We start from the raw sequence: 144,179 nt of genomic DNA, 5'->3' as shown, positions 1-144,179 counted from the left end.
GAGGGATTGTCAAGAGAATCGGCTCAGGTATGTTAAGTCTATCCCTTCTTTCTTTTGGCATGATCCGAGTACGTAAACATAATGCTATTCCCTAAGAGGTTCTACTCTTAGTAGTTAAGAATGTCTATATTATTCATTCCTGTAAAGTGATATTCAACCATGTCTAAGTATGTTCCTAAGTTTCTATTGAGGTATTCGATAAAGATGTTAACATTTATAATATAGTAATACATGCATCTTCATGCATATTCATTTACCACCGTGCTACGCCTGGTCGAGGAGTCATACATTTATCACCGAGCTATGGTCGGTTGGGAAGTTACATATTTACCATCGAGCTACGGCCGGTCGAGCAGTCATGCATTTACCATCGTGCTACGGCTGGTCGAGCAGTTACTACCGATTGGGTAGTTATGTATTATTATTTACCGCCGGTTGGGCATTATGCATTTACCACTAAGCTACGGCCGGTCGGGCAGTTACCACTGATCAGTTGGGCAGTCATTGCACCATACGATATGGATAATAGAAATAGTCTCAAAGAGAAGCATTATATATGTAAGTATAATATGTATGTATATACAGTGGCACTTTAGAGATTCAGGTTGATTCTTATATCTTTAATTAATGTTTACTTATTGTTTTATTTCAGTTCTGCCCTACATACTCAGTACATTATTCGTACTGACGTCTTTGTTAGGGACGCTGCATTCATTTTTGCAGGAATAGATAATCAGTTTTACGAGCCCTCATAGTAGACGAGATTGGCACCCAACGAAGGATCGGTAAGACTCCACCTCATTTGGAGTGCAGCCGAGTCTATGAGTCATCGTATCAGAGTTTCGCTACAGATTTATGGGTAGGTCAATACCCTGTCCCATTTGATGTCAAATAATCTTAGAGGCTTTGTAGATAGAGGTTCATTTTGTACAGTATGTCAGAGACCTTGAAGACCCATATGTATTCGTGTTTTAAAAATGATGGTTCATTGATACAATATTTTCCCACTTATAGTTATACATTACACGTTGTGGCCATGTTAGACCATGATAGATAGAAAAAAAATACGTTACAAAGTGTTTCGCTCGGGCCAGTGTGGCACTGGGTCCCAGCCACGCCTCCCCAGGTTTGGGGCGTGACATTATCAACCAAAACCTTAATGGAATGATGCAATTTACGATAGATTAGTGGAATATAACCAAAAACGAGTCAAAAATGATTAGCCTATTGTTTTCTCTAAAAATCCCCCAAAATCTCACCTCAATCCAAGCTCTCTATATCAAGTTATGAAGAAAATGGAAAACCCTTGATTTTGAAATGTTTAAATCTGCCCAGGTGGTTCACACTACATGATCGCGGAAATTCCCACACGATCGCATAGAACAAAATTTAAACAGTTAAAGAATACTCAATGCGAACGCGGATATCTTATCGCGAATGTGGAAGAGACATCACCTAGTGCAATTTGATCTCATGCACCACGATGCGATCACATAAAATAAAACACCACTACCCAGTCCCTCCCTTTCTTCACTACAAACGCGACACAAGCCACGCGTCCGCGATTCACTGGGCCGGCAAGCTTCGTAATCGCAGATTACTTCCTACGATCGCATAGAAAAAAACATGACTTCCCAAAATGCAAGCCTTCATGATCGTGTCCCCTCTTAATCGATCGAATAGGAGAAAACCAGTAACGGGACACCAGCAATCTTCAGCAACCTTCTAAGTCCAATTTCCAATCCATTAACCATCCGGAATCCACCCGAGGCCCTCGGGACCTCAACCAAACCTAGAAACAAGTCCAAAAACATCATACGAACTTAGTCGAGACTTCAAATCACACCAAACAACGCTAGAGATACGAATCGCCCCCAATTCAAGCTTAATGAACTTTGAAACTTCAAACTTCTATAACCAATACTAAAACCTATCAAATCACGTCTGATTGACCTAAAATTTTGCACACAAGTCACATTTGGCATTACAGACCTACTTCAACTTGCGGAATTGGAATCCGACCCTAATATCAAAAAGTCCACTCCCAGTCAAACTTCCCAAAAATCCAACTTTCGCCATTTCAAGCCTAATTCAACTATGGACCTCCAAATCACAATCCGGATACGCTTCTAAGTCCAAAATAAGCCAAAGGAGCTAACTGAACCGACAAAACTCCATTTCGGAGTCGTCTTCACACTGTTCCATCTACGGTCAACTTCCTAGAACTTAAGCTTCCATTTTAAGGACTAAATGTCCCAATTCACTTCGGAACCAAAAACAATCCTTCCGGCAAGTCACATAAGCATAAAATGATACATGGAAGCAGTAAATAGGGGATCATTGCTAATAATCTCAAAAAAATGGGTCGGGTCGGTACATCCTCCCCCTCTTAAAACAATCATTCGTCCTTGAACGAGCATCGAGACATACCTAAAGTGGTGAAAATATGAGGATAATGGCTGCGTATATCATGCTCGATCTCCCAAGTCGACTCCTCGACCTGCTGACCCCTCCATTGAACCTTCATTGAAGGAATGTTCTTTGATCTCAACTTTCGAACCTGCCTATCCAAAATTGCCACTGCTCCCCAACATAAGACAAATCCTTGTCCACTTGGACTGAGCTAAAATCTAACACGTGAGAGGGATCACCATGATACTTTTAGAGCATAGAAACGTGAAACACTGGATGAACTCCTTCTAGGCTGGGAGGCAAGGAAAGCTCATAAGAAACCTTCTTACATGAAGACTTCAAGGTATACCTGTCGTTGCATTCACATGCCTCAGAGTTACCTTCTGAAGTTTTATTTGTACTACAGCTATCTATTTCAGAAAAGTTGTACTTAGAGATGTTCTAGTGAACTCAGTAAAGCTTATAACTTGTACTACCAGTTTCAGAATATTGTATATCTACTTTGGATTGTTGTCTTTGTATAGAAATTTTCGGCTCATGTTTAATAGTTAATTAGTTAAAACCTATTATCAATTCAGTAAGTGTTAGGCTTACCTAGTCCTATAGGCTAGGTGACATCACAACTCCTAAGGAGGGATTTTGGGTTGTGACAAGTTCCTATTGTGAGAGTTTATTGATTCCGGGTTTTGAGCCTTTGCCGTTCTATTCTATTGTAGATGGTGAGGACACAAGATGCAGTTACTACTGTTGCTACCCCTAGAGCCAGTGTTACTAGGGGCCGAGTCCGAGGCCGAGGCCGAGGAGAAGCTTCTGTTACAAATAGAGCACCCGTCAGAGATATAGTTGAGGAGCCATAAGTAGCTTCGGCTGGGGGACAGGCACCGGAGGCGCGTGTTGCTACCCTTGGACTTCAAGAGATGCTAGCACAGTTGTTGAGCATATTTAGTACATTGGCATAAGTGGTATTGATTCTAGCTACACTAGCTACTTTACAGAACGGGGGAGGCTCTTAGACTCTTGCCGCCCGTACTCCAGAGCCGTGAGTCCACATTGGTCAATTTTTAGGTGTTATGCCAGCACAACCTGTTATTCTGGTTCAACCTGATGTTTGTCTAGGGGCATCTGAGGAGGAGCAACTGAGACTTGAGAGGTTTAAGAAGTATCATTCTCCTACTAACATTAGCCTAGCAACCAAGGATGCACATGATTTTTTATAGAAGTGCCACCGTATTCTCTGCACCAAGATTATTGTGGGGACAAGTGAATTTGCTTTTACTATGTTTCATTTGTCTGGAGCAATATATCAATGGTGGTAGGCTCATGAGGAGGGTACGCCAGCGGATGCAGCGCCACTTACTTGAACATGGTTTTCAGAGATGTTTTTAGGGGAGTTTATTCCCAGACCCTTCGGGATGCCTGGCGCACAGAGTTTTAGCAGTTGCGTTAGGATGCTATGAAAATATTAGAGTATGCTATCAAATTCAATGAGTTGTCCCGTCATGCACATGCTTTGGTTTCTAGTGTTAGGGAGTGAGTCTATAGGTTTATTGAGGGGCATAGTTATAGTATCAGATTCAACATGGCTCGGGAGTTGGAGATAGATGTTCTATTTTAGCAAGTTGAACAGATCACTCATAGGTTGGAGGGTATGCATGGAAAGGAAAGAGAGGACAAGGAGGCTAAGAGGTCTCGTGGACCTGGGAGTATCTACTGATCCTTATTTTGGAGGTAGGGTGCATAATGGTAGAGGTTTTGTAGGTCAACCAGTTCAGTTTGCACTTTAGGCTTTACGTGGTGCTTCAAATATCTATGGGCCCCATAGCACCTATAATGGACACTTTCCATACCCACATCAGCGGAGAGGTTGCCTTGAGTGTAGGGATACCAGCCACATGGTGAGAGATTGTCCCAATCTCTGGACAGATGTGTCACAACGTGGTATTTAGGCTATGACTTCTGATCTGGTTATTGTTGTACCTATACCGCCAACTAGAGGTAGAGGTCAGGTGGGTAGAGGTCATCCTAGAGGGGGAGGCTAGGCCAATTTTTATGCTATTCCTGGTTGGGAAAAGGTTGATACACCAAATGATGTCATTACATGTATGATTTTTAGTTGATTGTAGAGATGCATTTGTGATATTTTTATCCAGCCCCATTTAATGGTAAGATTCATCCTACATTGCTTCAGATATAGTTGTGTTTTGTAAAGCTTGTACTATGTTCATGTGTTCATGCCATTTGGGGAATTCTATGGTGATAACCCATGTTTGTTGTCCTACTTCTGTTGCTATTGAGAGTCATGAGGCTTGAGTGAACTTTCTATTAATTAATACTATATGTTTTGGTGCAATTTTCGGATGGTTTGGCCCGACTTGTGATTCGGGTGCTCTACATAGATGGAAGTCTGTTACATGTTGTGGTTTTGGTTCTATGAAATTGAGTTAGCAAAGTGGTTTAGTTGCTGAGATATTTATCTTATTCATGATTCCAAGCAGAGTATGAGAACCTGGTGTTCTTGCGGATATGTATGTTTGTACTATGCTATGTGTCGCGGTGAGGTTGGGTTTATGGTAGGATTCACTATGGTTGCTGCGTATGTCTTGTTTCGTCTTTGTGGATTGAATCTATAGCAGTGTATCGGTGGGGAGCTGTGCTTGTTGGGCTTGTTTGATAGTTTAATCATATGTGTTCTTCTTTTCATATTCAGTTGTATTTAAGTTATGCTTGTTGGGGATTGAATTGCAATGTATGTACACGGGTGGTTTTTAATGTGGCATGTGATCGGGTGAGTATTTATGATTTTATGCATGTTTCTTGCATCATTGTTAGTGTTGTAATGTTCTGGAACAAGGTTCCAGTCGATATGGGTTTGTTTGCTGGTTTCGGGCTTGGTAATAGATGGTTATTATGGCCAGAGTTGATGTTATGGGCATATGGATGATGTGTCATGTCATGTGGTTGTATCTAGTGGATGTATACATGAGTTGTTGCAGCTAGTTAAGGATTTTACAAGGTGGTTGCATGATAATAGGGCACTTAGTAGATGCCGAAATTTGATTCTAAGGCTTAGCAACACGAGTAGAAGGAATAATCTTTGGTTAAGATGATGTTGTCACGCTATGTGGATTGGGCTGGCATAGGCTCACCCCTGGTTATATGTTTGGTTAGGTTATGCAGTGATTTGATGGCTTGAGACAGACACTTGGGACGTTTGAGGATGAACATTTATTTAAGAGGGGGAGAATGACTTCATATTGTGTATTATGACTTGCATGATTTAGCGATCCGATTTGTGGTTTGGGGTCTTGAATGACTTTATATTGTGTATTATGACTTGTATGCATGGTCGAATTTGATTTTCGGATGTGACGAGATGAATTTGGATGAGTGATTCTCACATTAGAAGCTTAAGTTAAAAATATTGACCGATCTGTAGATCGATTTGTGTTGTTTTGCCAAAAATTGGCAACTTAAGGTTTAGAAGTTTGAACGTATGTTGATTTCATAGCTATTGTGTTTGGACATCTGTTTCAGGACTAGGAATAGGTCCATCTTGCTATTTCAAACTTTTCTGTAAAGTTTGGCATCATTCCGTGTTGATTTGATAGAAATTGGACGTGCGTGTGTATTTTTAGAGATTCTTGAGTTTCATATGAATTCCATGTGTTTTTGAGGTCCGATTCATGGTTTCAGATCTTATTTTCATGGTTTGATTGCGCGAGCGAGCCCATGTTGTTTTTTAGACTTGTGTTTTTGTTTGGTGTGGAGTCCTGAGGGCTCGGGTGGGTTTCGGGCGCATTCCAGAGAGTTCATAGAAGGTTATGATTTTGCTGGTGTCTCTGATATAGCATTTGTGGGAAATATGTGGCATTTGCGGGCTCTTTTTCGATCTTGCAAAGTGCACTGTGGGCTAAAGAGTTCACATTTGTGAACTCTCTATCGCAATTGCGATACTGGCCTGTGCTGGGGAAGGATCACTTTTGTGACCAAGAGTTCGCTTTTGCGATATGTCAATTGTACGCATTTGCGAATAAATCATCGCATGTGCTATGTTAGTAGGGGTGTGAGTTGAAATCTTTTCTTCGCAAAATGCGAACCCTAGGTCGTATTTGCAACACTTGCGATTGGACACATAACCTGAAGGACGGGATTTTAGTCTTATTTTCATATTTAAACCCTAGACTCGATAGAAGGCAATTTTGGAGAGGGATTTTCATCTATAATTATTAAGTGATTTTCATAAATTTACAACTATTTTACATGATTATATATTTGAGATTTAACATCAAAGTTATGAGAATCGAAGTGAAATTTTGAGAAACTTTGTCTATGTTTTGAAAAATGAGACATTTAGTTTTGAGTGTCGATTTGAACTCGAATTTTGAAACAAAACATATATATGGAATTGTGGGGTTATGGGTTGTTGGAATCTACCCTTGGACCCGGGTTTTATCCGAGCAGTCCCGGGGTTGGCTTTGGAGGAATTGTACAAAGAGCTAAGCGTAGGTGAATTGTAAAGGAAAACTGGATATAAGTTTGAAACTGAACAATAATAACACTATCTAAACTATAACAATAGTATGCATGGAAAAGACAAGTCGAACTGCGACCAAGGATGCAAATCTACCTTGCCTCTCTAACTCAGTAAAACAAGCAAGGGTACTACTGGTAACTTGTCATGACCCAAAATCCAGCTAGTCGTGATGTCACCTAACTCAACCCGCTATGTAATACAATTAACAATTATCCAATTCTAATGAAATTTATAAGTGGATTAAATAAAAGAAAATATCTGAGTCTTATACATTCCCTCAAGGACTGGTAGTACAAATCATGAGCTTCTAAGAATAGAATTTATGAAGGTGGTATGAAGTAAATACATCATCTTTTCGAAAAATACATAAACAGAGTTTTTATGAATCTAAGGCTACCATGAACAAGAGGTAGATGCAACCCGAACGCAGGTACATCTTCAAATCCAGCTCATATCAAACACAGAACATCATCAGCCAACATCTGCACGTAAGGTGCAGAAGTATAGTATGAGTACAACTGACCCCATATACTCAATAAGTAACAAACCTAACCTTAGGTTGAAAGTAGTGACGAGCTAGAACAAAGGTCAGGTCCAACATCCAATAACCAACACCGGTTCATAACAACGCAACACAAGTAATAAAAGAAGTAACTTAGAGATAAAATCCTCAGCTTTTTCTTAGTTTCCCAAAAAATAGTTCTTCTTCTTAAGTATATCAGTGAAACCCAAATTATTTTCCGAAATCATCGAAAATATGAGTAAGTTTGAAAACTATAAATTTTTCCTAAAAATCCTTTCCACAATAAATATGATGTTTCATTTTCTTTCTAGATAGAAAGTGTTAAATACCTCTCTATACCTATATATCAATATGTGTGAGAAGTCATGAATGATGTGATACCGTACAACATCAAGAAAATGCATCTCTGTGCCTGTATATCGCGTGTGCATGTCAATGCCATGTATCTCAAAGATGAACACATGTACTAACACACACTCAGAGTACTCAATCTCACTGTCTCACACCTTTCACTCATGCTCAATCACCTAGTACTGTATAGGGCCAATCCGGACCAGGAAAGATCCATCCCGGTATATATACATCAACTAACCAACAGTCACTCAGTACTGAGTAGGGCCAAATCCAGCCTGTGGGGAAGAAACATCCCGAGGTATACAAATGTTTCGGGAAAGATCCATCTCCAGGGAAGATCCATCCCTCAATATAATCAACCGCGCTCACAAGGTGTGTGTTCAGGATCCAGAGGGTCTCTTTCATCCCAAGCGCCATCATAAATCAGTATAACCGATGCGGCATGCAGCCCGATCCCATATATGTAATCAATATAACATGCTGCGGCGTGCAGCCCAATCTCGTAATATCACTCACACTCAAGTCCTCAGCCTCACTCAGTCATCAATCTCTCCAGTCTCTCGGGCTCACAATACCATGAAACTAGCCCAAAATGATGATGTGATATTCCAATAAATGGTAACAGAGACTAAGATATGATATGCATATGAAAGCGTGACTGAGTATATAAAGCAATGAAAGAAGATAACTTCAACAGAAATGATCACAGTGGACCCCAACATGATAAACATGTAGTCTAGACATGGTTTCTAACATGGATCACAACTCAATAGCCCAAATACGTAGAAATTTCATGGTTACAGGTAAGATCAGGTAACTATACAGTACCACAGAAATAACAGAGTCACAATTCACACGGTGCATGCCTACACACCTGTCACCTAGCATGTGCATCACGTCAATAGCAATCACATAATACGTAATTCAGGGTTTCATACCCTCATCACCAAGTTTAGAAGTTTTACTTACCTCGAACAAGCCAATTCCAATATCGAGCAAGGCAAGAGTGTGATGACCCGGCCAGTTGTCTCATGAGTTACCGCTCCGTTTTCCCTATTTCTACTTTGTTATGCTTTAATTATTCATGTTATGTGGTATCAGGTTGGTCGGACCGAGTTCGAAAAGGATTTCATAAGGTTTGATACACTTAGTCTCTTTAGAGTGAGTTAAGTTAAAAAAGTCAACTGGATGCTGACTTATGTGTTAGAGGGCTCGGATGTGAGTTCCGATGGTTCGGTTAGCTTCAGGAGGTGATTGGTGCCTTAGGAGCACGACCGGAATGAATTTTGGAGGTTCGTAGTAGATTTAGGCTTGAATTGGCGAAGTTGATATTTTGACGATTTCCGGTTGATAGGTGATATTTTGATATAGTTGTTGGAATGGAATTCCGAGAGTTGTAGTAGCTTCGTTATTTCATTTGGGATGGGTGTGCAAAATTTCAGGTCATTCGGACGTGGTTTGGTTGGGTTTTTGATCAAAAGCGTATTTCAAAAGATTTTAGAAACTTAGGATTGAATTCGATCTGTTTTGGGTGATTTGATGTTGTTTGAGGTGTTTTGATGATTGGAACAAGTTTGAATAAGGTTTTAGGATATGTTTGTGCTTTTGGTTGAGATCCCAGGGGCCTCGGGTGAGCTTCGGGTGGTCAATCGGGCCATTTTGGAGTTTGGAAAATGTAGAAAAACAGTTCAAGCAGTTGGACACATTTTTGGTCTTCGCGTTCGCGGGAGGACCCTCGCGTTCGCGAAGAGTCTGCTGAAGGAGGTGAATGTTTAGCCTTCGCGTTCGTGAGGCAGGTGACGCGTTCGCGAAGGGCTGCGAGGTTGTGCATCGCGTTCGCGAAAAGGTGTTCACGATCGCGTAGAAGAACTAGGTCAGCTGGGTTGGAAGTCAAGTTGATCTTCGCATTTGCGGGAGATGGAGCGCGTTCATGAAGGGTCGCCTGGGTGAAGCATCGCATTCGCGAGGGCTTTGTCGCGATCACGTGGAAGGAAATTTGGTCAAAACAAGTTTGTGCTTCGTGAACGCGAGTCTTTGACCGCGTTCGTGAAGAAGGATTTCCAGGCTTGGGCAGAATGTTTAAAAGGTCGTCTTGTCCGCAAATGTGGGTCTATTTTCCTCCGTAGTTGATCGTTTTAAGAGCTTTTTGAAGGTGATTAAAGAGGGATTAAGGGGGAAACATTTTGATGTAAGAATTTTGGACTTAAAACTCGATTCTATTGCGAAATCTACCTAGAAAATCATGGAAACATAAGCTAAACATGGAAGAACTAAGGCTTGGAATTTTGGACTTATGATGGGATATTTGGAGGACCATTTGGGGTTGGATTCGAAAACTTTTGATATGTATGAACTCGTGGGCCCGGGGGTCGGGTTTTGGTAATTTCGGGATTTGTGCCCTTTATTGATTGTTTTCGCTTGGGCTTTGTTCCCTTAGCATATTTTGACATCCTCGTCCTGATTTTAGATAGATTCGACGTGCGTGGAGGCCGATTCGAGGGGCAAAGGCGTTGCGAGCTAGAGGTTTAGCCAGTTCGAGGTGGGTAATGATATTAAATGATTCTGAGGGTTTGAAATCCCAGATTGCACATCGTAGTGCTATATTGAGGTGAGACACACGCTTGATGACGAGCGTGAGGTCGTGCACTATTGGGGATTGTGACTCGGTCCGTCCCGATTTATGATTTTACCGTGTATTTGATTCAAAACTATTTGCTATCATCTTTATTTGGGCTAAATGCCATATTTGGACTAGAGCCAACTATTTGAACCCTTCGGGGCAATTTATTGATTTTCCTCACTGTTTTGACTTATTAGTTGAGCTCAGTCATGTTATTTCCCAATGTTTTCATACTAAGCCATGTTTACTCAGTTTTAAGACATAAATAATATTTTAAATGATGTTTGGGCGGAGAAACACCGTTTTACTATTGCCCGAGAGGCTTGTGATGATTTTTGACTGAGTACGACCGAGGGCCTATATTGTGAGGAAACACTAATACTGATTTGAGGCAGAGGGCCTGAGATATATATATACGCCACGAGGTGACTTCATTGATATGAGGCCGGGGGCCTAGATTTGATGCCACGAGATGGCTTGTTATTTGCGCTTGGGCCGTAAGGGGACCCTCCAGGAGTCTGCACACCCCTAGTGAGCGCGGGTACCCAATATGATGTGAGATTGAGCCCGAGGGGCTGTTATTGTTCTGAGATGTTGCCCTGGGGCGGATATAGTGATACTGTGCCCGAGGGGCGAACCTTTATGTGTTTATTTTTCACAATTGACTGTCAATTACTTGCTTACTTATTGAAAGAGAATTTTACTCGACTTTTCACTGTTGTAATGCTTTTAAATTGTTTTACTGCTTCATTATAGAATGCCTTGTGCCTTACGTGTTTTCTTACTTTCAGTCATTATTTACCTTTGTTACTCACTGAGTTGTAGTAGTCACTTTACTCCCTGCACCCCTATGTGCAGATTCAGGCATTGCTGGTTCCACTCCGGAGTGCTGATTTCTTCCAGTTCCAGGCGGGCCTTTCAGAGATTATGAGGTAGTTGTTGACGTCCACAGCACCGTATCTCTACTCCTTTAGGACTTTTGTTCCTTTTCAAACATTTTTAGTAGTTTATGACTTTAGCAGACTTGTATTATGGCTCATAGATGCTCATGACTTGTGACACCCAGGTTAGGGCTATGTTGGGTTGTAATTTCGCACTTTATTGACATTATCCGCTACCTAGTATTGCTATATCATGTTTTAGACTGCTTTTATGTTATTTAACTGTTTAATAAGTTAATTGGGTTTAATTGGTTGGCCTTAGAGCCTAGGTTAATTGGGTTTAAGAGCCTAGGTTACATAGGTCTCACGAGTCATGAGCAGGTTTAGTAGAGTCTCGTAGATCGGTACGGAGACGTATGTATTTATCCTTGAGAGGCTGCAGAACCTTTAGGAAAAACTTCATATTCTTGAAATTCTTATTGTGTGAACTTGTTGATCCGAGTACTGAACTTCTATTATTCTATTCTCTCACAGATGGTGAGGACACGCGCTACCGGACAGGGTGGACGACCACCAGTGCCATCAGCTGAGGCCACCAGAGGCCGAGGACGCGGTCGTGGTCGTGGCAGAGGCAGAGTAGCAAGGGTAGCACCTATAGATCCACTAGCTACCTAGCTCAGGATCAGTCTCCAGCTATGGATGCTCCAGCGGCACCAGTTCAGGCATCAACTATGCCATTTGTGATTCTGGGTCTTCAGGAGGCCTTGGCACAGATCTTATCAATTTGCACTGGCCTGGCTTAAGCGGTTTCAGCCAATACAGTCATAGCTACTTCGCAGGCTGGGGGAGGCAACCAGACACCCGTCACTCGCACATTTAAGCAGGTCATGCAGGGACTTCAGATGCCGGGGGCACATCCAGTCCAGCCCGTTTCAGCTACTAAGGACTATGTAGTTCCTGTCATGCCGAAGGATGAGCAACGTAGGTTGGAGAGGTTTGGTAGATTGCAGCCTCCGACCTTTAGTGGCGCAAAGGGTGATGATGCCCATGGCTTTTTGGATAAGTGTCAGAGGATACTTCGTACTACAGGTATTCTAGAGACCAGCGGGGTCGCTTTTACCACCTATCAGTTTTCAGGAGCTGCTTTCACTTGGTGGGAGGATTTTGAGAGGCGTAGGCCTGTTGGTGCAGCACCCCTTACCTAGAAGCAATTCTCCATTCTTATTTTGGAGAAGTATGTGCCGCAGTCCTGTAGAGAGGAGCTGCGTAGACAATTTGAGTGGTTGCGACAGGGGGATATGACTGTGTCACAATATGAGTTGAGGTTTTCTGAGTTGGCTCATCATGCCATCTGGTTGGTTCCGACAGATCGAGAGAGGATCAAGAGGTTTGTTGATGGTCTTACTTATCAGCTCCGTATTCTCAAGACTAGGGAGAGGGTGACTGGTGCTACTTTCGAGGAGGTTTTGGATATTGCCCGTGAGATTGTGTCTGTTTGCCATCAGGAGCGAGAGGAGAGGGAGGCCAAGAGGTCTCAAGGATCTGGCAACTATAGTGGTGCTCCTTTGAGGGGCCAATTTCAGCACAGCAGAGGCCGTTCATTCAAGCCTGCTCATTCAGCTCGCCCAGGTTATCGTGGGGCATCTTTGGATCATGGTTATCATGGATCTTAGCAGGGCCAGTCATCACTCAGCGCCCTTCCAGCTCAGAGTTCATCTCGTGCTCCATCAACTCAGGGCTCTTCTATGTCGAGTGCATCTGCTAGTCACTCCGGTGCGAGGGGTTCCCTTCAGTCCCCTCCTCCAGCACCTGGGAGTTGTTATGAGTGTGGAGAGATGGGCCACATGTTGAGGCAATATCCTCGTTGTGTTGCTACTTTGTCCTAGCAGAGGGGTCAGTCATCAGCTTCAGTGCTAGTTTCTTCACCACCACCCGCTCAGCCAGCTAAGGGTGGGGGTCAGCTAGCTAGAGGCTTCCCAGAGGTGGAGGTTGATTAGGGGGCGGTGAGGCCCATTTCTATGCCCTCCCAGGCAATCCCAATGTTATTGCTTCAGATGCTGTTATTACAGGTGTTGTTTTAGTCTGCCACAGAGATGCTTCTGTATTATTTGATCCCAGTTCCACCTTTTCTTATGTGTTATCAGACTTTGCTCATTATTTGGGTACGCACCGTGAGTTTCTTGCTTTACCTATTCATGTATCTACCCCGGTGGGCGATGCTGTTGTTGTAGACCGTGTGTACCAGTCGGGTGTGGTGACAATTGGGGGTCTGGAGACGAGTGGATCTATTGCTATTGAGCATAGTGGATTTTGATGTCATTTTGGGCATGGATTGGTTATCTCCGTGTCGTGCTATTCTAGACTGTCATGCTAAGACAGTCACATTGGCTATGCCGAGGGTGCCACGAATCGAGTGGCGAGGTGTGACTTATTATGTTCCTAGTAGAGTGATATCTTTCTTGAAGGCCCAACGTATGGTTGGGAAGGGTTTCCCTTCATATATAGCGTTTGTGAGGGATGTCGGAGCTGAGGCTCCAATATTGATTCTGTTCCAGTTGTGAGGGATTTTTCCGATATGTTTCCTGTAGACCTGCTTGGCATGCCACCGGATAGGGATATTGATTTTGGTATTGACTTGGTGCTGGGCAATCAGCCCATTTCTATTCCGCCGTATCGTATGGCACCAGTGGAGTTGAAGGAATTAAAAGAACAACTTCAGGAACTCCTCGATAAAGGGTTCATTCGGCCTAGTGTGTCACCTTGGGGTGCACCGATTCTGTTTGTGAAGAAGAAGGATGGCACAATGAGAATGTGCATTGATTATAGGCAATTGAACAAGTTAACAATTAAGAACAAGTATCCCTTGCCTCGTATTGATGATTTATTTGACCAGCTTCAGGGAGCGAGGGTGTTCTCCAAGATTGATCTCCGTTCGGGTTATCACCAGTTGAAGATCGGGGATTCAGATATTCTTAAGATGACTTTCAGGAATGATATGGTCTTTGTGAGTTCTTGGTGATGTCTTTTGGGCTGACCAATGCCCCAGCTGCCTTCATGCAATTGATGAACATCATGTTCCGGCCTTATCTCGATTCGTTTGTCATAGTCTTCATTGATGATATTCTGGTATATTCGTGTAGTCAGGAAGAGCACGCGGAGCATTTGAGAGTTGTGTTACATAGATTGAAGGAGGAGAAACTTTATGGAAAGTTCTCCAAGTATGAGTTTTGGCTCAGTTCAGTGGCTTTCTAGGGGCACCTGGTGTCCATCGAGGGTATTCAGGTTGATCCAAAGAAGATAGAGGCGGTTCAGAGTTGCCCCAGACTGTCCTCAGCCACAAAAAATCACAGCTTTCTTGGTTTGGTAGGCTATTATCACCAGTTTGTTTAGGTATTCTCATCCATCGCATCGCCCTTGACCAAGTTGACTCAAAAGGGTGCTTCATTTGTATGGTCGGACAAGTCTGAGAAGAGCTTTCAGAAGCTCAAGATAGTTTTGACCACGGCTCCAGTGTTGGTTTTGCAATCAGTTTAAGGTTCATATATAGTGTATTGTGATGCTTCGAGAGTTGGGATTGGTTGTGTGTTGATGTAGGAGGGTATAGTTATTGCTTATGGTTCTCGTCAGTTGAAGCCCTATGAGAAGAACTACCCCGTTCATGATTTGGTGTAGGCTTTCATAGTTCACACGTTGAAAATTTGGGGGCATTACTTGTATGGCATATCTTGTGAAGTGTTCACTGATCATCGAAGTCTTTAGCATTTGTTCAAGCAAAAAGATCTTAATTTGAGGTAGCGGAGATGGTTGGAGTTGCTTAAGGATTATGATATCACTATATTGTACCATCCGCGAAAAGCTAATGTGGTGGCCGATGCTTTGAGCTGAAAGGCAGTGAGTATGGGGAGTTTGGCATATATTCCAGTTGGGAAGAGACCTCTCGCAGTTGATGTTCAGGCCTTGGCCAATCGGTTTGTGAGTTTAGATATTTCGGAGCCCAGTCAGGTATTGGCTTGTGTAGTTTCTCGGTCTTCCTTATATGATCGCATCAGAGAGTGCCAGTATGATGATCCACATTTGCTTGTCCTGAAGGACAAAGTCTAGCATGATGATGCCAGAGATGTGACCATTGGTGATGATGGAGTGTTGAAGATGCAGGGCTGGAATTGTGTGCTCGATATGGATGGGCTTTGGGAGTTGATTTTTGAGGAGACCCATAGCTCGTGGTATTCTATTCATCCAGGTGCCGCAAAAATGTATCAGGATTTGAGGCAGCACTATTGGTGGAGAAGAATTAAGAAAGATATTGTGGGATTTGTAGCTCGGTGTCTCAATTGTCAACTAGTGAAATATGAGCATCAGAGACCGGGTGACTTGCTTTAGCAGAAAGATATTCCAGAGTGGAAGTGGGAGAGGATCACTATGGACTTTGTTGTTGGACTTCCACGGTCTTTGAGAAAGTTAGATGCTATTTGGGTGATTGTGGATCGGCTGACCAAGTCCGCGCACTTCATTCCTGTGTGTACTACCTATTCCTCAGAGCGGTTGGTAGAGATCTATATCCGGGAGATTGTTTGTTTGCATGGTGTCCCAGTTTCTATTATTTCATATTGGGATACTCAGTTTACATCGCAGTTATGGAGGTCTGTGCAGTGGGAGTTGGGTACTCAGGCCGAGTTGAGCACAGCTTTTCATCCTTAGACGGACGGGCACTCCGAGCACACTATTCGGATATAGGAGGACATGTTGCGTGCTTGTGTCATTAATTTCGGAGGGTCATGGGATTAGTTTCTACCGCTTGTAGAGTTTTCTTATAACAATAGCTACTAGTCGAGTATTCAGATGGCTCCATATGAGGCTTTTTATGGGAGGCGGTGTAAATCTTCAGTTGGTTGGTTCGAGCCCAATGAACCTAGGCTATTGGGGATAGATTTGGTGCAGGATGCTTTGGAGAAGGTGAAAGTGATTTAGGAGAGGCTTCGTACAACGCAATCAAGGCAAAAGAGTTATACTGACAGGAAGGTTCGAGTTGTGTCTTACATGGTAGGCGAGAAGGTTCTACTAAAGGTTTCACCCATGAAGGGTGTTATGAGATTTGGGAAGAAAGGGAAATTGAGTCCGCGGTTCATTGGACCTTTTGAGGTGCTTTGGAGGATTGGGGAAGTGGCTTATGAGCTTGCTTTGCCACCCAACTTGTCGAATGTGCATATGGTATTTCATGTTTCTATGCTCCGGAAGTATATTGGGGATCCATCTCATGTTATGGATTTTAGCACGGTTCAGTTGCATGATGATTTGACCTTTGATGTGGAGCCAATAGCTATTTTGGGTCGTCAGGTTCGAAAGTTGAGGTCAAAGGATATAACTTCAGTGAAAGTGCAGTGGAGAGGTCGGCCCGTGGAAGAGGCTACCTGGGAGACCGAGCGGGAGATGCGGAGCAGATATCCTCACCTATTTGAGGCTTCGGGTATGTATCTTGACTCGTTCGAGGATGAACATTTGTTTAAGTTGGGGAGGATGTGACAACCCGACCTGTCGTCTCATGATTTGCTGCTCTGTTTTCCCTATTTCTTCTTTGCTATGCTTTAATTATCCGTGTTATATGGTATCGGGTTGGTCGGATCGAGTTCGGAAAGGATATGGCATGGTTTGAGACACTTAGTCTCTTTAGAGTGAGTTAAGTTGAAAAGTCAACCGGATGTTGACTTACATGTTAGAGGGCTTGGATGTAAGTTTTGATGGTTCAGTTAGCTTCGGGAGGTGATTTGTGGCTTAGGAGCGGGATCTGAATGAATTTTGGAAGTCTGTAGTAGATTAAGGCTTGAATTGGCGAAGTTGATATTTTGGCGATTTCCGGTTGATAGGCGAGATTTTGATATAGAGGTCGGAATGGAATTTCGAGAGTTGCAGTAGCATCTTTATGTCATTTGGGATGGGTGTGCAAAATTACAGGTCATTCGGACGTGGTTTGGTTGGGCTTTTGATCAAAAGCGTATTTCGGAAGATTTTAGAAACTTAGGCATGAATCTGATGTGTTTTGGGTAATTTAATGTTGTTTGAGGTGTTTTGATGATTGGCACAAGTTTTAATAAGGTTTTAGAATATGTTTGTGCTTTTGGTTGAGGTCCCGGGGGCCTCGGGTGAGTTTCGAGTGGTCAATAGGGCCATTTTGGAGTTTGGAAAATTGCAGAAAAACAGTTCCAACAGTTGCAGACATTTTTGGTCTTTGCGTTCGCGGGAGGACCCTCGCATTCGCGAAGAGTTCCTGAGGGAGGTGATGATTTAGCCATCGCGTTCGCGAGGCAGGTGATGCGTTTGCGAAGGTCTGCGAGGCTGTGCATCGCGTTCACGAGAAGGTGTTCGCGATCGCGTAGAAGAACTGGGTCAGCTTAGTTGGAAGTCAAGTTGATCTTCGCGTTCACGGGAGATGGAGCGCGTGTGCGAAGGGTCGCCTGGTTAAAGCATCGCATTTGCGAGGGCTTGGTCGCGATCGCGTAGAAGGAACTTTGGTCAAAATAAGTTTGTGCTTCACAAATGCGAGGCTTTGACCGCATTCGCGAAGAAGGATTTCCAGGCATAGACAGAATGTTTAAAAGGTCGTCTTGTCCGCGAATGTGGGTCTATTTTCCTCCATAGTTGATCATTTTTAGAGTTTTTTTAAGGAGATTAAAGAGGGATTCAAGGGGAAACGTTTGGAAGTAAGAATTCTGGACTTAAAACTCGATTCTATTGCGAAATCTACCTAGAAAAACATGGAAACATAATCTAAAAATGGAAGAACTAGGGCTTGGAATTTTGGACTTATGATTGGGTATTTTGAGGAATATTTTGGGTCGGAATTGAGAACTTTTGATATGTATGAACTCGTGGGAAGATAAGGAATCTATTGGTGTAAACATTTCTGAATTTTGAGACGTGGGCCTGGGGGTCGGGTTTTGGTAATTTCGGGATTTGTGCCCTTTATTGATTATTTTTGCTTGGGCTTTATTCCTTTAGCATATTTTGACATCCTCGTGCTGATTTTTGATAGATTCGACGCGCGTGGAGGCCGATTCGAGGGGCAAAGGCAACGCGAGCTAGATGTTTAGCTGGTTCGAGGTGAGTAATGATTGTAAATGATGTTCTGAGGGTTTGAAACCCCAGATTACACATCGTAGTGCTATATTGAGGTGAGACACACGCTTGATGATGAGCGTGAGCTCGTGCACTATTAGGGATTGTGACTCGGTCCGTCCTGATTGATGATTTTACCGCGTATTTGATTGAAAACTATTTGCTATCATTAGTATTTGGGCTGAATGCCATATTTGGGCCTAGAGCAAACTATTTAGACCCTCTGGGGCTATTTATTGATTTTCCTCACTGTTTTGACTTATTACTTGAGCTCAGTCATGTTATTTCCCACTCTTTTCATACTCAGACATGTTTACTCAGTTTTACGACTTAAATGATATTTTAAATGATGTTTGGGCGGAGAAACACCGTTTTACTATTGCCCGAGAAGCTTGTGATGATTTTTGACTGAGTAAGGCCGAGGGCCTATATTTTGAGGAAACACTGATACTGATTTGAGGACGAGGGCCTGAGATATATATAAACCACGAGGTGGCTTGATTGATATGAGGCCGAGGGCCTAGATTTGATGCCACAAGATTGTTTGTTATTGCGCTTGGGCCGTAAGGGGCCACTCCAGGAGTCTGCACACCCCCAGTGAGCGCGGGTATCCAATGTGATGTGAGATTGAGCCCGAGGGGCTGTTATTGTTCTAAGATGTTGCCCTAGGGGCGGATGTGGTGATACTGGGCCCGAGGGGTGAACCTTTATGTGTTTATTTTTCATAATTGATTGTCAATTACTTGCTTACTTGTTGAAAGAGAAGTTTACTCGACTTTTTACTGTTGTAATGCTTTTAAATGGTTTTACTGCTTCATTATAGAATGTCTTGTGCCTTACATGTTTTCTTACTTTCAGTCATTATTTACCTTTGTTACTCACTAAGTTGGAGTACTCACTTTACTTCCTGCACCACTGTGTGAAGATTCAGGCATTGCTGGTTCCGCTCTGGACTACTGATTTTCTCTAGTTCCAGGCGGGCCTTTCGGAGATTACGAGGTAGCTGTTGACGTCGGCAACATCGTGTCTCTACTCCTCTATCACTTTTGTTCCATTTCAAACATTTGTAGTAGTTTATGACTTTAATAGACTTGTATTATGGCTCATAGATGCTCGTGACTTGTGACACCCCGGTTAGGGCTGTGTTGGGATGTACTTCCGCACTTTATTGACATTATCCACTACCTAGTATTGCTATATCATGTTTTAGTCTGCTTTTATTTTATTTAACTGTTTAAAAAGTGAATGGGATTTAAATGGCTAGCCTTGTCTTCATGAGAGGCGCCATCACAAACAGGTTCGGGTTTAGGGTCGTGACAAAGAGATGCTCCAAAAAATGCCATCTCGTGCGTACCTACCTCCGATCGGCTCAAAACTAGCCAAAAGCTACACAAATACAATAAATACTGCCAAAGGAAACAAACCCATCGATAAATTTTGAATCCTTACTCAAAAGCCCAAAATTATCTTGTAACGACCAGGCTTGTTGTTTTAAGAATTAACGCCTCGATCCCCTATTAACTGCTTTCCCCATGTTTGTTTCAGCTATTTTGATTCGCCAGGATGTTTGTTTTTGAGTTACAGAGTGTTTTGGGACACTTAGTCCCTAAATAAGAGCTTAAGCTTTAGAATTTGGACCATAGTCGAAGTAGTGTGAAGACAACCTCGGAATGGAATTCCGTCGGTTCCGTTGGATGATTTTGGGCTTAAGGGCGTGTTTGGATTGTGTTTTGGAGGCCCGTAGCCTATTTAGTCTTGAAATGCCGAAAGTTGAATTTTTGAAGTTTCTGATTCGATTGTGAGATTTTGATATCGGGGTCGTAATGGAATTCCGAAAGTTGGAGTAGTTCTGTAGTGTTGAATGTGATGTGCTTGCAAATTTTCAGGTCATTCGGACGAGTTTTGTTAGGCTTTTTGATAGAAAGCGTAATTTGAGAGTTTCTGGAGTGCTTAAACTTGAATCCGATGTTAAATTGGTGTTTTGATGTTGTTTTGAGCATTCCGAAGATTGGAACAAGTTCGAATGATGTTTTAGGATTGATTGGCATGTTTGGTTGAGGTCCTGGGAGCCTCGAGTTTATTTCGGATGCTCAACGGGTCATTTTTTGGACTTAGGTGTGTAGCAGATTTTGCTGGTTTTTCTGTTGCAGACTTTGTCCTTCGCATTCATGAAGGGGAGGTCGCACGAAGTCTGGCTAGGGTAAGTATCGCGAACACGAGGAGCGGAGCGTGTTTGCGAAGAGGAATGGCGGAGCAGTTGGGGACCCCATGGAATTTCTCTACGCGTTCGCGAATATTGGGTCGCATATTCGAAGGTTCGGGAGCTGAAGCTATGCATTCACAAGTGGACCCTCGCATTTGCGAAAGAGGAAGTTGACCAGTAGGATTTTTGTGCATCGCATTCACGATAGTAGTCTCGCGTTCGCGAAGAAGAACGCGTCTGGGCAGAACTTAAATTTCAAAATCGAGGGTTTAAGCCATAGTTCATATTTTGGAATTGGAAGCTCGGGATATTGTAATGTTTGAAGAGATTTTCACTTGGGCGATTTGGGTAAGTAATTCCTACTCGGTTAAACTAATTTTCATGAATTTACAGTTAAATTCATCCTTTAATTTTGGAATTTGGATGAAAATGGGGGGAAAGTTCTAAGACCTAAATTTCAAGTTTTAATTGGGGATTTGACATTGGATTTGGATAATTTTTGTATAGTTAGACTCGTGAGAGTATGAGAATTCTGAAATTGTAAATTTTATCCGATTCCGGGACGTGGGCCCGGAGGGCATTTTGGTCATTTTACCTAATTTCGCGTATAAACTTAGAATTTATTTGTGGAATCAGTTACTTGAAGTTATATTTACATTATGCAATTGAATTTAATAGATTTGGGCCATTTGGAGTCGAGTACTCGTGGCAAGAACGTGGTTTCGGGTTGATTTTTTAGCCGGTTCGAGGTAAGTGGCTTGCCTAACCTTGTGTGGGGGAAACTCCATTTAGGATTTGGTATTGTTGATATTTTAAATTCCTTGTACGTGAGGCGACGAGTACGTACTTGTGCTAGTTGTTGAAAATCCTGTTTTCATTAAGTAACTTTAATTTTGTTTTCCTTTCCTGTTTATTCTACTTGCAATTTAAGCCTGCGGTCAGCTTAGGAATCATGTCTAGTTGACTTAATTATTTTATTTTCTCACACTGCCTTATTTGGACTATGTGAAGCATGTTAGGTTATAAATACTTGTTTTACCTTGGTGTGAAATTGTTCAATTTAATTGAGTATTCTTCGTGTTGTTGTTGTGTGTTTACTTTGGGACTATGGGACGGTATCCTTAAAGATCCCCGGCGCATATATATTATTTTGGACTGTAGTGCAGGATACCAAGAGATCCCCAGCATATATTGAGGATACTAAGAGATCCTTGGGATACCAAGATATCCCCAGCACATATTGAGGATACTAAGAGATCCTCGGGATACTGAGAGATCCCCGACATACATATTAAGGATACTAAGAGATCCTCGGGCTACCGAGAGATACCTGGTTGTTATATCCGGGTTGAGTTGTATTCCTTTCCATGATTATCTTGTCTATGTTATAATTGTTGTTGTTCTTTCTATCCTGTGTTACTCTTTACTGTCGTACTTAATTATACCGTCTTATTCTATACTGTTATACCTTATATTATATTTAACCTCAGTAGGGCCCTGACCTTCCTCGTCACTACCTGACCGAGGTTTGGCTTAACACTTACTGAGTACCGTTATGGTGTACTCATGCCCTTCTGCGCATGTTTTTCATGTTCAGATCCAGGTACTTCCACTCAGTCTTATAATCCTTGAGGCGAGGCATTCTTGCAGAGACTACGAGGTATATCTTCCGCGTCCGTAGACCGAGGAGTCCCTTTCTATATTTCTGTACTAGCATAGCCCTTCTGTATTTTCCTTTGATAGACATTTTGGGAGTTAGAGCTTTTATGTATCTCTTAGCTTGTGATTCATGGGGTTCCAGATTTTGGGAGTGTTAGGTTGAGATTTTGTACTCTTATATGCCAGGCGGCATCTTAGACAGTGTTTCATTTGTTATCTCGGTTTGTTTTAATTATTTTATTTCCGCAAATTATTTCTTTTTTGCATTTTGTTAGGCTTACCTTGTCGTAGAGACTAGGTGCCGTCAAGATAGTTCACAGAGGGCGAACTGGGGTCGTGACACATTTGAAAAGTCCAACCCGGACCCGTACCTTGGAACCAAACAAAACTTACAAAATCCGACAACCCATTCAATTAAGAGTCCAACCATACTAGTTTTACTCAAATTCGACTTCAAATCGATGTTCAAAACTCAAAAATTCACATTATGAAACATTAGGCTAAAACCCCAAATTTCTCTTTAAAATTAATCAATCAATTGCCAAAAATTAAGACAGGTTCATGGAATAAGATCAAAACCAAGTGTATAATACTTAGCCCAATCCTTGAGATGAAAATTGCTCCAAAGATCGCCTCAATCCGATTCCCATATCTCAAAATATAATAAAAGAACCAAAGCCTCGATTTTGTAGCTTCTGCCCAGCATCTTCACATCTGTGAACCAAATATCAGCTACTGCGGACTCACATGTGCGTTCACAATCTCGCTCCTGCGGAAGAGCCCTGGTAGACTTCCCTCGCACCTGCAACAGCAAATCCGCTTGTGCGATCATGCAGGTGTGGAAAATAGCCTCGCACCTATGACACTGCCCTAATCCTGCTATGTCGATTCTGCGGCCTTTGCCTCGCTTATGTGACGTCGCACCTGCGCCCAAAATTTCGCAGGTGCGATTACACCAGGACTGCTCAAAAACCAGCCTTATCCAAAATTTTCAGAATGCTCCATACATCATTCGAAACTCACCCGAGCCCCTCGGACTCCGTCCAAATATACCAACGTGTCCCATAACATAACACTGACCTACTAGAGGACTCAAATCACATCAAACAATATTGAAACGATGAATCACACGTCAATTCGAACTTGATGAACTTGAGCTTTTCAACTTCCATAACTCGTGCCGAAACATAGCAAACCAACCCCGAATGAACCAAAATTTTGCACACAAGTCCCAAATGAAATAACAAAGTTATACCAATTCCCCGAAGTGCAATCCGAATTCGATATCAAAAAGTCCATTCCCAATCAAACTTTCCAAAAATCCAACTTTTGCCATTTCAAGCCAAATTCAACTACGGACCTCCAAAGCATAATCTAGACACGTTCCTAAGTCCACAATCTCCCAACGAAACTAACGAAACCATCAAAACTCCAATCCGAGGTCAAATACCAAAAAATCAAACTTGGTCAACTCTTCCAACATAATGCTTAAACCATGAAATTCATTCTTCCAAATCGATTCCGAATAACCTGAACAGCAAAACCGACGATTCACATAAGTTATAATATATCATACAGAGCTACTCATACCTGTGAACTACCGATCGAAGTGCAAATTCTCAAAACAACTTGTCGGGTCGTTACATCCTCCCCCACTTAAACATACGTTCGTCCTCGAACGTGCCCGAAATTGTTCCCAAAGACATCAAACCGCTATGTAACCTTACCATGCACATCCTGAGGGTGATCCCTTGTCACCCTATCCCATATAGGTCTGATAACACAACATAACTAATATTTCTTAATTCAACCTAGCCCATAAGCCTTAGAATCCAATTTCCAACATCCAAATTTTTTGATATGATCAGAATTTCGCAATCTACACACTATATAAGTCTGTACAAGCTATAACAATAACCCAAGATGTAATCACATGATATACCACATAACTCACATACTCATAGCAACAATTTCTAAGCACAATAGCTGCTCTAAAAAACCCAATCCCAGTAATAAACCTCATATCAAACAAACCTGTTCTACAAACTTTATACACTACTGATAATGAAAGAACTCATAACCATTCATCAGATCAACAAGTGATGGAGCTCCCTTTCCTTCGACAAGAACTATAGAAAATTTGGAAGCCGACTTTCAATATTATGCTTCCAAATATACCATAATCAAATCCGATATCACCCACCCACCCCAATACAACCTTAAACCACAAACCATGCAATCCGTGCACCAATACACAACAATTCAAATTTATGCAAACATGAAAAAAAAACTCAAATGAGAGAACTGCCCCGCAAGCTCAACAAGTACCACCACAACGCAATGCTTAAAATTCGTCACACATAGTAGAACTATAGCATGTGTGTGTATGTCCTGTTAACTCAATAGACTTGATTCTTCATCCTTCTTAATGTGTAAATATGTTCTGTATGCTATACCCTTTCCTTTATTCAATGATTGCTCAATATGGTGTTAATTCTTCTATGTCAAACTTGCTATGGCAAAGCTGTCTACCTAGTTTATATGTTTAAGCCCTCTTGTTTGACCAATCTCGTTCTTTTAGCTTCTAAGAATGATGATCCCTACTAATAGACTTTAGGATTGTCAATTGGTTACCATGTATGGTTTCTCTCTTCTAAGCATGGTATGAGTTTGTGTATGTCCCTAAGTGTGTAGTTGATACACTCTCGCACTTGAGATATGTTGGGTTTTGGGTCTACTGTTCGTGTGAAAGCTGAAGCTTGTTGAAGGCCCAATTGTTGCTGGGTTATTTCTCTTTGGGCCTACTCTGTTTATTGGGCCTGTAGTCTTCTAATATGTAATATTCGCACTTGTATTCGTTATTATTGTGTATGTAATAATTTATGAACAAAAATAGATGGATAAATTAGTAAAAAAAGAGGTAGTGTATTCTAATTTTCACATAAATGGGTATAAAGCATGCCTATAAGATTTTTGTGGTATGTTCGTTATTTACTTTACATGTTTTAAATTTGATGTGTAGAAAGCCTGCCTATAGGAGTCCCAAGCACACACATCACTTAATTTGGCAACACATGCTATTTCAAGCATTTGTTGTATCTGTTTCAATTACTGTGCAGTCATTGATAACATGTATATAGGGCGTAGAAATACAATATTTTACTTACCTAGGTGTCATGCCTATAGTACTTTGAATGACTAATCTATCAATTGTACCAAATTATTTTTAGTATTCCTCATCAAGATACCATAGCTATAAGGTTTAATAATCAATCAGCTGCTCCATATTGTTTGTACTGCTTCGCTTAGATAGCACTCCTAAAGGGATAAAACTATATATAAAATCAATTTCAATTGCTAACTACTAGATGTCATGCTTCTTGGATACTGTCACCTGCCTAAGGAACTTGTCTATAAAATCACAATGGTAATTCATGATTCTGAGATCGCTTAACTATCTCTTTGTGAAAACAATCTAAAGATCATGCCTATAGGTTTGTAACTTGCAAATCTGTTGCATGTACATTGCTAAAAAATCAGAATCACTTAGAAACCATTTCTATAGGATGTATAATAATTTAATCTGTCTGAAGTTAGCCTAAAAATGCAACATTACCTGTTTGATACTGGTATCATATAGAGATCATGCCTATAAGACCAAAGGACTCTAAGTCTTAAGTTCGAAATATTCTACTGCTTAATCTAAAAATCAGTCTTCGTGCTTCTTTATTTATGTGTGGAGGCTAACACGAGCCACTCTTTGCTGTTACGTGCAATCCTATTTGTTTTGAATGCGCGATTAGTTTTATCATTTTTGAGCAACCTAAGTAAGTCTAGAACCACCCGAATAGAGGTCTAAAGCCTCCTAGGCCATAGGCATGGGATGAGTAGAGCACACATAGGACACGACTTAGAATTGAATTAGAACGCTTTAGGTAAGCAACTTCAACATAGTAATCAGGTCGCAAGAGATGATAGTCTGTGCCCGTTGAATAATATGAATATCTCCTATCTAAAAGGAGTTGCGAAGTATTTTTTATGTTGCACGTGGTGATATTTTAGGGTAAAAAACCTAGGACCCCCCTTTATTTTATATACTTGCTATTTACACTTAGGAGTTTGACATAGACCATTGTGGTTGTATCCTTATGATCATTAAAGAGTTGTACCAATTCTCATTTTGCTATAATAAAATTCTTCGATTTATATATTCTCTTTGTTTATTTGACCACCTAGCCTAATTACATAATCCACATAGTCTTAAGTTCGGTCGGGACCCACAGTTGTGGACCTTGAAGAGGCCTAACGCCTTCTCTTTGAGGTAATTCGAGCCCTACCTGATCTTTGGTGGCATTGACTATTCAAACAGAGTTATTTGAAAATAAGTGCACTAACACACCTTAAAAATTGTTAGGTGGCACCTCTCCTCTTTTAACAACCTTTATTTAAAAGATTTGTCACACGTCGAAACCCGCTTTCATGAGAAAATGGGGCACGACAGCATAACGACTCAGCTGGGAATTTACACTTAGGCTCTTCCCATAATGACCTTGGCTTATGTGGATTTCTTTTTTTGTTACATGCACATCCCTTCCCTTCCTAACCTTTATTTGTTCAAATATGCCATGATATGCGCATCCCTTCCCCTACTCACCTTTATTGGTTTACATATGTTATGATATGCACATCCCATCCCCTACTCACCTTTTATTTGCTACGACATGTACATCCCTTCCCTATTTACCTTTATTCACTATGACCGCTCTTCATCTTGTCAAAATTGCTATATCATGCCTACTTCCTTACCTACTTTATTACATTCCTACATATATTCTATGAACTAAAATTGCTATGACTGCTCTTCATCTTGTCAAAATTGCTATATCATGCCTACTTCCTTACCTGCTTTATTACATTGCTGCATATATTCTATGAAATAAACTGACTTCTTCCATTTTCTATTTCTTTTCTACGTTTTCCATGTTTACTTACCTATTGTATTTAATGCTTGCATATATTTTATCATACAAATACTTGACAGTGTGTTATCTCTACATAAAGCATGCTCCACATCATACTTCACTCGTGCCAATTATCAATATAGCGGTGATTGATAAGTGTCCACGCTCTTTGAAAATTACCCTTTTAAATCGAAAAGGCTTATTTGCGGTAGACTAGTCGATCGATGGTGCAATCGACGGTCCCCGAGCTTTTTCTCTCAAGTTGTCCACTTGGGAGTACCAATCTAGAAACCCAACTCTAACTTGAAATGAACATGCATCATGCATGGGTTAGAGAGTTATTAATGCAACAACCCGCTAAGATAAACCTTGTCCAAAGTCTCACAAGATTTCCACAATCCCAATGGATACTATCATATTATGTGCATTACTTGGAGAAAAGGTCCCAGTGTATTGATCATTATTGCATAAGTAATCAAATCTGGAAGGAGAAAGGGCTGACCTTTGTTTGGTTGCAGAAAAAGCACGAAGTCCCTTGGTTCGGCATGGCCCAAAACATCTCACCTTTGCTACTTGACTGGTGGAAAGACCTTGCACCTTACTACAAGAATCATGTGAGAAGAGAACATGGCGACCTGCCATCCTCGCTTAACATTCGACCAAACAGGGCATTATTTGAGGCCGCTACCATGTTATAGGATGATAAAAAAGGTGTCTTCTGATTTGGCGACATAGAAATGAATCCTCTCCTAGAAGAAATAGGAGGCTTCACTAAGTTTCCATGGGATAGTCAGGGATTACTAGTACCAGAGAATCGCACCCCTCGCGGTTTTCTAAAGATGTTGGGTTTTAAGAAAAATGACGAACTGCTCTATTTAAAGAAATCATTCATCCCTTTTGAATTTCTTTACGACTGTTATGGCCATAGCAAGTCGTAACGTCTTTGTTACGCCCCATAATATTACATTGATATTACGTTCCGCAGTAGTAAACTACGATGATGCTGCACCCTGTAATAGTATACATGAATTTATAAAAAGATAAATGACCTTGATGACGTCCAAATCCACTACTAAAAAGTAAATGGACATGGTCGCATGCAATATAATTTACCCAACTATGAGTTGAGGTTGAATATCACAGAGAACAATATGTAGGCGATTAGGAATGTAAGAGAGTTATCACTTATCGCGCAATGCCAAACACTAAGAATTGATTTGAGAAAATGTTTTATACCTAAATACGGAAATGTAAACTAACCTAGAAATCAAGTAAAATGATCAATGGCTACAAGTATGGATGCATCGGGAATTACACTCACGTAACGATCCAATTTATTTCATGATTTTACAAATATGAGCGAGTTTATGTTAATTATCCATGTATACTAATTCTTAATTAGCTTCTTCCGAAGACTAACAAGGCTTCCTAATTGAATTATTCCTAACCCAATTAAGATACTAAGAACAACCAGATATGGCTACAAGCAGTTCAATCCTATCCCTAGGTAGAATCTATAAAATGAGGGTTAAAGCCTCAAGTTCTTGTTAATTAATCTTTCCCAACCCCAAATTATCTTTCCCAAAATTAGTTCGGAGTCAATGGGCGAGTCCTAGGGTTAGCTAACCCCTTTGGAAACATTAAAGAACAAGAATAATTAAAGTACCAATAACTAACTTCATAAAAGCATAAAAATCATTCAATACATAAGCAAAACAAGTTATTTAATCCACACTTTAAACATAATTATTTTCATAAACAAGATTCAAGTGTTGGATAAAATACTACACACTTAGATATACAATACAAAGCAAGGAAATGAAGAAATAAACATAAATGGGTAAGAAATCCTTAACCACAAGCTCAAAATCTTCAACACCCAGCAAGGGCACGGGCCTTCGCAATTAAAAAAGAAAGGTTCGACCTCGATCGAGCGATGACGGGCTGTTATTTCGATATGTTCAAAATAACACCCTCAAAGAACAAGGTCCTTCACCATCAAAAAAGAAAGGTTCAACCTCGATCGAACGATTACGGGCTGTTATTTCGATAAGTTCGAAATAACACCCTTCAAGGCCAAGGGAATTCCTCATCTAAAAGAAAAAGTTCGACATCGATCGAACGACGACTGGTTGATATTTTGATAAGTTCGAAATAACACCCTTCAAGGCCAAGGGCCTTCTCCATCAAAAAGTAAAGGTTCGACCTCGATCGAACGACGACGGGTTATTATTTCGATAAGTTCGAAATAACACCCTTCAAGGCCAAGGGCCTTCTCCATCAAAAAAGAAAGGATCGACCTCGATCGAACGACGACGGGCTGTTATTTCGATAAATTCGAAATAACACCCATCAAGGCCAAGGGCCTTCCCCATCTAAAAGAAAAAGTTCGACCTCGATCGAACGACGACTGGCTGATATTTTGATAAGTTCGAAATAACACCCTTCAAGGCCAAGAGCCTTCTCCGTCAAAAAGTAAAGGTTCGACCTCGATCGAACGACGACGGGCTATTATTTCGATAAGTTCGAAATAACACCCTTCAAGGCCAAGGGCCTTCTCCATCAAAAAAGAAAGGTTCGACCTCGATAGAGCGACGACAGGCTGTTATTTCGATAAATTCGAAAAAACACCCTTCAAGGGCATGGGCCTTCGCAATTAAAAAGAAAGGTTCGACCTCGATCGAGCGATGACGGGCTGTTATTTCGATAAGTTCAAAATAACACCCTTCAAGGACAAGGTCCTTCGCCATCAAAAAAGAAAGGTTCGACCTCGATCGAACGATTACGAGCTGTTATTTCGATAATTTCGAAATAACACCCTTCAAGGCCAAGGGCATTCCCCATCTAAAAGAAAAAGTTCGACCTCGATCGAACGACGACTGGCTGATATTTTGATAAGTTCGAAATAACACCCTTAAAGGCCAAGGGCCTTCTCCGTCAAAAATTTAACCTCGATCGAACGACGACGGGCTATTATTTCGATAAGTTCGAAATAACACCCTTCAAGGCCAAGGGCCTTCTCCATCAAAAAAGAAAGGATCGACCTCGATCGAACGACGACGGGCTGTTATTTCGATAAATTATAAATAATACGCATCAAGGCCAAGGGCCTTCCCCATCTAAAAGAAAAAGTTCGACCTCGATCGAACGACGACTGGCTGATATTTTGATAAGTTCGAAATAACACCCTTCAAGGCCAAGGGCCTTCTCCGTCAAAAAGTAAAGTTTCGACCTCGATCGAACGACGACGGGCTATTATTTCGATAAGTTTGAAATAACACCCTTCAAGGCCAAGGGCCTTCTCCATCAAAAAAGAAAGGTTCGACCTCGATAGAGCGACGACGGGCTGTTATTTCGATAAATTCGAAAAAACACCCTTCAAGGGCACGGGCCTTCGCAATTAAAAAAGAAAGGTTCGACCTCGATCGAGCGATGACGGGCTGTTATTTCAATAAGTTCGAAATAACACCCTTCAAGGCCAAGGGCCTTCTCCATCAAAAATGAAAGGTTCGACCTCCATCGAACGACGACGGGCTGTTATTTCGATAAATTCGAAATAACACCCATCAAGGCCAAGGGTCTTCCCCATCTAAAAGGAAAAGTTTGACCTCGATCGAATGACGACGGGCTGATATTTTGATAAGTTCGAAATTACACCCTTCAAGGCCAAGGGCCTTATCCATCAAAAAAGAAAGGTTCGACCTCGATCGAACGACGAAGGGCTGTTATTTCGATAATTTTGAAATAACACCCTTCAATGCCAAAGGCCTTCGCCATTAAAAAATAAAGGTTCGACCTCGATCGAACGACGACGGGCTGTTATTTCGATAAGTTCGAAAAAACACCCTTCAAGGGCATGGGCCTTCGCAATTAAAAAAGAAAGGTTCGACCTCGATCGAGCGATGACGGACTGTTATTTCGATAAGTTCAAAATAACACCCGTCAAGGCCAAGGGCCTTCTCCATCAAAAAAGAAAGGATCGACCTCGATCGAACGACGACAGGCTGTTATTTCGATAAATTCGAAATAACACCCATCAAGGCCAAGGGCCTTCCCCATCTAAAAGAAAAAGTTCGACCTCGATCGAACGATGACTGGCTGATATTTTGATAAGTTAGAAATAACACCCTTCAAGGCCAAGGGCCTTCTCCGTCAAAAAGTAAAGGTTCGACCTCGATCGAACGACGACGGGCTATTATTTCGATAAGTTCGAAATAACACCCTTCAAGGCCAAGGGCCTTCTCCATCAAAAAAGAAAGGTTCGACCTCGATAGAGCGACGACGGGCTGTTATTTCGATAAATTCGAAAAAACACCCTTCAAGGGCACGGGCCTTCGCAATTAAAAAAGAAAGGTTCGACCTCGATCGAGCGATGACGGGCTGTTATTTCGATAAGTTCAAAATAACACCCTTCAAGGACAAGGTCCTTCGCCATCAAAAAAGAAAGGTTCGACCTCGATCGAACGATTACGAGCTGTTATTTCGATAATTTCGAAATAACACCCTTCAAGGCCAAGGGCATTCCCCATCTAAAAGAAAAAGTTCGACCTCGATCGAACGACGACTGGCTGATATTTTGATAAGTTCGAAATAACACCCTTCAAGGCCAAGAGGCCTTCTCCGTCAAAAAGTAAAGGTTCGACCTCGATCGAACGACGACGGGCTATTATTTCGATAAGTTCGAAATAACACCCTTCAAGGCCAAGGGCCTTCTCCATCAAAAAAGAAAGGTTCGACCTCGATAGAGCGACGACGGGCTGTTATTTCGATAAATTCGAAAAAACACCCTTCAAGGGCACGGGCCTTCGCAATTAAAAAAGAAAGGTTCGACCTCGATCGAGCGATGACGGGCTGTTATTTCAATAAGTTCGAAATAACACCCTTCAAGGCCAAGGGCCTTCTCCATCAAAAATGAAAGGTTCGACCTCCATCGAACGACGACGGGCTGTTATTTCGATAAATTCGAAATAACACCCATCAAGGCCAAGGGTCTTCCCCATCTAAAAGGAAAAGTTTGACCTCGATCGAATGACGACGGGCTGATATTTTGATAAGTTCGAAATTACACCCTTCAAGGCCAAGGGCCTTATCCATCAAAAAAGAAAGGTTCGACCTCGATCGAACGACGAAGGGCTGTTATTTCGATAATTTTGAAATAACACCCTTCAATGCCAAGGGCCTTCGCCATTAAAAATCAAAGGTTCGACCTCGATCGAACGACGACGGGCTGTTATTTCGATAAGTTCGAAAAAACACCCTTCAAGGGCATGGGCCTTCGCAATTAAAAAAGAAAGGTTCGACCTCGATCGAGCGATGACGGACTGTTTTTTGGATAAGTTCAAAATAACACCCTTCAAGGACAAGGTCCTTCGCCATCAAAAAAGAAAGGTTCGACCTCGATCGAACGACGACGGGCTGTTATTTCGATAAATTCGAAATAACACCCATCAAGTCCAAGGGCCTTCCCCATCTAAAAGGAAAAGTTCGACCTCGATCGAACGACGACGGGCTGTTATTTCGATAAGTTCGATATAACACCCTTCAAGGACAAGGACCTTCGCCATAAAAAAAGGAAAGGTTCGACCTCGATCAAACGACGACGGGCTATCATTTCGATAATTTCGAAATTACACCCTTCAAGGCCAAGGACCTTCCCCATAAAAAAAGGAAAGGTTCGACCTTTATCGAACGACGACGGGTTGATATTTCAGTAAGTTCAAAATAACACCATTCAAGGACAAGGGCCTTCTCCGTCAAAAAAGAAAGGTTCGACCTTGATCGAACGACGACGGGCTGTTATTTCGATAAGTTTGATATAACACCCTTCAAGGCCAAGGGTTTTCGCCATCAAAAAAGAAAGGTTCGACCTTGATCGAACGACGACGGGCTGTTATTTCAATAAGTTTGATATAACACCCTTCAAGGCCAAGGGATTTCGCCATCAAAAAAGAAAGGTTCGACCTTGATCGAACGACGACGGGCTGTTATTTTGATATTTTCGAAATAACACCCTTCAAGGCCAAGGGCCTTCTCCGTCAAAAAGTAAAGGTTCGACCTCGATCGAACGACGACGGGCTATTATTTCGATAAGTTCGAAATAACACCCTTCAAGGCCAAGGGCCTTCTCCATCAAAAAAGAAAGGTTCGACCTCGATAGAGCGACGACAGGCTGTTATTTCGATAAATTCGAAAAAACACCCTTCAAGGGCATGGGCCTTCGCAATTAAAAAAGAAAGGTTCGACCTCGATCGAGCGAGGACGGGCTGTTATTTCAATAAGTTCGAAATAACACCCTTCAAGGCCAAGGGCCTTCTCCATCAAAAATGAAAGGTTCGACCTCCATCGAACGACGACGGGCTGTTATTTCGATAAATTCGAAATAACACCCATCAAGGCCAAGGGTCTTCCCCATCTAAAAGGAAAGGTTTGACCTCGATCGAATGACGACGGGCTGATATTTTGATAAGTTCGAAATAACACCCTTCAAGGCCAAGGGACTTCGCCATCAAAAAGAAAGGTTCGACCTCGATCGAACGACGACGGGCTGTTATTTCAATAAATTCGAAATAACACCCTTCAATGCCAAGGGCCTTCGCCATCAAAAAAGAAAGGTTCGACCTTGATCGAACAACGACGGGCTGTTATTTCGATAATTTCAAAATAACACCCTTCAAGGCCAAGGGCCTTCGCCATTAAAAAAGAAAGGTTCGACCTCGATAGAACGACGACAGGCTGTTGTTTCGATAAGTTCGAAAAAACACCCTTTAAGGGCAAGGGTCTTCGCCATCAAAAAAGAAAGGTTCGACCTTGATCGAACGACGACGGGTTGTTATTTCGATAATTTTGAAATAACACCCTTCAAGGCCAAGGGCCTTCGCCATTAAAAAATAAAGGTTCGACCTCGATAGAACGACGATAGGCTGTTATTTCGATAAGTTCGAAAAAACATCCTTCGAGGGCACGGGCCTTCGCCATTAAAAAAGAAAGGTTCGACCTCGATCGAGCGATGACGGGCTGTTATTTCGATAAGTTCAAAATAACACCCTTCAAGGACAAGGTCATTCGCCATCAAAAAAGAAAGGCTCGACCTCGATCGAACGACGACGGGCTGTTATTTCAATAATTTTGAAATAACACCCTTCAAGGCCAAGGGCTTTCGCCATTAAAAAATAAAGGTTCGACCTCGATAGAATGACGACGGGCTATAGTTTCGATAAGTTCGAAAAAACACCCTTCAAGGGCAAGGGCCTTCGCCATCAAAAAAGAAAGGTTCGACCTTGATCGAATGACGACGGGCTGTTATTTCGATAAGTTCGAAATTACACCCTTCAAGGCCAAGGGCCTTCGCCATTAAAAAATAAAGGTTCGACCTCGATAGAACGACGACGGGCTGTTATTTCGATAAGTTCGAAAAAACACCCTTCAAGGTCACGGGCCTTCGCCACTAAAAAAGAAAGGTTCGACCTCGATCGAACGACGACGGGCTATTATTTCGATAAGTTCGAAATAACACCCTTCAAGGCCAAGGGCATTCCCCATCAAAAAAGAAAGGTTCGACCTCGATAGAGCGACGACGGGCTGTTATTTCGATAAATTCGAAAAAACACCCTTCAAGGGCACGGGCCTTCGCAATTAAAAAAGAAAGGTTCGACCTCGATCGAGCGAGGACGGGCTGTTATTTCAATAAGTTCGAAATAACACCCTTCAAGGCCAAGGGCCTTCTCCATCAAAAATGAAAGGTTCGACCTCCATCGAACGACGACAGGCTGTTATTTCGATAAATTCGAAATAACACCCATCAAGGCCAAGGGTCTTCCCCATCTAAAAGGAAAGGTTTGACCTCGATCGAATGACGACGGGCTGATATTTTGATAAGTTCGAAATAACACCCTTCAAGGCCAAGGGACTTCGCCATCAAAAAGAAAGGTTCGACCTCGATCGAACGACGACGGGCTGTTATTTCAATAAATTCGAAATAACACCCTTCAATGCCAAGGGCCTTCGCCATCAAAAAAGAAAGGTTCGACCTTGATCGAACAACGACGGGCTGTTATTTCGATAATTTCAAAATAACACCCTTCAAGGCCAAGGGCCTTCGCCATTAAAAAAGAAAGGTTCGACCTCGATAGAACGACGACGGGCTGTTGTTTCGATAAGTTCGAAAAAACACCCTTTAAGGGCAAGGGTCTTCGCCATCAAAAAAGAAAGGTTCGACCTTGATCGAACGACGACGGGTTGTTATTTCGATAATTTTGAAATAACACCCTTCAAGGCCAAGGGCCTTCGCCATTAAAAAATAAAGGTTCGACCTCGATAGAACGACGATAGGCTGTTATTTCGATAAGTTCGAAAAAACATCCTTCGAGGGCACGGGCCTTCGCCATTAAAAAAGAAAGGTTCGACCTCGATCGAGCGATGACGGGCTGTTATTTCGATAAGTTCAAAATAACACCCTTCAAGGACAAGGTCATTCGCCATCAAAAAAGAAAGGCTCGACCTCGATCGAACGACGACGGGCTGTTATTTCAATAATTTTGAAATAACACCCTTCAAGGCCAAGGGCTTTCGCCATTAAAAAATAAAGGTTCGACCTCGATAGAACGACGACGGGCTATAGTTTCGATAAGTTCGAAAAAACACCCTTCAAGGGCAAGGGCCTTCGCCATCAAAAAAGAAAGGTTCGACCTTGATCGAATGACGACGGGCTGTTATTTCGATAAGTTCGAAATTACACCCTTCAAGGCCAAGGGCCTTCGCCATTAAAAAATAAAGGTTCTACCTCGATAGAACGACGACGGGCTGTTATTTCGATAAGTTCGAAAAAACACCCTTCAAGGTCACGGGCCTTCGCCATTAAAAAAGAAAGGTTCGACCTCGATCGAACGACGACGGGCTATTATTTCGATAAGTTCGAAATAACACCCTTCAAGGCCAAGGGCATTCCCCATCAAAAAGGAAAAGTTCGACCTCGATCGAACGACGACTGGCTGATATTTTGATAAGTTCGAAATAACACCCTTCATGGTCAAGGGCCTTCGCCATCAAAAAAGAAAGGTTAGACCTTGATCGAACGAAGACGGGCTATTATTTCGATAAGTTCAAAATAACACCCTTCAAGGCCAAGGACGTTCGCCATCAAAAAAGAAAGGTTCGACCTCGATCGAACAACGACGGGCTGTTATTTCGATAAATTCAAAATAACACCCTTCAAGGCCAAGGGCCTTCTCCTTCAAAAAAGAAAGGTTCGACCTCGATCGAACGACGGTGGGTTGTTATTTCAGTAAGTTCAAAATAACACCCTTCAAGGACAAGGGTTTTCGCCATCAAAAAAGAAAGGTTCGACCTTGATCGATCGACGACGGGTTATTATTTCGATAAGTTTGATATAACACCCTTCAAGGACAAGGGCTTTCGCCATCAAAAAAGAAAGGTTCGACCTTGATCGAACGACGACGGGCTGTGATTTTGATAATTTCGAAATAACACCCTTCAAGGCCAAGGGCCTTCGCCATTAAAAAAGAAAGGTTCGACCTCGATCGAAAGATGACCGGCTATTATTTCGATAAGTTCGAAATAACACCCTTCAAGGCCAAGGACCTTCGCCATTAAAAAAGAAAGGTTCGACCTCGATCGAACGACGATGGGCTCTTATTTCGATAAGTTCGAAATAACACCCTTCAAGGCCAAGGGCCTTCCCCATCTAAAAGGAAAGGTTTGACCTCGATCGAACGACAACGGGCTGTTATTTCGATAAGTTCGATATAACACCCTTCAAGGACAAGGACCTTCACCATAAAAAAAGGAAAGGTTCGACTTCGATCGAACGACGACGGGCTGTCATTTCGATAAGTTGGAAATTACACCCTTCAAGGCCAAAGACCTTCTCCATAAAAAAAGGAAAGGTTCGACCTTGATCGAACGACGACGGGTTGTTATTTTAGTAAGTTCAAAATAACACCCTTTAAAGACAAGAGTTTTCTCCATCAAAAAAGAAAGGTTCGACCTTGATCGAATGACGACGGGCTGTTAATTCGATAAGTTTGATATAACACCCTTCAAGGCCAAGGGCCTTCGCCATCAAAAAAGAAAGGTTCGACCTTGATCGAACGACGATGGGCTGTTATTTCGATAATTTTGAAATAACACCCTTCTAGGCCAAGGGCCTTCTCCATTAAAAAAGAAAGGTTCGACCTCAATAGAACGACGACGGGCTGTTGTTTCGATATGTTCGAAAAAACACCCTTTAAGGGCAAGGGCCTTCGCCATCAAAAAAGAAAGGTTCGACCTTGATCGAATGACGACGGGCTGTTATTTCGATAAGTTCGAAATTACAACCTTCAAGGCCAAGGGCCTTCACCATTAAAAAATAAAGGTTCGACCTCGATAGAACGACGACGGGCTGTTATTTCGATAAGTTCGAAAAAACACCCTTAAAGGGCACGGGACTTCGCCATTAAAAAAGAAAGGTTCGACCTCGATCGAACGACGACGGGCTGTTATTTCGATAAGTTCGAAATAATACCCTTCGAGGCCAAGGGCATTCCCCATCAAAAAGGAAAAGTTTGACCTCGATCGAACGACGACTGGCTGATATTTTGATAAGTTCGAAATAACACCCTTCAAGGTCAAGGGCCTTCGCCATCAAAAAAGAAAGGTTCGACCTTGATCGAACGAAGACGGGCTATTATTTCGATAAGTTCGAAATAACACCCTTCAAGGCCAAGGACCTTCGCCATCAAAAAATAAAGGTTCGACCTCGATCGAAAGACGACGGGCTGTTATTTCGATAAATTCAAAATAACACCCTTCAAGGCCAAGGGTCTTCTCCATAAAAAAGGAAAGGTTCGACCTCGATCGAACGACGACGGACTGTCATTTCGATAAGTTCTAAATAACACCCTTCAAGGCCAAGGACCTTTGCCATAAAAAAAGGAAAGGTTCGACCTTGATCGAACGATGACGGGTTGTTATTTCAGTAAGTTCAAAATAACACCCTTCAAGGACAAGGTTTTTCGCCATCAAAAAAGAAAGGTTCGACCTTGATCGAACGACGACGGGCTATTATTTCGATATGTTTGATATAATACCCTTCAAGGCCAAGGGCTTTCTCCATTTAAAAAGAAAGGTTCGACCTTGATCGAACGACGACGGGCTGTTATTTTGATAATTTTGAAATAACACCCTTCAAGGCCAAGGGCCTTCGCCATTAAAAAAGAAAGGTTCGACCTCGATCGAACGATGATGGGCTATTATTTTGATAAGTCCGAAATTGCACCCTTCAAGGCCAAGGGCCTTCGCCATCAAAAAAGAAAGGTTCGACCTCGATCGAACGACGATGGGCTGTTATTTCGGTAAGTTCGAAATAACAATCTTCAAGGCCAAGGGCCTTCGCCATCAAAAAGAAAGGTTCGACCTCGATCGAACGGCGACGGGCTATTATTTCAATAAATTCGAAATAACACCCTTCAAGGCCAAGGGCCTTCGCCATCAAAAAAGAAAGGTTCGACCTTGATCGAACGACGACGGGCTATTATTTCGATAATTTCGAAATAACACCCTTCAAGGCCAAGGGCCTTTGCCATTAAAAAAGAAAGGTTCGACCTCGATAGAACGACGACGGGCTGTTGTTTCGATAAGTTCGAAAAAGCACCCTTTAAGGGCAAGGGCCTTCGCCATCAAAAAAGAAAGGTTCGACCTTGATCGAACGACGACGGGTTGTTATTTCGATAATTTTGAAATAACACCCTTCAAGGCCAAGGGCCTTCGCCATTAAAAAATAAAGGTTCGACCTCGATAGAACGACGACGGGCTGTTATTTCGATAAGTTCGAAAAAACATCCTTCAAGGGCACGGGCCTTCGCCATTAAAAAAGAAAGGTTCGACCTCGATCGAGCGATGACGGGCTGTTATTTCGATAATTTCGAAATAACACCCTTCAAGGCCAAGGGCCTTCGCCATTAAAAAAGAAAGGTTCGACATCGATAGAATGACGACGGGTTGTTGTTTCGATAAGTTCGAAAAAACACCCTTTAAGGGCAAGGGCCTTCTCCATCAAAAAAGAAAGGTTCGACCTTGATCGAACGACGACAGGTTGTTATTTCGATAATTTTGAAATAACACCCTTCAAGGCCAAGGGCCTTCGCCATTAAAAAATAAAGGTTCGACCTCGATAGAATGACGACGGGCTGTTATTTCGATAAGTTCGAAAAAACACCCTTAAAGGGCACGGGCCTTCGCCATTAAAAAAGAAAGGTTCGACCTCGATCGAACGACGACGGGCTGTTATTTCGATAAGTTCGAAATAACACCCTTCAAGGCTAAGGGCATTCCCCATCAAAAAGGAAAAGTTCGACCTCGATCGAACGACGACTGGCTGATATTGTGATAAGTTCGAAATAACACCCTTCAAGGTCAAGGGCCTTCGCCATCAAAAAAGAAAGGTTCGACCTTGATCGAACGAAGACGGGCTATTATTTCGATAAGTTCGAAATAACACCCTTCAAGGCCAAGGACCTTCGCCATCAAAAAAGAAAGGTTCGACCTCGATCGAACAACGACGGGCTGTTATTTCGATAAATTCAAAATAACACCCTTCAAGGCCAAGGGTCTTCTCCATAAAAAAAGGAAAGGTTCGACCTCGATCGAACGACGACGGGCTGTCATTTCGATAAGTTCGAAATAACACCCTTCAAGGCCAAGGACCTTCGCCATAAAAAAAGGAAAGGTTCGACCTTGATCGAACGATGACGTGTTGTTATTTCAGTAAGTTCAAAATAACACCCTTCAAGGACAAGGTTTTTCGCCATAAAAATAAAAAAGGTTCGACCTTGATCGAACGACGACGGGCTATTATTTCGATAAGTTTGATATAACACCCTTCAAGGCCAAGGGCTTTCGCCATCAAAAAAGAAAGGTTCGACCTTGATCGAACGACGACGGGCTGTTATTTTGATAATTTTGAAATAACACCCTTCAAGGCCAAGGGCCTTCGCCATTAAAAAAGAAAGGTTCGACCTCGATCGAACGATGATGGGCTATTATTTTGATAAGTCCGAAATAACACCCTTCAAGGACGAGGGCCTTCGCCATCAAAAAAGAAAGGTTCGACCTCGATCGAATGACGATGGGCTGTTATTTCGGTAAGTTCGAAATAACAATCTTCAAGGCCAAGGGACTTCGCCATCAAAAAAGAAAGGTTCGACCTCGATCGAACGACGACGGGCTGTTATTTCAATAAATTTGAATTAACACCCTTCAAGGCCAAGGGCCTTCGCCATCAAAAAAAAAGGTTCGACCTTGATCGAACGACGACAGGCTGTTATTTCGATAATTTCGAAATAACACCCTTCAAGGCCAAGGGCCTTCGCCATTAAAAAAGAAAGGTTCGACCTCGATAGAACGACGACGGGTTGTTGTTTCGATAAGTTCGAAAAAAACGCCCTTTAAGGGCAAGGGCCTTCGCCATCAAAAAAGAAAGGTTCGACCTTGATCGAACGACGACGGGTTGTTATTTCGATAATTTTGAAATAACACCCTTCAAGGCCAAGGGCCTTCGCCATTAAAAAATAAAGGTTCGACCTCGATAGAACGACGACGGGCTGTTATTTCGATAAGTTCGAAAAAACATCCTTCAAGGGCACGGGCCTTCGCCATTAAAAAAGAAAGGTTCGACCTCGATCGAGCGATGACGGGCTGTTATTTCGATAAGTTCAAAATAACACCCTTCAAGGACAAGGTCATTCGCCATCAAAAAAGAAAGGTTCGACCTCGATCGAACGACGACAGGCTGTTATTTCAATAATTTTGAAATAACACCCTTCAAGGCCAAGGGCCTTCGCCATTAAAAAATAAAGGTTCGACCTCGATAGAACGACGACGGGCTGTAGTTTCGATAAGTTCGAAAAAACACTCTTCAAGGGCAAGGGCCTTCACCATCAAAAAAAGAAAGGTTTGACCTTGATCGAACGACGACGGGCTGTTATTTCGATAAATTCGAAATTACACCCTTCAAGGACAAGGGCCTTCGCCATTAAAAAATAAAGGTTCGACCTCAATAGAACGACGACGGGCTGTTATTTCGATAAATTCGAAATAACACCCATCAAGGCCAAGGGCTTTCCCCATCCAAAAGGAAAAGTTCTATCTCGATCGAATGACGACGAGCTGTTATTTCGATAAGTTCGATATAACACCCTTCAAGGACAAGGACCTTCGCCATAAAAAAAGGAAAGGTTCGACCTCGATCGAACGACGACGGGCTGTCATTTCGATAAGTTCGAAATTACACCCTTCAAGGCCAAGGACCTTCGCCATAAAAAAGGAAAGGTTCGACCTTGATCGAACGACGACGGGTTGTTATTTCAGTAAGTTCAAAATAACACCCTTCAAGGACAAGGGTTTTCGCCATCAAAAAAGAAAGGTTCGACCTTGATCGAACAACGACGGGTTGTTATTTCGATAAGTTTGATATAACACCCTTCAAGGCCAAGGGTTTTCGCCATCAAAAAAGAAAGGTTCGACCTTGATCGAACGACGACGGGCTATTATTTCGATAAGTTTGATATAACACCCTTCAAGGCCAAAGGCTTTCGCCATCAAAAAAGAAAGTTTCGACCTTGATCGAACGACGACGGGCTGTTATTTTGATAATTTCGAAATAACACCCTTCAAGGCCAAGGGCCTTCGCCATCAAAAAAGAAAGGTTCGACCTTGATCGAACGAAGACGGGCTATTATTTCGATAAGTTCGAAATAACACCCTTCAAGGCCAAGGACCTTCGCCATCAAAAAAGAAAGGTTCGACCTCGATCGAACAACGACGGGCTGTTATTTCGATAAATTCAAAATAACACCCTTCAAGGCCAAGGACCTTCGCCATAAAAAAAGGAAAGGTTCGACCTTGATCGAACGACGACGGGTTGTTATTTCAGTAAGTTCAAAATAACACCCTTCAAGGACAAGGGTTTTCGCCATCAAAAAAGAAAGGTTCGACCTTGATCGAACAACGACGGGTTGTTATTTCGATAAGTTTGATATAACACCCTTCAAGGCCAAGGGTTTTCGCCATCAAAAAAGAAAGGTTCGACCTTGATCGAACGACGACGGGCTGTTATTTCGATAAGTTTGATATAACACCCTTCAAGGCCAAAGGCTTTCTCCATCAAAAAAGAAAGGTTCGACCTTGATCGAACGACGACGGGCTGTTATTTTGATAATTTTGAAATAACACCCTTCAAGGCCAAGGGCCTTCGCCATTAAAAAAGAAAGGTTCGACCTCGATCGAACGATGATGGGCTATTATTTTGATAAGTCCGAAATAACACCCTTCAAGGACGAGGGCCTTCGCCATCAAAAAAGAAAGGTTCGACCTCGATCGAATGACGATGGGCTGTAATTTCGGTAAGTTCGAAATAACACCCTTCAAGGCCAAGGGCCTTCGCCATCAAAAAAGAAAGGTTCGACCTTGATCGAACGACGACGGGCTGTTATTTCGATAATTTCGAAATAACACCCTTCAAGGCCAAGGGCCTTCGCCATTAAAAAATAAAGGTTCGACCTCGATAGAACGACGACGGGCTATTGTTTTGATAAGTTCGAAAAAACACCCTTTAAGGGCAAGGGCCTTCGCCATCAAAAAAGAAAGGTTCGACCTTGATCGAACGACGACGGGTTGTTATTTCGATAATTTTGAAATAACACCCTTCAAGGCCAAGGGCCTTCGCCATTAAAAAATAAAGGTTCGACCTCGATAGAACGACGACGGGCTGTTATTTCGATAAGTTCGAAAAAACATCCTTCAAGGGCACGGGCCTTCGCCATTAAAAAAGAAAGGTTCGACCTCGATCGAGCGATGACGGGCTGTTATTTCGATAAGTTCAAAATAACACCCTTCAAGGACAAGGTCATTCGCCATCAAAAAGAAAGGTTCGACCTCGATCGAACGACGACGGGCTGTTATTTCAATAATTTTGAAATAACACCCTTCAAGGCCAAGGGCCTTCGCCATTAAAAAATAAAGGTTCGACCTCGATAGAACGACGACGGGCTGTAGTTTCGATAAGTTCGAAAAAACACCCTTCAAGGGCAAGGGCCTTCGCCATCAAAAAAGAAAGGTTCGACCTTGATCGAACGACGACGGGCTGTTATTTCGATAAGTTCGAAATTACACCCTTCAAGGCCAAGGGCCTTCGCCATTAAAAAATAAAGGTTCGACCTCAATAGAACGACGACGGGCTGTTATTTCGATAAATTTGAAATAACACCCATCAAGGCCAAGGGCTTTCCCCATCTAAAAGGAAAAGTTCGACCTCGATCGAACTACGACGAGCTGTTATTTCGATAAGTTCGATATAACACCCTTCAAGGACAAGGACCTTCGCCATAAAAAAAGGAAAGGTTCGACCTCGATCGAACGACGACGGGTTGTTATTTCAGTAAGTTCAAAATAACACCCTTCAAGGACAAGGGTTTTCGCCATCAAAAAAGAAAGGTTCGACCTTGATCGAACAACGACGGGTTGTTATTTCGATAAGTTTGATATAACACCCTTCAAGGCCAAGGGTTTTCGCCATCAAAAAAGAAAGGTTCGACCTTGATCGAACGATGACGGGCTGTTATTTCGATATGTTCGATATAACACCCTTCAAAGACAAGGACCTTCGCCATAAAAAAAGGAAAGGTTCGACCTCGAACGAACGACGACGGGCTGTCATTTCGATAAGTTCGAAATTACAACCTTCAAGGCCAAGGACCTTTGCCATAAAAAAAGGAAAGTTTCGACCTTGATCAAACGACGACGGGTTGTTATTTCAGTAAGTTCAAAATAACACCCTTCAAGGACAAGGGTTTTTCCCATCAAAAAAGAAAGGTTCGACCTTGATCGAACGACGACGGGCTGTTATTTCGATAAGTTTGATATAACACCCTTCAAGGCCAAGGGCTTTCGCCATCAAAAAAGAAAGGTTCGACCTTGATCGAACGACGACGGGCTGTTATTTTGATAATTTCGAAATAACACCCTTCAAGGCCAAGGGCCTTCGCCATTAAAAAAGAAAGGTTCGACCTCGATCGAACGACGACGGGCTATTATTTCGATAAGTTCGAAATAACACCCTTCAAGGCCGAGGGCCTTCGCCATCAAAAAAGAAAGGTTCGACCTCGATCGAACGACGATGGGCTGTTCTTTCGGTAAGTTCGAAATAACACCCTTCAAGGCCAAGGGCCTTCGCCATTAAAAAATAAAGGTTCGACCTCAATAGAACGACGACGGGCTGTTATTTCGATAAATTTGAAATAACACCCATCAAGGCCAAGGGCTTTCCCCATCTAAAAGGAAAAGTTCGACCTCGATCGAACGACGACGAGCTGTTATTTCGATAAGTTCGATATAACACCCTTCAAGGACAAGGACCTTCGCCATAAAAAAAGGAAAGGTTCGACCTCGATCGAACGACGACGGGCTGTCATTTCGATAAGTTCGAAATTACACCCTTCAAGGCCAAGGACCTTCGCCATAAAAAAAGGAAAGGTTCGACCTTGATCGAACGACGACGGGTTGTTATTTCAGTAAGTTCAAAATAACACCCTTCAAGGACAAGGTTTTTGCCATCAAAAAAGAAAGGTTCGACCTTGATCGAACAACGACGGGTTGTTATTTCGATAAGTTTGATATAACACCCTTCAAGGCCAAGGGTTTTCGCCATCAAAAAAGAAAGGTTCGACCTTGATCGAACGACGACGGGCTGTTATTTCGATAAGTTTGATATAACACCCTTCAAGGCCAAAGGCTTTCTCCATCAAAAAAGAAAGGTTCGACCTTGATCGAACGACGACGGGCTGTTATTTTGATAATTTCGAAATAACACCCTTCAAGGCCAAGGGCCTTCGCCATTAAAAAATAAAGGTTCGACATCGATCGAACGACGACGGGCTATTATTTCGATAAGTTCGAAATAACACCCTTCAAGACCAAGGACCTTCGCCATCAAAAAAGAAAGGTTCGACCTCGATCGAACGACGACGGGCTGTTATTTCGATAAATTCAAAATAACACTCATCAAGGCCAAGGGCCTTCCCCATCTAAAAGGAAAAGTTCCACCTCGATCGAACGACGACGGGCTGTTATTTCGATATGTTCGATATAACACCCTTCAAAGACAAGGACCTTCGCCATAAAAAAAGGAAAGGTTCGACCTCGATCGAACGACGACGGGCTGTCATTTCGATAAGTTCGAAATTACAACCTTCAAGGCCAAGGACCTTTGCCATAAAAAAAGGAAAGTTTCGACCTTGATTAAACGACGACGGGTTGTTATTTCAGTAAGTTCAAAATAACACCCTTCAAGGACAAGGGTTTTTCCCATCAAAAAAGAAAGGTTCGACCTTGATCGAACGACGACGGGCTGTTATTTCGATAAGTTTGATATAACACCCTTCAAGGCCAAGGGCTTTCGCCATCAAAAAAGAAAGGTTCGACCTTGATCGAACGACGACGGGCTGTTATTTTGATAATTTCGAAATAACACCCTTCAAGGCCTAGGGCCTTCGCCATTAAAAAAGAAAGGTTCGACCTTGATCGAACGACGACGGGCTATTATTTCGATATGTTCGAAATAACACCCTTCAAGGCCAAGGACCTTCGCCATCAAAAAAGAAAGGTTCGACCTCGATAGAACGACGACGGGCTGTTATTTCGATAAGTTCGAAAAAACATCCTTCAAGGGCACGGGCCTTCGCCATTAAAAAAGAAAGGTTCGACCTCGATCGAGAGATGACGGGCTGTTATTTCGATAAGTTCAAAATAACACCCTTCAAGGACAAGGTCATTCTCCATCAAAAAAGAAAGGTTCGACCTCGATCGAACGACGACGGGCTGTTATTTCAATAGTTTTGAAATAACACCCTTCAAGGCCAAGGGCCTTCGCCATTAAAAAATAAATGTTCGACCTCGATAGAACGACGACGGGCTGTAGTTTCGATAAGTTCGAAAAAACACCTTTCAAGGGCAAGGGCCTTCGCCATCAAAAAAGAAAGGTTCGACCTTGATCGAACGACGACGGGCTGTTATTTAGATAATTTTGAAATAACACCCTTCAAGGCCAAGGGCCTTCGCCATTAAAAAATAAAGGTTCGACCTCGATAGAACGACGATGGGCTGTTATTTTGATAACTTCGAAAAAACACCCTTCAAGGGAACGGGCCTTCGCCATTAAAAAAGAAAGGTTCGACCTCGATCGAACGATGACGGGTTGTTATTTCGATAAGTTCAAAATAACACCCTTCAAGGCCAAGGGCATTCCCCATCAAAAAGGAAAAGTTCGACCTCGATCGAACGACGACTGGCTGATATTTTGATAAGTTCGAAATAACACCCTTCAAGGTCAAGGGCCTTCGCCATCAAAAAAGAAAGGATCGACCTTGATCGAACGAAGACGGGCTATTATTTCGATAAGTTTGAAATAACACCCTTCAAGGCCAAGGACCTTCGCCATAAAAAAAGAAAGGTTCGACCTCGATCGAACAACGACGGGCTGTTATTTCGATAAATTCAAAATAACACCCTTCAAGTCCAAGGGCCTTCTCCATCAAAAAAGAAAGGTTCGACCTCGATAGAGCGACGACGGGCTGTTATTTCGATAAATTCGAAAAAACACCCTTCAAGGGCACGGGCCTTCGCAATTAAAAAAGAAAGGTTCGACCTCGATCGAGCGATGACGGGCTGTTATTTCAATAAGTTCGAAATAACACCCTTCAAGGCCAAGGGCCTTCTCCATCAAAAATGAAAGGTTCGACCTCCATCGAACGACGACGGGCTGTTATTTCGATAAATTCGAAATAACACCCATCAAGGCCAAGGGTCTTCCCCATCTAAAAGGAAAAGTTTGACCTCGATCGAATGACGACGGGCTGATATTTTGATAAGTTCGAAATTACACCCTTCAAGGCCAAGGGCCTTATCCATCAAAAAAGAAAGGTTCGACCTCGATCGAACGACGAAGGGCTGTTATTTCGATAATTTTGAAATAACACCCTTCAATGCCAAGGGCCTTCGCCATTAAAAATCAAAGGTTCGACCTCGATCGAACGACGACGGGCTGTTATTTCGATAAGTTCGAAAAAACACCCTTCAAGGGCATGGGCCTTCGCAATTAAAAAAGAAAGGTTCGACCTCGATCGAGCGATGACGGACTGTTTTTTGGATAAGTTCAAAATAACACCCTTCAAGGACAAGGTCCTTCGCCATCAAAAAAGAAAGGTTCGACCTCGATCGAACGACGACGGGCTGTTATTTCGATAAATTCGAAATAACACCCATCAAGGCCAAGGGCCTTCCCCATCTAAAAGGAAAAGTTCGACCTCGATCGAACGACGACGGGCTGTTATTTCGATAAGTTCGATATAACACCCTTCAAGGACAAGGACCTTCGCCATAAAAAAAGGAAAGGTTCGACCTCGATCAAACGACGACGGGCTATCATTTCGATAATTTCGAAATTACACCCTTCAAGGCCAAGGACCTTCCCCATAAAAAAAGGAAAGGTTCGACCTTTATCGAACGACGACGGGTTGATATTTCAGTAAGTTCAAAATAACACCCTTCAAGGACAAGGGCCTTCTCCGTCAAAAAAGAAAGGTTCGACCTTGATCGAACGACGACGGGCTGTTATTTCGATAAGTTTGATATAACACCCTTCAAGGCCAAGGGTTTTCGCCATCAAAAAAGAAAGGTTCGACCTTGATCGAACGACGACGGGCTGTTATTTCAATAAGTTTGATACAACACCATTCAAGGCCAAGGGCTTTCGCCATCAAAAAGGAAAGGTTCGACCTTGATCTAACGACGACGGGCTGCTATTTTGATAATTTCGAAATAACACCCTTCAAGGCCAAGGGCCTTCCCCATTAAAAAAGAAAGGTTCGACCTCGATCGAACGACGACGGGCTATTATTTCGATAAGTTCGAAATAACACCCTTCAAGGCCAAGGACCTTCGCCATCAAAAAAGAAAGGTTCGACCTCGATCGAACAACGATGGGCTGTTATTTCGATAAATTCGAAATAACACCCATCAAGGCCAAGGACCTTCCCCATAAAAAAAGAAAGGTTTGACCTTGATCGAACGACGACGGGTTGTTATTTCAGTAAGTTCAAAATAACACCCTTCAAGGACAAGGGCTTTCGCCATTAAAAAACAAAGGTTCGACCTTGATCGAACGACGACGAGCTGTTATTTTGATAATTTCGAAATAACACCCTTCAAGGGCACGGGCCTTCGCAATTAAAAAAGAAAGGTTCGACCTCGATCGAGCGATGACGGGCTGTTATTTCGATAAGTTCAAAATAACACCCTTCAAGGACAAGGTCCTTCGCCATCAAAAAAGAAAGGTTCGACCTCGATCGAACGACTACGGGCTGTTATTTCAATAAGTTCGAAATAACACCCTTCAAGGCCAATGGCATTCCCCATCTAAAAGAAAACGTTCGACCTCGATCGAACGACGACTGGCTGATATTTGGATAAGTTTGAAATAACACCCTTCAAGGCCAAGGGCCTTCTCCGTCAAAAAAGAAAGGTTCGACCTCGATCGAACGACGACGGGCTATTATTTCGATAAGTTCGAAATAACACCCTTCAAGGCCAAGGGCCTTCTCCATCAAAAAAGAAAGGTTTGACCTCTATCGAACGACGACGGGCTGTTATTTCGATAAATTCGAAATAACACCCATCAAGGCCAAGGGCCTTCCCCATCTAAAATGAAAAGTTCGACCTCGATCGAATGACGACGGGCTGATATTTTGATAAGTTCTAAATAACACCCTTCAAGGCCAAGGGCCTTTTCCATCAAAAAAGAAAGGTTCGACCACGATTGAACGACGACGGGCTGTTATTTCGATAATTTTTAAATAACACCCTTCAAGGCCAAGGGCCTTCGCCATTAAAAAATAAAGGTTCGACCTCGATAGAACGATGACGGGCTGTTGTTTCAATAAGTTCGAAAAAACACCCTTCAAGAACAAGGGCCTTCGCCATCAAAAAGGAAAGGTTCGACCTTGATCGAACGACGACGGGCTGTTATTTCGATAAGTTTGATATAACACTCTTTAAGGACAAGGGCTTTCGCCATCAAAAAAGAAAGGTTCGACCTTGATCGACGACAACGGGCTGTTATTTTGATAATTTCGAAATAACACCCTTCAAGGCCAAGGGCCTTCGCCATTAAAAAAGAAAGGTTCGACCTCGATCGAACGATGACGGACTATTATTTCGATAAGTTCGAAATAACACCCTTCAAGGCCAAGGCCTTTCGCCATCAAAAAAGAAAGGTTCGACCTCGATCGAACGATGACGGGCTGTTATTTCGATAAATTCGAAATAACACCCATCAAGGCCAAGGGCCTTCCCCATCTAAAAGGAAAAGTTCGACCTCGATCGAACGACGACGGGCTGTAATTTCGATAAGTTCGATATAACACCCTTCAAGGACAAGGACCTTCGCTATAAAAAAGGAAAGGTTCGACATTGATCGAACGACGACGGGTTGTTATTTCAGTAAGTTCAAAATAACACCATTCAAGGACAAGGGTTTTCGCCATTAAAAAAGAAATGTTCGACCTTGATCGAACGACGACGGACTGTTATTTCGATAAGTTTGATATAACACCCTTCAAGGCCAAGGGTTTTCGCCATCAAAAAAGAAAGGTTCGACCTTGATCGAACGACGAAGGGCTGTTATTTCGATAAGTTTGATACAACACCATTCAAGGCCAAGGGCTTTCGCAATCAAAAAGGAAAGGTTCGACCTTGATCTAACGACGACGGGCTGTTATTTTGATAATTTCGAAATAACACCCTTCAAGGCCAAGGGCCTTCCCCATTAAAAAAGAAAGGTTCGACCTCGATCGAACGACGACGGGCTATTATTTCGATAAGTTCGAAATAACACCCTTCAAGGCCAAGGACCTTCGCCATCAAAAAAGAAAGGTTCGACCTCGATCGAACAACGATGGGCTGTTATTTCGATAAATTCGAAATAACACCCATCAAGGCCAAGGACCTTCCCCATAAAAAAAGAAAGGTTTGACCTTGATCGAACGACGACGGGTTGTTATTTCAGTAAGTTCAAAATAACACCCTTCAAGGACAAGGGCTTTCGCCATTAAAAAAGAAAGGTTCGACCTTGATCGAACGACGACGAGCTGTTATTTTGATAATTTCGAAATAACACCCTTCAAGGGCACGGGCCTTCGCAATTAAAAAAGAAAGGTTCGACCTCGATCGAGCGATGACGGGCTGTTATTTCGATAAGTTCAAAATAACACCCTTCAAGGACAAGGTCCTTCGCCATCAAAAAAGAAAGGTTCGACCTCGATCGAACGACTACGGGCTGTTATTTCAATAAGTTCGAAATAACACCCTTCAAGGCCAATGGCATTCCCCATCTAAAAGAAAACGTTCGACCTCGATCGAACGACGACTGGCTGATATTTGGATAAGTTTGAAATAACACCCTTCAAGGCCAAGGGCCTTCTCCGTCAAAAAAGAAAGGTTCGACCTCGATCGAACGACGACGGGCTATTATTTCGATAAGTTCGAAATAACACCCTTCAAGGCCAAGGGCCTTCTCCATCAAAAAAGAAAGGTTTGACCTCTATCGAACGACGACGGGCTGTTATTTCGATAAATTCGAAATAACACCCATCAAGGCCAAGGGCCTTCCCCATCTAAAATGAAAAGTTCGACCTCGATCGAATGACGACGGGCTGATATTTTGATAAGTTCTAAATAACACCCTTCAAGGCCAAGGGCCTTTTCCATCAAAAAAGAAAGGTTCGACCACGATTGAACGACGACGGGCTGTTATTTCGATAATTTTTAAATAACACCCTTCAAGGCCAAGGGCCTTCGCCATTAAAAAATAAAGGTTCGACCTCGATAGAACGATGACGGGCTGTTGTTTCAATAAGTTCGAAAAAACACCCTTCAAGAACAAGGGCCTTCGCCATCAAAAAGGAAAGGTTCGACCTTGATCGAACGACGACGGGCTGTTATTTCGATAAGTTTGATATAACACTCTTTAAGGACAAGGGCTTTCGCCATCAAAAAAGAAAGGTTCGACCTTGATCGACGACAACGGGCTGTTATTTTGATAATTTCGAAATAACACCCTTCAAGGCCAAGGGCCTTCGCCATTAAAAAAGAAAGGTTCGACCTCGATCGAACGATGACGGACTATTATTTCGATAAGTTCGAAATAACACCCTTCAAGGCCAAGGCCTTTCGCCATCAAAAAAGAAAGGTTCGACCTCGATCGAACGATGATGGGCTGTTATTTCGATAAATTCGAAATAACACCCATCAAGGCCAAGGGCCTTCCCCATCTAAAAGGAAAAGTTCGACCTCGATCGAACGACGACGGGCTGTAATTTCGATAAGTTCGATATAACACCCTTCAAGGACAAGGACCTTCGCTATAAAAAAGGAAAGGTTCGACATTGATCGAACGACGACGGGTTGTTATTTCAGTAAGTTCAAAATAACACCATTCAAGGACAAGGGTTTTCGCCATTAAAAAAGAAATGTTCGACCTTGATCGAACGACGACGGACTGTTATTTCGATAAGTTTGATATAACACCCTTCAAGGCCAAGGGTTTTCGCCATCAAAAAAGAAAGGTTCGACCTTGATCGAACGACGAAGGGCTGTTATTTCGATAAGTTTGATACAACACCATTCAAGGCCAAGGGCTTTCGCCATCAAAAAGGAAAGGTTCGACCTTGATCTAACGACGACGGGCTGTTATTTTGATAATTTCGAAATAACACCCTTCAAGGCCAAGGGCCTTCCCCATTAAAAAAGAAAGGTTCGACCTCGATCGAACGACGACGGGCTATTATTTCGATAAGTTCGAAATAACACCCTTCAAGGCCAAGGACCTTCGCCATCAAAAAAGAAAGGTTCGACCTCGATCGAACAACGATGGGCTGTTATTTCGATAAATTCGAAATAACACCCATCAAGGCCAAGGACCTTCCCCATAAAAAAAGAAAGGTTTGACCTTGATCGAACGACGACGGGTTGTTATTTCAGTAAGTTCAAAATAACACCCTTCAAGGACAAGGGCTTTCGCCATTAAAAAAGAAAGGTTCGACCTTGATCGAACGACGACGAGCTGTTATTTTGATAATTTCGAAATAACACCCTTCAAGGGCACGGGCCTTCGCAATTAAAAAAGAAAGGTTCGACCTCGATCGAGCGATGACGGGCTGTTATTTCGATAAGTTCAAAATAACACCCTTCAAGGACAAGGTCCTTCGCCATCAAAAAAGAAAGGTTCGACCTCGATCGAACGACTACGGGCTGTTATTTCAATAAGTTCGAAATAACACCCTTCAAGGCCAATGGCATTCCCCATCTAAAAGAAAACGTTCGACCTCGATCGAACGACGACTGGCTGATATTTGGATAAGTTTGAAATAACACCCTTCAAGGCCAAGGGCCTTCTCCGTCAAAAAAGAAAGGTTCGACCTCGATCGAACGACGACGGGCTATTATTTCGATAAGTTCGAAATAACACCCTTCAAGGCCAAGGGCCTTCTCCATCAAAAAAGAAAGGTTTGACCTCTATCGAACGACGACGGGCTGTTATTTCGATAAATTCGAAATAACACCCATCAAGGCCAAGGGCCTTCCCCATCTAAAATGAAAAGTTCGACCTCGATCGAATGACGACGGGCTGATATTTTGATAAGTTCTAAATAACACCCTTCAAGGCCAAGGTCCTTTTCCATCAAAAAAGAGAGGTTCGACCACGATTGAACGACGACGGGCTGTTATTTCGATAATTTTTAAATAACACCCTTCAAGGCCAAGGGCCTTCGCCATTAAAAAATAAAGGTTCGACCTCGATAGAACGATGACGGGCTGTTGTTTCAATAAGTTCGAAAAAACACCCTTCAAGAACAAGGGCCTTCGCCATCAAAAAGGAAAGGTTCGACCTTGATCGAACGACGACGGGCTGTTATTTCGATAAGTTTGATATAACACTCTTTAAGGACAAGGGCTTTCGCCATCAAAAAAGAAAGGTTCGACCTTGATCGACGACAACGGGCTGTTATTTTGATAATTTCGAAATAACACCCTTCAAGGCCAAGGGCCTTCGCCATTAAAAAAGAAAGGTTCGACCTCGATCGAACGACGACGGACTATTATTTTGATAAGTTCGAAATAACACCCTTCAAGGCCAAGGCCTTTCGCCATCAAAAAAGAAAGGTTCGACCTCGATCGAACGATGACGGGCTGTTATTTCGATAAATTCGAAATAACACCCATCAAGGCCAAGGGCCTTCCCCATCTAAAAGGAAAAGTTCGACCTCGATCGAACGACGACGGGCTGTAATTTCGATAAGTTCGATATAACACCCTTCAAGGACAAGGACCTTCGCTATAAAAAAGGAAAGGTTCGACATTGATCGAACGACGACGGGTTGTTATTTCAGTAAGTTCAAAATAACACCATTCAAGGACAAGGGTTTTCGCCATTAAAAAAGAAAGGTTCGACCTTGATCGAACGACGACGGACTGTTATTTCGATAAGTTTGATATAACACCCTTCAAGGCCAAGGGTTTTCGCCATCAAAAAAGAAAGGTTCGACCTTGATCGAACGACGACGGGCTGTTATTTCGATAAGTTTGATACAACACCATTCAAGGCCAAGGGCTTTCGCCATCAAAAAGGAAAGGTTCGACCTTGATCTAACGACGACGGGCTGTTATTTTGATAATTTCGAAATAACACCCTTCAAGGCCAAGGGCCTTCGCCATTAAAAAAGAAAGGTTCGACCTCGATCGAACGACGACGGGCTATTATTTCGATAAGTTCGAAATAACACCCTTCAAGGCCAAGGACCTTCGCCATCAAAAAAGAAAGGTTCGACCTCGATCGAACAACGATGGGCTGTTATTTCGATAAATTCGAAATAACACCCATCAAGGCCAAGGGCCTTCCCCATCTAAAAGGAAAAGTTCGACCTCGATCGAACGACGACGGGCTGTCATTTCGATAAGTTCGAAATTACACCCTTCAAGGCCAAGGACCTTCGCCATAGAAAAAGAAAGGTTTGACCTTGATCGAACGACGACGGGTTGTTATTTCAGTAAGTTCAAAATAACACCCTTCAAGGACAAGAGTTTTTCCCATCAAAAAAGAAAGGTTCGGCCTTGATCGAACGACGACGGGCTGTTATTTCGATAAGTTTGATATAACACCCTTCAAGGCCAAGGGCTTTCGCCATTAAAAAAGAAAGGTTCGACCTTGATCGAACGACGACGAGCTGTTATTTTGATAATATCGAAATAACACCCTTCAAGGGCACGGGCCTTCGCAATTAAAAAAGAAAGGTTCGACCTCGATCGAGCGATGACGGGATGTTATTTCGATAAGTTCAAAATAACACTCTTCAAGGACAAGGTCCTTCGCCATCAAAAAAGAAAGGTTCGACCTCGATCGAACGACTACGGGCTGTTATTTCAATAAGTTCGAAATAACACCCTTCAAGGCCAATGGCATTCCCCATCTAAAAGGAAAAGTTCGACCTCGATCGAACGACGACTGGCTGATATTTGGATAAGTTTGAAATAACACCCTTCAAGGCCAAGGGCCTTCTCCGTCAAAAAAGAAAGGTTCGACCTCGATTGAACGACGACGGGCTATTATTTCGATAAGTTCGAAATAACACCCTTCAAGGCCAAGGGACTTCTCCATCAAAAAAGAAAGGTTCGACCTCTATCGAACGACGACGGGCTGTTATTTCGATAAATTCGAAATAACACCCATCAAGGCCAAGGGCCTTCCCCATCTAAAATGAAAAGTTCGACCTCGATCGAATGACGACGGGCTGATATTTTGATAAGTTCTAAATAACACCCTTCAAGGCCAAGGGCCTTCTCCATCAAAAAAGAAAGGTTCGACCACGATTGAACGACGACGGGCTGTTATTTCGATAATTTTGAAATAACACCCTTCAAGGCCAAGGGCATTCGCCATTAAAAAATAAAGGTTCGACCTCGATAGAACGACGACGGGCTGTTGTTTCTATAAGTGCGAAAAAACACCCTTCAAGAACAAGGGCCTTCGCCATCAAAAAGGAAAGGTTCGACCTTGATCGAACGACGACGGGCTGTTATTTCGATAAGTTTGATATAACACCCTTCAAGGACAAGGGCTTTCGCCATCAAAAAATAAAGGTTTGACCTTGATCGACGACAACGGGCTGTTATTTTGATAATTTCGAAATAACACCCTTCAAGGACAAGGGCCTTCGCCATTAAAAAAGAAAGTTTCGACCTAGATCGAACGACGACGGACTATTATTTCGATAAGTTCGAAATAACACCCTTCAAGGCCAAGGCCTTTCGCCATCAAAAAAGAAAGGTTCGACCTCGATCGAACGACGACGGGCTGTTATTTCGATAAGTTTGATATAACACCCTTCAAGGCCAAGGGCTTTCCCCATCTAAAAGGAAAAGTTCGACCTCGGTCGAACGACGACGGGCTGTTATTTTGATAAGTTCGAAATAACACCCTTCAAGGCCAAGGGCCTTCGCCATAAAAAAAGAAAGGTTCGACCTCGATCGAACGACGACGGGCTATTATTTCGATAAGTTCGAAATAACACCCTTCAAGGCCAAGGGCCTTCGCCATTAAAAAATAAAGGTTCGACCTCGATAGAACGACGACGGGCTGTTATTTCAATAAATTCAAAAAAACACCCTTCAAGGGCACGGGCCTTCGCAATTAAAAAAGAAAGGTTCGACCTCGATCGAGCGATGACGGGCTGTTATTTCAATAAGTTCAAAATAACACCCTTCAAGGACAAGGTCCTTCTCTTTCAAAAAAGAAAGGTTCGACCTCGATCGAATGACTACGGGCTGTTATTTCGATAAATTCGAAATAACACCCATCAAGGCCAAGGGCCTTCCCCATCTAAAAGGAAAAGTTGGACCTCGATCGAATGACGACGGGCTGATATTTTGATAAGTTCGAAATAACACCCTTCAAGGCCAAGGGCCTTCTCCATCAAAAAAGAAAACTACATATTTCCAAATCAACAATAATTCAACAATCCTCGAGAACCGTATTATTCAAATACTTCCACAATTCTCACAATTATCCATAGCACAAGCAAAGAGTCTAGTATCTCATGAATATGAGCCGTAGTAATGTAATAATGATTTCGCATAGAGATGACCGAATTAGACACATCAATGTATTTCCAAAATTCTACCAAATTCGATCAAGATATATTGGTCTAATTCTTGATTACCAATATCTAATATTACGTTCTTAATATCGCTAAACCAAGTGAAGCATGAGGCAAGGAAGTTACATAATCCTACAAGACATAATTATAGCCCAATCTATCCCCGAGCATGATTAAACCCAACACATATATACACGCTCGTCACCTCATATATGTATCACCCCCACATGTAGCAAACAATGACAAATAGGAGGAAATTTTTTTCAACAAAGCTAGGCAAAACACTTAGCTCGATCAAGCCAAGTGTTGCTCCAAAAATGCCATCACGCACGTAGTGACCTCTGAATTGCTCAAAACTAGCCAGAAGTAACTCAAATAAATCAAATAAAGCCCAAGGAAACAATTTCAAGTGATGAAGACTGAATCCTAAATCAAATCCCGAATCTGGCCAAAAATCACACTCGGGCCCATGCCTCGGAACCCGACAAAACTCATAAAATCTGACAACCCATTCAATTACGAGTCCAACCATGCTATTTTCACTCAATTCCAACTCCAAGTTGATATTCAAAACGCAAAAATTCATATTATGAAACTTTAGGCCAAAACCCCCATTTCCTTTTTAAAATTTATCAACCAAAAGCTAAAATCGAAGAGAGATACATGGAATGTAATCAAAACTGAGTAGAGAACACTTATCCCAATTCATATGGTGAAAATCACCTAAAAGATTTTCCAATTCCAAGCTCCCCAACTCAAAATATGTTAAATGAACAAAACCATCTTTTTAACACTATTTTGCCTCGTTTCTCGTGCCAAATAATCTCAAAACTCATTTTGATGATTCCAATGGATTCCTTGTGAAATTCTAGTCAAGTTAGGCTCTTGAGTCGCTCCATTTGACCTTATATTAAAGGAGATATGTTGGTTTCAATATTTGGAAATAGTGCAGATTTTTAAAAACAAAATCAGTCGCAATTTAGAAATTAATCTGAAAAATCTGGTAACCCAATTCTTAGTAAAATGACCATAAACTCCTCATATGATGTCCAAATTCGACGATTCTTTTTTCTATGGCTCTATAATTACGATACTGATCTAATACTTTAATAAAAGCAGAAGTTTGAGCTCATTTGCTTAATGTAGTACCATTAATGCTTGAAGAAACAATGTCGAAACATTAAAAAACGAGCGCAACACAACCAAAACATATCCAAAACTCACCTGAGCCCCTTGGGACCACGTACAAACAAACCAACAAGTCCTCTAATATAACACGGACATACTCGAGGCTTCAAAACATACATAACAACATCGAAATGATGAATCACACATCAATCCAAAAATCAATGAACTTGAAACTTTAAACTTCCACAACCGATGCTGAAACCCATCAAATTACGTCTGATTGACCTCAAATTTTGCACACAAGTCACATTTGACATTATGAGCTTGCTCCAACTTTTGGAATTGAAATCCAATCCCGATATTTAAGAGTCCACTCTCGGTCAAACTTCTAAAAATCCAACTTTTGCCATTTCAAGACTAATTCAACTACGAACCTCCAAATTACAATCCGGACGCGCTGCTAAGTACAAAATACTCAATATAGCTAATGGAACTGACGAAACTCCATTCTGAGGTCAAATGCTTCAAAGTCAAACTCGGTCAATTCTTCCAACTTAGAACTTAAATTTTCAAGTTCATTCTTCCAAATAGATTTCGGATAACTTGAAAACCAATACCGATGATTTATGCAAGTCATAATACATCATGCAAAGATACTCGAGCCCTCAAGATACCAAGCAAAGTGCAGATTCCTAAAACGACTAGTTGGGTCGTTACTTAAGGAGATCATGTATACAATACCAATTCATTACTGTTAGTTACTTCATTTTAAAGTCTCAAAATACAAATGTTTTCACGGTCTTAAGAGGAACAAGTAATTCAAACACAACATAACGTTTTTGACTTTCCCAGCACCATTATATAGCCCACACTATGTCTATGGAGCCTCTAACTAAAACAAAAGAGTAAATTGATAGCGCCGACAACAAGGCCCCGTCTATAACTCAAAACATCATAAACAACAAACAAAGATACATGGCCCAAAAATGAAGTGGGGCTCACCACGTTAGCTAGGAAGCAGATGTACTGCTCTTACTAATCTATTCTGCCTATTGTGGAACCACCCACATCCATTAAAAGATGCAGCTCTCACGTATAAATAGACGTGAGTAAATGTAGAAAAGTACTCGTATGTAAGGCAAACAGAACAATATATGAAAATACTACAACTCAAATGGAGGCAAATGAAGTACATCAAAAAACTATGAAACATCTCATAGATTCACATTTCAAGTCTTATTATACCTACATCATTCTTAACTTCTTTTGGGATCAATTTAGCCCTATAAACTATGTGTGGAATATGAAATATAATATGATTTCAACAACATGTATAAGCAAGGGCAATGAAAATGTCACCTACCGTTTGTGCTAAATATGTGTCTCACCAGACAATCCACAACCCTCTTTTGCTATGTACTTATGCATTTCAAATACCATCAATAGGGTTTATTCATATCATGCACACATATGTTTCAATACACTTGTGTATTTCACAGACCGTCCAAAGTGTTCACACATTGTACAACTATGCGTTTCATAGTCCGTCCGTAAGACCACATATACTATATACCTATGTGTTTCATAGACCGTCCACAGTGTTCACATATTACATACGATACACCCATGCATTTCATAGATCGTCCATAGTGTTCACTTACACAATACACCTACGTGTTTCATAGCCCATCCATAGGATTTACATACATAATACACTTATGGTCTTAATTCCCCGTATTATTGGAATACTTCATATTCATGCTTATCATGGAGAAACATAACTCATTACATTAGCACATGCATGGTGAATCAATAAGTCAATTTCAATGGCACATGAGCCCAATTTCATTTCTTAAGGTTCATTATCATTTAGCGTTAGAGATCCCCCTTTTAATCTCATTATTCACTCACTTATCATCTTGATGTCATTTGCTAAGTTCATGATTCTTAGGAACTTAACATTGAAGTAATTTACGTTTATTATTCTAGAAGCATGCATATTACTATTGAAACCTATTGAAACATACAATGCCTTATAATTATCATTTTGGCAATGCGGCCACATTTCATGTTCATACTATCACATACTTGTACTTGCCATGGATGTTCATAGGACATTAATAACACTTATCTTATAATGGAGTCAAAACTCATTTCATAATCTTCCACACAATCTTTCATTTCATTTGACACTATTGGTTACAAAAGTAATATCATTCTTGGCATGTTGCCCGTATTTTATATTCATGCTCACCTCTTTCATTCTCAAATTATGATTTTAAGTACACATGTGAGCAATTTAAAGTTTTAGGCACATAGAGATGTCTAACATAATTTGATCACATTCCTGAAGTATAATGCAATATTATAAGAGCACTCGGAGCACATTTCGAACATATGTCTTTCGGCACAAGGCTTAGTCGAAATAGTCAATTTATAAGCAATAACCGGGGACTTATAAGCACAGCGCAGGATTCAATTTTAAGAGAGAAGTTTAGCAAACCTCACTTGAGCTTTCCTTTAATTACTGCAATGTTCCGAAAATCCTAACAATCCCAATTTATTTTGAAACATAATACAATTGAACCATAATTAGATAGATACTCATGGTTTAAGCTCGTTCGAGCATTTTGTCAAATACTAGATGTGCAAATTAGCTACATGGTTCTTTTACAAGATTCCCTTCACCCCACAACCAATTCAACACCAAGACATCACCCATACTAGTTCAATGGTCTTTTCACAACCATTGATAGCACATGCATACATAAATAACATTCCCACACCCTAGATTCATACTTCCCATTAACCATCTTCACCCCAAATTCAAAATTAAAGACTAGGGTATGGATCCTTACCTTGTAGATAAAGACCTTGTGAAATCTTCAAGCCTTGAGCAAGAATTGATGAAACAAAATAGCTCGGTCTTCTATTTCTCTCTCTAAGACACTTTCACCTCTCTACAAAAATATCAGATGAAATCCAAAAAATTACCCCAAAGCCTTTTTTGTAAAAATGGGATCGGGTAAAATTTTCCAAAACTTAAACTTGCCAAAACTGGGTCTGCAGCGGCAGACCTGACCTTATAATCAATCTATGTCCCGCAAAATGGCCGCAAAAAGTAATGTACAACAACTAGACCAGCTTGCGGCTGATCTGCGATCGTAGAATTGGCAACAAAATTCTTTGCAAATTCGTCATTCCAATTCTATGATAGAAGTGCGGTCCATATTATGGATATGCGCTCAGATTATGGACAACACAATTGACCTTCAAATTTTCAAAAACATTCTGCTTCACTTTGCGGCCGATATGCGGCATGCATAATGATTCTTGGTCCCAAAATTGATCGCAAAATTGCTTTCTTTAGCAAAAAATTTCCACCAACTCCCTGACGTACTATGCAACTCAGAAAGTCCGTACCGCAACAAAGAATTTCTACAGTCCTCAAATATATTAGCCTACCTCGGCACCATGAAACCTCGGGTTCTAGGTGAAATATTTTTTGGGGCCTTACATATAATTAAGTGCTGAGTGTAGTATGATTTGAGTACAACCGAACCTATGTATTTATTAATTATCATGACTAACCTTGTCGAGGTAATGGAGAGAGTATCAATGATAATCACTTATCAAACCTATACAGTTTATGAATTTATACGTACGCAGAAATAGAATCAGAATCTAAGCCTGAAGAACAGGTAAGACCATCGGTGCACCTAGAGAAGATATGCATAAGCATCGTAAACAAGCTAGCAGTTCAACATATGGATAAGATATGCATGAATAAACAAGTCAACTTACACATATTTACATACAGAGAATATACGTACCATGTATCGTGTCATCAATTAAAGCAACAATAGAGAAGATACGCAAAAAAAACATATATATATATACACGAACTATGGGTATAAATAGTCACACACATGGACTGGGCTCAATAGCATGCTAAAGTGTATACATGTGCAAAGTATATGAATACATCTCAAATGGGGTGGGTAGGGAATATAATAAAGGGTATCCTGTTCAAACAGGAGATTAAAACCTACCCATGATCTTTAGCATGATTCAAGAAGTTTACGTAGTCATACAAACATATAAATCACGATAGAAAAAAGCACAGATCCAAATCAAGGAATGATATAACCTCAAGACTACCTCGAGCACGGATAAATCTGTCGCGCACACATACACTTGTCATCTCGCATGCACGCCACCTCCAGCACGTAGCCAAAATCATTAATTCAAGCAACTAGTCCTTCAAGCCAAAGTTAGACAAGATACATACCTCAAACAAGCAAAATAAATAACCCAAGAAGGCCTTCCCTTGCAAATCAGCCTCCGAACGACTCAAATCTAGTCAAATAACACACCAAGCTACCCAATAATACAAAAGAAAATAATTATGGAGCATAAAGTCTCGATCTTTAATCAATTACACAAAGTCAACCCACGCTTAATACCCGAAGCCCAAAAAAACTTACAAATTCTAACAATCCATTCAAATATAGATCCAAATATACAAGTCTTACTCAAATCCGACCCAAAATCGTAATTCAAATCTTAATTATTCACTTTTCTAGTAGTAAAAATCTCCCAAAACATTATATCTTCCCGAGCTCCAAAACTCAAAATAATCAACAATGAACTAAACCCTCGAAAATACAAAATTATGCCAATGATTTTGCTTGAACGGACAAAAAGTCTCACTCCCTGCAGTCGCACATGTGAGAAATGTTTGCTTATGTGATATGACACCCCCAGCCAAGCCTCGTACATGCGGTCGCACTTCTGGTTCCGTGCAATCATAGGTGCACATCAAACCTTCATTTATGCGTATCCGTTTATGCGCACCACCCTTTGCAAAAGAGGTCTCCCAGCTTCCAGCTCTCAACTCACTTCTGTGCCTCGTCATCCACGGGTGCAACTTGCACTTGCGCACAAAGTTTCGCATGTGCTACACACCAGTACCAGTTGATCCTACAAACTCCAAAATAGTACCAAATCCATCCAAAACACACCGGAGCCTCTGTAAACCCCGTCTAATCACACCAAATAGTTCAAATAACTAATCAAACTTATCCAAAGACCTAAAACATCACAAATAATATCAAATTTACGAATCAAAGACCAAAATCTATCTCTTAACTTTCCAACTTTCCAACTTCTTCAAACATGTGCAAGTTTTGATTAAATGGATTCCAACCAAACTTTTCACACAAGTTCTAGTATAATAAATGAACCTATTTCATGTTCCGAAAAAATAATCCGAGTCTGATATCCGATAATCGCAAAACACTACTTAAAATTATGCTCTCTAATCAAATATAGTATAATATAATATCGTATCCACAAGGATATTAGTTAAATAGTATTTTTGTAGTTTCTAGTATGATGCTATCAAAGATTGTCATGCCCCAAACATGTGGAGGTGTGGCTGGCACCCGATGTCATACTAGTTCGAGCGAACCACTCTGTAACTTATTTTTTTCTTCTGTAACTATCATGGGACAATATGGCCACAACTCATAATGTATAACTATAAGTGGGCAAACGTTGTATAAATGAACCATCATTCTAAAAATAACAGTACATATGGGTCGTCAAGGCCTCTTCCATAGTGTACAAAATTAACCTCTGTTTGCAAAGCCTCTATGATTATTGGACATCAAAATTGGACAAGGCCCCTGCCTAACCATAAGCCTGTAGCAAAACTCTGATACGATGACTTATAGACTTGGCTGCACTTCGAATGAAATGGAGTCTTATCTATCCTTTACTGAATGCTATCCTCGTCTACTATGAGGGCTCGTTAAACTGATTACCTATACCTGCAAGCATGAATGCAGTATCCACAACAAAAAGGACGTCAATACAAATAATGTACCGAGTATGTAAGATGGACTGAAACATAACAATAAGTCAACATTACTTAAAGACATATAAGAATCAACCCGAACCTCTATATATACATACTTATAATACATATATATATATATATATATATATATAATGTGTTACATCTCGCGGTTTTCGTACGTTAAAATTTTGTTTTCAGTTAACCGACATAGTCTCGGGGATGAGATCATCTTGACGTTAACGTACATATGCTATTTATAGCAACCGATAAATAAGCGTTATGAAGGATAAAGGGGTACACGGATTAAAGAAAACGAGTTTTGTTGAAAGTGGTCAATTTTTAGAATTAAATACGGGTTGAGCGATAATACACGATAATTATGAACTAGTACCATGCAAGGTAACATATGACTACGGTAGTATAATATATAAAGTATTTTAAAAATAAATAGAATTTTAAGTAATTTGTGGTATTGTTTAAATTATGCGGGTAATTGCTTAATTATCGAGTAACGGGACATTACCCGATTAACTAACAAGTGGATAAAAATTAACAAAATTACACCCCCAAGAAACATGGCAGCCTCCCCGCTTTTAAGGTGACTCACCATTCCCCTTTACATGTGGCCACCTAAGATAAACTAAACCTTAGTATGAATATTATTTAGTGTTGAAAAATGTACTAAAGAAGTGTTGAAGCAGAAGCAAACTCATTTCAAACAAAGCTTCAATTCATTCTTTGGTTTGAAATTAAAGAAACATGGAAACATAATCATTTGGTCTTTTCCTAATTCAAAAGATCAAATCTTAAGATCTTTCATTTTGGTCAAAAAGAGACAACGTTCCAGGAGCTAAAGCAAGGAACGTTTTCACAAATTAGAAGCTAACTACACCAAGACATGAAAAGCAGAATAATTTCGTTTCAAAAAAAAATTTCAAAGGATTCCAGCAAATCTCGTTCAATATATTTCACTGAAGCAAAAGCTTCATTTAATTCGAATAATTCGAGGAACATGTATGTTAAGGCCCTCCCTTCTTTCTTTTGGCATGGTCCAAAATTTATTGAAGAAACGAACAAATACACAGTTTTTATAAATTACTCTATTCATAGAATTATTAGGGGTGTCTATATTCTTGATTCCCCATGAAAATTATTATTATTTTCTCTTCATGGCTCTCAGAATAATACGCAGATAGAAAAGTTTATCTGGAAGGAATATTGAGATTATTACGTATTTTTCATGTATTTCACTCATGTGCATTGACCCATGACCAGATGCGTTATATACGCGTATATATGTAAATATATGTATATGGGATATGGGAAAAGTTTACGGCGTTATATACACACCACCACCTGATCAGTTGGTATATGTTGATGATGTTGCCCACAGTGGTCGAGACGATATGATGGGATTCCCTCAGTGGCTTGATGATATTTTGTACACCCATACCTACGCAAGGCACGACATTCATACGCACATGCATGGCATTATAAATGTTTCAAAATTTATAAAGTTATTCTGATTTAATGATATGCTTCCTTATTCCATGTTTCATTTATGTCTCTTACGTACTTATTTTCATGCCTTACATACTCAGTACATTTTTAGTACCGATGCCCTATTTTATGGGGCCTGCGTTTCATGCCCGCTGCTGCATGTAGGCAAGCTTACGGTCCCCCTTCTTAGGATCCCTGATCAACGAGAGTTGGCGTGCTTTACTTGATCCGGAACTGCTTTGATTTTGGTACAATACATTTTGTATATATGTATATATATGTATATGGGTATGATGTGGCTCAGTCCCATCTTTGTACATCTATATTTTTATTAGAGGTTTATAGACAGTATGTCTAGTTGGGTTGTATGTGGCCTTGTCAGCTTTTAGTTTTGGATGTATAGTTGTCTATAGCAACCTTCTTGGCTCGCCTATTGTATTCTTCATGTATACGTTTATATGCTTTGATGGCAGGTTTCCTTCACGTATGTTAGTTTCGTAATGCAACAACTGTTATTTAAGTTTATATCTTAGATGCATGCTTAGGGGTGTTTGACATGTAGGACTGAGGCACCCTTCGCAGCCCATCAGTTTGGTTTGTGACATAATGCTTTTCTTTGTGACTATTATCCGTATCGGATGATGCATGACTACCCAACTAATCAGTGGTAACTACCCGACCGGTCGTAGCTTGGTGGTAAATGCACGTCTACCCGACCGGCCGTAGCATGGTGGTAAATAAATAAGCATGACTTCCCAACCAACCATAGTATGGTGGTAATGAATATGCATGACTCCCAAACCGACCGTAGCACGATGGTAAATAAATATCCATGACTGCCCAACCGACTGTAGCGCATTGGTAAATATATGAAGATGCATGTACCACTATATTATAAACATTAACATTTTTATCATATACCTCAATAGAGACTTAGGAACATACTTAGACATGCTTGAATATCATTTTACATGAATGAATAACATAGACATCCTTAACTGCTAAGAGTAGAACCACTTTTGGAATAGCATTACGTTTACGTATCATTACTTGGATCATGCCAAAAGAAGGAAGGATTAGCCCTAACATACCTGTATGATCTTTTCCTTATCACTCCACCAACCTCAACACAACTTCTTGCATCAACAACAAGTGAAATGATATTGTCATTAACATATAATGTCGTACTATCGTATTTGGCTAGTCATATGACTTAAGGAAAATCGAGCAGTAACTCCCCTATTTTTAATACATCCCAAATACCACCAAGGGTCATCAACAACCCAACAACAACAACTATAACTTGGAGAGTTTTGAGAGTGTTTTAGTGTAAGTAATCTCTGGATATTGATGAAATGTAATGGATAAAGACAACTTATTAGCCCACCGCCTCAATTATCCAAGCAGGTAGGTAAGCTGCATGCTTGGCAGCTTGAGCGCTGCATCTTTAGACACTTGTATCTCTCTACTCCGATATCGTATTGACAAACATTTTCAGCATTATAAACTGGACACACGGAGCTTTAATTCCATATAAAGATCTCCTTGTAAACTGTATACGGTAAAATCGGAGGGTCCAATTTTCGGTCATTACAATGCTTCATAAGCATGTTTCCATAGGCTCGAGATTTTTGTCGATATTAACATCCGAGGGGGTATCGACGTCCAACCTTGGGGCAGTGTAGATTGTTAGTTGTGGTAAAAAGTGGGAAGTTCCCAAGGCATGTGACTAAAGTCGACCTAGTCTATTTTGCTAGTTCAAGCCAGTACCGTGGTATTAAATAGTTGTACCAACCATATATCTTTATAATAAATGCATTTGTACTATGTTGGGATTCCCTCTGATATATAATGGGTACCCTTGTCGTTTTTTAAAGGATCTGATACACAATATTGAATATGCAAGAACATTCTCTCTGCTTTCTAACTTAACAAATTCTCTTGATTCCACTGCTTACATTTATTGCTTATATTTATTGTGTTCTACTTATTGTTCTTCATTTATTGTTCAATATTGGCCATAAAGGGCTGCCATCGAATTTATCATAACTATTAATCCTTCATCGACTACCCCCGGCCGGGCACTCAACTCGACCTCGAGGCCTCGTGTACACAAGCTCGAGGCTCCGATTTCCAGCCATTCAGTTCGATTATTATACTATCTGCAAGCTGTTATCTCATTGTTTCTAATCTTTCACTTAACATCTATTGCCTAACAACTAGCATAAAAATAGATCACATATTTTTAGAACCCCAAAATCAAATTTAATTGTTATTACCATTTACAAGGTAAACAGTTTTGGGCCCACCGTGGGGCTAAAAATAATAGTAATTATTTTCTTGTTGGTTTACTCCATAACGCAAGTTATCTTTCATTCTTTTTCTTGTCCAAGATCTTTGATTTCAGGTCAAAATGTCTAACTCAGTAAACGCGCATGAAAACAACAATCTTTAGGACCATGGAGAAAATGGTGTGGCTGCTCGAGGTGTTTGTGTACCACCACGAAACCCTGAGGATGCACTAGAACCAATTCCCCTGGATGTGGTCTCGCACAACGCTCAACACGTCAAAATAAGGTCCCACACCAATAGGAGCATACACCAAGCAGATCAACAAGAAGCTCAAAATACCTCGGCTCAGGAAGAATAAGGGGTTAGCCTTCACGTTATTTTTGAAATATTACAGGCACAACAGTTGGCAATTACTCAGTTACAAAGCCACCAGAAAACTCCCAGTACTATAGCACCGGAAACGGCTCCCCAAGCCAAGCAGGCACCAGAAAGATCAAGCAACAACGGGTCGGCAGCCGACCCCACCATCATAAAAATGCTCGACGACCTCACAAAAAGGATTGAGTCAGGCGAGAAGAAGATAGAAGCCAAGGACAAGAAGGTGGAAACCTACAATTCTAGGGTCGATCAAATTTCGGGAGCACCCCAGATCTTGAAGGGTGTGGATTTGAAGAAGTTTGTGCAGAAGTCGTTCCCACAGGAAGAAGATCCAAAACCTATTCCAAAGAAGTTCAAATTGACCGACCTTCCGAAGTACGATAGAACCTCGAACCCCAACGAGCACGTCACTGCTTACACTTGTGCAGTGAAGGGCAACAACCTAAAGGATGACGAGATCGAGTCTGTCCTACTAAAAAGGTTTGGAGAGACGCTTTCGAAAGGGGAGATGATGTGGTATCACAACCTGGCCTCAAACGCGATAGAATCATTTGCCATGCTGGCAGATTCCTTCATCAAGGCACATGCTTGTGCCATCAAGGTAGCTAAGAGGAAATCTGACGTCTTCAAAATCAGGCAAAGGGAGAACGAGATGCTGTGAGAATTCGTATCTCGCTTTCAAATGGAACGAATGGAACTGCCGCCAGTCTCCGACGACTAGGCAGTGCAGGCCTTCACTTAAGGCTTGAACGAGCGAAGCTCGGTAGCTTCGAAGCAGCGAAAGCAGAACTTATCAAATATCCCGCCGTGACTTAATTGGACATCCACAACCGATACCAATCAAAGATCAGGGTCAAGGATGACCAACTAGGAGTCCCTTCGGGCTCGGTATATCCTAGCAGGCTTGCGTCAAAGGACCCAAAACCAAACAAAGAAAGATACCAACCATACACTAAGGATAGAAGGAATACCCCGAGGCTCAACATACCCCGCAATAACCGAAGGATGGATTGAGGCTATAATCCTCGGGGATATGTTAGCAGAACATGATTCGATAGGCACACAAAGCCGACGGAGCCACCCCGCTTATCGGAATACAACTTCAACATCGACATTTCGAACATCATATTCACCATCAGTAAAATTAGAGATGTCAGGTGGCCAAGGCTTGTGCAATTAGATCCTTCGCAAATGAATCACAACTTAGTGTGTGAATTTCATAACACACAAAGTCATAGGACCGAGGATTGTCGACAATTCTGAGAAGAGGTAGCCCGACTGCTCAGCAACGGACACCTCCGAGAATTCCTTACTTACCGAGCCAAAAATTAGTTCTGGGAAAGAGAGGCGACCAAGAAGAATGAAACAGATGATCCACAACACGTCATCCACATTATCTTAGGAGGCATCGATGCTCCACAAGAACCCATGGTCAGAAAAACAAAAATATTTATCTACAGGGAAATGCGAACTTGAGGTTACATACCCGAGGACGCTCTCACATTCAGCGGTGAGGACATCGAGACCTTGTCTCAGCCTCACAACGACGCACTAGTAATCTCTTTTCTTACAAACACATTTGAAATTAAATATGTACTTGTGGATCTAGGTAGCTCGGCCAATATTATCAGGTCGAGGGTGGTAGAGCAGCTCGGACTGCTTGACCAAATCATGCCCGCCTCTCGAGTCCTTAATGACTCAATATCGAGGTTTTTATCGAACCGTTGAATAGTCAGGCAAACACAATTTCAAAAAGTCCTTAACGAGGGAAAAATAAAGCCTATTAAAGGTCGTACCGAGCCAATGTGTAAGAACCACCGCAGCCAACCCATATAAAAGGTCATACCGACCCAATGCGTAAGAGCCACTGCAGCCAGCCCATATAAAAGGTTAGACCGACCCAATGCATAAGAGCCACTGCCACTAGCCCATATAAAAGGTCATACTGACCCAATGCATTAGAGCCACTACCGCCAGCCCATATAAAAGGTCGTATCGACCAAACACATAAGTGCCTAAGGGCCAACTTTAAATTAAAAAACATATGGGTCAATGAGATCGAGTTGAAACCCGACTCAGAGATTGAACCGGAAACAGTTAATTGAATATGCCTAAGATCAAAAGCACAAGAGCTTAAATGTCGGCTTATACTAAAAGGTCATACCGACCAAACGCATAAGAGCCTACGGGCCAGCCTAACGAGCCCCACGGTCGTACTATAAATCTAAGGGTTCTTTTTAACTCAAGACCAGTTCGTCTGGCTAATGATCGACAAATATCGAAACAAAGGGAAGTGTATGAAATATGAAATCGCAAGGATTCCTCTTATACATATATGGGAAAAAATACAAAACTCCATTTATAGTGTGCTTTAAAAACACTATGCACAAAATTAGAAAAGAAAAGCTTAATCTAAGCCCCCCTCGGGGACTCTGGCCCATCGGCCTCTTTCTCGTTATCTTCAACATCTGACAGATGGAACTTAGCATCATATTCGTCCTCCTTCGCCTGCTTTATCTCTTCCGAGAGATCGAAGCCCCCGACATAGATCTCCTCGAGGGTTTCCCTACGAGATTTACACCTTACATATTCTTTAATCCTACTCTCGTGGTCGAGATCCCCCCTCAGCTCAGCACAAGTGTCGGCAACATCCTTCAAATGAACGACCACCTTCTTATCAACCTTAGTTCGGATCGTTTTGGCTTTAGCCATGGCATCCACAACTTTAGCCTTCATCTTCAGAAGCTCAAAATCGAGCCTTGAAATCGTATCCGTTCGGACCAAGCTGTTCTCATGAGCATCGCAAAGTTGCACTTCAAGGGCGGAAGCCTTGGCCAAAGCATATTTCTTAGCCGCTACCTAGGTGTCCACCCAAGCCTTTAGCCCATCACGCTTGCACATGGCTTGACTAACTTCGCTCCAATGGCGTTCCAGGTCCTCTGTTTTTTTCTGCAACTAAAGTAAGAAAAATATTAGGCTCAGAAGATAGAAGAACAAACAGGCCCTCCCTTGAAACAAAATTACCTGCTCTTCGAGGTAGCTTTCGTAGTTCAGTCTTCGACTTGCCTCATACCGCAAGTGTCCCAACTCATCTTCCCTTTCATCGCAAAGAAGCCTGAGGGATTTCTCTCCATCCACGACTTTTTGCAGCCTGGTCTCACGACGAAGCAGCTCGAACTTGAGCTCATTAAAAGCTTATGAAGGAGAAACTCGATAAGAGAATAAAAATTGCCAAAACTATAAAACCAATACGATCGGCCAAAACTCACCATAGAGTAGAGCCGATGATCTTCCTCAAAAGTCGAGCGCACGTCTACTAGTCTTGCTCCATCTACCCCAGTGGAACCGCTCCCGGTTGGGATATGGCGACTCGATATATTTGTCCCCAGCCTCGAACATCCCTCTATGTACCTCCGACGGGAGAAGAAGTTGGAGGTATAGAACCCTCGTTCCTCGAGGTACCTTGGGCTAAAAACTAAGACGGCATAGGAGGAGGGACAATTTCTCTAAAACTAGGGATCTTGGGCGTTGCGGGCTAAACTGATACATCCTTTCTAAGTTTTCGGGTTGGACAAATCTTGCTATAATTGTCGGCACCCTGCGAATACCCTTTCTGCTTATTATTATTGTCCCTCAGCCCCAAAGTTGACGATCCTTCTCCCTCTCCGAGAAGGCACGATCTTGCCTCAAAGAACTCCCCAATGCCTACGATGACGTTAGTACGCATAAAAAGAAAGTACCTTTATAAAATGGAGAAAATCACATAGCATGTACCATGGTGTTTTGCCTCCCATCTACCCTTAGACAAGGCTCGCCACTTGCGTTCGTCGTAAGATGAGTGGCCCGCCAATTTCCAAGCCCAATCCGTCAGGTCGGGAACCTCGTATAACATCCATGGAATCGCTGCAGAAAAGGGAAAGAAAGGCGCATTTACGGAGCCCGCCTCAGCCACAATCAAACCAACAAAGGCACAAGTGTACCACTTACATGTAAAATTCCATTCCTCGGGAAATGGCAAAAACTCGGCGGGGATAATGTTAATAGTCCATACCCGGACGAATCGGCTCATCCATCCCCGATCACCATCTTCATCATCATTGACAACAAAGAGCCTAGTGAATCGGCATTTAAGGGTTAGAAGGCCTCGGTGGTAAAGGATCTGGTACAACATGATGAGATGACTAAGGGTGAACTCAAGCCCGACTTCCACCGCAAAGAGTCTCATCATCAACAATACCTGCAAAAGGATGGGTGAACCTATGCCAAGGTAGCCCGATACATTCGACATAAATCAAGTACAACCCTATCAAGGGGACCCAGCGTAAAGGGGTACGTGTACACATTCGAAAACCCCTCAGCATGATCCATCATGCTCTGTTACGGGGAAGGTACCTACAGTACTACCTTTTCCCCCATCCATAATCTTTCCTCATTAGCTTTAGGTGTCCCTCTCCTATTAAAGAAATAAAATTCGAAGCATACTCCAGATGACCTTGAACATCGGGAGGTTTTTCTAACGAAAATCCCCCCTTGATGCAAAATGTCCCGAGGTTGGCTCGCCTGGCATCAGCGGGTTCCACCAACCAAGCGGGAACTAGAGGCAGAACTTCCTTATCCTTGCCTAATGGACCCTTGCACAACAACTATAACTGTGGTAAAATCAGAGAATTAGAGAGGGAATTTTAGCGAGGGCTTCAAAGTTAATATGGTGAAGGACCTAACGCAGGAAAGAAGAACTCTGCGAAGGAGGATAGCTACTCAGAATAGTGGGACCCTCAAAGGAGGAAAGATAAACCCATATATATATAGAGAGAGAGAGAGAGAGTGGTGACAATCTGCCTGCCTCAAAAGGCTAGTTAAAAGTACTGACTGAGCCATTATCACTTTGGGAAAATGTACCAGTGTGATCGCCTCGGTCGCTTCATAACCATGTCATACAATTAATGTTGCTGCATGACATTTCGGGGATCAAAGAACCCCGCATAAACAAGCCTCAAGATGGTACATGATCTCGAGGACTTCTGTCAAAAGGAAGATAGGCTCTAAGGAGCAATTAATAACATTACAAGCCTCAAGATGGTACCTGATCTCGAGGACCTATATCAAGAAGAAGATGAGCTCCAAGGATCCATTAATATCATTAAAAGCCTCGAGATGGTACCGGATCCCGAGGACATCTTCCAAGAAGGAGATAGGCTTTAAGGAGCCATTAATATCACTATAAGCCTCGAGATGGTACCCGATCTCGAGGACATCTATCAAAAAGAATATCGGCTCTAAGGAGCCATTAATATCATTACAAGCCTCGAGATGGTACCCGATCTCGAGGACCTCTGTCAAGAAAAAGATAGGCTCTAAGAAGCCATTAATATCATTACAAGCCTCGAGATGGTACCCAATCTCGAGGACCTATATCAGGAAGAAGATGGGCTCCAAGGAGCCATTAATATCATTAAAAGCCTCGAGATGGTACCGGATCTCGAGGACATCTGTCAAGAAGGAGATAGGCTTTAAGGAGCCATTAATATCATTTCAAGCCTCGAGATGGTACCCCATCTCGAGGACATCTGTCAAAAAGAAGATTGGCTCTAAGGAGCCATTAATATCATTCCAAGCCTCGAGATGGTACCCGATCTCGAGGACCTCTGTCAAGAAAAAGATAGGCTCTAAGGAGCCATTAATATCATTGCAAGCCTCGGGATGGTACCCAATCTCGAGGACCTCTGTCAAGAAGAAGATAGGCTATAAAGAGCCATTAATTTCATTACAAGCCTCGAGATGGTACCCAATCTCGAGGAACTCTATCAAAAAGAAGATAAGCTCTAAAATTTACTCATATGGGTCGGACCTCAAGGTGGTGCCCTACCTCGAGAGTTTCTGCTATTGCAAATACGAGCCATTTACTCGATCCTCTCACCCTCGAGGTACCTAAGCCCAAGCCAATTTGTACTTGAAAACTACAAATAAAGCCTTAAAGATATTTCTTGCCTTCGGATCAAGTTAAACGCCCTCTCAGTTACTTTAATCTAGGGGCTACCCGAGTCCAAGCGTCTCCTCATTCGAGATCTATCTGTAACTCCTTAAGATTATCTTCGTTTTAAGTTCAAAACAAGTTTTCAGGTAGCCCAAGCTTTAGTGAACTCTCACTCACGGACTTCTTTCAAAAGCCTAAAGGCTATCTTTATTCTTAGACGTCCGAGCAAGTTTCCCCTCGAGGACTATCGACGGGGTCTGAAAGGCTAAGTTTTGTTCTATAAATTCGAAGCCCTATTCTGACTCAGGGGTCCTGGCTGCCTAAACTTGTTTCAATCCAACCCGGGCTCAGTCCGAAGAATAACAAAGTGCTCCATGAGATATCGTATTAACCAATCTGGAGACGGAGAAATGCCTACACCTGGGACAGGTATTCGGACCGATCGGTAGAATCATACAATCAGATTCTTCACAAACACAAATAAAGTAAAATCCAGCATATATCATAGACAAATTGAAGAAACTTCTTTGCATTTATAAACGATGATTCCAAAAAGCCCATGAAGGGACCTTACATATATTCAAAAGCCCACGAAGGGTCCTTATACAAAAATAAAGAAGAAAAAGTAACAGCTAAAAGTTTAATCTACTCTCGGGGGTACATTTTCAGGAGCAATGTCTTCGAGAATCATTTCATTGGGGCCCCACCTCGACCTTCCAAACGGCGTCTTAAAAAAAAGACGAAGAAGCAGAAAAAGATGAAGAAGTGGTTGGGTGAAATATTTTGCGAGTATGGGTCTCGTCAGTGCCACTATTGTGAATCCACTTCTTGAGACGTTGCACCGGTGCGGGATGCAACAGTTAGTAGACGGCACCACCTCACTCAACGGAAATTAAAAGGAGTAAAACACCGCACTGGGTAGTTAAGAGAGATGAGTAGAAGTTCATAGTCCGCATATCCTTTAATGCAAAGATAATTTGAGATTTCTCTCTCATTATTTCGGGCCAACAACAACAACAACGACAACAAACCATTTCAATCCCACTCATCATAGGAAAGCTCTGGGAAAGGACCATGGCATAACTGATGAGAATACTGCCGTATGACCTTATGGCCATGGGCCTCAAACATGGGAAATGATGATAGCTAAGGATGAAAAGAAGAAATGGGTAAAAGGATGTTGAAGAATGTGTGGATGAAGTTTTGGTTCAAGAAGGCTTCCATTTATAGAAAAGGTGGCAGCGTAACCGAGACGCAATCAATGTCTTTGAAAGACGTACCGACAGGCGCAATTAAGGCATTTTGTGAAATTGACCGGCATCGATATTATCACTCTGGACAATATAAGTCGGCGGTACATTGAATATTTCTGGAAAGATGAACCGACAGGACGTCTCAGTTATCACAAAGGCTTACGTCATAAACATGACATCATTGCGGGAAGTTGGAAGATATGGCTATTGAAGTCATTTCTTATCATTTCACTCTAAGAAACGCGGGGACTATCTGTATACGGTAAAATTGGAGGTTCCAATTTTCGGTCATTAAGACGCTTCATAAGCACGTTTCCATAGGCTCAAGATTATGGTCACTAGTTATGGTAAAAAAGTGGGAAGTTCCCAAGGCATGTGACTAAAGCTGACCTAGTCTATTTTGCTAGTTCAAGCTTGTACCGTGGCATTAAATCATTATACCAACCATGTATCTTTGTAATAAATGCATTTGTACTATGTTGGGATTCCCCCTAATATATAAAGGGGACCCTTGTCATTTTGTAAAGGATCTAATACACAATATTGAATATACAAGAACATTCTCTCTTCTTTCTAGCTTAACAAATTCTCTAGATTCCACTACTTACATTTATTGCTTATATTTATTGTGTTCTACTTATTATTCTTCATTTATTGTTCATTATTGGCCATAAAGAGCCGCCATCGAATTTATCATAACTGTTAATCCTTCATCAACTGCCCCCGATCGGGCACTCAACTCAACCTCGAGGCCCCATGTACACAAGCTTGAGGCTCCAATTTCCAGCCATTCGGTTTGATTATTATACTATCTGCAAGCTATTATCTCATTGTTTCTAATTTTTCACTTAGCATCTATTGCCTAACAACTAGCATAAAAATAGATCATATATTTTTAGAACCACAAAATTAAATCTAATTGTTATTACCACTTTTAAGGTAAACATAAACCTCAACATATTGGGAGAAAACTGCATCGCAACCTGGACTATAAACCTGCCAATTTCTCTGAAGTACGGAAACATGACTTTCCGACCCTACTTCAAAAATCCATATTTCTCTACCCCGAGGATGTATGAATAAATGGTTTGGATTGGAAAAAAGGTTCCATGACCTTTATTTTGGAATGAGATATGTCCCAAAATGATATCATAAAGCTTACGAATTTAATTTCTCAAAACATCTCATTACAAGGCAAATCTTAACTCAATTTTTCCGTAAGCTAAATCCAGTTTTTCCCAAACATTATATTTTATATCCAAACATTATATATAGTCATATTATGACTTTACACTCATTAAAATCATGATTAAAAAGTCTCATATTCATTATATGTCACCTTAGGATGCATATGATGTAATACCAAACTTGTCGACTTTAGACAAAACTTATCTTCTTCAATTCGTTTAGCTTTTAAGCCTTCAGACCATCTTGGTACTTTTTATTCATGATATTAAATATTTGTAATTTCCACAATAACATGATTAACTTACTTTATAAGCTTTTCAAAGATGATTTTATTTTTGAACTTACATCAATTGATTTACGCGTACTTTTACGTACCAAAACATGGGGTGTAACAAAGATGATAAACATTTGAGAATTATATAATTTTTTTATAAACATTACTAAGAATCTACGGTTATTGACTAATGAAAATCGAACAAGAAGCAAGCAAAAAAGGTTATCAGTGGGAAAAAATAGGGTTTTGATATGATAGGTGCAAGATAATAATTTGGGATCTAATTCTAGATAATTCACTTCTAATAATCAAGTAAGTCTCTCGAATTCACTCAATTATTAGTTCAAACATTTAGTAGAAACTCCTCTCTCGATTAAGTCTCAACCTCACAAGATGAACCAATTTTAAGCACGTAACGACATGCAAGAATTCGTAGTGGATTAGTCTTTAGGAGAACCTCTCTCGATTATCCTCCAACAAGGTTTAATCAACAATTCAACTAGCCTCTTCCGATTACTAGGAAGAATTAAGGAATTCAACCAACATAACATAATACAAAGATATCAATACACCAAATCCATCAAACACTAAAGAGAACAAGTCCATAAATTTGGAGCAATTCATCACAAATATCTTTTAAGTATAGAAAAGCATAAAACGATCCAAACTCGTGTCTTGAGTGAGGATTGAATGATGAATTCCTTATGATTTTACTTCTCCAACTCATCCTTAGCCTCTTTAGGTCTATGATGTGATAAAAATTCCATAAAATAATGTTTGTCTATATATTTATACTAATTAGGGTCGGGCCCCGACGAAACCACCTTCTCCTAGCCGATAAAGGATAATAGCTCTATAAAAATTCCATAGGTGCGCCGCATGGGGTGACGCGCCATACAGGGGCATTAGTGGGACTAATCAGGGAGCTTTCACGTTGAAGGCAGTAGGATAAATGGGCAGCGAAGCGCCGCGGCTGTGGATGTTTTTAAGAGTACAGATATTTTTTTTTACTTTTTGATATCCAAATGTGGTTCTCGACCGCTGAATGTGATCCTGGCTTAATCCCTTGGGCTCTTACTCAGACTTCAAAGCGCTACATAGCTCGAATTAGTTCCATAACATCTATATCACTCGGAATCATTCTTACAAGGCATAAAATATATAATAATTGCAAAACACTAGCGATTAAAGCTCAAAAATAATTAAAGTGCAGTGAATTAGAGTGCAATAAGCGACTAAAACACGTAATTATAGCCTACCATCAACACCCCACAGTTAAAGTATTGCTCGTCCTTGAGCAATCACTACACTTTATATAGATACGACCATTTTAAACAATTTTCCTAACTCAGCATACCAATAATAATTAAAATAGACTAAACACAATAGTGTAACATCCTTGCCTAGAGATTTGACTCACAAGTACCATGCATTACTCACAACTCGCTAACTTACTCGAACATAGAGATCAATAACACTGCCTTTCTTTCATGAATCAAGTGTCCTCACACAACAATAGAAAGTAGTTCCACACACAATAAAGTTTAAGCCCAATTAGGAGCTCAAGATAGAAAGAATTCCTCACTCTTAGAAACAACATTCATGTCTCACAAAAAATGCACCATAAGCTTGCCCGTAGTTTACTACTCTACTAATCGAGCTCATTCAGTCAAGGATCAAGTAGGACTTTATATGGTTGTACTATAAGCTGCGGGACGGGTACGATACATTTATATATAAGAGTGACTACATCTCCCTAAGAACTTTAATACACATACTTAACCGTTCAAAACCCAAAACTTATGTTAAACCATAGCTCAACCTTCACATCAATACACATCAAAACGCATTTTCTTTAAGCATGGATAATACATTAAGAGTTATCACTATCGCATATATTTTGCACAAGAATACAATTATTTTTATTTCTTTTTCAATTCAAGTGGCTCTTGCTTTTTAAAGATAGTGGACCTTTCTCTTATTTCATTAGTTCCACTCAAAAGCCAAACCAACCACCCCACACTTCATCTTTTACAAAGTTCATAACAAATTAATGTGCTCAGGAGAGGTACAAGGTTCAAACAGATGGTCAATCCAAACAAACGGGTAAGGCTACTAATGTGGTTGCCAAAGAAATAGGATTACAGGCTCAAGAGAGTTAATCAGGATACATAACAATTAGGCGGGTTCATGCATATAACTAGCTCGACAAAGAAATGCCTATATCACTTTCAAGACTGCACAAAACTACTATTTAGCTTTGCAAACATACGGGGCAAGTTCTAGACATCAGATGCAATGCACAAAATAATACAAGACCTCACACACACATGGTACATAACTCATTCAGGATCGGACCCATCAAGACACTCTAGTCAAAGCAGTTAAGCAAATTCGAGATCATACAATTTAAGGTACTTATGCAAGAGTCAAAAATTTAGCATAAGCGTCACAACTAAAGCACTCACTATTCTCAAGGAATAACAAAATCAAGAGATATTTCTTGCAATTCAAATCATAGAATAAAGTTTCCTACTCCTAGCAAAAAATAAAAACGAACTACACATGGTTCAAACAAAGCCATTTGTTTACCGGGAAAATGGTAATAACAATTAAATTTAATAACGGGATTCTAAAAATACGTGATCAATTTTTTATACTAGTTTTTTAAGTAGTTGATGCTATGTATGTGAGACTTAGAAACGAAATGAGAATTGAGTATAGGGCAATAATCAAACCGTTAGGTCAATTATCGGGGTCTCGAGGTCGATTCCGGAGCTCGACAGGGAGCTAACAAGGGGGTTCGAAGTATGACTAAAACTTGGACTGAAATTAATGGAGCCTCTTTATGTCCAATGATGAGCAATAAATGACGAACAAATATGAAGATTATAAATGAAAGCAATAATATCAAGAGAGTATGTTAGAGAGCAAATAGAATATTCTTGTATATTTTGTGTGGAGCAACTGAAGCAACAACAGAAGGTTACAAAATGATAAGGATCACTTTTATATATGAGGGGAATCCCAACAGAGTACAAAATGTATTAATTATAAAGATAAAGGGATAGGACAGCAATATGACACTCTGATTCACGGCTAAGGTATCACTAGGCTTTGTCAGTTCTAGCCATGTACCTTGGGAACTCCCCATTTGTATCACGGTCCTGGCCGACATTGTCCTTAGGTTGAGCATCAATGAACCTAGAGGGAGGAAACTCGATCATAGCCTCGTATCCTCGAGCCTTCGTACCAATGTTGATTGTAGATCAAAGAAGCCCGATGTCAATTTCAAGAGGAGCCTATTTTGGAGTGGAAAGGTAACACGTCATCGCCGAGAGGTAGATTTATTTACTATATCAAGGCAAGGAAGATGATTAGAAAGGGCTGTATTTATCACTTAGTTCAGGTTCAGAATGTGGAAGTAGAGTCACCAATCATTCAGTCCATCCCTGTGGTAAATGAGTTTCCAGATATCTTACCTGATGAACTTCCAGCTCTCCCGCCAGAGCGAGAAATTGAGTTTTCTATTGACCTACTACCAGATACTCACCCAATCAATATTTATTCCTCCCTATAGAATGGCCCCATACAGAGCTGAAATAGTTGAAAGAACAACTAAATGACTTGCTTGAAAAAGGTTTTATCAGACCTAGTACGTCACCGTGTGGAGCACCTGTGTTGTTTGTAAGGAAGAAAGATGGTTCCTTACGAATGTGTATTGATTATAGGCAACTAAATAAGGTGACGATCAAGAATAAGTACCTGCTCCTGAGGATTGATGACTTATTTGATCAGTTACAAGGTGCCAAGTGTTTTTCAAAGATAGATTTAAGGTCAGGGTACCATTAGGTAAGGGTTAAGGATGAAGATATTCTGAAGACGACATTCAGGACTATATATGGGCACTTTGAGTTTCGGGTTATGTCGTTCAGTTTGACCAATGCCCCAACAGTATTCATGGATTTGATGAACTGTGTGTTCAGGCCCTTTTTAGACCTGTTCGTAATTGTATTTATTGACGATATATTGGTGTATTATCGTTCAGAGGTTGAACATGCAGATCATTTGCATAGTGTGCTCAGAACTCTACAAAAAGGGAAGTTGTATGCAAAATTCTCTAAATGTGAATTCTGGTTAAATTTTTTAGCTTTCCTTGAGCATATCATTTCGGGTGAAGGTATTCGGGTTGATACACAAAAGATTGAGGCAGTAAAGACTGGGCCTAGACCCACAACACCGACGGAGGTTCGTAGCTTTCTCGGTTTGGCAGACTATTACAAGAGATTTGTGGAGGGATTTTCTTCCCTTTCAGCACCTTTGACAAAGTTGACTCAGAAGGGAGCAAAGCTTCAATGGACCGATGCTTGCGAACGGAGTTTCCAGGCATTAAAGGACAGATTAACTTCAGCACCGGTTATAATGCTCCAGAAGGGACCAATGGTTATGTGATCTATTGTGACGCTTCGGGATTTGGATTGGAATGTGTGCTGATGCAGCATAGTAAGGTTGTAGCTTATGCTTCTAGAAAACTAAGAAAGCACGAGAAGAACTACCCGACCCACGATTTAGTGTTAGATGATGTGATTCATGCACTAAAGATATGGAGGCACTACTTGTACGACATTCATATTGATATCTATATAGATCATAAAAGATTCCAGCACATCTTCAAGCAAAATGAATTGAATCTACCTCAAAGGAGATGGTTGGAGCTACTTAAAGACTATGACGTTGATAATTTATACCATCGGGGGAAGGCGAACATAGTAGCCGACACCCTTAGCCGTAGATCTATGGGTAGCCTGTCGTATTTACGGCCAGAAAGGAAGAGGATAGCCCATGAGGTTCATCAGCTAGCTAGTCTTGGAGTTTGGTTACTGGACTCAGGTGGTATTGGAATTACTATTCAGGATACGACAACATCCTCTTTAGTAACTGAAGTAAAGGAACGCCAGTACGAGGATCCTGTGTTAGTTCATTACATGGATACCACCCTTCAGAAGGAAGAGACACCGTTTAAAATTACAGAAGATGGGGTCCTCTGATATCAATGGTGATTATGTGTGCCTAAAGTTGTCGGCCTGCGTCGGTAGGTTATTGGAGAAACTCACTATTCTCGTTATTCTATCCATCCAGGAGCAACAAAAATGTATCATGACATCAAGGATGTATATTGGCAGGATAGAATGAAAAAGAATATAGTAGAATTTGTTGCTCAGTGTCCTAACTGTCAACAGGTTAAGATTGAGCATCAATAACCGGGTGGATTGTTGTAGGCTATGGAGATAGTGACTTGGAAATGAGAGATAATCAATATGGACTTTATCGTAGGCTTACCTAGTACCCAGCGTAAGTTCGATTCGATATAGGTGATTGTTGATAGTCTCACAAAGTTATCCCATTTTCTGCCTGTTAGGGCTACACATTTCTCAGAGGATTATGCGAGGCTTTATATTAACGAGATAGTAATACTACATGGTGTCCCTGTATATATTATCTTGGATAGAGGAGCTCAATTTATAGCTGACTTCTGGAGATCATTCCAAACAGAATTGGGGACTCAAGTAAGACTTAGTACAACATTTCATCCCCAAACAGACGAACAGACTGATCGTACTATTCAGACATAGGTGGATATGTTACGAGCTTGTGTAATGGACTTCAAAGTAGATGGAATGATCATCTGCCAGTTATTGAGTTCGCACATAATAATATCTTCCATTCTAGTATTCAGATGGCTCCATACGAAGCTCTTTATGGATGGAAGTGTAGGTCGCCTGAAGGGCAGTTCAATGTTGGAAAATCTTGATTACATGGGCCAGACCTAGTTCAGTAAGCCATAGAAAAAGTAAGGCTTATCCGGGATCGACTATTATCAGCTCAGAGTCGTCAGAAGTCATACTATGACGTGCGATGTCAAGATTTAGAGTTCAAGATTGATGACTGGTTTTTCTTAAAGGTATCACCTGTTAAGGGTGTGATGAGGTTTGGCAAGAAAGGCAAACTTAGCCCACTGTATATTGGGCCTTATAGGATCATTCAGAAAGTGGGCCAAGTTGCTTATGAGTTAGAACTGCCCTCGAAATTGGAGTCTGTCCATCCAGTTTTTCACGTATCTATGTTACGAAAGTGCATTGGCGATCCTACTTGAGTAGTGCCCACGGATGATGTATAGATTATAGAGAACTTATCATACAAGGAAGCTCCAATTTCCATCCTAGACCGACAAATACACAAGCTGCGGAATAAGGAGGTAGCCTCCGTGAAAGTGCTTTGGAGAAACAACAATGTGGAAAAGATGAATTGGGAGGCCGAGGAAAACATGAACTCTAGATATCCCTACTTATTTTCTCCTCCAGAGAAGGGTTTGACTAACACGTCATAATTATAAGGTGCGTGTATAAATTCTTGTGCTGATTATTGTCATTGGTTATGTAAGGCCATTATCGTTATTAATAATTGTGATCTAGTGTGGCATTGCATTATTGAGCTTCTATAGGCAAAGTTAGTAGTAGTGTTGTTAAAAAGGCGACCCTGCCAAAGTTATTTAGATCACGGGGAGTTGAACATTCGAGGACGAATGCTTCTAAAGGGGGAAGGATGTTACATCTTGCGTTTTCGTACGTAAAATTTCGTTTTCAAGTTAACCGACGTAGACTCGGGGATGAGATCATCTTGACATTAATGTACTTACGCTATTTATAACAAGCGATGAATAAGTGTTATGAAGGATAAAGGGGTACACAGATTAATGAAAATGAGTTTCGTTGGGAATGTCCAATTTGGAATAAAATATTGGTCGAGCAATAATATCCGATAATTATAAATTATTACCATGCAAGGTACCATATGACAACGGTAGTGTAATATATAAGGTATATATAAAGTATTTTGTAAATAAATAAAATTTTAAGTAATTTGTGATAATTTTTTAATTATGCGGATAATAGATTAATTACCGGGTAACGAAACATTTCCCGGTTAACTAATAAGTGGTAAAATTTTATAAATTATCCCCCAAAACGTGGCATGAAGTCACAAATATAGGAAGTGACTAAGAATTCATATTGTCCTATGTGGCTACCTAGGAATTAATGAGATTTAGTAATTAAAAGGGGTTTGATCCATTTATTTGGACAAAATGAGACCAAGACGTCAAAAATCAAAAGTTAAGTCTTATTAGTGTCTTTGTTTTCCATTTTATTTGGACAAGAGTCAGAACATTATATCATTTTCATTCTTAGTCTTATTAGTGTTTTTGTTTTCCATTTTATTTGGACAAGAGAGTCAAAAAGTTATTTAGTCCAAAAAGAATTACATATCTGTTTCATTCTTACTACTTTGAAGACGTCAAGAACAGGAGTTAATTCAACCCAATTCTTGCAATTCTAAAATTCAATCCAACGTGTAACAACACAATTCCAACTAGAATTTGTTAGAATTGTAACAACGTAAAATTTTGCGGTTCTAAAGAAATACATGCAATCTTCTCCAAGAATATTATACGGAGTTTTCCTTACTCCAGGCATGTTAAGGCCTTCCCTTCTTTCTTTTGGCATGGTCCAAATTATACTAAAGAAATGAGCAAATACACAATTTTTTAAATATTACTCTATTCATAGAAATAGTAGGTGTGTCTATATTCTTGATTCCCCATGAGAATTATTATTATCTTTTGTTCATGGGTCTCAGAATAATACGCAGTTGGAAAAGTTTATCCGGAAAAAATATCGATATTATTATGTATTTTTCATGCATTTCACTCATTTATACATGTGCATTAACACATGACCAGATGGCGTTGTATATGCGTATATATATATAAATATATGTATATGGAATATGAGAAAAGGTTATGGTGTTATATATGCACCACCACCTAATCAGCTGGTATATGATGATGATATTGCCCATAGTGGCTGAAATATGATTCAAACGGCGTTATATACGCGTATATATGTATGTATATGTATATTGGATATGAGAAGAGGTTATGGCATTATATACGCACCACCACCTGATCAGCTGGTATATGTTGATGATGTTGCCCACAGTGGCCGAGACGATATGATGGGATGCGCTCAATGGCTTGATGATATTATATACACCCATATGTATGCATGGCACAACATCTATAAGCATGTGCATGATATTATAAACGTTTCAAAATTAATAGAATTATTCATATATAAAGGTATTTCTGTATTCCATGTTTCATCGATGTCTTTTACGTACTTATTTTCATGTCTTACATACTCAGTATATTTTTCGTACTGACGCACTATTTCACGGGGCCTACGTTTCATGCCCGCAGGTGCAGGTAGGCAAGCTGAAGGTCCCCCTTCTTAGGATTCTTGATCGGCGAGAGTTGGTGCGCTCCACTTGATCCGGAACTGCTTTTTGTTTTGGTACGATATATATATATATATATATATATATATATATATATATATATATATATATATATATTTATCTTTATATATATGTATATGGGTATGACGTGACTCAGTCCATCTTTGTACAGTTAGTTATATTTCTAGTCCCAAACTACAGGATTTCTAGTCCGGTCGACACCCCCACCTGAGGCACACCACCCCCAGGCACCTCATCATCTCCCTCATTACCTATAGCACCCTCTATAGATATTGAAGCTGTGGGGGAGGTAGAGTATTCATCCCCACTACCTGATGCTGAGCCCTCAGACGACCTAGACGAGATGTTGACTGAAGCTTGACCATCGAGGGAAGAGGGAGGAGTGTCTCTATGTATGGACCTCTCCGGATACAGGATGTATTGTGAGACTGAATCCGAAGAGATCTCCCGGGAGGGCTCGTACTCACTCCCCGAGTTGTCAATGTCTCTATTAGCCGCTTTGATGTCTTTTCTCATGTTCTTTATGTTTTTTCTAGCCTGAGGAGTGAGTTTTACCATTCTTTGCTTCCCTCCCCGGGAGGAATCACCTCGGCTGGGTTGTTTCGAGCCTTTGCCTCTTTATTTGACCATTGTCTGCAAGCACAAACGTCTAGCTTTGTTAGTATCAGCACAACAGTGAATCAGTTGTGGAAAATGAATTGCAGAACATAAGCCAGAAGTTGCAGAAACAATGTAGCGCGGGCCGCACAAAAAGGAGTGCGGCCTCACTAGAGTCACCGTGGACTGCATAAGAGCCACTGCAGTCCGCATTGAGGCAAGGTCCATAAAACTACTTCTCTAAATCTAGCCACTGCGGCCCGCACAAAGTGGATCGCGGTCGCAGTGGGCCAGCGTAGACCATACAAGATGTAATGCCGCGCTGGGCAAAAAGTTAGTTTCCTGAAAAATCCTCACCGCGGTCTGCACAATGTTGTACCGCGGACCGCACAAAAATGACTGCGGCCTGCGGTGGGTTCTAGGTCACGACACTGAGTTAGGGTTCTTGGTCTTGCATTTTAGTTCAATTCAAACCTAGTTAGGGTCCCTACTAAGTTTACCCAGTTCATTATACCTCTCAGGCACAAAAAAAAAACTATATTTAAGCTAACCTACGCTAACAAATAGAGAAATACGGGAAGAAGAAGAAGTTATAGGCTAATGGCAGTGAAATAAAAACGAAATTATAAAATTAAGCACAAAGAAATGGTTGAAACGTTACCAGTTATGGATACGAAATGCAAATAATCACTCTAAACAAGAATCACAGTCAATTGGGAAGATAAACAGTAACATTTAGGTCTCTGAGAGTCAATTTTTCAAAAAGGGTAATCGGTGACCCCTGTGGTCTATTTATAGAAAAACATGTGGGACCCAGTCTTACCTACTAGCGCGGCCGTACAAAATGGACCGCGGACCGCGCTGGGTTTGTTCAGAAGAAGTCAGAAAAGGCAACCTCCACGGTCTGCACAAACAGACCGCGACCGTGGAGGTCAACCGCAGTCCGCAATAAATGCAATGCGGCCGCAGTGGCAAACTTCAGAGAGTACCTCACTTGGCCTTCACCAGTGCGGACTGCACAAAGTGCAATGCAGCCGCACTAGCAACTTCAGAGACTGTTCAATATTTCCAAATTGTTTTGCACTGTATCAAATTTCCCAAGATAATGCTTGACCCGGTGCCCATTAACTCTGAAAACTTCACCATTTTTGTTCCTTAGATCAAGAACACCAAATGGCGTCACGAACACAACTTCAAATGGCCCACTCCACTTTGACTTGGGCTTACCCAGAAACAGAAGTACCCGGGAATTGAACAAGAGAACAATATCTCCAACCTTGAACTCCTTATCCCGAGAATATTTGTCGTGAAGGTACTTCATTTTGTCCTTATACAAGGATGAACTTGAGTAGGCATGGAATCTAAACTCATCGAGCTCATTGAGTTGTTCAACACGAAGATTTGCAGCAACATCCCATTCCAAATTCAACTTCCTCAAAGCCCACATGGCCTTGTGCTCTAACTCAATTGGAAGATGACAAGCTTTTCCAAACACCAACTGATACGTAGACATCCTAATTGGAGTTTTGTAAGTCGTCTGATAAGCCTATAGAGCGTCATCCAACGTTTTTGACCAATCGGTCCTATTAGCATTGACAGTTTTTGACAAGATTCTCTTAATTTCTTTGTTGGAGACTTTCACTTGACCACTAGCTTGAGGATGATAGGGGCAGAAACCTTATGATTGACACCGTACTTAGAAAGCAACGTGTCGAAAGCGTTGTTGCAAAAGTGAGACCCCCCCATCACTGATAATCACACGAGTAGTGCCAAACATTGTGAAGATGCTCTTTTTAAGAAATGCAACAACACTCCAGTCTTCATTGTTAGGCAAAGCCACGACTTCAACCCACTTTTGAGACATAATCAACCGCCAAAATAATGTAAGTGTTCCCACTAGAGCTAACAAATGGACCCATGAAATCGATGCCCCAAACATCAAAGATATCCACTTCTAGAATTGTATTGACAGGCATCTCATCCCTTTTTGAAATTCCGCCCGCTATTTGGCACTCATCACACCTCTTCACCTAATCACCCGCATCTTTCAACAAGGTGGGCCAATAGAATCCACAACTAAGAACTTTCGAGGCGGTCCTCACACCACCATGATGGCCACCATAGGGTGAATAATGACAAGCCTCTAAGATACTCAATTGTTCTTCCTCCGGGACACATCTACGAATCACACCATCCGTGGAAATTTTGAACAAGTATGGCTCATCCCAATAAAAATCCAAGCTGTCCCGCTTGAGCTTCTTCCTTTGGTTAGAAGAGAGCTGATATGGGATTATTCCGGTCACATGGTAATTGGCAACATCGGCAAACCATGGCATATCATTCATTGACACCGCAAGGAGTTGTTCATCGGAAAATGAATCATTTATCTCAAGGCCATCACAAGGCCTCCCCTCCTCCTCCAAACGGGACAAGTGGTCCACCACTTGATTCTCACTACCTTTCCAGTCCACAATTTCTATATCAAACTCTTGGAGTAGTATCACTCATCTCATCAATCTTGCCTTGGAGTCTTTCTTTGTCATCAAGTACCTAAGGGTGGCATGATTGGCGTGCACTATATATTTGGCGCCCATAAGATAAGGTCGAAACTTTTCCATGGCAATCACAACAGCCAACAACTCTTTCTCGGTAACTGTATAGTTCCTTTGAGCCTCATTCATGGTCTTGCTTGCATAGTACACCGGATGAAACATCTTGTTGATCCTTTGGCCCAAAACAGCCCCATCCGCAATGTCACTAGCATCGCACATGAGCTCGAAAGGCAAGCTCCAATTTGGTACGGTAATGATGGGGGTAGAAGTCAACTTTAGTTTGAGAAGCTCGAATGCTTGCATACAACTCTCATCAAACAAAAACTTTGCATATTTCTCTAGCAACATGCACAAAGGGTGTACCACTTTGGAAAAATCTTTTATGAACGTCTGGTAAAAACCCGCGTGCCCAAGAAAACTCCTCACCCCTTTGACAAAAATAGGGGGAGGAAGCCTTGAAATCACCTCTATCTTGGCTTTGTCAACCTCAATTCCTCGCTTCGAGATTTTGTAACTCAACACTATACCCTCTTCAATCATGAAATGACATTTTTCCCAATTGAGTACAAGGTTTATGTCTTCACACCGGGCCAATACTCTATCCAAATTTTTCAGACACTCATCAAAAGAATCCCCAACCATGCTGAAATCATCCATGAAAACCTCCAAGATGTCTTCCACCATGTCGGTGAAAATAGCCATCATGCAACATTGGAATGTCGTCGGAGCATTACACAATCCGAACGACATTCGAGAGAAAGCGAATGTGCCATAAGGACATGTAAAAGTTGTATTCTCTTGGTCCTCAGGGGCAATTAAAATTTGATTTTACCCCGAGTAACCATCCAAAAAGCAATAGAAAGCACGCCCTGCAAGACGATCTAGCATTTGGTCAAAGAATGGCAATAGGAAATGATCTTTTCAGGTCACCTTGTTCAGCTTCCGGTAATCCATACATACTCTCCACCCAATGACCGTACGAGTAGGAATGAGTTCATTGTTGTCATTGGTCACCACAGTCATACCACCCTTCTTCGGTACACATTGCACCGAAGAAGTCCAAGAACCCTCAGAAATAGGATAAACCACACCGGCGTCTAACCACTTGATAACCCCTTTCTTCACCACTTCTTGCATCGCCTTATTTAATCTTCTTTGATGCTCCAAAGAAGGCTTTGCATCCTCCTCCAAGATTATTTTGTGCATGCAATATGCGGGGCTTATTCCCCGAATGTCAGCTAGAGTCCATCCAATTGCCCTTTTTCGCTTTTAAAGCACCGCCAAAGTGGCCTCAACCTGCATGTTAGTAAGGCAAGAAGAAAGAATAACTGGTAAAGTAGAATTTGAGCCTAAGAATTCATACCTGAGGTGTGAAGGAAGTGGTTTCAACTCCAACACCGGTGGCTCCTCATTTGATGGCTTTTTTGGTGGAGTTTTCCGATTTTCAAGATCCAAAGATTATTTCATCGGCTCATAAGAATAAGAGCCCATCCCATGTAGGGCATTCACGCATTTCACTCTACTAGCATCATTATTGACATCCATTTTCAATAGCACTGCTTCATGAGGATCTTCCACATTTATCATAGCATTGGTATCATCCACAATCACAGCTATGACAAGGTCTACAAATGAGCACACCTCAGTGTTATTGGGTTGCTTCATAGATTTGCAAACGTGGAAGACAACCTTTTCATCTCCCACTCGAAAAGTGAGCTCACCCACTTCAACATCAACCAATGCCTTCCCCGTTGCAAGGAAAGGTCTGCCCAAGATAATAGGAACCTCATAATCCACCTCACAATCAAAAATCACAAAGTCGGTCGGCCATATGAATTTGTCCACCCGGACAAGCACATCATCAATAATGCCCAAAGGTCGCTTCATCGATCGATCCGCCATTTGAAGTCTCATTGAAGTTGGTCTAGGTTGCCCAATACCCAAATATTTGAAAACTGAGAAGGGCATTAAATTGATACTAGCTCCCAAGTCACAAAGAGCTTTGGCAAAATCCGCAGTCCCAATGGTGCAAGGAATGGTGAAAGCACCGGGATCTTCAAGCTTCGGGGCCATTGAATGCACTATAGTACTAACTTGGTGAGTCATCTTTATAGTTTCATAGTCCATAGAACACTCCTTTGTAACCAAGTCTTTCATGAATTTTGCATAACCCGGTATTTGTTCAAGTGCCTCCACCAGAGGCACATTAATAGATAAGCTTTTCGTCATGTCAATGAACTTTTTAAACTGATTATCATTCTTCTGCTTTGCGAGCTTTTGAGGATAAGGTGGAGGTGGCCTTGGCAGAGGAGCCTTGGATTTTGGCACAACCGGCTCCGGCATGTCAATTATGTGTTCGCTAGACGGGTTCACATCATTTTGTGTTTCCACCTCAACTTCTTCAATATCAATCCTCACTTCATTGTTCACATTTTCATCAACCACATCTTCAACTACCAAAGGGACTTCGTCCTCTTGCAACTCTACATCATTATCCACGACTTGATTTTGCTTAGAGGCATTCACATCACCGCCTCTCCCACTTCTTGTTGTAACCGCCATCACATGATTATTATTCCCACCCTTCGGGTTCACTACCATATCACTTGGTAGAGCACCCTTTAGGCGAGTATTCAATGACTGAGGGATTTGGCCTAATTGCACCTCCAAGTTTCGGATAGAGGTGTTGTGAGAAGCCAAATGTGCATCGGAATCCGCATTCCTCTTCATCATCTGCTCGAACATCATTTTAATTCTGCTCATATCATTACCAGAAGAACTAGGACCTTGAGAAGGGAAAGGGGGTGGATTGTTCCGTTGTTGGTACATTGGGGGCCTTTGAAAGCCTTGCCCCCAGTTGCCTTGGTTTCTATTGTTGTTCCACCCGCCTTGATTGTTGTTGTTGCCCCAATTGTTGTTATTTACATTCCAATTTCCTTGGTTGTTGTTTTGATTACCCCAATTGTTGTTTTGGTTGTTGTTGTTCCAATTACCACCACTTTGTTGTTGATTGCCCCCCAATTTTCTTGGGGTCGCCATTGTTGGTTTGAAGAGTTGCTTCTGTTGCCTTGATAGTTGTTGACATATTGTACCTTTTCACTTTGGTCATCATAACCATCATTTTGTCACCCATCATATTCATCAACAAATTGCTCAGAATTTCCTTGATTTTTTTGCCTCCTTTGCCTTCTCTTGTTGACAAGAATAATAATACCCTCCATGGTATTCACTTGGCGATAATTTTGAACTTGTTGCAACTGTGACTTAGCCAATTAATTCATCGTAGTGGTAAGTTCAGCTATCGCTTTCCCGTGATCATGTAATTCCTTATGCAAATGGATAACTGTATTGTCACCTTAAGGCACATTTGCTCTACTCTGCCATGCTGAAGAAGTGTCCGCCATTTCATCAAGTACATCACATGCCTCCTCATAAGAAAGTTTCATAAAATTGCCCCCGGCCAATTGGTTAACAATGCATTGATTTATAGTATTTATGCCCCGATAGAAGGTTTGTTGGATCATGGCCTCGGTCATATCATTATTTGGGCACTCCTTCACCATCGTTCTATACCGCTCCCAAATCTCATGCAAAGGTTCCGTTGGCTCTTGCTTGAAGACTAATATTTCATCTCGAAGTGCCGCCATATGACTAGGAGAGAAGAATTTGGCAATAAACTTATGCGCCAACTCATCCCAAGTTGTGATGGAATGGTTGGGGAGTCTCTCGAGCCAATCCAATGTCTTTCCCCGAAGTGAGAACGGGAAAAGTCTCAATCTCAACGCATCCTTGGACACATTCGTCTGTTTGCTCCCCCAGCATATTTCTACAACCCTCTTAAGATGTTTGTAGGCATTTTGATTTGCAGTACCCGTGAAATACCCACGCTTCTCAAGTAAGGTCAACATCACATTGGTTATCTGAAAGTTGCCTGCCCGGATTCGGGGTGGGACAATAGCACTTGTGTAGCCCTGGTTCGGTAATACTCTAGGAGCCACTCTTGGAGGAACCGAGGGAGGTGTCACACCTCCTTTTTGCGCGCCCGCCCCGAAGGGTAAGATGCGTGAGGGAGTTTTTCCAATTTAAGTGACAATATTCAAAATGGGATTATTTATTTAATTCAGAGTCGCCACTTGGGAAAGGTTTGGCTTTTGGTGTCCCAAGTCACCGGTTTATCTTGAATCCCAAATCGAGGAAAATATTCGACTTTCCAAATGTAGTCTGCGAACCAGAAATTCTAAGTAAGGAATTCTGTTGACCCGAGGGAAGGTGTTAGGCACCCCCGAATCCCGTGGTTCTAGCACGGTCGCTTAAATTGTTATAATGGCTAAATATCTGATTTTAATACATGTTATGACTTGTGTGCTTTTATTAGGTTTAAACCGCTTTTATTATTATTATTTTTATAGAATTGTAACGTCGTGAAAATGCATCTTGAACCACGTCACAATCAATGCACCCGTGGTTGTTAACACATTTCGACTCCGTTGAGATTTGGATTCGGATCACATCAATGCGCACCCAAGTTTAAGAGTGTAATTCATTAAGGATGCCTAAGGGGTCTAGCGCGTTATTATTTGTAGAAGGCCATGAAATTTATTAAATGGCCCATCCTGAATTCTAGATAATTATCAAGGTTATTTATTGAGGGCCCCGCGATTTATATCTCATTTGGCGAGGCTTGTCTCATTATTTTAGAAGGAACATCCTATAATGGTTACATTTCTGATGTGTTTATCTATTAAAAATAGAAGAAAAGATGCGTGCTATTTTTTAACTATGTGTTTGGCCCAAATCAGGATTTTAGCTAATCGTCCGATTAATTATTTACGGACTGAAGAAACATTGTACCTCATGAAAACATGCTTTGAACTTGATAAAAGAAATGTATATGGGATTGATGAAATGCTACGACTGTTACAAGGGCTCCCTAACTTTAACTTATTCGGACAAGATTAATTAAAATTGCTTGTTTGGGAAATGCGACTAGTGGTATTTGAAACTCATCCTGTAAACTGCTTCACGCAAACTGAAACTCAAGAGTTTGAAACTGTATTGTCTTTAGCTAGATCTAAACAATCATTTGCCCTTACATATTCGAAACATGCTTAAATAGCGAGTATGAGTTAACAATTGTATTAAAATGGCTGCACATTTCATGGATTGTATTTACATCTTATGTACTACTAAACGAATAAAATGTCACAGTTTCAGATTGGCATAAACTTTAATTAAGTACAACCTTACTAATGTGTCTCTATTAGGCTAACAGACCAAGAAACTACATATCTTAACAACATTAAAAGGCAATTCATAAGCAATACAACAGGTGCTTCTAACTCCTTCAAATCTTTTGATTCATGCTTTCATTGTTACATCAAATGCGAGTCTTAGTGTGTACCTGGATATTGGATACAACAGAAGGAGCAAGGGGTCAGTAGGACAATAGAAGCGATACCAAACAGCAGCAGTAACAGCAGGTACCAATAGAACAACTCCCAGTGCAAGATACAGTTAGAACCGACAAGAAATGGTAGACAGGTAGCAGCAAACAATGCAGTAGGAATAATACTCCAAGACAGACCAATCCAGGGGAAACGAACAATATGAATCAACTAATGAACTCAGATGATACTTGGAAGAAAACAGAATTGACTGAACAGGTTGAACAAGACTGGGAATCAGGCAAACAAGACAGAAGTAATTGCTGATTTTCTGTTTATCCCTTTCCCTATCTTCTTTCTTTTCAAGAATCCAATATCAGTCTGCAGTCTTGAACTTATACTTAAGTTATCAGAAAGAGACCTTTTCCAGTTTTTTTACTGTTTTCCCCCAGAACTTCAAATTCTCAAAATTTCAGTTTAGGCTCCCCCTGTGTCTCTCTATGTATGTCTGTGTGTGTATACTTCTCAGTGTGTATTTCAGCTCTCTCTTTCAAAAATTCCTCACAGTCTGTCTATATTCTTTTTCCCTTATAATTCTGTCTCCGTCTATCTCCTAATTATGTCCCTCTCTCTATCTTTGTGTGTGTCCTAATATCAGATGGTCTTCTCCCTTTTATAAGCCTCCCTCCTACTCCTTTTAACAGCCTCTTTTTAATATCACAGTACCCCTCCCATGTGCCCTTTTCATTTTTCAGATTCCAATTAGTTATTTAAGTATTAACCCCCATCAACATTCCCTGGCAGGCTTTCCTTTCCTATTTTATTAACTAAAAGCAAGCATGGGCAGTAGAATATATCTGACAGCATATGCTGTCAAACCATTTTAAAATTGAAAGCCCTTTATGCAGGAAAAAACAGGCTGTGCACAATGCACATGCTGTGCACAAGTGCACATGCTATCAACTCAGATTTCAATTAACAGACCAAGCCTTAGGTTTCTGAAATCATATTAACAGCTATAAGTAACTGGACTTGGTTCTTAATTGATTCAGGCAAATGTTCAACAGAAGCAAGTCAATTTGTTATTGTTCGGACAGTTGAAACTAATTGACGACATATGTCGACTCGATTATATTAATCATAACACATACAACCGTAACCAAAAATCAAACATTCAACAGTATCGACATATGATTTGAATTGTACTGGCTAAGCAAAGTGGTGCTCGAGAAGCCAATTGATCAGTTCAATGTAGAGAATCAGCTAATTGCACACCACTTACATACACATTATCAGGGCCAATATAAAGACTCATTCAAACAAACAGAAGTTCAGGCAAAGTGGACAAACAGAAGTTGGTAAAATTAAAAACAAATATGAACAGACTTTTAAAAACAAATCACACGGACTAAAACAAAAATAAAGAAAAGAAAACAAGACTCACCTCAAATCTTTGAAAAATCAAAACCTTGACTCGGATTTGGACAGACCTTTCTTAAGGCTGAATGGATTTTAATCGAAGTGTTTCTCAGATGAGAAACACTTTGATTAAAGTCCATTAGACCTTAATCTCTTCGGTTGAACCGGTATGAACTAGTGACGAAGAACTACAAACATTTCCAAAACTCAGATCCGGGATTCAGGCTTCCCTGGTCAGATTCGGACCAAACCAAGTATGGTTTGGTCACGAGGGGGGTCTGGGGAGTGTCTGGTGTGAAGCTAGGGTTGGTTGGTGTAGATCGAGTTTTGACTCGAATCTTCAAATGAAGATTCGAGGACCTGGAGGGTGATTCGAACTAAACGGTTAACAGGTCTATGTTCAGGGTGGTGAGGGGGTTCTATGGTGTTCAGGGCGAGGTCACCGGCGTTCATGCCGCCGGTTTTTCATGGCGAAGGGTACAGGGGCGGCTCTAGGGTTTGTGGGTTTGGGTGAAGACGACGAGGCTGGGGTATTGGATAGGGGGGTAGGGTAAGGATCTGGGCTTATATAGTTAGTGGGTGGGTTGATCTCAACCGTTAGATCAATCTAGATCTACGGTTTGGATCTGATGGTCTTAAGTGAAACGGTGTCGTTTCAAGTGTTGAGGGTTTGGGTTTGGTCCGGGTGTAAACGGGTCGGGTTTGTTGGTGGGTTACGGGGGATTGATCTTGGCCGTTGATCACTCTGAGATCAACGGCCCAGATCAGGCACGATCCAAACGACGTCGTTTGGACACCCTGGGCACTAAGTGGTCTGGACCGGGCAGGCCTGGGTATTGGGCATTGTTTGTTTGGGCCAATTTTATTAAATTGGCCCAATCCGGAAAAAGAAGGGGTCCTTTCTTTTTTTTTCTTTTTTTTATTTCTTTTTCTTATTTATTTTAAAACTAAACAAAAAATCAAATTAAATTTAAATGCATACTCAATACAATTATTTGCACACACGCTAAAATATTTCAAAACAAGTAAAATTAAACAAAACAAAATCACGGACAAAGGTGCCTGTTTATGCTTTTCTATTTAAACCATGTTATGGTTCAGATTATGCATGACACGTACACATTTTTGAATTTTGTTTTAATAAAGTAAATAAATAAAAATGGGCCGAAGTCACAAATAAATCAACAAAGTGCCGCACAGAAATCCAAAAATAGTACAGCAGGACAAATTTTATTCTTTTGGAGCGACTGTCGCGCAAAAACAAAAATCACGTGCTCACAGCTGCCCCTCTTTGCTTGGAAACACGAAGAGTTTTCGTGCAAAGATAAAGTGAGCGTGTATGAGCGATTTTTGCCTATGGACCACTCCGTATGAAGCATGTTCTTTTTTGAAAGATCTGACCGAATCTTGCTTCAAAGATTTCCTACATATCCTGGGCTAAACAGGAATCAGGTCAATGTAGTTCGAGAAGTTTTGGTAGCTGGGACTATCATGGGATTGCAATGCTTGCTGCTACTGTTGCTGCTGTTGTCACTGCTACGTCACTGACCGCCTTATTACAACCAAACGAAAATTGGAAACTGAACTAACTACTTATATGCATGCCAACTGCTAGTTACAAGATTCCTATCTATGATTCTTTTACGACATTGATCTTGGGTCTTAGCTGATTCTGCTTGCAGACTCCGATCTGAATCTTGATGCTTGCGAGTTGCGGCGACTTGTTTAATCTCCGGGATACTGAGTGAGGCGCGATTGGCAGGGTTCAGGACCTTAGTCAAATGTTGGAGTCGATCCGCCTTCCATTTACTCCGATATCTTGGGATTTTTTTCTTTTTTTTTTTGTGTCCGAACTGGGATTCATCTCGTGGGTCATTTCGATCCATGTGGCTCGAGGTCAGACCTGCGGGAAAAACAAACGAACAAAATTTTCTGCCCCAGTTTCACTAGGAAAATTTCGTTAATTATTCACCAGGAAGTTCATTAATGAAAGAGGATATGCATGCTCAGTTCGGGGTTGGAGCCCTAATACCGACTAGCTGGGGAAAGGTTCAGTTTAAAGGTTTAAAACCTTAACGCCGAACAAAGGAAGAATTCAGTTTAGGGTTTAAAACCCTAATGCTGATTGCATGGAAAAGCTCAGTTTAGAGTTTAAAACTCTAATGCTGGCTGAAAGGAAAAAGTTCAGTTTAGGGTTTAAAACCCTAATGCTGACTAAAGGAAAATTCAGTTTAGGGTTTAAAACCCTAATGCTGATTGCATGGAAAAGCTCAGTTTAGAGTTTAAAACTCTAATGCTGGCTGAAAGGAAAAAGTTCAGTTTAAGGTTTAAAACCCTAATGCTGACTAAAGGAAAATTCAGTTTAGGGTTTAAAACCCTAATGCTGATTGCATGGAAAAGCTCAGTTTAGAGTTTAAAACTCTAATGCTGGCTGAAAGGAAAAAGTTCAGTTTAGGGTTTAAAACCCTAATGCTGACTAAAGGAAAATTCAGTTTAGGGTTTAAAACCCTAATGCTGATTGCATGGAAAAGCTCAGTTTAGAGTTTAAAACTCTAATGCTGGCTGAAAGGAAAAAGTTCAGTTTAGGGTTTAAAACCCTAATGCTGACTAAAGGAAAATTCAGTTTAGGGTTTAAAACCCTAATGCTGATTGCATGGAAAAGCTCAGTTTAGAGTTTAAAACTCTAATGCTGGCTGAAAGGAAAAAGTTCAGTTTAAGGTTTAAAACCCTAATGCTGACTAAAGGAAAATTCAGTTTAGGGTTTAAAACCCTAATGCTGATTGCATGAAAAAGCTCAGTTTAGAGTTTAAAACTCTAATGCTGGCTAAAAGGAAAAAGTTCAGTTTAGGGTTTAAAACCCCAATGCTGACTAAAGGGAAAATTCAGTTTAGGGTTTAAAACCCTAATGCTGATTGCATGGAAAAGCTCAGTTTAGAGTTTAAAACTCTAATGCTGGCTGAAAGGAAAAAGTTCAGTTTAAGGTTTAAAACCCTAATGCTGACTAAAGGAAAATTCAGTTTAGGGTTTAAAACTGTCACACCTCCTTTTTGCGCGCCCGCCGCGAAGGGTTAAAATGCGCGGGTGGAGTTTTTTCCAATTTAAGTGACAATATTCGAAATGGGATTATTTATTTAATTCAGAGTCGCCACTTGGGAAAGGTTTGGCTTTTGGTGTCCCAAGTCACCGGTTTATCTTGAATCCCAAATCGAGGAAATTTTCGACTTTTCCAAGTGAAGTCTGCGAACCAGAAATTCTAAGTAAGGAATTCTGTTGACCCGAGGGAAGGTGTTAGGCACCCTCGAATCCCGTGGTTCTAGCACGGTCGCTTAAATTGTTATAATGGCTAAATATCTGATTTAAATACATGTTGTGACTTATGTGCTTTTATTAAGTTTTAACCGCTTTTATTATTATCATTTATTTTTATAGAATTGCAACGTCGTGAAAATGCATCTTGAACCACGTCACAATCAATGCACCCGTAGTTGTTAACACATTTCGACTCCGTTGAGATTTGGATTCGGATCACATCAATGCGCACCCAAGTTTAAGAGTGTAATTCATTAAGGATGCCTAAGGGGTCTAGCGCGTTATTATTTGTAGAAGGCCATGAAATTTATTAAATGGCCCATCCTGAATTCTAGATAATTATCAAGGTTATTTATTGAGGGCCCCGCGATTTATATCTCATTTGGCGAGGCTCGTCTCATTATTTTAGAAGGAACATCCTATAATGGTTACATTTCTGATGTGTTTATCTCTTAAAAATAGAAGAAAAGATGCGTGCTATTTTTTAACTATGTGTTTGGCCCAAATCAGGATTTTAGCTAATCGTCCGATTAATTATTTACGGACTGAAGAAACATTGTACCTCATGAAAACATGCTTTGAACTTGATAAAAGAAATGTATATGGGATTGATGAAATGCTACGACTGTTACAAGGGCTCCCTAACTTTAACTTATTCGGACAAGATTAATTAAAATTGCTTGTTTGGGAAATGCGACTAGTGGTATTTGAAACTCATCCTGTAAACTGCTTCACGCAAACTGAAACTCAAGAGTTTGAAACTGTATTGTCTTTAGCTAGATCTAAACAATCATTTGCCCTTACATATTCGAAACATGCTTAAATAGCGAGTATGAGTTAACAATTGTATTAAAATGGCTGCACATTTCATGGATTGTATTTACATCTTATGTACTACTAAACGAATAAAATGTCACAGTTTCAGATTGGCATAAACTTTAATTAAGTACAACCTTACTAATGTGTCTCTATTAGGCTAACAGACCAAGAAACTACATATCTTAACAACATTAAAAGGCAATTCATAAGCAATACAACAGGTGCTTCTAACTCCTTCAAATCTTTTGATTCATGCTTTCATTGTTACATCAAATGCGAGTCTTAGTGTGTACCTGGATATTGGATACAACAGAAGGAGCAAGGGGTCAGTAGGACAATAGAAGCGATACCAAACAGCAGCAGTAACAGCAGGTACCAATAGAACAACTCCCAGTGCAAGATACAGTTAGAACCGACAAGAAATGGTAGACAGGTAGCAGCAAACAATGCAGTAGGAATAATACTCCAAGACAGACCAATCCAGGGGAAACGAACAATATGAATCAACTAATGAACTCAGATGATACTTGGAAGAAAACAGAATTGACTGAACAGGTTGAACAAGACTGGGAATCAGGCAAACAAGACAGAAGTAATTGCTGCTTTTCTGTTTATCCCTTTCCCTATCTTCTTTCTTTTCAAGAATCCAATATCAGTCTGCAGTCTTGAACTTATACTTAAGTTATCAGAAAGAGACCTTTTCCAGTTTTTTTACTGTTTTCCCCCAGAACTTCAATTCTCAAAATTTCAGTTTAGGCTCCCCTTGTGTCTCTCTATGTATGTCTGTGTGTGTATACTTCTCAGTGTGTATTTCAGCTCCCTCTTTCAAAAATTCCTCACAGTCTGTCTATATTCTTTTTCCCTTATAATTCTGTCTCCGTCTATCTCCTAATTATGTCCCTCTCTCTATCTTTGTGTGTGTCCTAATATCAGATGGTCTTCTCCCTTTTATAAGCCTCCCTCCTACTCCTTTTAACAGCCTCTTTTTAATATCACAGTACCCCTCCCATGTGCCCTTTTCATTTTTCAGATTCCAATTAGTTATTTAAGTATTAACCCCCATCAACATTCCCTGGCAGGCTTTCCTTTCCTATTTTATTAACTAAAAGCAAGCATGGGCAGTAGAATATATCTGACAGCATATGCTGTCAAACCATTTTAAAATTGAAAGCCCTTTATGCAGGAAAAAACAGGTTGTGCACAATGCACATGCTGTGCACAAGTGCACATGCTATCAACTCAGATTTCAATTAACAGACCAAGCCTTAGGTTTCTGAAATCATATTAACAGCTATAAGTAACTGGACTTGGTTCTTAATTGATTCAGGCAAATGTTCAACAGAAGCAAGTCAATTTGTTATTGTTCGGACAGTTGAAACTAATTGACGACATATGTCGACTCGACTATATTAATCATAACACATACAACCGTAACCAAAAATCAAACATTCAACAGTATCGACATATGATTCGAATTGTACTGGCTAAGCAAAGTGGTGCTCGAGAAGCCAATTGATCAGTTCAATGTAGAGAATCAGCTAATTGCACACCACTTACATACACATTATCAGGGCCAATATAAAGACTCATTCAAACAAACAGAAGTTCAGGCAAAGTGGACAAACAGAAGTTGGTAAAATTAAAAACAAATATGAACAGACTTTTAAAAACAAATCACACGGACTAAAACAAAAATAAAGAAAAGAAAACAAGACTCACCTCAAATCTTTGAAAAATCAAAACCTTGACTCGGATTTGGACAGACCTTTCTTAAGGCTGAATGGATTTTAATCGAAGTGTTTCTCAGATGAGAAACACTTTGATTAAAGTCCATTAGACCTTAATCTCTTCGGTTGAACCGGTATGAACTAGTGACGAAGAACTACAAACATTTCCAAAACTCAGATCCGGGATTCAGGCTTCCCTGGTCAGATTCGGACCAAACCAAGTATGGTTTGGTCACGAGGGGGGTCTGGGGAGTGTCTGGTGTGAAGCTAGGGTTGGTTGGTGTAGATCGAGTTTTGACTCGAATCTTCAAATGAAGATTCGAGGACCTGGAGGGTGATTCGAACTAAACGGTTAACAGGTCTATGTTCAGGGTGGTGAGGGGGTTCTATGGTGTTCAGGGCGAGGTCACCGGCGTTCATGCCGCCGGTTTTTCATGGCGAAGGGTACAGGGGCGGCTTTAGGGTTTGTGGGTTTGGGTGAAGACGACGAGGCTGGGGTATTGGATAGGGGGGGTAGGGTAAGGATCTGGGCTTATATAGTTAGTGGGTGGGTTGATCTCAACCGTTAGATCAATCTAGATCTACGGTTTGGATCTGATGGTCTTAAGTGAAACGGTGTCGTTTCAAGTGTTGAGGGTTTGGGTTTGGTCCGGGTGTAAACGGGTCGGGTTTGTTGGTGGGTTACGGGGGATTGATCTTGGCCGTTGATCACTCTGAGATCAACGGCCCAGATCAGGCACGATCCAAACGACGTCATTTGGACACCCTGGGCACTAAGTGGTCTGGACCGGGCAGGCCTGGGTCTTGGGCATTGTTTGTTTGGGCCAATTTTATTAAATTGGCCCAATCCGGAAAAAGAAGGGGTCCTTTCTTTTTTTTTTTTTTATTTCTTTTTCTTATTTATTTTAAAACTAAACAAAAAATCAAATTAAATTTAAATGCATACTCAATACAATTATTTGCACACACGCTAAAATATTTCAAAACAAGTAAAATTAAACAAAACAAAATCACGGACAAAGGTGCCTGTTTATGCTTTTCTATTTAAACCATGTTATGGTTCAGATTATGCATGACACGTACACATTTTTGAATTTTGTTTTAATAAAGTAAATAAATAAAAATGGGCCGAAGTCACAAATAAATCAACAAAGTGCCGCACAGAAATCCAAAAATAGTACAGCAGGACAAATTTTATTCTTTTGGAGCGACTGTCGCGCAAAAACAAAAATCACGTGCTCACAGCTGCCCCTCTTTGCTTGGAAACACGAAGAGTTTTCGTGCAAAGATAAAGTGAGCGTGTATGAGCGATTTTTGCCTATGGACCACTCCGTATGAAGCATGTTCTTTTTTGAAAGATCTGACCGAATCTTGCTTCAAAGATTTCCTACATATCCTGGGCTAAACAGGAATCAGGTCAATGTAGTTCGAGAAGTTTTGGTAGCTGGGACTATCATGGGATTGCAATGCTTGCTGCTACTGTTGCTGCTGTTGTCACTGCTACGTCACTGACCGCCTTATTACAACCAAACAAAAATTGGAAACTGAACTAACTACTTATATGCATGCCAACTGCTAGTTACAAGATTCCTATCTATGATTCTTTTACGACATTGATCTTGGGTCTTAGCTGATTCTGCTTGCAGACTCCGATCTGAATCTTGATGCTTGCGAGTTGCGGCGACTTGTTTAATCTCCGGGATACTGAGTGAGGCGCGATTGGCAGGGTTCAGGACCTTAGTCAAATGTTGGAGTCGATCCGCCTTCCATTTACTCCGATATCTTGGGATTTTTTTCTTTTTTTTTTTGTGTCCGAACTGGGATTCATCTCGTGGGTCATTTCGATCCATGTGGCTCGAGGTCAGACCTGCGGGAAAAACAAACGAACAAAATTTTCTGCCCCAGTTTCACTAGGAAAATTTCGTTAATTATTCACCAGGAAGTTCATTAATGAAAGAGGATATGCATGCTCAGTTCGGGGTTGGAGCCCTAATACCGACTAGCTGGGGAAAGGTTCAGTTTAAAGGTTTAAAACCTTAACGCCGAACAAAGGAAGAATTCAGTTTAGGGTTTAAAACCCTAATGCTGATTGCATGGAAAAGCTCAGTTTAGAGTTTAAAACTCTAATGCTGGCTGAAAGGAAAAAGTTCAGTTTAGGGTTTAAAACCCTAATGCTGACTAAAGGAAAATTCAGTTTAGGGTTTAAAACCCTAATGCTGATTGCATGGAAAAGCTCAGTTTAGAGTTTAAAACTCTAATGCTAGCTGAAAGGAAAAAGTTCAGTTTAAGGTTTAAAACCCTAATGCTGACTAAAGGAAAATTCAGTTTAGGGTTTAAAACCCTAATGCTGATTGCATGGAAAAGCTCAGTTTAGAGTTTAAAACTCTAATGCTGGCTGAAAGGAAAAAGTTCAGTTTAGGGTTTAAAACCCTAATGCTGACTAAAGGAAAATTCAGTTTAGGGTTTAAAACCCTAATGCTGATTGCATGGAAAAGCTCAGTTTAGAGTTTAAAACTCTAATGCTGGCTGAAAGGAAAAAGTTCAGTTTAGGGTTTAAAACCCTAATGCTGACTAAAGGAAAATTCAGTTTAGGGTTTAAAACCCTAATGCTGATTGCATGGAAAAGCTCAGTTTAGAGTTTAAAACTCTAATGCTGGCTGAAAGGAAAAAGTTCAGTTTAGGGTTTAAAACCCTAATGCTGACTAAAGGAAAATTCAGTTTAGGGTTTAAAACCCTAATGCTGATTGCATGGAAAAGCTCAGTTTAGAGTTTAAAACTCTAATGCTGGCTGAAAGGAAAAAGTTCAGTTTAAGGTTTAAAACCCTAATGCTGACTAAAGGAAAATTCAGTTTAGGGTTTAAAACCCTAATGCTGATTGCATGAAAAAGCTCAGTTTAGAGTTTAAAACTCTAATGCTGGCTAAAAGGAAAAAGTTCAGTTTAGGGTTTAAAACCCCAATGCTGACTAAAGGGAAAATTCAGTTTAGGGTTTAAAACCCTAATGCTGATTGCATGGAAAAGCTCAGTTTAGAGTTTAAAACTCTAATGCTGGCTGAAAGGAAAAAGTTCAGTTTAAGGTTTAAAACCCTAATGCTGACTAAAGGAAAATTCAGTTTAGGGTTTAAAACCCTAATGCTGATTGCATGGAAAAGCTCAGTTTAGAGTTTAAAACTCTAATGCTGGCTGAAAGGAAAATTCAGTTTAGGGTTTAAAACCCTAATGCTGATTGCATGGAAAAGCTCAGTTTAGAGTTTAAAACTCTAATGCTGACTGAAAGGAAAAAGTTCAGTTTAGGGTTTAAAACCCTAATGCTGACTAAAGGAAAATTCAGTTTAGGGTTTAAAACCCTAATGCTGATTGCATGGAAAAGCTCAGTTTAGAGTTTAAAACTCTAATGCTGGCTGAAAGGAAAAAGTTCAGTTTAGGGTTTAAAACCCTAATGCTGACTAAAGGAAAATTCAGTTTAGGGTTTAAAACCCTAATGCTGATTGGCTGGGGGCAAAGTTCGAGAATACTAAACGACCTCTTTTTTTGAATTTTCTTGTTTTAGTAGAAGATACAAGGGAGTTCCGTGGAAACTTACCTTTCGAGTGAATTCCTTATTGCCAAAATATTTCTTGTACTCATGTACCTTCTTCTTTGGGCGACACCTGCTCCTTGCACGGTTGTCTTGGATTACACCTGTTTCAACTTTTCAGACAAAGGACAATTGTTAGTTCGGAAATGACAGTCGGTTCGGTGACCTTGATCGTTCCCAGTTGCTTTGTTGCATCCTCATTCCTGTTGCGAAATCTTGCCATTGATTTGATTCAAATGACGAAATTCTTTTGACTTCTCAGGCTTTGTATTTCCAGATTCTGTGATGATTTGCCTCGTAAGGCTTTTTTTTTTTTTTTTTTTTTGTGTCCCGTTTTGCTTGGAGGTTCTCAACGGGGATTTTATTGGAGGTATTTTGTGGGGATTTGTATAAAAGGGAAGCTCTGTGGGGAATATTTACAGAGTGGATTCTTTGTGTGGATTTTTGTACAATGGGGCATGTGGGGATTTATTTCAAAGCGGGATTTCTAGGATTTGTTGGGGTAAGCTTGCTGGGGAATTTTTTACAAAAGGACTCGCTGGGATGTGCTGGGGAGATTCCATTTTTTATTATTATTTTTTTGTATATTGGGGAGACTCCGTGGGAGATTGTACAATAGAGACTCTGTGGGGATTTGTACAGGGGGAGATTCTGTGGGGATTTGTCCGAAGGTGGACTTGCTGGGGAAGATTTCAAGATTTCTCTCTTTTTCCTTTACTCCGGAACAACATCAAACGTCATGATTCATCATGCTTGGGTAATCATATCAACGAGATGAGGTGCTTTCCTTCATGAGACGGGATTCCGTGCAAACAAACCATGCCACCTACTCTTTCCGGTGTGTCCTGAACTCGGGGTTAAAATGCAAAAGGGATTCGAAAAGAAACAAAGCAGGGGAAAACAAATCAGAAAAGGAATACCCTTTTCGGGACGAGAAAGACTTATCTGAGGAAGATAACGCTGGCTTTAAATGACATGACATGCTCTTTGGACTGGACGTCCGACCTTCCATGAACTTGCGTTTTCCTGAGCCAGAACAGATCTGTGATTCCAAAACCGGTGGAACTTTGCCGAGACCTTCTTGGGGTGGCGTCATTCCTTTTCGGCCAACAGCGCCCTTTGCGAGTTTTCACTGGCTGACCTCTCTCATTTCTCTTCCTGTCATCGCTTGATAGCACTCTTTGCGAGTTTTTACTAAACAAGCTCTCTCATTTTGCTTTCTCTACTCCCGTCGCCTCATGGTGCCCGAAGGTTTTCACCGCCGAGACTCTCTCATTTTATTTCTCTCAACTCAGGGTGTACTGGTTTCCATTTGTGATGCTTATTGGTTTCCCACTATCTTTGGTAATTGATTTGAAGGCTTGTACTTGGTAAAGAGAGGTAGCTGATACTAAAACTTCTCAAGTGTCCGACATGCCCCGGTTTTCAATTTCAGGGTGGATGGGATTTTGTTGTTGGTGTGACTGAACCTCAGGGAGAGGCTGCCTACGTATCCTTTCGGAATCAAGTCAAACGTAGTTCAGGCCTCAATCAACGTTTTGTTTTGTTTTTTTTTTTTTTTTTTGTAGAGAGGATTGGGTAGTGTTTAGGGAGTAGTGGGGAATAAAACCTTTGCCATTTTCAAATGTGTCAGGACCACCGGAGTATGATTTAGACGTAGTACCTCTTGACTGCATCTGCATTTACTGCTGTGTCGGGGTCATTTCCTTCGATATCACCTAAATACAATGCTCCTCGCGGCAGTGTCTTCCTTACAATGTATGGGCCTTTCCAATTTGGGGCAAACTTTCCTTTTGCTTCTTCATGATGCGGCAGAATACGCCTCAGTACTAGCTGACCTACTTCGAAATTCCGGGGTCGGACTTTCTTGTTGTAAGCACGGGCCATCCTTCGTTGGTATAACTGTCCGTGACAAACTGCAGCCATCCGCTTTTCATCAATCAACGTCAATTGCTCTAACCGAGTCTTAACCCACTCGCTGTCCTCGATTTCTGCTTCGACAATGATTCGAAGTGAAGGAATCTCTACCTCTGCCGGTATTACGGCCTCGGTCCCATAAACCAAAAGATAAGGAGTCGCTCCCACCGATGTGCGTACCGTAGTGCGGTACCCCAATAATGCAAAAGGTAACTGCTCATGCCACTGTCGGGAACTTTGTATTGTTTTCCTCAAAATCTTCTTGATGTTTTTATTTGCAGCTTCCACAGCACCATTGGCTTTTGGCCGATAAGGAGTGGAATTCCTGTGTGTTATCTTGAATTGCTCGCACACATCTCCCATCAAGTGACTGTTCAAGTTTGCTGCATTATCTGTAATGATAGTCGCAGGAATACCGAAGCGACAGATAAGATTTGAGTGTACAAAATCCACTACAGCTTTCTTGGTGACCGACTTGAGAGTGACAGCCTCTACCCATTTTGTGAAGTAATCGATGGCAACCAGTATAAACCTGTGTCCATTCGAAGCCTTTGGTTCAATTGGTCCAATGACGTCCATGCCCCAAGCGACAAATGGCCAAGGTGCGGACATGGGATGCAGTTCCGTGGGAGGTGCATGAATCAAATTACCGTGCACCTGACACTGATGACACTTCCGAACGAAACTAAAGCAATCCCTTTCCATGGTCATCCAGTAATAACCTGCTCGAAGGATTTTCTTTGCCAAGACATACCCGTTCATGTGAGGTCCACACACACCTGCGTGTACTTCGTGCATGATCTTTCTCGCTTCCTCGATATCGACACATCTTAAGAGATTGAGGTCCGGAGTCCTCTTATATAACAATTCACTGCTCAAAAAGAAACCACTTGCATGTCGCCTAATGGTCCTCTTTTGATCTCCAGTTGCATGCTCGGGGTATTCTTGTGTCTTCAGGAATTTCTTGATGTCATGGTACCAAGGCTGCGTATTTGATCCCGCCTCGATTACACTGCAGTAACCGTGTCTTTCCTTGATTTGGATTTCCAAAGGATCGACGTGGGCGTCGCCCGGGTAGGGTAGCATAGAAGCCAGAGTAGCAAGTGCATCTGCCAGTTCATTGTGACACCTCGGGATATACCTGAATTCTATTGAGGTAAAGCGCTTGCTGAGGTCCTCCACATGTTGTCGGTATGGGATAAGTTTGACATCCCGAGTTTCCCATTCGCCTTGAACTTGCCGGATGATCAGGTCAGAATCTCCCATAATCAGTAAGTCTTTGACATCCTGATCGATTGCCATATGTATGCCCATAATGCAGGCTTCATATTCAGCTGTATTATTTGTGCAGAAGAAACGAAGTCTAGCTGTGGCGGGATAATGCTGACCGGCAGGTGAGATCAAAATTGCCCCAATCCCTATACCCTTGGCGTTCACGGCTCCATCAAAGAACATCTTCCAAACATGAGCTTCCTCTGAGATCACTTCTACGGTGTTTACCTCTTCATCTGGAAAGTAGGTATCCAATGGCTGGTATTCCTCATCGACCGGGTTTTCGGCCAAATGATCTGCTAACGCCTGGGCTTTCATTGCCGTGCGAGTGACATAAACTATGTCGAATTCCGTAAGCAAGATTTGCCATTTAGCCAGTCTCCCAGTAGGCATTGGTTTCTGAAATATATATTTCAAGGGATCCAACCTGCTTATGAGGAATGTAGTGTGGGCTTGGAGATAATGCCTCAGCTTTTGAGCAACCCACGTGAGAGCGCAGCATGTCTTTTCCAACAGAGTGTATTTGGCCTCGTAGCTGGTGAATTTCTTGCTCAGGTAGTAGATCGCCTGCTCCTTTTTCCCGGTCACATCGTGTTGCCCGAGGACGCAGCCAAAAGAGTTCTCCAAGACTGTCAGATACAAGAAAAGTGGCCTCCCTGGTTCGGGAGGGACCAAGACTGGGGGATTCGAAAGGTATTCTTTGACTTTATCAAAGGCTTCTTGACACTCCGTTGTCCACTTAATCGCCGCGTCTTTTCTTAACAACTTAAATATGGGCTCACACGTGCTTGTCAGCTGGGCAATAAACCGACTGATGTAGTTCAGCCTGCCCAAAAGACTCATCACGTCTTTCTTCGTTCTTGGGGGAGGTAGATCTTTGATAGATTTTATCTTAGTCGGATCTAGCTCGATACCTCTCCTGCTTACGATGAAACCCAAAAGTTTACCTGACGGAACTCCGAAAGCGCATTTGGCTGGATTTAGCTTCAAGTCATACTTCCTTAGCCTCTCGAAGAATTTCCTCAAGTCTTGGATGTGATTATCCTGTGTCCTGGACTTGACTATTACATCGTCCACGTACACCTCTATTTCCTGATGCATCATGTCATGGAAAATGGCGGTCATGGCCCTCATGTAAGTAGCCCCAGCATTCTTTAGACCAAATGGCATGACCCGATAACAGTAGGTGCCCCAAGGCGTGGTGAAAGCGGTTTTCTCGGCGTCCTCTTCATCCATCAACACCTGATGATATCCAGCGTAACAATCTACGAAGGATTGTATCTCGTGTTTGGCGCAATTATCAACGAGGATGTGGATGTTGGGCAGCGGGAAATTATCTTTGGGACTTGCTCTGTTCAGATCTCGGTAATCTACACATACCCGAGTTTTCCCGTCCTTTTTCGGTACTGGAACCACATTCGCCAACCATGTTGTATATTGGACTACCCAGATCACTCCTGTTTTCAGTTGCTTGGTGATCTCCTCTTTAATTTTGTCACTGATCTCGGTTTTGAACTTTCGTTGCTTTTGTTGAACCGGAGGACAATCAGGATGAATCGGCAATTTGTGAACCACTAGATCGACACCTAGTCCTGGCATGTCATCATATGACCAAGCAAACACGTCTTTAAATTCAAGAAGAAGTTGAATTATCGCCTCTCGCGTTTTCTTGTCCGTGTGAATGCTTATCTTGGTCTCCCGGATTTCTTCCGGGGTTCCTAAATTTACCGGTTCAGTGTCATTCAGATTTGGCTTAGGTTTATTCTCGAAATATTCCAACTCTCGGTTTATCTCCCTAAAAGCCTCTTCCGCATCATATTCTGGTTCTGGGTTCATTAATTCGCAGTTAAATAGCTCATTGTGATCTGGGCGTGAAGTCCGCAAGCATGTCATATTTAAAGCCGCATTATTAGGACTGAAAAGGAAGATAAGAGGAAAAGTAATAAAATCAGAACAAAAGAAAGAATAGGAAAGCAATGATGATTTTTTTTTATTTTCTTTGGAAAATTGGAAGACAACAACGTTTACAACTAGGAATTCGGAACAACAAATGAAAAGAAGAAAACGTTCAAGTTATGTCCCGGAGATAACTTGTGATACAGGAAAGGTGGCAGGACAGGTCTACCCGGACTTCCGTCTAGTTGGGAATGGCGTGATCTCCCAGTTTTGGAGCTTGGCGTTTGGCCCCATGTACATCATCTCAGCAGTGCTCGTGCCTTCGCCTGGTTGAACCATGTGGACCTCGTAGAGCATTTCCCTCATTGCCCCACATATTTCCTCGATTTCCTCCGCTGTGAAGACCTCATCATCTTCTTCTTCAGCGTACCTTGGCCTGACAAAAGTCGCATGTAAATCCGGCAGTGGTTGAGGCAACTTCCAGCCCTCATTTCTCCTTTTCTTTGCCCATTTTTCATCTGCTGGAGTAGGTTTGAAACCTAGTCCAAAAGGTTTCTTGATGACTGGTAAAGTAATGGGTTCCGTCATTCCCTGAAGGGTTCGTCCAAGCCCCTTCCCTGGCCTAAATCCGTGTCGGATCATCTCTTTGGCCACCATAACCGAAGCGTTAGACAAGAAAGGCTGGGGGCAAGGTACTCCTCTTCGTGTTGCTCTGCCGATACCACCTCGAAAGCTTGATAGACCGTATGCTCGCTCCCTTCTCTTGGTTCAAGATACGGGATAGATGGGTCCCGATAAATGGCATGTTCATCTTCTCCATGGACCACGATCTCTTGGTCTTCATACTCGAACTTCACCATCTGGTGAAGAGTTGAAGGCACGGCTCCTGCCGCATGGATCCAAGGCCTGCCAAGGAGGAAATTGTAAGATGTGTCCATGTCGATCACTTGGAAAGTGACTCGAAATTCGACTGGTCCTATGACCAGCAGCATGTCTATTTCTCCCATGGTGTCTCTCTTTATACCATCGAAAGCTCTTACGCAGACGTTGTTGGGTCGGATTCTTCCGGTCTCAATCTCCATTCTTTGCAGCGTGGAGAGCGGGCAAATGTCAACACCTGATCCCCCATCCAGCATTACCCGCTTGACATAGTAGTCCTCACATTTGACTGTTAAATGCAATGCCTTGTTGTGTGCTGCTCCTTCCGGGGGTAGATCGTTCTTGCTGAAGGAGATTTGGTTGACGGCGAAGAATCTTTCTGTCATCCGCTCTAATTGCTCCACCGAGGTTTCAACCAGCACATATGCCTCATTCAGGGTCTTCAATAAGATCTTTTGATGCTCGGCCGACCTTGTCAATAATGATAGCATGGACACCTGCTCAGGGTGCTTGCGCAACTGATCTATCACTTCGTAATCCGGCATCTTCATTTGTTGGAAGAACACTTCCGCTTCTTCAACACTCACGGGCTCCTTTGGAGGGAAGCGCCTTTGTGTGGCGTTGTTCAGTTCTTGGGTATTTGAGTACCCTCCAACGAAAGTATTTTCTGGAAGTTCTTCCATGACCTCCTTACCTTTGTATGTTACCAAAGTCTTTTGATAATTCCACGGCACTGTGGACGGGTTGGTCATTGGCTTTTGTGGCACGCGTCCGATAACCACTGGCTCATTCAGCCGAGGCGGTTGAATCGTCCCCCGGACCACATAGGCCCCTTTTGGCACGTACATAGGTTTTGTCTTTTTGATCCCGAAGTTCTGCGTCTTCCTGGCTTGACCCCGCGGTATGTAAAGAACTCCACCCTTTGCTGGTACCACTTTCTTCTCCACCTTCTTTTCAGGCTTGCTTTCTGTAGCCTTGACCTCCTCCCCCTTTTCTGATTTCTGGTCTATTTCAGGCCTCCTCCCCGTGTCGACAATGGCAATTATGGCTTTCAAGGCAGGGTCGAACTCTTTGTCTTCACAAATCATGCCGACCAGCGGCCCATTATTGTGAGCGGGCAATGGATTGTTAGTCACATTTGGGATCTCTTCGTCCCTTAGCACTATTTTTCCCTGCTCTATCAAATTTTCGACCACTCTTTTCAATGACCAGCAGTCGTTTGTATCATGTCCTTCGGCCCCTGAATGATAGGCACATCTGACTCCGGCTTTATAAGAAGGAGATGTCGGGTTTTGCCTCGTTTGGGGAATTGGTTGTAAGAAACCCAACTAGACTAGCTTAGGGAACAATGTGGAGTATTGTTCGCCGATGGGCGTGAAAGTCCGCCGTCGAGGTGGCTCCTGGGGGCGGTAGTTATTCTGCGGGGGTTGTGGGTTATAGTGGTTGCGGTAGTGAGGCTGATTTCTGGGAGGTGGAGCTGGGCCTCGGTTGGCTGGTTGCGGTGGATGGTTATAAGGTTGGGCATTCATGACCATATAAGGTTGATGAGCATATGCCGAATTTGAATGGGGGTAGTAGTGTTGTGGGGCTCTTCCCGGAAAATGGGGCCTGGGATGACGATACTCCCTTGCTTCAGAGGCTGCCATAGCCGTTTCTTCCTTCTTCTTCCCCCTTGTCGTCCCTCCAGACCCACTTTGGACGGCCTGGGAGGTTGCCCTTAGGGCTGCTTGACTTAGAATCCGACCCGTTTTCAGCCCATTCTCTACCATCTCTCCTATCTTGATTGCTTCCGCGAATGGCTTACCCATGGCCGACATCATGTTTTGGAAATAGTCAGACTCTTGAGCCTGGAGAAAGGTAGTGACCATTTCCACTTCATCCATGGGAGGCTTCACTCTCGACGCCTGTTCACGCCACTTAATAGCATACTCTCTAAAGCTTTCCGAAGGCTTCTTTTTCAAATTCGACAGAGAGTTTCGGTCTGGCGCAATGTCGATGTTATACTGGAATTGCTTTACAAAATCTCTGGCGAGATCATCCCATATATGCCATCGGGACATTTCCTGATCCATATACCATTCCGAAGCTATCCCTACTAAACTTTCCCCAAAATACGCCATTAGCAGTTCTTCTTTTCCGCCGGCTCCCCGCAATTGGTTGCAGTATTTCTTAAGATGTGCAATGGGGTCACCGTGCCCATCGTATTTCTCGAACTTGGGGGTCTTGAAACCCGTCGGCAGGTGCACGTGAGGGAATATGCACAGGTCGGCGTAAGAGACGCTCTTTTGTCCGCTCAACCCTTGCATATTCTTCAAACTTTGTTCAAGGCTTCTCATTCTCTTAGCAATCTCATTTTGTTCTGCAATCCTGGGGTTCTGATCCTGTCCCAGTGCGAGTTCGCACTGAGGCGGTAGAGGATTATTGTTGGTAGCGAACCTGGTTGGTTCCATTGAGAACGATGGTGCTTGGAATGTAAAAGAGGATGAGTCAAAGCTTGGCTTGTATGTGGCAGGCTGTGCCGTAGCTGGGCAAGGCGATGCAGTAAAGATGTTCATGCTTGCATCAGTGGCCGACATTCGGGGATGAGGCTCAGAAGGTGATCCTGCGGAGAAAGCGGAGTTGGCTGGGTACCCGAATGGGGTAGCAGGGTAATTTATGGGGACATTAGAAGTCCCACCTGACCTGGAGAATAATTCAGGGAATCCGGGGACGACACTTGGCGGCTCTTTCCCATTGTTCCAGTCATCCAGCATTTCCAACATGCGGAGCCGTAGGATTCTATTTTCTTCCGCAGTTGCGGATTCAGGCGTGAGGACGGCTGAGATTGAGCTCTCCTCAGAGACGGGGACTGTTTGCAATGGAATTTCCGAAGACATTTCCACACTTCCTTTTGACCTGGTGAAGTAAGTGTGAGTACTGCTTCTAGTCCTAACAACAGGTAGTTGAACACCTCTCCTTGATCTCGTGAAGTATGAATGCGAGGCCAGACTTTCACCAAACCAACCGTCTTTTCAAAAACCCTGGAAAATGCTCAATGACAAGTGCACGGTTAATTTGCAGCAAACAACGGATAGTTAATCTCACGTTGGGCATGATGCACCTACACAGTTAAGTGGATTGCTATATGTCCGCTACGAGAGCATGTGTCATTCCGGTATTTTTCCTCTTATTTCCCCCTTTTTTTTTTCTTTTCTTTTGTTTTCCTTTTATTTTATTTACATTTATTTTTCTTTTATATTTTTTTTTGTAGCAAAAGAAAATGCGATCGGATCCGATGAGGATTGCCTACGTATCACGATACTCACGTGAATCAGATCATTACGTAGTTCGAAAACACAAATGAGCGTGAAAGAAGCAAACTCTTTATTATTGAAGCAGTCTATTACAAACTACATTTTGCAAAAGAAAAAGCAAATTTTGAAAATAAACCTAGACTCAAAAAATAGACTAAAAATCACCCTGATGAAAAAACAGGCAGAAGATGCTAAGATACAGATTTGACCTATGAATGCATTATGGTTTTAAAAATTGGTTTCCGCGGGGCGTCGTTCGGCCTCGCCGCGGCCCTAGGCGTGAGATCCCTCTCAAGTTGCTCTAGCTCGTGCATAGTCTGCTTGACATAAACCATTACTGCCGAGAGGAAGGTAACACTAGACATGTTCTCACATCGTAGACATCGTTTGGTGATGGCGTGGGCAACGGCTTTGATCCTATCTCTGGTTTGCTTCTTCTCTACAAGCAGCTGCTTTATCTGATCGCTGCATATCTTGAAGACTTGAACATCTTGCACGTGTTGATGCTTCAATCGCCGTACTTCCAATTTCATATGGGCTATTGTGTCATACCAGTATCTGCTTTCCATTTGGAAATCCTTGGCCTGACTAGCTGCTTTGATTTCAAGTGCTGCCATCTCTCTCTTTATTTTAGCAATAGTCTTCTCGTGGTCGCCTTCCAATTGATTCAGGTGCCTGCGATGCTTATCTGCTCTTGTATCCCACTGTGCCTTGAACTCTGCTATGATGTTTTCAGATTTCTCCAAACCATCTCGCCATTCCCTGATTTCACCTTTTAGACCTTTTATCAGCTGCTCGTCCGATCGACGCCTTGGTTGTCTATCTGCGTCCAACCTTATTTGTTTGATCTGAGCTCTGAGCATCTCATTTTCTTGAGTTAACCTGTTCCGCTCTCCCAGATCGGTAGCAATCTGCACGCTGTACTCGTATTTCATGCCTTCTACTTGTTGTTTTAATCTGCTGATTTTGGCACAATAACCTCTTTCCTTTGCTAACCAATCCCAATGCCTTTTCGATGACTCGGTGAAATCCCGGATGTGGGGTCTCTTAGCTGGCCTTTCATGCTCGAGTTCCCTTCTATACCATGCAAGGTAACCTGGCGCCGTTTCTCCCTTGGCTCGATCCCGCACGCAAGTATCTGATTTCAAATATTGACCCTCATTCCAGATTTGGCAAATCCTCGCTTCTGGGAATTGTCCGTTAGGACTTATCTCAACTGTTTGAGTGCTAAGATCTTCCTCATGAGGTACTGTCTGGCACCTTCCGAACTGTCTCAAAACTCGGCAGGGTGCGTAAGGTTGAATGCTCTTAAGCCCCATCAGTAAGAAATGAGTTTTAGCCGCCGACATATATAAGATCTCATCAACAGGTAACCATCCCAACGCCCATTGTATTTGGCTGGCAGTAAGAGCTTGCAAGAACGAGGTCCATGCCAGGACTCCTTTAGGCCAAGTGATCTCTCTGGTTCTCGTGTAAGATTCTTCTATGCGGGTTTTTTCCGGGGAACCATGGCTCAATACCTCGGAATGATGGCAGAGGTGCTCGGTCATCCATATCTGTAGGAGCAAGTTACAACCTTCGAAGAAATTTCCCTCAGCTTTACAAGTTGTGAGAGCTCGAAAGATGTCAGATACCACCATTGGCGCGAGAGTGCTGCCACTTTGCGTGAGTAAAGTGCTGGCGACCCCAGATATCTTCAAATCAATGTTTCCATCTTTTCTCGGAAATACCAGAAGACCCAGAAACGTTATTATGAACGCCACCCGTCTGTGCTCGTCCCACTTCTGACGAACTCCTTTGCTGCACAGTTTGTTGATTGGATTATTGAATCCCCCCTCGTGACCGTATCTATCATATATGAAGCATGGAGTACAGAATCCGGCTGCTAGATCCGGGTTGTGGACCGTTCTAGGTATTTTCAATGAATCCAGGAACCGATGTACTGTGACGACTCTTGGGGCGACCAAGTATTTTTCCCTCAACGGGAGTTCAGTATTCCCGATGTATCCGGCCATTTTTTCCAAGGTTGGGGTGAGCTCAAAATCAGAGAAATGGAAAACATTGTGCGCCGGGTCCCAATAGGTAACCAAAGCTCTTATGATATCTCCCCGAGGCTGGACTTCCAACAGACCCACAAGACCTTTCAAATATTTCTTAACCTCATTTTGTCCTTCAACACCTAGATCATTCCACCATAGCCGTAACTTGACAGGGATTTGGGTCATTATTGAAAAAGGTTCATTTTGCATCGTGCTCATCCTGCACATTTATTAAGGTGATTTTAACAAAATTGACTGACTCAAAAAATATATATTTTTTAGAGAGGATCAAGCTTTGCCCACGGCCTTTAAACACTTCGGAGACAAAGATTTTAAGGCTGTGCGGGTCTAAAAAAACGCTAAACAAGACCCAAAGGTGGCTGTTTATGCAAAGTCAGCCTTCCGGCGTCCCTTTCGGGAACATTTGGCTATTTATGATAAAACAATGTCACCTGACTTATTTACGACTCTATTACAAATTTGACACATCTTTTATTTATTTATTTACTGATTTTTGGCTATTCAGAAAAATGGGGTTGAACCCGACGAGGGTTGCCTACGTATCTCACATCCGGTGAGAATCAAACCGGCGTAGTTCGGGCATATCATGAATGGAGAAAACCTAGAAATCAAGAATAAGTATTATTATTTTGAAAAAAGATAAAGGCTCAAGAAAAATATTTTTTTTTATGCAATATTTGGATCATTAGTCTGAATTTATAAAAGGGGTACTACAAAAGAAACAACACACTTTTTGAATTATGGATTTTCCATTTTTTTTTACTTTTAAAATAAACACTTTTTCTTTTTTTTTTGATTTTGAAAGTGATAAAAGAAATTTTTTTTTTTTATTTTTTTTTTAATAACTCTCAATAAAAGACAGTTTTTTTTAGAAAAAATTCCGGCGAGGTTTTGACACTACTTGGACATTGGTTTATTCTCCAAAAATAAGTAATTATCTCCCCTACGCTGCTATTTTCCCCTTTTTAGGAACCGGTCGACATGCGGAACCGAAGCAAATAAATGCACAACACAAATAGGATGCACCAGGGGGTCTTTTTTGTTTCAGGCTGCCTGTCCTAGACGGACCCAACCCCTGTGTTGAGTCCCCTAAGTCAAATGCAACATGATGCAGATAAGCGTTCCTACTAGGGATCCGGCATGAAGTCAAGTTATTCTAGGTTCGTAACCTGGGTATTTGTTCTAGACTGTGCACCCGAGCGGACAACTCGAGTCGAGGAGGGGGCTACGTACCGGGGACCCGCGAGATCGTCCGGCTTTGTAACTTGTCCGTCCTCTTTCTTATTTTAGGTATTGACATTAACAGAATAGGGAGTCCCGACCAGCGAGCTTCTCCCCGGAAGTAAGAAGAGAAAGGTTTCGGCGCAGTTTATATACAGTTCAGATAATATCAAAGCGGTAAAAGACAACATTTAGCACGTTACGCAAAAAACATGTAATAAAAATCAGATAATAAAGCCAAATATAACAATTATTCTAAGCTCGAATTCTTGAACCCTGAACCAGTGGTTCTGGGTGTACAAGTTCCCAGCAGAGTCGCCAGAGCTGTCACACCTCCTTTTTGCGCGCCCGCCCCGAAGGGTTAAAATACGCGGGTGGAGTTTTTTCCAATTTAAGTGACAATATTCGAAATGGGATTATTTATTTAATTCAGAGTCGCCACTTGGGAAAGGTTTGGCTTTTGGTGTCCCAAGTCACCAGTTTATCTTGAATCCCAAATCGAGGAAATTTTCGACTTTTCCAAGTGAAGTCTGCGAACCAGAAATTCTAAGTAAGGAATTCTGTTGACCCGAGGGAAGGTGTTAGGCACCCTCGAATCCCGTGGTTCTAGCACGGTCGCTTAAATTGTTATAATGGCTAAATATCTGATTTAAATACATGTTGTGACTTATGTGCTTTTATTAAGTTTTAACCGCTTTTATTATTATCATTTATTTTTATAGAATTGCAACGTCGTGAAAATGCATCTTGAACCACGTCACAATCAATGCACCCGTAGTTGTTAACACATTTCGACTCCGTTGAGATTTGGATTCGGATCACATCAATGCGCACCCAAGTTTAAGAGTGTAATTCATTAAGGATGCCTAAGGGGTCTAGCGCGTTATTATTTGTAGAAGGCCATGAAATTTATTAAATGGCCCATCCTGAATTCTAGATAATTATCAAGGTTATTTATTGAGGGCCCCGCGATTTATATCTCATTTGGCGAGGCTCGTCTCATTATTTTAGAAGGAACATCCTATAATGGTTACATTTCTGATGTGTTTATCTCTTAAAAATAGAAGAAAAGATGCGTGCTATTTTTTAACTATGTGTTTGGCCCAAATCAGGATTTTAGCTAATCGTCCGATTAATTATTTACGGACTGAAGAAACATTGTACCTCATGAAAACATGCTTTGAACTTGATAAAAGAAATGTATATGGGAATGATGAAATGCTACGACTGTTACAAGGGCTCCCTAACTTTAACTTATTCGGACAAGATTAATTAAAATTGCTTGTTTGGGAAATGCGACTAGTGGTATTTGAAACTCATCCTGTAAACTGCTTCACGCAAACTGAAACTCAAGAGTTTGAAACTGTATTGTCTTTAGCTAGATCTAAACAATCATTTGCCCTTACATATTCGAAACATGCTTAAATAGCGAGTATGAGTTAACAATTGTATTAAAATGGCTGCACATTTCATGGATTGTATTTACATCTTATGTACTACTAAACGAATAAAATGTCACAGTTTCAGATTGGCATAAACTTTAATTAAGTACAACCTTACTAATGTGTCTCTATTAGGCTAACAGACCAAGAAACTACATATCTTAACAACATTAAAAGGCAATTCATAAGCAATACAACAGGTGCTTCTAACTCCTTCAAATCTTTTGATTCATGCTTTCATTGTTACATCAAATGCGAGTCTTAGTGTGTACCTGGATATTGGATACAACAGAAGGAGCAAGGGGTCAGTAGGACAATAGAAGCGATACCAAACAGCAGCAGTAACAGCAGGGACCAATAGAACAACTCCCAGTGCAAGATACAGTTAGAACCGACAAGAAATGGTAGACAGGTAGCAGCAAACAATGCAGTAGGAATAATACTCCAAGACAGACCAATCCAGGGGAAACGAACAATATGAATCAACTAATGAACTCAGATGATACTTGGAAGAAAACAGAATTGACTGAACAGGTTGAACAAGACTGGGAATCAGGCAAACAAGACAGAAGTAATTGCTGATTTTCTGTTTATCCCTTTCCCTATCTTCTTTCTTTTCAAGAATCCAATATCAGTCTGCAGTCTTGAACTTATACTTAAGTTATCAGAAAGAGACCTTTTCCAGTTTTTTTACTGTTTTCCCCCAGAACTTCAATTCTCAAAATTTCAGTTTAGGCTCCCCTGTGTCTCTCTATGTATGTCTGTGTGTGTATACTTCTCAGTGTGTATTTCAGCTCTCTCTTTCAAAAATTCCTCACAGTCTGTCTATATTCTTTTTCCCTTATAATTCTGTCTCCGTCTATCTCCTAATTATGTCCCTCTCTCTATCTTTGTGTGTGTCCTAATATCAGATGGTCTTCTCCCTTTTATAAGCCTCCCTCCTACTCCTTTTAACAGCCTCTTTTTAATATCACAGTACCCCTCCCATGTGCCCTTTTCATTTTTCAGATTCCAATTAGTTATTTAAGTATTAACCCCCATCAACATTCCCTGGCAGGCTTTCCTTTCCTATTTTATTAACTAAAAGCAAGCATGGGCAGTAGAATATATCTGACAGCATATGCTGTCAAACCATTTTAAAATTGAAAGCCCTTTATGCAGGAAAAAACAGGTTGTGCACAATGCACATGCTGTGCACAAGTGCACATGCTATCAACTCAGATTTCAATTAACAGACCAAGCCTTAGGTTTCTGAAATCATATTAACAGCTATAAGTAACTGGACTTGGTTCTTAATTGATTCAGGCAAATGTTCAACAGAAGCAAGTCAATTTGTTATTGTTCGGACAGTTGAAACTAATTGACGACATATGTCGACTCGACTATATTAATCATAACACATACAACCGTAACCAAAAATCAAACATTCAACAGTATCGACATATGATTTGAATTGTACTGGCTAAGCAAAGTGGTGCTCGAGAAGCCAATTGATCAGTTCAATGTAGAGAATCAGCTAATTGCACACCACTTACATACACATTATCAGGGCCAATATAAAGACTCATTCAAACAAACAGAAGTTCAGGCAAAGTGGACAAATAGAAGTTGGTAAAATTAAAAACAAATATGAACAGACTTTTAAAAACAAATCACACGGACTAAAACAAAAATAAAGAAAAGAAAACAAGACTCACCTCAAATCTTTGAAAAATCAAAACCTTGACTCGGATTTGGACAGACCTTTCTTAAGGCTGAATGGATTTTAATCGAAGTGTTTCTCAGATGAGAAACACTTTGATTAAAGTCCATTAGACCTTAATCTCTTCGGTTGAACCGGTATGAACTAGTGACGAAGAACTACAAACATTTCCAAAACTCAGATCCGGGATTCAGGCTTCCCTGGTCAGATTCGGACCAAACCAAGTATGGTTTGGTCACGAGGGGGGTCTGGGGAGTGTCTGGTGTGAAGCTAGGGTTGGTTGGTGTAGATCGAGTTTTGACTCGAATCTTCAAATGAAGATTCGAGGACCTGGAGGGTGATTCGAACTAAACGGTTAACAGGTCTATGTTCAGGGTGGTGAGGGGGTTCTATGGTGTTCAGGGCGAGGTCACCGGCGTTCATGCCGCCGGTTTTTCATGGCGAAGGGTACAGGGGCGGCTTCTAGGGTTTGTGGGTTTGGGTGAAGACGACGAGGCTGGGGTATTGGATAGGGGGGGTAGGGTAAGGATCTGGGCTTATATAGTTAGTGGGTGGGTTGATCTCAACCGTTAGATCAATCTAGATCTACGGTTTGGATCTGATGGTCTTAAGTGAAACGGTGTCGTTTCAAGTGTTGAGGGTTTGGGTTTGGTCCGGGTGTAAACGGGTCGGGTTTGTTGGTGGGTTACGGGGGATTGATCTTGGCCGTTGATCACTCTGAGATCAACGGCCCAGATCAGGCACGATCCAAACGACGTCGTTTGGACACCCTGGGCACTAAGTGGTCTGGACCGGGCAGGCCTGGGTTTTGGGCATTGTTTGTTTGGGCCAATTTTATTAAATTGGCCCAATCCGGAAAAAGAAGGGGTCCTTTCTTTTTTTTTTCTTTTTTTTATTTCTTTTTCTTATTTATTTTAAAACTAAACAAAAAATCAAATTAAATTTAAATGCATACTCAATACAATTATTTGCACACACGCTAAAATATTTCAAAACAAGTAAAATTAAACAAAACAAAATCACGGACAAAGGTGCCTGTTTATGCTTTTCTATTTAAACCATGTTATGGTTCAGATTATGCATGACACGTACACATTTTTGAATTTTGTTTTAATAAAGTAAATAAATAAAAATGGGCCGAAGTCACAAATAAATCAACAAAGTGCCGCACAGAAATCCAAAAATAGTACAGCAGGACAAATTTTATTCTTTTGGAGCGACTGTCGCGCAAAAACAAAAATCACGTGCTCACACACACCTCATTACATTTTGTCCCCCATGCTTAACATAAAGAATTTTTAAAAATGTTCAATTCCCAAACTACTCCTCCGACCTTATTGCAATTACCATTTTACCCCTGAACGTACTGCAATTTACCAAACTACCTCCATCAGCTCTAAACAATCAATTAATCAAACTTAACCAAAATATAGCCAATATGACCAATTTCTCAACAATCTTCAACAAACAAATCATATGAACACAGATGAACAACAAATTCAAATTAATGGAAATAAGTTAACCATATTGGGTACTAATCCTGGTTAACTTAGCCCAAAAATGAATGAGCACAGAGACAACAATACAAACAACAAAATACATGATTCAAACTAAATCAACAAATCAAAAACCATAAACTCACATTAAATCACTGGATTAAAAATGAACTTCAAACAAAGAGGAACAAGAATTAAGTCTATTTCTAAACAACAAAACATGACGGATTCACATGATTAAAATAATGATAACAATTTCTATAAATACATAAAACACATGAAACAAATTAAAGAAATAATTAATTAAATTTCAATTTGAATCTAACAAACATTAAACTAACAATTCCTTTTTACAAAAATAAATAAAATTAACATGAAATAAACATGGAAAACAACTAATTAAATTTCCATTTGAATCTGAAAATTAAATCAACAAAACACATGAACAAACTAAAAAACATTAATTCAACGATAAACATGAACAAAACAAGAATCGAGCATTTATCGATTTTAGATCCGAGAATATCAAAACAAAATACGGACAAAATAACACTCAAAACCAACTAACCGGATCGGAACGAAATATGTACGGACTGTTTCGACAAACCTCGACCAAATCTTGAACAAACGAGATGGTTGAGTCTCGTTTTGGAACTGAAGGAGACGAAGAAAAATGTAAAGCAGCAGTAGCTGGTCATTTGGACGGAGGTCGATGAAGCAACGGGCAGAAGCAGTTGGTCGACGCAGCATCAATGGAGGAAAAGAAGAATGGAGCAGCAGCGCGAGCTTGGTGGAGAAGAATAGTAGCAGCTATGGACGATGATGGCAAAGCTTAGAGACGACGGAGCAATAGCAGTAACGCTGCTGGAGCAGGCTGAAGAAGATGAAGAAATAGCAGCATGACGGAGGAGCTGGAGCCTGGAAGGAGGGGTCGTCCATGGCGACTGGTTGTTGGTCATCGGGAAGCAGAAGAAATAGTAGCAATGGCGGACTGCTTGGTGGAGCTGGGGGAGGAGAAGATGAAGTAGAAACAGTTGGGTCTGGATGCAGCAGAAGCAACAATGGTGAAGTATAAGAAGTTAGAGTCGCAACGGCGAGCTGGGATTGTTCATGGTTGCTCGTTGACGATGGGTTGTTCGACGACTAGCGAAGGGTGGTCGATGGAAGGGTTGTGCGCGTGTGTGAAGGTGAGCAGCCATGTTTGTCTATGGCAGCCATTGGAGGGAAAGGGTGACGTGCAGACATGGGAGTTGGGTGGTTTTGAGATTTTGGAGAAGAAGAAGAAAGGGTGGGGGGCGGATAGTTTAGTTTAGGGTTTTCTTTGTTTTTTTGTTTTGTTTTGTGTTGGACCAAAAATGAAAAAAATGAAGAGGGGTTGGGTATTGGGGTTATGGGGCAGACCGGGTCGACCCGGTTTGAAGTGGACCGGGTCATGGGGAAGGTTGGGCAATTTTTGGGCTTGAGGTTTGAAAATTGAAGAAGAGGCCCAATTCCGATTTTTGTATTTTTGCTCTCTTTTCTTCTTTTATTTTTCTAAAACTAAATTATAAAAATATTTAAATTATTATTAAGAACTAAATTAAGTTATAAAAGCGCAAATTAACTCCCAATAACAATTAACACACAATTAAGTAATAATTAAGCATAAAATTGTATATTTGGACATTAAATGCTAAAAATGCAAAAGATGCCTATTTTTGTAATTTTTTAATTTTTGTAAAACAAAATTAATTACTAACAATTGTAGAATTAAATCCTACATCCAAAATTCGACATATTTTGTATTTTTTATTAATTTAACAAATAAACATGCAAGGAAAAATACAAATAATCATCCAAAAATGTCATAAAATTCTCAAAATCGCACACCAAGGAAAATCATTTTATTTTGAATTTTTTTGGGAGTATTTCTCATATAGGGCAAAAATCACGTGCTTACAGCTGCCCCTCTTTGCCCGAAGTCACGAAGGGTTTTCGTGCAAAGATAAAGCGAGCGATTTTTGCCCATCCTAGTACTCCGTGTGAAGCATTTTTTTGAAAAAGATTTAACCGAACCTTTGCTTCAAAGGTTTCCTACATATCCCTGGCTAAAGGGGAATCAGGTTAATGTAGTTCGGGAAATTTTGGTAGTTGGGACTACCATGGGATTGCGATGCTTGTTGTTACTGTTGTTGCTGTTGCTACTACCGCTTTACTGACCTCCTTATTACAACCAAAGGAAATTGAAACTGATCTAACTACTTATGCCTGTCAACCGTTAGTTACAAGATTCCTATCTATAATTCTTTTGCAACTTAATCTTGGGTCTTAGCTGATTCTGCTTGTAGACTTCGATACGAATCTTGATGCTTGCAAGTTGTAGGCGCTTGTTTATTTCTGCAGTATTGAATGAAATGGGATTGACGATGCTAGGGAATTTGATCCAATTTTTGAACGACCTGCCCTTTGTTTGTTCTAATATGTGGGAACATCTTCTTTTTTTTCTTTTGTTCTTTTCTTCTTTTCTTTATTCTGGATTGAGACTCATCCCGTAGGTCGCCTCGATCCATGCACCTCAGGGCCAATCCTGCCGAGACAAAACAAAACAAACGAACGAAATTTTTCTGCCCCAGTTTCACTAGGAAAATTTCGTGAGTTAATTGCCATAATAATCCACAGCACTGATGCGGGGATAAGAAAAACTAGTCTGCAAAACGCAACTCAGAGGCTGGAGCCCTAATGTCGCCAAAGGTAAAAATGCTCAGTTCAGGGTTGGGGCCCTAATGCTGGCTAAATGGAAAATGCTCAGTTCAGGGTTGGAACCCTAATGCTGGCTAACAGGAAAATGCTCAGTTCAGGGTTGGAGCCCTAATGCTGGCTAACAGGAAAATGCTCAGTTCAGGGTTGAAGCCCTAATGCTGGCTAAATGGGAAATGCTCAGTTCAGGGTTGGAGCCCTTATGCTGGCCAACAGAAAATGCTCAGTTCAGGGTCAGAGCCCTAATACTGGCTAAATGGAAAATGCTCAGTTCAGGGTTGGTGCCCTAATGCTGGCTAAACAGAAAATGCTCAGTTCAGGGTTAGAGCCCTAATGCTGGCAAAACAGAAAAATGCTCAGTTCAGGGTTGGAGCCCTAATGCTGGCTAAACAGGAAAATGCTCAGTTCAGGGTTGGAGCCCTAATGCTGGCTAAACAGGAAAATGCTCAGTTCAGGGTTGGAGCCCTAATGCTGGCTAAACAGAAAAATGCTCAGTTCAGGGTTGGAGCCCTAATGCTGGCTAAATGGAAAATGCTCAGTTCAGGGTTGGAGCCCTAATGATGGCTAACAGGAAAATGTTCAGTTCAGGGTTGGAGCCCTAATGCTGGCTAAATGGAAAATGCTCAGTTTAGGGTTGGAGCCCTAATGCTGGCTAACAGGAAAATGCTTAGTTTAGGGTTGGAGCCCTAATGCTGTCTAATCGGAAAATGCTCAGTTTAGTGTTGGAGCCCTAATGCTGGCTGAATGGAAAAATGCTCAGTTCAGGGTTGGAGCCCTAATACTGGATAAATGAAAAATGCTTAGTTCAGGGTTGGAGCCCTAATGCTGGCTAACAGAAAAATGCTCAGTTCAGGGTTAGAGCCCTAATGCTGGCTAAATGGAAAATGCTCAGTTCAGGGTTGGAGCCCTAATGCTGGCTAAATGAAAAATGCTCAGTTCAGGGTTGGAACCCTAATGCTGGCTAACAGAAAAATGCTCAGTTCAGGGTTGGTGCCCTAATGCTGGCTAAATAAAAAATGTTTAGTTCAGGGTTGGAGCCCTAATGCTGGCTAATAGAAAAATGCTCAATTCAAGGTTGGAGCCCTAATGCTTGATAAATGGAAAATGCTCAGTTCAGGGTTGGGGCCCTAATGCTGGATAACAGAAAAAAATGCTCAGTTCAGGGTTGGAGCCCTAATGCAGGCTAAATGGAAAATGCTCAGTTCAGGGTTGGGGCCCTAATGCTGGCTGACAGAGAAATGCTCAGTTCAGGGTTGGGGCCCTAATGCTGGTTAAATGGAAAATGCTCAATTCAGGGTTGGAGCCCTAATGCTGGCTAACAGGAAAATGCTCAGTTCAGGGTTGGAGCCCTAATGCTGACTAAATGAAAAATGCTCAGTTCAGGGTTGGAGCCCTAATGCTGGCTAACAGAAAAATGCTCAGTTCAGGGTTGGAGCCCTAATGTTGGCTAAATGAAAAATGCTCAGTTCAGGGTTGGAGCCCTAATGCGGGCTAACAGAAAAATGCTCAGTTCAGGGTTGGAGCCCTAATGCTGGCTAAATGGAAAATGCTCAGTTCAGGGTTGGGGCCCTAATGATGGCTAACAGAAAAATGCTCAGTTCAGGGTTGGAGCCCTAATGCTGGCTAAATGAAAATTCTCAGTTCAGGGTTGGGGCCCTAATGCTGGCTAAATGGAAAATGCTCAGTTCAGGGTTGGGGCCCTAATGCTGGCTAACAGAAAAATGCTCAGTTCAGGGTTGGAGCCCTAATGCTGGCTAACAGAAAAATGCTCAGGAAGATTCACGGGTTATGCCGGAAAAGGTCCACGGGTTATGCCGGGAAGATTCATCGGGTTATGCCGGAAGATTCATCGGGTTATGCCGGAAGATTCATCGGGTTATGCCGGAAAAGGTCTATGGGTTATGCCGGGAAGATTCATCGGGTTATGCTAGAAAAATTCATCGGGTTATGCAGGAAAAGGTCCACGGGTTATGCCAGGAAGATTCATCGGGTTATGCCGGAAAAGGTCCACGGGTTATGCCGGGAAGATTCATCGAGTTATGCCGGGAAGAGGTAAGAGTCCTCGGGTTATGTCGGGGATTTGGATAAAAAAAGCTCCTTGGGTTATGCCAGGGAGATCCGTGGTTTATACTGGGATAGTTGAGGAATGAGGTCCTTTGTTACCATGATTTGTTTTCTTTTGGGGATTTTCATTTTTCTTTCTTGTCTTCTTTCTTTTCTTTGGTTTTCCTTTATATATATATATATATTTTTTTTATTTATCAAAAATGCATGAAAGAATCTCGGGGAAACTTACTTTTGGTCGTTTTCCCGCTGTAAAGCTGTTTCAACGCTCGCACGCTTCATTTCTTTTGGGCTACACCTGCTTCTTGCATGGTTGCTTTGGATTGCACCTATCTCAATTTTCCTAAACAAAGAAAAATTGTCAGTTTGAAAACGGTGGTTGATTTAGTGGCCTTGATCGTTCCAATTGCTTGGTCTTGGACTAATTCATATTGAGAAACTCTGCCATTGATTGGATTCACAGGCGACCCCTTTTAAATTGATCATACTCGCATTTCCGAATTTTGTGATGATTTTCCCGTGTAAGGATTTGGTTCTTTCATCCCATTCTGCTTGGGGATTCTTTACGAGGCCAACTCAGTGGGGATTTTTATTGGGGAGACTCTGTGTGGATTTGTACAAGGCAGACTCGTTGGGGATTTGCTGGGGCAGACTCTTTGGGGGATTGTACAAGGGGAGACTCTGTGGGGATTTTTACAAAGGGATACCCTGTGGGGATCTGTACAAAGGGAGACCCTGTGGGGATTTGTCGGTTTTTTTTTTCTTTTTTTTTGTGTGTGTCAGGGATTTTTGATCCTCAAACCTAAACTACAGTGGCTAATCGCGTGGGAATTAACCTTTCCAACTTTATTTTACCTTTGTAGGCCTTTCTTTTCTGTCATCTTTCTTCCAACTTCAATTTTAGAGCATTTGGGGGTACCTTGGTTTCTTCAACTTCGCTGAGGCAATTAACCATTTGAAACTTAACCCTTTCAACTTCAATTGCCTTTATAGGCTGCCATGGCTAGTCGAGGTCGTCTTGATGCCCCTACTGAGGCTGGGTGCCTTTTGCACATTAGCGTGTATCAAACGAAAGCCCTGTAAATCAGTCTTACCATCCTTTCTTTGTCTTGGTTTTTGAATAGTGTTAGCCCAAAAGGGATTCAAAGAGAAACAAATAATTGAATGGAGAATGAGTTTAAAACTAGAAGTGTCCCTTTCGGGGAAAGGAGAGAAGGACTTATCCGGAGTACATGCGGACTTCAATGAACATGACATGCCTTTTGGACTGGATGTCTGATCTGTGTAAACCGTCTGACTCTCAAAAATTAATCACAACTTGCCTTGAATACCGAGGAACCTTGCTAGGACTCTGTTGATGCCAATGGCTGTGAGGATCTTATTTTCGATCATGGGCGCCCTTTGTGGGTTTTCGCAAGCTGGCATTTTTTATTTTATTTCTGGCCATCTCCTTATAGTGCTCGTGTCGGTTTGCATTAACAAGACTTCTCATTTTGATTTTCTCTGCTTAGCGTTGCCTTACGGTGCCCGTGTGGGTTTTCATCAGCAAGACTCTCTCATTTTATTTCCTCTGCTTATCGTCGTCTTACGGTGCCCGTGTGGGTTTTCACCAATAAGGCTCTCTCATTTTATTCCTCTGCTTACCGTCGCCTTACGGTGCCCGTGTGGGTTTTCACCAATAAGGCTCTCTCATTTTATTCCTCTCATTTTGTTGTATCAGACCCAAATAACTCCATCCTCCCATTTTGAACCGCTTTGCCGATTCATCAGAAGGACTGGAACAAGGTTTGGGGTGAAAAGAATTTGGATTGAACTACAACTTTGGAACCTTTTAGGCGGGATCATTGTTGAACCGTTATAACTTCTGCCCCAGTTTCACTTTTGGGGGACTTCTTGGATTTTTGTTTTGGTGTGACTGAACCCCAAGGAGAGGTTGCCTACGTATCCTTTCGGAATCAAGTCAAACGTAGTTCAGGCCACTTTTTTTTCTCTTTTTGTTTTTCTGTTTTGCTTTGTTTTTCGCTTCCTTTCCCTTTTTCTCATTTTTTTTTTGTATATATATTTTCTTATTTTTTCTAATTCTTTCTTCTTCTTCCTTTTATTATTTGTCTCTTTTTTTTCAAATTTTCTTTTTCTTTCATTTTATTTTTAATAATACTTTCAGGTTCCAAAGAGGGTAATCAAAGAAGAGTAACCAGCTCAAATGGGTTTGCAAAGGGTTGATAGTGTTTGGGTAGCGAGAATGAAAGCCTTCGTCATCTCAACCGAAAAAGATTTTATTATATAAAGGATCCAACATAGTACCTTTTGACTGCATTTACATTGACAGTTATTTCAAGGACGTTTCCTTCGATGTGTCCCAAGTACAACGCACTCTTTTTGGCAGTACTCTTGTTGTAATGTATGGACCTTTCCAATTTCGGGAACCAATTTTCCTTCAGTTGTTCCAACTCTTTGTCTTGTTTCCTTAAGCTATTCTTCATTGCGACCCAATTCTTGATTCATTATTTCGAGGTCTGACAGAGTTTTAAGATCCGGGCATGAAGTCCGCAAGCATGTCATATTATTGAAATCTGCATTTAACAGAACTAAAAGAGAATGAGAAAATTGACAAGATTTAAGAAAAGAGACATTCCGGGAAATATCAACTTCATTTGATTTTTTTGATTTTTTCTTTTTCTTTTTTTTTTTAATTTTTGAAGGTAGAAGGGTTTACATCGGAAAGTAAGACAATAAAGTAAAACATCTGGATCACGCCCTGAGATAATCCAGATGCAGAAAGGATAGCAAGACTGGCTACCGAGACTCCCGTCTGATGGGGAACTTTCAGGCTTGGCAATCATTTTTTTTGGCTTTTCTTCTGTCTCGGCAATGGCTGCAATAGCCTTCAGTGCCGGATCAAATTCCTCAGCTTCACAGATCATTCTGTCTATTGGCCCATTTGTGAGAGTTGCCAGGGGAATGTTCGTCATATTTTTCGTCCCGGAGAACGATTCTTTCAGCTTCAATCAAGTCTTCAACTGCCATTTTGAGGGTCCAAATGACCAACAGTCCTTTGTACCGTGTCCCACTTCTCCAGAGTGATATTCACATCTAGCTCGATGCGGGAGGGGGGACTCGGTGTTTGGCCGATTTGGGGCCACTGGCTGCAGCAGACTTCGCCTGACTAGCTTTTGGAACAAGCCTGAGTATGATTCACCAATAGGGGTGAACTGATTCCTTTTGAAAGACTCTCTTGGGTGAGGATTGTACTGAGGAACATTTGATTGGGGACTATATGGAGCTGGGTAAGGATGGGCATTTCTGGGAGGTGAAGCTCAGTTTTGTGTATAATGTTGTGGCCGCGTGCAAGGCTGCATGTTCATCACCGCATACCAACAAAACCAATCACCTGAATAGAACCTGGCTAATTTACTCACACACACAACCTTGTTAGTTTTGAGGCATTTAACATATAGGAAATCGCACGTTGGGATGCAATGCACCTAAACAGTTAAACGTTGTTACCATGTGTTTGAACGGGTTGCATGTTTCATCCCGGCCTTAAACTAGCCCTCTTCACTATGTACCTTTTTTCTTTTATTCCTACCTCTCTTTAACCACTCTTGATCTTGTTTTTGCTGCTCTTTTATTTTTTGCACTCTCTTTTTTTTCTCTTTTTTTTTTAATTTTATTTTGTCACTCTTTTCCCTCTTTTTCACTATTTTTCTTTTCTCTTTTTTACTCAATTTTCTTTCTCCTTTTCTTTCAGTTTTTTTTACTCAATTTATTTTATAGCTATGATCGAATCCGATGGAGATTGCCTACGTATCATGACCCCGCATGAATCAGATCTTGCGTAGTTCGGGACTAACAAGTGCAAAAATAAAGAAACAAGTGTTTATTTTGCATTGTGCTCATCTTGCACATTTATTAAGGTGATTTAAGCAAAAATGATTTGACTCAAAAATGATTTGACTATATTTTAGAAAGAAAGATCCGATTTTCGAACACGGCCTTTCAGCACTTCGGGGATGAAGATTTTAAGGCTGTGAGGGTCAACCGATCAAAACTCTAAAAGATGATCGAAAGTGGCCGTTTATGCAAAGTCAGCCTTCCGCCGTCCCTTTCGGGAACATTTGGCTATTTTTGACAAAAACAGCATCACTTGATTTATTTATGACTCTTTTTTTTTCAGAATGGTGACCCGACATTGGGAACATGGCCTTGCAGAGCCTCGAGGACGAGGATCCTAAGGCCATTAGGCAATTTGGTCAGAATTTTTAAAAAATGACCAAAAATGGTTGTTTATGCAAAGTCAGCCTTCCGGCGTCCCTTTCGGGAACATTCGGCTATTCTTGACAAAACGACATCACCTGACTCATAAATTAAAATTCTGACATTTTGGCTATTTCTGAAAAAGGGGTGGTTGGACCCAATGAGGGTTGCCTACGTATCTCATACCCTGTGAGAATCAAACCGGCGTAGTTCGGTCGATCGAAATAGGGAAAACAAATTAAATCCTCTTTTTTTGAATAAAATCTTTTAAAGAAAAGGAGGAAAACTATTTTCTGGATTTTTATATATATATATATTTTTTTATTTTTTTGAAAAGAGACGAAGACTAAGGAAATATTTTGAATTTTAAACTTCTTTTCACTTTTTTTTTTTAAATTTCGAAAATCTTTTAAAGAGATACTACAAATGAAACGATTTTTTTTTTTGAATTTTGAATTTCCCTTTTTTTTTTACTTTTAAATAAATACCTTTTTTTTTGGATTTTGAAAGTGATTAAAAGGAATATTTTTTTTATATGTTTTCTTTTTTATAAATCAAACTAAAAGACAAATTTTGTTTTCATTTTATTTTTCTTTTTTTTTTTAGAAAATTCCGGCGAGGTTTTGATACTACTTGGACATTGGTTTTATTTTTCAAAAAATAAGTAATTATCTCCCTACGCTGCTATTTTTATTTCCCTTTTTTTTTGAATTTTTTTAGAAAACGGTCAAGCGTGCAGATCTGAAGCAAATAAATGCGCCAAACAAACGGATGCAGCAGGATGGTCTTTTCATTTCAGGTTGCCTATCCTAGACGGACCCAACCCCTGTGTTGAGTCCCCTATGTCGAATGCAACATGATGCAAATAAGCGTTCCTACTAGGGATCCGACATGAGGTTTCGTTATACTAGGTTTATAACCTGGGTATATGTCATAGACTGTATACCCGAGCGGACAACTCGAGTCGAGGAGGGGGCAACTTACCGGGAACCAAAAGGCCATCCGGCTTCGTAACTTGTCCGAGCCTCTTTCTTATTTCAGGTATTGACACTAACAGAATAGGGAGTCTCAACCAGTAAGCACATCCCCGGAGGTGAAGAGAGAAGGGTTCGGCACAGTTTATATACATTTCAGATAATATCAAAGCGGTAAAAGACAACATTTAGCACGTTATGTCAAAACATGTAATAAATATCAGATAATAAAGCCAAATATAACAATTATTCTAAGCTCGAATTCTTGAACCCTGAACCGGAGGTTCTGGGTTCTGTAATCCCCAGCAGAGTCGCCAGAGCTGTCACACCTCCTTTTTGCGCGCCCGCCCCGAAGGGTAAGATGCGTGAGGGAGTTTTTCCAATTTAAGTGACAATATTCGAAATGAGATTATTTATTTAATTCAGATTCGCCACTTGAGAAAGGTTTGGCTTTTGGTGTCCCAAGTCACCGGTTTATCTTGAATCCCAAATCGAGGAAAATATTCGACTTTCCAAATGTAGTCTGCGAACCAGAAATTCTAAGTAAGGAATTCTGTTGACCCGAGGGAAGGTGTTTGGCACCCCCGAATCCCGTGGTTCTAGCACGGTCGCTTAAATTGTTATAATGGCTAAATATCTGATTTTAATACATGTTATGACTTGTGTGCTTTTATTAGGTTTAAACCGCTTTTATTATTATTATTTTTATAGAATTGCAACGTCGTGAAAACGCATCTCGAACCACGTCACAATCAATGCACCCGTGGTTGTTAATACATTCCGACAACGTCGAGATTTGAATTTGGGTCACATAAATGCGCACCCGAATTTAAGAATGTAATTTAATTAAGTCTCGCCTAAAGAGTCTAACGCGTTATTATCTTTGGGGAAGGCAGTGATATTCACTAAACAGTCCATCCCAAATTCTAAGTATTTATTATTTCCAATTATTGAGGGCCCCGCAATTTGCATTTTTTATTTGGCGAGGCTCGTCTCATTATTTTTAAAAGGATAATCTTAGCATGACTACATTTTCTATTTTTCGTTTTCTAAAATAAATAAAGATAAGGTCCTACTTTATTTACATACTTTCGAGTTATTATAGTTAAGTTTCGAAGGTGAGTTGTTTAAAGAGTTTACATGGCAACGCATAGAATATTCTACATACAGACAGTAAAAGAAAGAAAAGACTACATTAAATTACAACTTCAAATCTTTCTCATTTTTTGCATTCATGCCTCGAGTGGCTTACAAGATGAACCAGTGTATCAGTTTGTGTATCTGGTATTTGGGAAAGCAAGGAAAGAAGATGAAGATCAGTAGAAGCAGCAGTAGTGTAAATACACAGCAACAGCAGGTTCAGCAACAGCAACAATTTGAATCAGATTCACGGCCTAGAAAACTTTGAGGAAAAATCGAACAACTCAATAGAATAAACCCAAAAATTTGTAAGCAAACTAAACATCAACAAACCACGCGTGTATTAAACCCGAAACTAAACTCGCTTCTCCCTTTGTTTTTGTTTTCTTTTTTTTTTACTCTCTAAAACTCTTGAGATTTTCGGATTGTCTTCCTCTCTCAAAATAATCCTCAAAAATCTTTCAAGTTTTAGTCTAAGCTTTTTTTCTCTCCAGTCTAGTCTTTCAATCTTCAAGTCTTTAAAATGTGTCAAATGAATATATTTATAACAAGACTCTAGTCTTGAATCCCCAACCCCAAATATTCCCTAATGACATGCTTTGTCCCCACTAATTAATGTTTTCTTTATTTTAAACCTTGTCCCCCATGCCTACATGCTTTGTCCCCCATTACATTAAATAAATATATCAACCTCAACCCATTATATCTTGTCCCACATGCCTAACATAAACAATTACAATATTCCACTGCACTACATTATGTCTTGTCCCCCATTTATATTAAACAACTATATCACCCACACCCCATTACATTTTGTCCCCCATGCTTAACATAAAGAATTATTAAAAATGTTCAATTCCCAAACTACTCCTCCGACCTTATTGCAATTACTATTTTACCCCTGAATGTACTGCAATTTACCAAACTACCCCCATCAGCTCTAAACAATCAATTAATCAAACTTAACCAAAATATAGCCAATATGACCAATTTCTCAACAATCTTCAACAAACAAATCATATGAACACAGATGAACAACAAATTCAAATTAATGGAAATAAGTTAACCATATTGGGAACCAATCCTGGTTAACTTAGACCAAAATGAATGAGCAAAGAGACAACAATACAAACAACAAAATACATGATTCAAACTAAATCAACAAATCAAAAACCATAAACTCACATTAAATCACTGGATTAAAAATGAACTTCAAACAAAGATGAACATGAATTAAGTCTATTTCTAAACAACAAAACATGACGGATTCACATGATTAAAATAACGCTAACAATTTCTAAAAATACATAAAACACATGAAACAAATTGAAGAAATAATTAATTAAATTTCAATTTGAATCTAACAAACATTAAACTAACAATTCCTTTTTACAAAAATAAATAAAATTAACATGAAATAAACATGGAAAACAACTAATTAAATTTCCATTTGAATCTGAAAATTAAATCAACAAAACACATGAACAAACTAAAAAACATTAATTCAACGATAAACATGAACAAAACAAGAATCGAGCATTTATCGATTTTAGATCTGAGAATATCAAAACAAAATACGGACAAAATAAAACTCAAAACCAACTAACCGGATCGGAACGAAATATGTACGGACTGTTTCGACAAACCTCGACCAAAGCTTGAACAAACGAGATGGTTGAGTCTCGTTTTGGGACTGAAGGCGACGAAGCAAAATGTGAAGCAGCAGTAGCTGGTCATTTGGACGGAGGTCGATGAAGCAACGGGCAGAAGCAGCTGGTCGACGCAGCATCAATGGAGGAAAAGAAGAATGGAGCAGCAGCGCGAGCTTGGTGGAGAAGAATAGTAGCAGCTATGGACGATGATGGCAAAGCTTAGAGACGACGGAGCAATAGCAGTAACTCTGCTGGAGCAGGATGAAGAAGATAAAGCAGTAGCAGCATGATGGAGGAGCTGGAGCCTGGAAGGAGGGGTCGTCCATGGCGACTGGTTGTTGGTCATCGGGAAGCAGAAGAAATAGTAGCAATGGCGGACTGCTTGGTGGAGCTGGGGGCGGAGAAGATGAAGCAGAAACAGTTGGGTCTGGATGCAGCAGAAGCAACAATGGTGAAGTATAAGAAGTTAGAGTCGCAACGGCGAGCTGGGATTATTCGTGGTTGCTCGTTGACGATGGGTTGTTCGACGACTAGCGAAGGGTGGTCGATGGAGGGGTTGTGCGCGTGTGTGAAGGTGAGCATCCATGGTTGGCTATGGCAGCCATTGGAGGGAAAGGGTGACGTGCAGACATGGGAGTTTGGTGGTTTTGAGATTTTGGAGAAGAAGAAGAAAGGGTGGGGGGCGGATAGTTTAGTTTAGGGTTTTTTTTGTTTTTTTGTTTTGTTTTGTGTTGGACCAAAAATGAAAAAAATGAAGAGGGGTTGGGTATTGGGGTTATGGGGCGGACCGGGTCGACCCGGTTTGAAGTGGACCGGGTCATGGGGAAGGTTGGGCAATTTTTGGGCTTGAGGTTTGAAAATTGAAGAAGAGGCCCAATTCCGATTTTTGTATTTTTGCTCTCTTTTCTTCTTTTATTTTTGTAAAACTAAACTATAAAAATATTTAAATTATTATTAAGAACTAAATTAAGTCATAAAAGCGCAAATTAACTCCCAATAACAATTAACACACAATTAAGTAATAATTAAGCATAAAATTGTATATTTGGACATTAAATGCTAAAAATGCAAAAGATGCCTATTTTTGTAATTTTTTCATTTTTGTAAAACAAAATTAATTACTAACAATTGTATAATTAAATCCTACATGCAAAATGCGACATATTTTTGTATTTTGTATTAATTTAACAAATAAACATGCAAGGAAAAATACAAATAATCATCCAAAAATGTCATAAAATTCTCAAAATCGCACACCAAGGAAAATCATTTTATTTGGAATTTTTTGGGAGTAATTCTCATATAGGGCAAAAATCACGTGCTTACAGGAGGGTCTGGAATATTAACATTTGGATTAGCATTGGCATTCCGGCCTCTCCATTGACCTTGAGGTTCAAGAGGCACCTCATCTTGCTCAAGATCATCTACCTCCTCCCCCGCTATCACGTTTCCAAGAGGATCATTAGCATTGTTTAAAGCCATGTAGGTACCTAAGTAATGACACAAACAAGTAAGTAACCAAGAAGTAAAGAAGAACAATACACAAAACTAACTAAATAGATACATAAAACCGTTATCTCCCCGGCAACGGCGCCAAAAAGTGATCGCTACCAATTCCACACTACTAAAAAGTCGGAAGAGAGGGTTGTAATAACTTTTACCCGATATGAGGGTCGGGATCGATTTCCACAAGGAGCTAGGAATGGAGTCGAGTATCTATCTAGACTAGAGTTGTGTAATTGTTCCAAATGTCACTTCCATACATTTTTGGGTTTTTGATTATAAGCTACTATTATCAAACTATTAATAGAAACTAGATTATGCTACGAGATAATTGCTAAGTTGTATCGAATGGGAAGAAGGGCACTAGGGTCGTGACTTTACCTAGGTGGCTAATTGACGGGAAGATGTTACTAAGGTTCGATTGACATAATTAGGGCTTATGCTATAACCATTGCAGAATTTTACCCACTCTCACACCTCTCGGTAGAGAAAGTGATTTTTCCCAATTGACTCTCTCGAGACCAAATGGGTAGGCAAATTATCTCAAGCAACTAGGGTTCATGTTGGGTAATTACTCTCTCGAGGTTTAACCCTCTAATTGGGACTATCAATTCTCTTGAGTCTATCCCAATTCCTTATTGGTTCAATTTTGGAGACTTAGGCTCTCTTTCTCAAGAAGAGCCAAGTCAACTTAGCACAAACCAGTGTTTGCAACCACCAATTCATAGATTAAACCATAAAATTGACCCAATTAACAAACACCCATAGTCAATCTAGCAATAGATGGCAACACCAATCAATTATCCACACTAGGGTTGAGCCAATACCCTAGCTAATGGGTTTAGCTACTCATGCTTGAAGGACAAAATAGAGAAATAGACGAAGAACAAGGCATATTAATTAAATGCTAAATTAAAATACAAGATCTATCGTTAATTTGATGCTAAGATGCAAAAATGGCTATAGATGAGGATCCCACGAGCGCAGCTCAGTTCTAGATATATTAGATTACCTATAAAAATGTTAAAATGTTCTATTTATACTAGGCTAGAAAAACATGACAAAAATACCCGTGCAGGGTCAGTGCGGGCCACATAAAATGGACCGCGGCCGCACTAGGCTCATGGACTTCAATTCTGGGCTCTCTGAACTTGGGCACCGTGAACCGCTTAGAATGGACCGCGGCCGCGGAGGCAGCTGGCGCGGTGAGCACAATCATGACCGTGGACCACAGGCTTGAACTTTGGCATTTTCCATCTCTCGAAATCTCTCTTCCGCAGACCGCACAAAAAGGTAGTGCGGTCGCGGAACCTCCACCTCGGACCGCACAATGTGTACTACGGCCGCGTTGCCTGAATCCTGGTTTTGCCATCTCTCTGAATCTCTCTTCTGCGGACCGCACAAAAAGGTAGTACGGCCGCGGAACCTTCACCACGGACCACGCAATGTGTATTGCGGCCGTGTTGCTTGAAGCTTGGTTTTGCCATCTCTCTGAATCACCTAGTGCGGCCGCATTCGACTTTGTGCGGTCCGCACTAGACTTGTTTGCCCTCAGTTTACTTTGTCTTTGATACTTGAGCAGGTTTCACTCCTTTTGAGCCGATCTTTGACATTTCGTCACTTTGTCGATCATTCCTGCAATCAAGTAGACCTGTCTAGTGTAATCACCAAGTGGTCTCCCAGCACCTGGAGTTATGTTTCTGAACTGGGCTGTAGCCAAGAGTTGATTTTGAGAAATTCTCTTAGCCCTTTCCTCTTCATAAATAATATGTGCATCTCTAATCGATGCTTCCTCAGCATCCCTTGCAGCTTTTTCTCGCTGCCGGACTGCCTCTCATGCAGCCAAACCCACATTATCATCATCACTGATCACAACCATAGTTTCTTTTGTTGAGGATTGCCCAACCTTTTCTAACTTCTCATTGAGATTTCTTTCCTTCCTCAACTGTCGTATTTGTTTTTCTATCTCTGGCTCGTTTGGTTGCACTTTTTTCCCAGAAGATTGAGTCATGCACCAATCTAAACCTTTAGCTTACGCACAGTCAAAGAACACCAACCGTAAAAATAGAAAATAAAATATAAAAAAAATCCTGAATTAGCACTACAAAATATTTCAAACACTATTTAATCCTAATCCCCGGCAAGGGCACCATAATTTGACGAGCGCAAAAGACTGTTTTAAATTATGCTCGCTAATCAAATATAGTATAGTATAATATCGTATCCACATGGATTAGAGTTAAATAATATTTTTGTAGTTTTCAGTATAATGCTATCCAAGATGATCAACATTTGAGAATTATATGATTTCTAACTTAAATTTACTAAGAATCTACGGTTATTGACTAATAACAATCGAACAAGAAGCAAGCAAAGAAGGTTATCAGTGAGAGAAAATAGGGTTTTGATAAGATAGGTGCAGGATAATTCTTTGGGATCTAACTCTAGATAATTCACTTCTAATGTTCAAGTGAGTCTCTCAAATTCACTCAATTATTGGTTCTTAGTAGAAACTCCTCTCTCGATTAAGTCTCAACATCACAAGATGAACAAATTTTAAGCACGTGAAGATATGCAAGAATTCGTAGTGGACTGGTCTTTAAGAGGGCCTCTCTCGATTATCCTCCTAATAAGGTTTAATTAATAATTCAATTAGCCTCGTCCGATTACTAAGAATAATTAATGAATTCAACTAACAGAACATAGTGCAAAGATATCATAAGTTATGCCTCTATCGATTACATGAACTAGTGAATATAAATGCAATAATTAAATCATCCAAAACGATTTCAATTCATAAAACTGGAGTTATAAGCCACAAACAAATATCAATACACTTAATCCATCAAACCATATAGAGAACTACTTCATAGATATGGAGCAATTCATCACAAATATGTTTAAAGTATTGAAAAACATAAAATGATCCAAACTCGTATCTTGAGTGAGGATTGAATGATGAATTCTATCTGCTTTTGCTTATCCAACTCCTCCTTAGCCTCCTTAGTTTTATGACGTGTCAAAAAGTCCATAAAATAATATGTTTTCATGTATTTATACCAAGTAAGATTGGGCCCAGACGAAACCACCTTCTCCTAGACAAAATAGGACAATAGCCTTGAAAAATTCCACAAGCGCGCCGCATGGGGCGACGCTCAATGCAGGGCATTAGTGGAACTTATCAGGGAGCTTGCACTTTGAAGGCAGCAGGAAAAATGGGCAGTCACAGCTTAATTCCTTGAGCTCTTACTTAGGCTTCAAAGCTCCATATAGCTCCAATTAGTTCCATAACATCTATATCACTCGAAATCACTCCTACAAGGCATATAACACACAATAAGTGCAATATGTATGCGATTAAAGCTCAAATACAATTAAAGTGTAGTGAGTTAAAGTGCAATAAGCGACTAAAATACGTAATTAAAGCCTACCATCAATATCATCAAAGTCAACTCCAGGTCTAACATATGAATTCTTCAAACATTCTAATTACCAAATTTCAACAACTAGAGCCAAAATCTTCTAGGAACCTCCAAATTCATATCCAAATATATGCCAGTGTTCAAAATCACCATACAAACCCACTAGAACCATTAAATCACCAATACAATGTCGTATGTTAAAAATCCAAATCTTGATCATCTCTTACAACTTAAGCTTTTGAAACTAAAACTAAGACCCGTTTGGCCATAGATTTTGCCATGTTTTTCCAATATTTTTTTTGGCAAAACCTTTTTGTTTATAGATTTTATTCAAATTTTGGAAGATTTTTAAAACAAAATTCTCAAATCCCAAGACTAGCTTTACACCTGTTTTGGCCCAAAATATTATCTTTGAATTTTTTAACAATTACAAAATTTACCCCAAACTTATATATATTTTTTTTTAAAAAAGCACACAACCTATTATGACCAAACTAATCCACCAGCTAATTACTATTATTTGTTTGGACTGATGGATCTTGTAATATTATTGCAATCTGATGAACTGTAGTAGCTAGTGATTGTGTTATTAGAAGTTGATATTAAAATATCAGATTATGGTTTTAGGATAGTATATTATGTAGTTCATTATCTATGGTGAGGACTATGCCTTGTGATAGTGATAATGAATAACATCGATGAAGGTTATGCATATACATGATTAGCAAGTTTGTTTGTTTGATATTGTTGGTTTTTTTTATAGTTTTTAGAACTTATGGATATAAGACACTTTTATATTTTTTCAAAAAAAAAAGTGAAACATGTTTTGAAAAATGATGTCCTAATAGATTTTCATCTTCAAACAAAACTTCACCCAAATTAGATTTTTAAGATAAATTTGAGAAAATGATACTGTATAGCTGCTCTCAAAATAATAGTCTAAAAATGAATATTTTTTGTATATATATACATTATGTATGTTATATACAAAAATTATACATATTTTGTACACTTTTAAGGCTATCTAATATATATAGTTTCTATCACGAGCTAAAAAGTGACAATACGCCAATAAATTTTGGAATCTATGTCTAAACGCTAGCTAAGTGTTGTAATAACCCTCAAACCTTCCCGAAATCGAGCCAACTAGTCCCGCAAGTCACAAAATAGTAAACAAATATATGTGGAGCATCAAATAAGGCAACATGGTTCAAATATACAAAATAACCGGTCTAGTCGTAATACTTGGATATAATTTGCACAAGATATAGTTCATCTTCTGCATGTTATGATTTAATTTATTTTTATTTATATTTTGGTTTAAGTTTTATTGGACAAGTATAAACTCATGCAACAATCTTTAATTGGTACATCCGGTTAAGGGATATTTATGATAGCTTGAAAATATTATTTTATTTTGCTATCTTTTTTTTAATCCGCTAGGAAAACGCCCAGGGCTAGTTTTATTAATAACCATATAGAATATGAAATACAATGTCATGATGAAGAATCCTATTATCAAAATTGAGTGTTGCACTCAACATTGATGTCACATTACTGCAATTAAACTTTGAAATACAATTCTACATCCAAGAATGTGCATGTGAAAGGCACAAATACAACGATCCTATTATTTTGCTATCTTGATGGACGAGGAGATGGGAAATTTTTATGTTAGAGGCAACATGTTTTTTTCTGGATTATCTAACAACTAAAATATCAGTAATCGTTTTTTAAGAAGGTAATTCTTAGATAGACTATTCATTTAACCTTTTACATTTCTCTTTTCCTTGAGATTTCTTTCCTTCGTCCTCCTTCATACAGAACAACATCCAACACCCATATAGAGATCTGGAGATGCGTATTCCCCCAAAGCCTCATAACATTAACAATTAAGATAATTCTGGAGAATAAAAAGAACACTTATCATCATTCAAAGAAAAATTACTATCCTATGAAACAATGGTAGACCCTAACACAATTCACCTAGTTACCAACTCCATTTCTTGATCGCTGGGTAACTCAATCTCGCAGTCGATGTAACCTAAGGAAATCAAATTAATAGAGGAAGATCGAAATCCTATGTACTCTCCATGAAAATACTCCCTAATAATCACGCTTAATGACAAACGAATCGTACACCAATATCTAAAAGAAAAAATTACCCAGCTTTAGAAACCCACAAAACCCTTTCCTCTAGTTCTTATCTATTAAACAATGGGACCAAAATTTTGTGACTGAAAAAGAAAAACAAGTGCATATTGTCATTTGGGTGAACATATCATAATTAACTACTGATTTCTACGATAGTGTAATCCTACAAAAAATTGGCAATTCTATTTGAAAACTTAAAAATAGATACATGTATCAGAGCCATGCTATGGGGTTGATACGCGAGGAATAGTGTTGAGCTGCCACTGGATGAACAAATCCAACCATGCATCCTAATTGGATCACATCTCCAAGAGTTAATATACAAAGGCATTAATTTTAATGCAAAAGTTGTGGTCACCTAAGACATACAAACAGTCCTGCCCTCTAACGACCTGGTTGGTCATTTTGAGTATTTTAGTTCCGTTTCTCCTTTATTGAATCCTCTATATTATATTTTGAATATGTGGCTTGCTAGGGTAGTTAGTTTTGGTTTCGGGTGACTTTCAAGCTGAAATGAGACACTTGGTCCCAAAGATGGAGTCTTAAGTTGAAAGTATTGACCGGAGTTTGACTTTTGTGTGGACGACTCCGAAATTAATTTTTGACGGTTCTTATAGCTTCGTATAGTATTTTTGGATTTAGGAGCACAGTCGGATATTAATTTGGAGGTCCTTAGGTCATTTGGATTGAATTGGCAAAAGTTAGAAAATTAAAGGTTTGGAAGGTTGAGAAGTTTAATCGGGAGTTGACTTTATTGATATTGGGGTCATATTCTAATTCCATAAGTTGGAATAGGTCTTTTTCGTCATTTATGATATGTGTGCAAAATTTGAGATCAATCAGAGTTGGTTTGGCATGAATCGACGTCAGTTTTGGAAGTTGCATGTTCATGGTTTCCATATGTTTGGATTGGGTTGTGATTTGAAGGATCAATGTTATTTGATGTGATTTTATGCCTCGAATAGGTTCTGTATGTGTTTAGAACTGGTTGATATGTCCAGAAGGGATCCCGGGGGCCCCGGGTATGAATCGGATAGAAATTGGGATCAATTTTTGTCTTAGAGGATTACTGAAGCAGTTGAAACTAGTGTCATCGCACCTGCGGTGGGTTTGGTCGCAAGTGCAGATCCGCATGTGTGAAAGGGTAATCGCAGGTGTTGATTTTAGTAGGTTGGAGGAGCAGGTGTGGTCAACACTCCGTAGAAGTAGGTTCACTGAAGCGAGCCACTGCCCGCAAAAGCATGAGTGCATATACACTTTTGTGTACGCAGAAGCAGAATTATAAGGGATTAAGTGAGAGACGCACTTGTGATAGAATTTCTGTAGTTGTGGAGGCACAGAAGCGACTGTAGGTCTACATAAGGGAAATCGCTACATAGAAAAAGGGACATATCGAGGGTTTTATTTATGATACATATTTTGAGTTAGAGAGCTTGATTTTGGGCGATTTTGAGAGAGATTTTCAAAGAGTTGATTGGGATAAGTGATTCTAACTCATATTTGTCTATTATAAATGAATTCATCGTTGTTTATCTTTTAATTAGTATTTTGAGTTAGAAAAATTGGAAAAATTTGTGAGAAATTCATAAACTATATTTTGAGGATTTGAAGGTCGATTTACAAGTGGATTGAGCAATTTTAGTATATTTGGACTCGTTATCGAATGGGTGTTCAGATTTTCTATGTTTGGTCTATTTTTGAGACGCGGACCTAGTTATGACGTTTCAAGTTGACCTTTTGATTTTTTTTAAAGATTGTAGTTTTATTATTCGGGGTAGTTTCCTATGATTTGTCTTTATTGTATAAAGTTATTTTGGCTAGATTCGAGCCGTTCAGAGTCAATATTCGCGGAAAGGCTTACAAGTGAATTGCGTTAGCATGTTTTGAGGTAAGTATCTTGCATAACTTTGTGTGAGGGAATTACCCCTTAGGATTGATATTGCCTTATGTTAATTGTGGTACGTAAAAGTTGTGTACGCATGGTGACGAGTGGGTACACTGGCTAAATATGCTAATCTACCGGTACAAGCTGTGTATATTCTTTTCATGCCTTTAATTATATTGTCATAACATGTTATATCCACCATCGTTAATCTGTCCTTACACACTTTATATGACATTATTAGTACTTGACTCATCTATTACTTGTTTTTTGCCCTTACATTCTTAGTTGAAGATGCAGTTTCCTTATTGCCTTGTTAAATATTTAATAGTTGAGTTACCTTACTAGAAGTTGTTATTCTTGGAATATCTTATTGTTGAGTTTTGTTTTTGAAGTTGTAAAAGTCGTGATCCCATTAAGGCAAAGTTGTAAATTGTTGAAATACTGTTCTTGTTGAGCTATTCACTTTAAGTATCTATTGTTGAGAGTCTTTTACACAATTTCATTAAGCCAAGGGCTATTTGTTGTGGAAACACTATTATTGTTGATTGTTTTGGCAAGTTGTGGCTTTTGGGCACTTGAGGTGCGAGTTGTAAAATTGATACGCATGCGGTGGTGTAAGGATAGTAGTTGATACACATGCAGTGGGATAAGGTGATGTTGATACGCGTGTTGCTAATATGGGAGCTACTTGAAGACGCGTAGTGTGATAAGGTTGGCTAAAACGCAGTAGCGATTTCCTGAAAATCATTTTCAAAACTTAATGTAAGGTTCCTGTTTGACTTTGATTGTGAAATGAGACTACGAGACGGTACCTTGGTAGTGATTCTTGTAGTTACCTTTCACTTACATAACTTGTGTTTTGTCTTCATCATTTTATTGGTATTCTTATTATGCGTTTCTCCTATGATGTCTTTATTGCCTTAATTTCAGTGTAGCTATTCTTGTTGTACCTCTTCATTGTATTATTTCCTTATTTCTATTATTATGCTGTAACATTCCTATTCAGCTTCTTGATATATTCCAGTGGTGTACTCATACTATGTTTCTGTGCATTTTTTTTGTACAGATCCAGGTACGTCATACCAGGCTA

The sequence above is a fragment of the Nicotiana tabacum genome, chromosome 6, assembly GCF_000715075.1.
Source record: "Nicotiana tabacum cultivar K326 chromosome 6, ASM71507v2, whole genome shotgun sequence".
Classification (NCBI taxonomy): Eukaryota; Viridiplantae; Streptophyta; class Magnoliopsida; order Solanales; family Solanaceae; genus Nicotiana; species Nicotiana tabacum.
Note: the sequence above shows the minus strand (reverse complement) of the source record.